Here is a 144,179-nt window from a genome sequence, read left to right on the forward strand (position 1 = left end):
CAAGAGAACTGTCTACATGATGAAAGATTGGCTTTGATGAGTGGTGATCTATCACTGTTAGCGCAATGCCACACGGTTCATATATCTCCTTGCCTTGTGTAAAAGCTTTATCACGTGGTCCCGTGCACGCAGACACAAGTCGTAGACACAAATAGACGACAAGAGGGACAAATCACATAGCAGCCAAGTTCGTGAACTTGTATGAGTTGTTCTCACTTGAAAGCATATGAATAAAAGCTGGTGCATTTTTGCAACAGTTACTGAGATGTAGGTTGTTACTTTCAAGACCTTCTCGACAAATCCAAAAGTAGTTTCGACAAATTTTGTCGAAGAATCTACAATCAAGTCCTCGCACGTAGCAAACAAACTTCACAAGGTTTGTTATAAAGACGTAGTGGTGTTGGTCACGGTCATACAGCAAACGTAAATCCCTCACAAAATCTGAACTGTATGACGAAATTTTCAGAGGGAAAAACTAGCCGTTATCGTATCCAAACATGTTTACCTGAACGTTGTTGAGTGTTTCAAATTGAGGAATGTCTGCCAAGCCCACAGGCATAGTGAAATCGCCCAAAGGTTGATTAAGTCCTGGTTGATTGTATGTAGTTGGTGATGTTTTGTTGGTTTGTTTCTATCAATTCTATAGAGACTTATTTGGTGATACATGTGATGGGCCTCCACAAAGCAATACCTGAAGCAATCTCGGTCTTCATGGTTCCTAACGTTGAGCAATCTTCTACAGTTGGAATTTTTTGAAGGCAACGCGATGTATGATGAACTATGAATAGGTCTGAAACGTGCGAGTTTGACGTCAACTTTCAGAACTTTTTCGAGTGTCCAACCACTTCCCAAAGAATTGAAAGATGCCAATACGCTCATCATCTTCTCCAACATTTGCCAATAAGCTTCATCTGACAGTCCGTTTGCGTAGAAAAAGTCATCAGAGAGTTTGCGTATATTTCAATACGATCATCTTCTGGTAAATCTGGCTCACCATACAGAACTTTGATAAGCCGCAATATTGCTTACAGTTGAACTTTTTGAGGTCCCTGGGTCAACTGCTCACTTATTAGAGTGTCTACTTTGGGTTTTTGTATCAGCATGAAGTTTTCGAGATCATTGGACTCTTCGGCCTCTGTTGACTCGAACGTTCTCAGCACTCCATGGAATGCACTTTCCGACGGAGTGTCTCGAGGCTGAAATTGTTCTCCTAGGACGACTAAGTGATGAACAGAGGTCATACGCTGCACGTAAAGATGTCAATCGTTGAATCCAAGTCGGCAGATTTTACAGCAATTGGTGAATCGTTCGTGTGCAGTTTTCATGTGTTCTTCGAGCAAAGATATCTTCCGCCAAAAAAACTCACATAATTAGCATTGATAAACTGGTAAACCAATCTCATCAGGATGGAAGATATGCTCATGCCTTGAGCGATTTCCTTTTGTACTCAGAAAAGAATCACAATTACAACACTGGAAACTCATTTATAAATTGTCTAACTTTAGTAAGAAAAAATTGTTGATCTCGAGTACAAACAGTTGAGCTAGAGAAACTGATGAACAAGAAATGGCTTCTCCGGTTTACAGTATTAGAGACTACAGTACTGCTTAGGCGCCAGTTTTGAAGTTTTGAAATGCTGTTTTCTGATTGGACGGTTTTGGCGGTACAATTTGAATCAAAATTTTTAAGTATTCGAGACAAAAACGTCAATTAATTTTGAAACTTTTTACAAACTATTCCTAGAGACGTCTAAGGTGTGCTGCACAGATCAATTAATAGGGCCTACAATTTTTTTTTTTGCGAAAAAACACTACAAAAATTGTTTGAACATGGTTTTTTTACAGAAAATTACACAAGAGGGCGCCAATAAAACAGTCTTTGGAACGAAGTGTTAGAGTCACAATATCATGAGAGGCACTATGAGCAAAGATTTTCCTAGTATTGGAAAACATTGGTTTGCGTCGAAAAAAAAAGATGATCCAGCATCAACAGAAAAAAGTTGATTTTTCTTTCAATCAAGTCATTAATTAACAATTACATGATAATTACATGATAGTTACAAGTGTTTTTTGGAAGCGTTTTTCGTTGACAGCTGTTATGAAGAAGTTTTAGGCCATGCCAACGGGGATTGAAGTAAAAAAACTTGCCATCATCTTTCCTTGTGGTGCCTCAGGTGCAAATTAATGCCAGATGTTAATGGAACTTGATTTTCCAGATGTTTTGAAAATTGATGAAGGAGCCGTTTTTCGACATTGACACTTCTGATTAAAAATGTCCAGCATAACTTTCTCATTACAAATCGTCGAAAAAACTGTTGAAAACTTTTTTGGCTTATTAGATTATTTTTAATTAGTCACTAAATAAGAGCTTAGTTAATGACTAATTATCTCGTTATATATAATAATCTCGTTTTATTGGCGCCCTCTTGTGTAATTTTCTAAGAAAAAAAAACATGTTCAAAGAACTTCTTCTTTGTTTTTTCTGGAAAAAAAACAATTGGAGGCCCTATTAATTGATCTGTGCAGCATATCTTAGCCGTCTCTAGGAATAATTTGTAAAAAATTTCAAAAGTTTTTGACATTTTTGTCTGGAATACGCAAAAATTTTAATTCCAATTGTACCGACAAAACCGACCAATCGGAAAACAGCATTTCAAAACCTCAAAATTGGCGCCTATGCTGTACTGTAGTCTATAATACTGTTGACCCGAGAAGCCATTTTCTTGCTCATTCGTTTCTCTAGCTCAACTGTTCGTACTCGAGATTAACAATTCTTTCTGACTAAAGTTAGACAATTCAAAATGGATTTCCAGTGTCGTTATTGCGAGTCTATTCTGAGTACAGAGGGAAATCGCTCCAGGCATGAGCATAACTATCATCCTGATGAGATTGGTTTACCAGTATATAAATGCTCATTAAGTGAGTTTACTTGGCGGAAGATTTCTTTGCTCAAAGAACACATAAAAACTGCACACGAACAATTCACCAATTGCTGTCAAAGCCGCCTACTTGGATTCAATAATTTCCATCTTTACGTACAGCATATGACTTCCGTTCATCAGTTACCCGTCCTAGAACAATTTCAGCCTCGAGACACTCCGTCGGAAAGTGCATTCCATGGAGTGCTGAGAACGCTCGAGTCAGTAGAGGCCGAAGAGTCCAACGATCTCGAAAACTTCATGCTGATACAAAAATCCAAAGTAGACAGTCTAATAAGTGAGCAGTTGACCCAGGGACCTCAGAAAGTTTAATTGTTTGCAAAATTGCAGCATATCCAATTTCTGTATGATGAGACAGATATACCAGAAAATCATCGTATTGAAATATACGCAAAGTCTCTGATGAGTTTTTCTACGCAAACGGACTGTCGGATGAAGCTTATTGGCAAATGTTGGAGAAGATGATGAGCGTATTGGCATCTTTCAGCTCTTTGGGAAGTGGTTGGACACTCGAAAATGTTCTCAAAGTCGATGTCAAATTCGCACGTTTCAGACTTATTCATGGTTCATCATACATTGCGTTGCCATCAAAAATTGCCAACTGTAGAAGATTGCTCAACGTTAGGAACCATGAAGACCGAAATTGCTTCAGGTATATCTTTGTTGCGGCCTATCACATGTACTATCAAATAAGTCTCGATAGAATTGATCGAAACTATCAAACCGACAAAACATCAACAATAACATGCAATCAACCAGGACTTCATCAACCTTCGGCCGATTTCACTATGCCCATGGGCTTTGCAGACATTCTTCAATTTGAAACACTCAACAACGTTCAGGTAACCATGTTTGGATACGATAATGGCCAGTTTTTCCCTCTGAAAAATTCATCATACAGTTCAGATTTTGTAATGGATTTACTTTTGCTGTATGATTGTGACCGTCACCACTACGTCCCTATAACAAACCTTGTGAAGGTTGTTTGCTACGTGCGAGAACTTGATTGTAGATTTTCCTACAAAGTTTGTCGAAACTGCTTTTGGATTTGTCGAGAAGGTCTTGAAAGTTACAACCTACATCTCAGTAACTGTTGCAAAAATGCACCAGCTATTATTCATATTCCTTCAAGTGAGAACAACTCATACAAGTTCACGAACTTGGCTGCTACGTGGTTTGTTCCTCTTGTCGTCTATTTGGACTTCGAGTTGTTCCTACGATCTGTGTCTGCGTGCAAGGGACCAAGCGATAAAGCCTTTACACAAGTCAAGGTGATACATGAACCGTGTGGCTTTGCGCTAACAGTGATAGATCACCACTCATCAAAGCCAATCTTTAATCATGTAGAGAGTTCTCCTGCTCGCATGACAAATTTTGTCAAAACGCTTCACAAACTAGCCAGAGATATTTATCAGCAGAAAAGGAAACACCCTTTCTTCAAAGGCGATAGACAAAACTTGAGAAAATCTAACGCTACGCACTGTTGGATTTGTGAAAAATCGTTTTCAGAAGCGGAAGATCCAGAGAACACAACTGACTCGGACCACTGCCACTATAGTGGTAAATTCTTGGGATGGCACATGAGAAAAGCAATCGCTCGAGACGCAATATCAACTTCACCCCTGTTTTGGGTCAAAATATTCAAAATTATGACTCACATCACATATGCTTGGCACTGAACAACTGTGAACCAACTACAACCATCAGCGTCATACCATCCACCGACAAAAAGTACATATCATTGAAATTTGGTGTGTATTTTGACACTTTCGTAACGGAAAAGGGAAAGACGATGAAAGTTTACGAATACCTTCGATTCATAGATTCCTTCAAGATCATTAACAGTCCTTTGGAAAAACTTGTTGAAATTTTACCCGATAACCGCAGGTTGTGGGAAAATCTGGAATGCGGAACACTGCAGGATTATCATGACTCATACTTGAAGCTCGACTGTTCACTACTCGCATGTATTTGCCAATTCCATCGACAGTTGAGCTTGATACGTATAAATTTGAGTGTATGCACTTCTTCACCCTACCCAATATGGATAAAGAAGCATCACTTAGAATCTGCAAAGCCAATTTCGAGTTATTGACTGAGCGTGAACACTTGGACATGATTGAACTCGCAGTGGAGTCACATCTGTCTTTAAAAGTCGGCGCTTCTCTGCCAATAACTTCTATATTCCCAACCACGATAGCAAGGAGGAGTCCTATTTTTGTTTCTGTGTCGACGCTAATAACCTTTATTGTGGCGTAGTGAAACTAGAGAAACTACCCGTCGCCGAATTTACGTTCAACACATATTCCAATTCAAGAGATTTTGGACACCGCCGATGACGCTGGCATCGAATACTTTGTAGAGGTCAATCTCTCTTACCCGTTGAGTCTTCAAGATGAGCACCGCATTTTTCGGTTGGCGCCCACAGAAGGTCTGGTTGAAGACGAGTGGTTGAGCGATTACCAGATCGAATTGAAAGAACAGCACAATCTCCCATCTTCCAAAATAAAGAAACTCCTTCAAACCTTCTTTGATAAAGAGAGATACGTGGTCCACTACAAACTGGTCCAAATGTCCAACTCAGCTTGGTAATCAAAAAAGTTCACAGAGTGCTTCAATTTCGACAAGAAAACTGGCTGTAGCCATACATTAAATTAAATAGTGAAAAGCGGCAAGTTGCGTCAAACACGTTTGAAGAGAACTTCTATAAACTGATGAATGATGCAGTTTATGGTAAAAAAAACTGTGAATCCGCAGAATTAAAATAACACTTTCACGAGATGCGGAGCATGCGCTTAAGACAATATCCAAATTTGAGTTCGAACGCTATATGATTTTTGGGTAGAATTTTACAGACTTGACCACACGGGCCGATGTTCATCTTTTGGAATACTCCCACAATTGTAGGAGCGACTCTCTTAGATCCAGCAAAATACCGCATGTACTCATTCCATTACAATGTCATGCGCCCCAACTTTGACTGTCGCCTTCTGTACAACGATACGGATAGTCTCCTCTATGCAATAAAAAGTGACGATTTATGTACAGAGTTATCTCAGAAGCCACAGTCAGTATTGAACCATTTTGATTTCTCAAATTGCCCGCCCTATCACTTTTTGTAAAATACCACTAACAAAAAAAACGTCCTCAAATACAAGGACGAATTCGCTGGTGACTATATTACTGACTTTATCTGTTTGAAACCGAAGCTGTACTTCATGCTGTCGAAAAGTATGTATATTCTCTCATAAAACAATATTGTTAGTTGTTGTATAAAAATTTGTATTGGGCTAGTAGGCATCTGTAAGGTGTTGAATCGTTTTATAATTACATAAGTGGTCAGTAATCATAATAGCACCAAATGTTTCCCATTTCTTTCTTTCCTTCTTTCTTTTAGGTTATCGAAAACTTTCAGCAAAGGGGGTAACGAGGGCCGCACAACAACATCTTCGTCACGTCGACTTCTTAAACACTCTCATTACTGGAAACCACCTATGCTCAGAGAACACAAGGATTGTGTCCGACCACAACAGGCTGCAGACAGTTACTACAAACAAAATTTGTCTGTCAGCTTTTGACAACAAACGCTATATACTACTCGATTGCATAAAAACTCTCCCGTTTGGCCATTATGAAATTGACGATTATGCAATGGATGAAATTGATTGGAATAACGACGATGTGGAATGGGATTATGACAATTTTAGCAGCTTAATTTTGAGCTCGAGCCCAGAGTGGGATAACAGTTTTGTTGTACCACATTCCTCTCCAGATACCACCACCCAAAGCTCCACCACATGGCAACCACCAGACCCCGGTTTTTTCGCCGCTCAGAATATAAATGATACGGATATTCAAAGTAGCGGTATCGTTGATTTCGATGCCAGTTCCGAAGAAAACTCTACACCCGATAATCTGTTCGTTAATTTTGAGGCAGAGGAAGCAAAGGAAAGCTATTCAGAGGGCCCAGTGTGTAAAACCGCAAGGCGATATTAGAGTGCAAACTTAAATTTATTGCCCAGAGTGAGACACGCAAAACTGAACCAGTATTGATTTTGTATGCAGTGTGAAATTTGGTTTTAATTTAGTTTCTTTGAGTGTTTTGAAATCAAAAGCAAGCGACGAGACAGAAAGCAAAGTTAAAGGGAAACAAAAGCGGCAAGACTCAAAAGGGAAAAATTGAATAGGAAAGGGAAATCAACAGCGGCGGAGAAATTTTATCCCGCCAATTTTTTTCCCACTTAACCGTCACTACTTATTATCCAATGGTTAATGGTCGAATGATAACCCCCTTTCTTTACTTAGGTATTATATTTTACTCATACCCCTAGTTCTTACTAAAAAAGAACTGAAATGAAATTTAATTAATCGAAGATTTATAGAAAATAATAGTTATTTCTCGGATAGGATCAACAGTATTTTCAGCTAGCGTTATGTCACAGTTTGAAACGTTTTTTGCAGATTTGGTAAGAGTTTCATTAAAATTCGCCATTTAATCTATCGTCAAAAGCAAAGGGACGTAGCATGTCCTCTGGTCCTCTGGTCCTCTGGTCTTGAGTAATGTGAGTTGCTCAGGTATTTCATTTGCGGGTCAGCTGGAAATAGCAAACCTATTGTCGAAGAAATGTTGGCATGTACTAAATAACCTCGATTACCGTAGAGGCAGGGTTGTTTGGGGTTGAAAGTTCTCTACATCACTGGCTCCTCAAAATTTTTATAAGTGATTAGTCCAAAAGTGGGCACCTGGAAGGATTTTCTTGATTTTCATAATAATCAGGGCTTTATCTTGTTGTCCCCTAGAGCGAGACTATAACTTGGGATTCACTGATGAAGGGTCTACTTAGTGAAGAGCTGATTTAAATGCGTGCTCAGATCCCGGACATACCTCGCGTATTATTTCAGTGCTCAACCATTAAATTCCAATTATGTATTTTATTATGTCAAGTTGGATGAACATGACACTTTATAGACTGTTTAAGGTGTATTTTCAGCTTCTACTATGTCGATGGGCTGCATAGAATGAAATAAAATCTTCTTTTTTTCTTGACAGAAGCAATCAAAATCTGTCTTTTGTCTGCAAAGCATGATTTTAAAATGCGCAGTATGCGTAGTATTTGCTTGATTTAAATTTTGCAGGATGAGTAGTATTTGCTTAAAATTAGCATTATGACTAATGCCTGTTTGCCTTTCTACTCATTTTGCCTCTATATTTTGCCGCACTTCCTTTGAACATGCCTCTTAAGTGGCATTGCACTCAATTTGCAAAATAGACGTTGTGCTAAGCATAAACTTAAGCCTTTAAATTAAGCAAAAACTTTGTTTACAGTAATTTGTTTAAATCATGTAATCATGCAGTCAAAATCAAAACCATATGTTTGTACGATTAAGTTTTAGTTGTTGTACGTTTTGAATTCGCAAGATTTAAATTACCCTCATTCACACGTACAGTCACAGAAATCACAGCCGGAGGTCGGTGGCCGGTGGTCGGTTTCAGGTGGTTGGAGGTCGAACAACAGCGTCTGGAGCGCTCGGATATGGTCCGATTGGCTGGATGAGTGAAAATCGAAAGTTGTCGATCACGTCCAGCTGAACAAAATTAAAAGACACCTATTATTTGAACGTCAAAATTACATTTGAATGCGGCAAAATAATATGTCAAAAAATAAGTGTCTCCCCAAAATATATAAAGAAAACGTTACAAATTAGCTCGTTTATGTAAAAAATAGCACATGCTCCTGGGGAGGGGGATTGCGCGTAAAAAATACCCACTAAGCTGGGGGTGGGAGGAGGCCGGCGGAATAGATCCATTTTTGTATAGTTACCTGCTAGATAACATCACAAAGTAAAACTAGGGCTCAAGAAAAAAGACTAGAGGGCGAGGGGCGATGTAGAATAGATCCAAAAAAAATATGCAAGTACATAAATTGAGAAAATAGAAATGGCGTTCAAGAAAAGTCTAGCATTTTTAGGTGTCAGAAACAAAGTGACGTCAAAAACGATTTACTACATCAATTAAAAGTTATTCTTGTTTGAGAGGATAATTGCAAACACTTTAAATACAAATGTTGTTTTTCTTGTTTTACGTTCATTAGATATACATGTACATTTTTATATGAGCTTTGATATATTCTTCTATGGTTCTTTTTTATTCAGGAGCCTCGTCTTTCGCCATAGATTTTTAGTGAACTCTTCCGCGTACCAAAATTTGCCAAATACTGTTACTGATAGTGCCCGGTAATCTATCCAGTTCATTGAGCTGCGAAGTTGTTCGACTCGTTTTAATGATTGTCGAAACTGGAGCCAAAACCTCGTATAAACCCTCCTTCAATTTGGAGTGCTTATATCCTTCATTCTTCCTGCCAGCTTTGGTTGAAGAATCGTTAATCGCCGTCTGTTGCTTGTTTTTTTTGTCTTTCAAGTCCCGCGCAGCTCTTTTCATGCCTTTTTCAACATCAATGTAACTCCTATATCCCGATATTCAATCTTTGTCTGGCAAAATGGGTTCATGTGTCACAACTTCTTTGTCTGTTAAATTCCGAATCGCTGCATGGGTGATGGCGAGGCCTATTTGGTCAATGAGTTCCCGTCCGATCAGTGATACCAATCCGTCCGGTACTAAACTGATTTCCACTTTGTGAAGTTTTCATCCATTGTCCTGGATTACCTCAATTACCGTAACAAGCAGTGTTGTTTGGTGTTGAAAGTTTTCTTCATCACTGGCTCTTCGGAGTTTTCATGTTGTTTGTCAGAAACTGAAAAACCGGAAGCATTTCCATAAACTCCATAATAATGGGGGCTTCTTTTCATTGTCCCCTGAACGAGAAGTTAACGTTGGATTGTCTATTTAATGAGGAGCTTGTTTATATGCGTTTTCAGATGCAGGGATTTATATTACTTGCGGGGCCGGAGGAACTGCACTTTCCTATATTGTTATTGGCAGAGTGGAGAAGCAAGTGTTTTTTGTGACCTATTTTTCGTTGGGCGAGATATGTCTGACCTGTTAAACGATAATCCGCCTGCCGGGTGTCGTTTCTTGTGTTTTACACGTTTGTCATCTTCAAAAATCTTTTCGTTTATTCTGGGGCTTCGTATTTCACCCCATATTATTACTGAAATACGTCGTCCTGTTCTCGAACCAAAATTAGCCAAATCGTTATTGTGTCTGGTGACCGTTAATTTGACCGTTTCCTTGATCTACGAAGTTGTTCAGCTCGTTTCAATGATAGTCCAACCTGCAGCGAAAACACCGTATAAACTTTCCTAGTTCTTTTTGGAGCGTTTGTGTCCCTTATTTTTTATTATCAGATTTAGTTAAAATTGATTTGATAGGGCGTTCCGGCGGCAAATCCAACTGCGAGTGGCATATCGAAAGACTCTTTTTTTAACACTTTCTTTGATTAAAACTAACATGTTCTCTTCGGAATTACTGTTTTCAGATTCGTGCAATTAATCAACGTTTCTAATTCAACGTAGGGTTGGGTTTTTGAAGTTCAAGTTTTCTAAACAAATTGATAAAAGATCTGACAATAAACAATTTTTGCACTATCTGCCCCGTGCGTACCATTTTGCTGTCTGGCCAGGAGATCACCTTCAGCTACAGTTTGGATAGTGAGATGCCGGAATACAAAAAAAAACTGAGTTAGGTATGAGGTTCTTCAGCCTCTTCGACAGGCGCTAAATTTTCTGAAAATTGATATTGTTGACGCTAGTTGAAAGTTAAGTTTTATGGGCTTGATTGTGGTGCTGATTTCCCTCTCATTCCCATTTCCATATTTTTTGCCAGTTCCAATAAATTGCGATGTTCAAAAGTTTCTTTGAGAAGTTCTTTTTGAATGTCAGGGTCTATCAAGTTTGTTATAAACACGTCTCTGATCAGCGTTTCCTCTTTGTTTTGAAAATCACAGTTTTCTGACAACCCTATGAGCTTCCTGAACACTTTTCCCTCTCTTGTGCCTTTCAGTTGTTTATTAATTAGGAGTAGCTATCTGTCTAACGTGATATTTCGTTCAGGGGATTCCAGAAATCCGATGTGAATAGTATATAGGTGAGCGACTCTCCCCGGGAGATGGGGGTGAAGACCCCCATGTATTAAGATAGGGTATAGCGGCTTTTTCTCGATTAGGGTCTTCGCTATGTTTTAAGATTAGGAATAGAATCTAGGAGCGCCTACTAATAGGGTTTTATATAGGGTTTAGGCTACATCTATAAAGATTAAGAATAGAATCTCCATGTATTAGGATTAGGAATCGTATCTACATGTATTAAGGTTAGGAATAGAATCTACATGTATTAAGATTGGGAATAGAATCTACATTTATTAAGATTAGAAATAGAATCTACATGTAATAAGATTAGGAATGGAACCTACATGTATTAAGATTAGTTATAGCCGACATATATTAGGATTAGTTATAGCCGCCGACATGTTTTAAGATTAGTTATAGCCGCTGACATGTATTAATATTAGTAATAGCCGCCGACAGGTATTAAGATTAGTTATAGCCGCCGACAAGTATTAAGATTAATTATAGCCGCTGGCATGTATTAATCAGGGGTATTTTTGAAAAATTGTTGAGATTTTAGTACAATTTTACGTTATTTTTTCTAAAGTGCTCTAAATACTCTCAAATGATTGGCTAAGAATAACAGCTTTTTCTAACAAAAATTTGGATTGGAAAAGTTATAAATAACAGTCACAGTATAAATTATGCATATCAAACTACAAAATCACTCGATCATTTACATTAAATAAGTATAGAGTATTATCATAATAAGTGAAGACTGAGGTACATTTAGCCGAATGGGTTAAAAAAGTCGACAAAAATGAAGAACTTGCGTAGCTAACTGAGTAAAAGGTACAATTGTTAAAAAGTAATATCAACTTTTTTAGCCACCAGCTTAGTATTTACCGCAGTAATCAAAATAAATATAATTACTAATAAAATTTAGTACTTGCACATCGTGAACATTGTTCAAGTTTGTTTGTAGAAATTTAAATAGATGAAACGCAGCATAAATAGTGTAGAACCCAAACACTTTTTGCATTTTCTGAATTGGTCTCTGTATCATTTTTTGATACTTTTTCATCAAAAATTTTGTATTGTGTGACTGATCGTGCTAGAGAATCCGCGTAGTAATAGATACTATTGAGGCGATCAATCAATATCCAATGCTCGCCAATCTCACTGCTTTGGTAGTGTTGATGATTGCAAAACTGAATTTGGGTAAATTTGGAACAAAATCAGCTGGAAAGGATCCCATATACCTGAATTTGAGCTCTGGAATGCGTTCAATAAAGTCATGAGATGAGGTGTTATGCATGACAAATATGTTTCCTTCTCATTATTTCGCAGACACCGTTTGTACAAGAATTCCTGGCTGAGCAATCAAATTGAAAACTTTCTACCTGTTGAGAGAAGCAACAATCTCATTATTTTGTAATATTGTCGACCGTTGCTTTTTGGGTGCTGGGATAAAACAAAACAAAAATTGTAAAAAATCCAAGAAAAATTAGTAAAGGAATCTAAATATATATATATATATATATATATATATATATATATATATATATAAATATATTTGAATTTTATCTCTCCTAGTTGAAATCCATTAATTAGTTATTTTGATATAGAGAACAACAGCTAGATGAAAAAGTTCAACCTACAATTGTTCCAACAAAAAAGCAGGTATATAAAACCGGAAAATTGATGAAAAAATTTTCAGACGTTTTTAGTAACCGTTCCAAACTTATCAATTTTAACAGTAGAGATTTTTTCTCCTAGAACAATTATTTCTGTCACATTTCCTAGAGAACGATCCAAAAACACTTCCAATCGAATACTTTCACCGCTGAGTTCAGGATAATGAATATTTTCTCCAGCATCTTGAAGTGAAGTGAGATCGAATACCAGTATGTAGTGGTTCTGAAATTGATGATTCTATAACGCAGGAATTTTTTCGTTAAAAATCCTTGTCATTAGTTGTATAAAGTGATGCTATAACTCTACCTCCGCAAAACAATTCTAAGTTCTCGCAAACCAAATTTTTGATAATTGAATGGATTTTCTTGACAATGTCCTGTTAATGCCGAATTGGTGTTCATCGCAGTAGCTATTCTTCTGATTGGAGCATTGTTAAAAACATTTTCCTGAATAAACTGGTTCTTTCCTGAGGCAATATTAAATGTACGTGCAATTGTTTCCATAAAGTTGTAACAGGCAAGTTGGTGAGTTAATTGCTATTTGGTAGTCTAGTGACACACTCCCTTAACAACAAGACGTCGTGTAAATAAAGAACAGTCAAGAACCTCAAGGGAAACGTTAGGTTTGTTGGAAATTTTGTAAAAATTAGGTCTCGCACGAATCAATTTCAGTCCAATTTTTGTATTTGGAAGCAGTAACTTTTCACACTGGAGTAAATTAATAGCTATATTACCGTAGTAAGTGCTTCCATTTTTCAGTAAATGTTCTTCCTCTCGAACTATAAACAGGCTATTCTCTTAATCGCTAGGTTCTTCCTCAAATTAGTATCCATGACGAGCCAAAATGCCTTCATTATTTCTCTTTGAAGCATTAGTTTCATTGGAATTTAAAACTTTGTGTCCATAGAGACCATTTGAGTTGTACAGTTGTTGATTGTTCAGATACACTTCACAGTTGGAGAAGAGTGAGTGTAAAATATTTTTGAAGTGAGTTAGATAATGTAAATCGTCATCTGTGAAAGACATGTCCATATGTGCTTTTCCATGCTCATCTTTTTTTCCCAGTCATCAAACAATCTTCCCTTTTGTAGTCCAATTTTGATTTGAAGGTGGATATCTCTGATATCACGATAGATACTTCTGTCTGATTCAAATTCAAATTCAATGCTGCTTTCATCCAATGAAGTACTATGAGAAACTTTTTGAACATGAGAAGATTCCATTGGTTTCAATACAGGAATTTTGTCAAAAATTTCCAAGCAAGAGTTTGTAAAATGTCCATATCGAAAGTTAGAATCATTTGTTAATCTAGAATTCATTTTAGATGGCAAATATATCTTTTCTTGTTCGACAACGTCAACTGATTTTTCGATGTGATCTACAAATATTGCAATGCTTCTTGTTTTTCCTACACCTAGCTGTTTACGCAAAGTTTTTTTTTTCAACATCAGCAGCAACAGATTTGATTTTTTTCTTCCCACTCAAAACATTTCCAGTTTCAGGAGCAACCATTTCAATTAAATCACCAACAACTCTTTTTACTGCTGGGACAACATATCGTCTCAAAAACAGAATTGCTGTCCTCCCAATTGTTTGCGCTAAAGCTCCAAACCCCCTACACCTTTGTCTGGCATATCCACGAAAATACGGTAAACATCTATCACATTTTTTACAACTTTGAACCTAAAAATGATTATCGAAAGTTTTTCTTAACTTTAGTACTACTCTAGATACTCCAACAGAGTTGAAAGGTACTTTTTCACCATAACAGTCCCGGAGCTCAACTTTATGCTGTGGAATGAAATTTTCGGAAACTTTTTAACTGTAGGTTTGGAAAATTTTTGATAATTCATGTATTGTCCAGTTGAGATGATGTCTCCATTCTTAACCTTTGATATAAAAGGAATGCATCGTAAAAGAGCAGCTTTTTGTATCACCCACAATGTTGTATTGAACAATATCACTATATATCATTAAGGTATGTATTCGTACAATGTCATACGGGAACTTGAGAAAATGTGAACCAGCAATACTCATGAAAATATCCATCCCATAAACAGCTTCTGCACATCCAAAGACATGACAAAGATCAGCACTTAATATAACAAGTAAAGAGTTCTCATTGGGAAGCCTGAAAGAAATTTGCTGGGTAATTTTATTAACATGTAATCTCATTGGGGTTTTATCATACTTGTCACGTTCCTGAATTTTTTTCTTCATTTCGTTTACAATATCAGAGATCGAAGGATATAGACCTGGCTCATGTGTGTAATAGTCTGATGGTTTCATATTTGGTCCTGCTTTATCTAGTTAGAGGAATTGCCCTTCCGTGATGTTTTGGTACAAGGAAGAATAAGATAGTTCTGTAATTGTAACCTCCCATTCTCCTTCGAGATTTATTTGTTCCGGAAGAAAATTTGAAAAAGAAATTTACGTGTTATTTGGGTAACAATCAAAGGAAGCATTTGAAACCGATTCTACAGTGAAAGAATTCATCTCTAAATTATACACTTTGCAAGCTCTTGTTCATAAAATTTGCCCAGAATTTCGTCACCTTGTTCTCCGTGAAGGTTATAGGTTGGTGATTTTAAAGTCGAAATTTTAACAATTCGAAAAATTTCATTTGTGAATTGAGACTTGTAACCTTTTCTAAATGGGATATCGTACTTGGAGATTCGAACCTTGTCTTCAATTTTAAAGCGTTATTTTTTGTACTCAACAATAGGGTTTTTGTAAAAAAAAATTGATTAAAAATTCTTTTTTTGTGTGGTTACCTATAGATCTGTTAACTCTTGTGTTCAAAGTGTTTACAAAACTCTCCATTTTGTGAACGTTTTCACTGTTTTCCTCCATGCAGCGATAAATAAAGTTTTTTAGAGATCTAATTGCCTTTTCTGCTACAGCAGCTTTTGTTTCACTTCTTGAAGAGTAGATCTTGATGGCTTTGCAAATGGATTTTTTGATGGATTTTTTGAATTCTCCTCCGAACTCCGTACTTTGATCAACCAACACTCTATAAGGTTTAGTGTTCTTCCTCAGCATTTTCTTAAAGGCAGCTACAGCATCAGAGGCGCTTTTTTACTTCACTGATTGAACACGGACCAGGCGAGAAAAGACGTCAACACATATCAATAGATAATTCACACCGTTATTAAATTCAGATAATTTATCCTTGAAAGCCAAATCAAGACACCAAATCTCATTGATACGTTTTGCAAAAGCAGGTAATCTTTTGAAATGTCGAATCGCTTGTCGAAATTTTGTGTAAGAATTCTTTCTGTATAAAGAATCAGTAACCTTCTTCTTCGACAACCCGCTAGTTTTCTGAAGGTTTTAAACTGAACCATATGCGGCTTTTCCTTCCCTGTACAACCTCTGCAGCTTGGCTCTTTCAGATTTTGAATGGAATTCAGCTTCCCAGTTCTTTGCTTTTGGCATCTTTGTTTATAATTTTATGTGGTTTAAGCCAATTGCTTCAAGAATTGTGTAAAAAATATCGGGACATTCAAAGTTTTTCCTCTTCAGAGCGTATGCAAAATTGACAAATGTAACGTTTGTATCTCGTCCGTCTAACCAAAATGAGTCAGATAGGGATAGCTTATTGCGAGGTGAATTTAAAATTTCTTTTTTAAATGATTCGTTGCTGGAAGACTTTGTTTTAGCGTTAACTTTTTAATAAACAGTTTCTAAATTTTTTGGAACCAACTCTTATTTTTCGTTATATTTGTCCAATCTTTGAGGTGATAAATTAATTTTTTGCTCACAAAGTTGTTGAGGAATCAAAACAAACTGACCCATTTCAAGAGAGAAGATTAATGATTGATGGAGTTAAAATTGATATAAGACTGATCCCTTTCTTGGAGCTCAGGATCTGTCTTCTTTTACTGAGACTAGCTCTTTTTACAATAAGCAGATGAATTTCTTCTCTGAATATAAAAGTTTCTTGTTTTGAATTTCTCTTAGCTCTCCTCTTAGAAGGTTTACTATGCACTCGTTTAGAAATTGGATGAAGTCTTTGTGACAAAATTTGAGGATCGTTATTTTCAAGCTCTGGGAATATTTCTGGAACGCAATCAGAGTAGAGAGATGTTGTGTCCTCATCGTTCAAAAATGTCATCTGCAGCTTGCTTTGAGGTTGAAAAAAAATGATAGCGTTGAACCACTGTTAGTACTGTATCTTAGATAGTCGACTGTTTTCGGAGTCAAGCCAATAAGTAAATGACCATAGGGAGCTGAAGTTGCTGTGGTATACCAGTCTTTTAGTTGAGCTCCCAATCCCAATTGTTGATTGAGCGCGTTTATTTGTCAGACGTCTCTGGGTGATTTGAATAAATCGCTATGGGTGTTATGTAGCTCAAAATCCCTACATAGTTGGCTTTGATTAAAGAAATTGTGCTTTATGTAAACTTTACTTAAACTTTTTTTACAATTTTTTAGAACTAGAAATTTCTTCACAAGAGTCATCAAAAAAATAAATACTTTATTGCATTATCAGGTAATTTCTGGATCAACTCAAAATCAACACCTTGACCGAACACAATGTTCGTTACACTATTTGACATTAGTCCGTAAAAAGATTGATAGTGTTGATAAAAGTAGTAAATTTTGTCAAATTTTGGTTGAAAGGATTCAAAAACTAACCAATCATGGATGAGATGAGAGTTTCCAGATCCACGTGGTCCAGCCAATGAAATAAAAACTCATTCTTTCTTGGAAAATATTTTGTTCATAATTTTGGAGAAGGTAAAATTTATCCAACTGTACTCGACAAGTTGGCAATCCAAAATGCTGTCTCCTCACAAGTCTCAATTAATGTAATTCTCACGATACAACAAGCTAAAATCAATAGTCTGACAAAAAATTGGGACAAAAAAACTACTAAAGACCAGTTACACGTCTGTCCGAAACATTTCCAAGATTGACGTTCTTAATTATTGTCATCGAAGACGAAATTACCTAACTGAAGTCTCTTATCAGTGTGATCAGTTTTTTATAAGCTGTCTTTTTCCCTAAGGATAAAGGAACTGTGCAACTGAATTGAAACGTAGACAACGAAAAAAGCCAAACAATTACAAAAAAAAATAAGTCAACTGAACATAACACACAACCAAAAAAATGTTTCGTCAAAAGAATCAGTGAGAAAAAGCATCAAAATTAAATAAGTACCAAAAATAGGAGCAAGAATATAATAAGGTATGGGAACACAGTTGTTGTAGATAATTTTTAACCAACTCATTATCTTATACAACTCTAATTTCAGAGAAATAAATTACAAATGAAAATTATAAACGACAATCAAGAATACAAACGTTAAAAATTATCAAAAAAGTTCAAAGTCCATATCCCGTAAACTTAAGCCTTCTTTTCTGCACAGTGAAGAGTCTTCTTGAGTTGAAACGAGTAGTTGCTGCAATTCCATTCAACATCATCGTTGTCTACTAGTTTGGAAGCTTTCGGACAACGAAGATCATTAAGATTTTCCGCATCCCTACACAAGTAGGGTGAGAAAATTTCACACTTTTAAGTCCTTTAGCAAAGTACTCTGTTGTTGGTGAGCAATGGTGATTTATAATAAGAGCGAGCTCAGAATAATCAAGCTTTCCAGGGTTCCGATTTACACCGTGCATATTTTTTTATTCCATTTTGCTTGAAAAATTGGTTTTTAGTCATTTTGTGGGATAAAACCTTATCCAAGTACAATTCCGTCCATAACGATTCCTAACTCATTGACAGTTTTTACTTCTAAGCATTCTATATTGGGTACAACGAGTGGTATTCTTTCTTGTGGAATGACTTTTTGAAAAATGATCAACATTCTAGCATTTGGAAAATACGTGAATGACAAAATTTTATAATATACAAAAAAAACAGACCAGTAATGTGACCGACCCAAGAGACATTAGCGCAGAATTTGAGGTAAAATGTAACACTAAACCGGTCTATGGGTTGTAGTTGACTTAACTCCTCCAGCAGAATCGAGTAAAATTGCATGTAAACGGAAGACTTTCAATCTTGCTAGGAAAGAGTCCAGAATTGAATTACCGTAAACAATAAGTCCTCTGTGTGGGAAATTTTGGTGAATTTCCTCCAAATTAAAGTTCTGATCTCAAATTTTACATGCAGCCAGGAAGCAATTTTTTCGTTTTTTGTTGTTGGGAAACATTAGAAAAATACCACTGTAACAATTGAAAAAATTTAAAAGTGTGACAATATCCATCAAATTTTTTTTATTCATCTGAAGTGGTACTGGTCTTTTTGAAAGTCTCTACATAAGAAAGAAGGTCATGGAGATGTTCCAATAGTTTTTTTTCCTGTGTTTTTAATTCAATATTTGTCAAAAAAACTCCATTGAACTCCGTTCCAACGATGTTGCGAAATGGAGATTTCTTGTTTTACAGATTGATATATTAAAGTAGTGCGTCATAGTCCGTTATGGAAAACCCACTTTAGTTCTGAAAAATTGTACTCACTGTCAAGTTTATCAGTTTCTGGAAAATATAGAGATTCAAGAATCAATTAATAAGACTTCTTTAGTTCGTAGTGAAGTCTAACATGGAATACTTTTGATTTATTTCTTAGACTCAGAAAAATGTTTCTGGAGGAACAAATATTCAAACTCATTTTCAGCCAGCTTAAAAAAAATGAAAATGAACAAAACAAATAAATTAAAAATACAAATACATTATAAAATTACACATTCATTGAAATGTATATTGTTAAATATTAGAAAAATCCTTCAAATTTTGTATCAACTCCTTGAGTTCGACCAGAGTTTAGCTGACATGAGTCACTTGTTTGAACTCGTTGTTCTTCTTTGGACAAAAAAGTCGAACTTGTACATAAGTTGAAGCTGGATTGTGCTTGATGTATTGGAGGAAAGTAACATGGAGTCTGCGGTTTCGTCCAGTGCTTGTCTTTCTCACTTTGCGACACTGTTCCAGCACGTGTTCCATGCCTATGTTTTTGTCGAATTGAGGTTGGTTCCCTCTCATCCCTAGTTCTCCATTGAGGAGATCCTACTTGAGGAAGCAGAATTTTTGAAACTCATAGTCTCCAATTTGCAGTTGCTGGTACTTTTCAAAAGTCCAAGATATTTGTTTTCTAAAAACTTGGAAGGTTGGTTCAGTATGAAGTTGTCTGTTTCTTGAGTTCTTGGACACAGTAAATCTCTCAAATTTTTTTGAATTGGAACCAAAGTCCATATAAAAAACCAATCAGTTCCTGGTTTTGGTGAGGATTGAGTGTACATTGAAGGAGCACTCGAAAGAAAAGGCAATACTTTAGAGAGAGACGTTTTTGTACCTTGAGTTGAGAGTGAAAAACAGTGTAAATGATTTATATTTGTATGCAAATCCTCTCAATAACTAAAAATTTTCTTTTATGGTAATGACGTCATTTATTACCATAAAGGGTATGCTAAATGACGTTATTTGCATTAAGGTAATCTATCCGGAAATCTTGAGATTCGCAAAATTTTTAAACTACCAAAATTTCAAAAGGATCCTGGTGTTTAGCTCGTCTGTGTTGCACTAATGAAAAATAGTGCTTGAAATATTTCGAACAAGAATACCAAATAGTTCTTTTAGCCTTCTGATTCTTGAACTGTGTCATTTCGAAAATGATTTCTTAGATTTTTATCGAAACAGAATTTGTTACCTCTAAAAATAGAAAATTACGTTAACGTACTTTTGTTTCCATATATAGGTTCCATTCTGTTATCCCGATATAAAAATGACATCAATAATGAGTCAGGTTTTACCTAATTATTATAGAGATTATAACGGCAAAACCTTATCCATTTCTGTATTAGTTAAGGAGTATAAATCTTATCTACTCACTAGAAATTTTTCCGTTGCTACTCATAAAGACAAATTTTGTCCATGAAAGACTTGTCGTTACCACATCGTTTTCATTTCATCCTCAGTGAAAGAGATACTAAGGAAAATAGAAAACTTGTCTTATATTTATCAAACAGTCGATTGCGTGTACACACTCTATAAACAACAGTTCTTTGCTTCCAATATAGAAGAGTCGGGACTGGTCTTTACACAGTTAACCAGAGCGGTGGAGCACAACTTGATGAATTATTACGTGGAAAAAGTACTAAGTATCTCCAAAAAACGATTGAGTTGAAAGAAGTTCAAGCGTCATTTACTACGCGCTGAGCAATGAAATGCGAGTACTCAAACACTTGGATCGTTTTTTCTAGATAGAATTCTTTCCCTTAGAAACTCAAAGTATGAGAGTGAATTAATAAAGATTGTTAATTAGGGTAACGTATTTAATTTGTTGTCAACGTTTCGTGATTTGTATTGTTTTTTAGAATTTGAATTGACGTATTGTTTAAAATCAATTTTACAAATAATATTTTTTCTTAAAAATCAAAAAAAGTTAAACAACTCTTTTGTTAAAATTCGAAAAAATTATCAACGTTTTTTCTTAAAATCAAATTTTGACTTAAAAAAATTCCTTATTTGTCGAAAAAATGTTCAAAACGTATCATTTAAAAACGCAAAAAAAAAATTATTCGATTTTTTTCGTTTTACAGTATGATTCTGCGAAAAAAAAATTCTTGACGTTTTAAAATGACAACTTTCGAACTTTTCGATTGTTTTAATAAATATCAATTTTCAACACAAAGATTTTTATTAAAAATCGAAAAACTAATTCAGTTTTCATCTTTAAAATCAAATTTTAAATCGACATTTTTAGTAAGAAGCAGACCTTTTTATCATTGTGTTTATGAAATTTCGACAAAAGTTGCTGTGTTTTTACTTGAACATAGCTTGCATAGTGTTTGGAGTAAAAAAAATTTCAACTTGAAAAGAAATGAATTAAAACAAAAGTATAAATACATCACAAAGTACTTAAAAAAAAATTCTAGTATAAAAATTAAAACATTAAATTTATTCAAAAAGAGTTCTCACAACGTAATCTGACAAGTTTTGAATTTCATTGCCAAATGGTCGGACTCTTTCAACGATTGCTGGAGTTTCTGCAGGTCGAACACTGACGTGAGTTACCGTAGCCTCATCAGTCAGCACAATTGGGTTGTGAAGTGTTCCGTCCTCTATGGAGGGGGTTGTCATTGACGATGTAGTCGACATATCAATCGAACCATAATACTGAGCTGGATCGAAGTTTACCAGATCGTTAATTGACCACGTGGTGCTAGTTTCGACACTCAACTCCATTTGTTCAAAGCTGCCACCATTGCTCACTATCTGGAGAAGTTTGTTTTTTGGCTCTGGAATGGATACTTGACTGTCTCGGTTGTATTGAACCAGTTGTTGAGAATATGTCCTTCCTCCCACGGAAATGTGTATTGAGTGCTTCCAGCAATGTAGTTGTTGGGAAAAACTGATCTATTAACGTGAGAATAGTGATGCCCACTGATCACAGCAACTTCGTGACCCATTTCGTGAGTTCCAAGCTGATTCTCCGTGATTGGAACCTGTCCCCGATTATATGTGTCAAACTATTGTCGCCCGTGCTCAATACTGTGCCACACTCTAATAGGAAGGGTTACAACAGACTCGTTGAGCCCATTCGATAAGTCTCTGCTGCTTATTCGAGCATTCTCCTCTGTGAAAGAAACTGAATAGAGAAGGCTGTTGTTTTGCACTGTATATTCCATTTCTCGATGTGGTGAGATGAGAAGAACGATTAGAGTCATAGGTAGTTGAGACAGAGGTGATGTTGTTTTAAGAGAGGAGAAAGCAAGTGATGCTGTGTGAATTTTCCAGCTCTATTTAAACAGAACTACAACCAATGAGAACAAAGTATCCAAAATAGGTAAAGTTTACCAGAAAACGGACGTTATTATCCAAAAAGTAAATGTATCGGATGTAGAGTGAAATCTTTAAACCACCAAATTTCAAAAGGATCCTGGTGTTTAGCTCGTCTGTGTTGCACTAATGAAAAATAGTGCTTGAAATATTTCGAACAAGTATAACAAATAGTTCTTTTAGCCTTCTGTTTCTTGAACTGTGTCATTTCGAAAATGATTTCTTAGATTTTTATCGAAACAGAATTTGTTACCTCTAAAAATAGAAAATTACGTTAACGTACTTTTGTTTCCATATATAGGTTCCATTCTGTTATCCCGATATGAAAATGGCAGCAATAATGAGTCAGGTTTCACCTAATTATTATAGAGATTATAACGGCAAAACCTTATCCATTTCTGTATTAGTTAAGGAGTATAAATCTTATCTACTCACTAGAAATTATTCCGTTGCTACTCATAAAGACAAATTTTGTCCATGAAAGACTTGTCGTTACCACATCGTTTTCAGTTCATCCTCAGTGAAAAAGATACTAAGGAAAATAGAAAACTTGTCTTGTATTTATCAAACAGTCGATTGCGTGTACACACTCTATAAACAACAGTTCTTTGCTTCCAATTGAGAAGAGTCGGGACTGGTATTTACACAGTTAACCAGAGCGGTGGAGCACAACTTGATGAATTATTACGTGGATAAAATACCGAGTATCTCCAAAAAACGATTGAGTTGAAAGAAGAGAAGTTCAAGCGTCATTTACTACGCGCTGAGCAATGAATTGCGAGTACTCACACACTTGGATCATTTTTTCTAGATAGAATTCTTTCCCTTAGAAACTCAAAGTATGCGAGTGAATTAATAAAGATTGTTAATTAGGGTAACGTAATTAGTTTGTTGTCTACGTTTTGTGATTTGTATTGGTTTTTAGAATTTGAATTGACGTATTGTTTAAAATCAATTTTACAAATAATATTTTTTCTTAAAAATCAAAAAAAGTTAAACAACTCTTTTGTTAAAATTCGAAAAAATTATCAACGTTTTTTCTTAAAATCAAATTTTGACTTAAAAAATTTCCTTATTTGTCGAAAAAATGTTCAAAACGTATCATTTAAAAACGCAAAAAAAAATTGTTCGATTTTGTTCGTTTTACAGTATGATTTTGCGAAAAAAAAATTCTTGACGTTTTAAAATGACAACTTTCGAACTTTTCGATTGTTTTATTAAATATCAATTTTCAACACAAAGACTTATTAAAAATCGAAAAACTAATTCAGTTTTCATCTTTAAAATCAAATTTTAAATCGACATTTTTAGTAAGAAGCAGACCTTTTTATCATTGTGTTTATGAAATTTCGACAAAAGTTGCTGTGTTTTTACTTCAACATAGCTTGCACAGTGTTTGGAGTAAAAAAAAATTTCAACTTGAAAAGAAATGAATTAAAACAAAAGTATAAATACATCACAAAGTACTTAAAAAAAAATTCTAGTATAAAAATTAAAACATTAAATTTATTCAAAAAGAGTTCTCACAACGTAATCTGACAAGTTCTGAATTTCATTGCCAAATGGTCGGACTCTTTCAACGATTGCTGGAGTTTCTGCAGGTCGAACACTGACGTGAGTTACCGTAGCCTCATCAGTCAGCACAATTGGGTTGTGAAGTGTTCCATCCTCTATGGAGGGGGTTGTCATTGACGATGTAGTCGACATATCAATCGAACCATAATACTGAGCTGGATCGAAGTTTACCAGATCGTTAATTGACCACGTGGTGCTAGTTTCGACACTCAACTCCATTTGTTCAAAGCTGCCACCATTGCTCACTATCTGGAGAAGTTTGTTTTTTGGCTCTGGAATGGATACTTGACTGTCTCGGTTGTATTGAACCAGTTGTTGAGAATATGTCCTTCCTCCCACGGAAATGTGTATTGAGTGCTTCCAGCAATGTAGTTGTTGGGAAAAACTGATCTATTAACGTGAGAATAGTGATGCCCACTGATCACAGCAACTTCGTGACCCATTTCGTGAGTTCCAAGCTGATTCTCCGTGATTGGAACCTGTCCCCGATTATATGTGTCAAACTATAGTCGCCCGTGCTCAATACTGTGCCACACTCTAATAGGAAGGGTTACAACAGACTCGTTGAGCCCATTCGATAAGTCTCTGCTGCTTATTCGAGCATTCTCCTCTGTGAAAGAAACTGAATAGAGAAGGCTGTTGTTTTGCACTGTATATTCCATTTCTCGATGTGGTGAGATGAGAAGAACGATTAGAGTCATAGGTAGTTGAGACAGAGGTGATGTTGTTTTAAGAGAGGAGAAAGCAAGTGATGCTGTGTGAATTTTCCAGCTCTATTTAAACAGAACTACAACCAATGAGAACAAAGTATCCAAAATAGGTAAAGTTTACCAGAAAACGGACGTTATTATCCAAAGAGTAAATGTATCGGATGTAGAGTGACCAAAGAAGATATCAATTCATTAAAAAACTAACATTACTATAAGAAACAGGTAAGCTCAATCTTGAATAGTGCCGAAAAAGGTAACTTTTACAGGTGTTATCCTAATTAACAGCCAAATTTGGATAAGTTAAAGGAAATGAGTTGACATATTTGACCAAAATTGTCAAGTTTTGAGAAATTCTCTCCATCTCGTTAAATCTCAAATCGATCTCGGAAAATGTTCCAAATTTGAAACTACACTTTTGTATATAAAAAACGCGGAGTCGTATTCCTTATCGTACTCTTACTCCCACTACATTGTAGTATTTGTAATAATAAATGAATAGCGCACTCTGCAGAGATGAAGTAATTTCTACTGGTTCAGGAATTGGGATATAGTTAGATTGAGACAGATTTCTCTACTGTTTCATAATTTCTCTGACAGAATTCGATATGAAAAGCATTTCATGCTTGTTGGGGTGTAGTTCTGACGATAGGTCGAAAGATATTTTTGTTATGTAGTTATCATACTCGAATTTTTTGATAGAGAAGGTTCCATATTCAATTCCTTTACTAAATTTGATGACTCTGTTGTTATGAGTAAAAACGTCCAAGAAAATGTAAGAGAAATAAGGACCAACTTCAATTTCGTCTACTCTGTAAGCATCAGCGATTCCTTCCTTTCTTTTGAAAATTTTTTCCAAAAGTTGTAAGTGATTCTTGATCAACATTTTTCACAATTGAATACAGTATCAAGAAAAACCCTGTTAATATGAAAACAATTAAAATAGAAAAGCAATGCATAAAATGATATCGTTTATCTTAGGAATTAATTTTCTAAAGCAGAAGCCTGATTGGATGAAGGGTTTTAATACAACAACATTAAGATAAAAAGGTCAATTTGTTCTTCAATAATAGATGAAAACTTTTTCTAGATCTCTCTCTGGTTGTTTTGAAAGCAGATCTTTAAGCTAGTTTCTATTTTCAACAAATTTAAATTTGATCTCAGACAGTAATTTCTTTCGAAATTTGAGATGCACAATTTTGGACTACATATATTCAAAATACTGGAACAATCGGAAATTTTTAAAGAGTAATTTTCCTGTTAAAAAAGAAAAATTCACGTAAAGGTTAACAAATACAAGTGCGAGGAAAGTGAGAAAAAGGTAAAGTTCGAATTTTTCGCCACAGAAAAAAATTGTACATTTAAACTGAAAATTAGTTAATTATATTCAAAAATGTCGCAATCTGGTTAATTTCAGTCTTCTAGAATGTTCTATGATGATGCCCGATTCTAAAACAGAAATTAAGTCATTTCCATATATGAAAGAGATGAGTCATCGCCGAGTAGCTCAAAACTACATAGCAGCTTCAGTCGTTATACTTTCTGTTTTTTTCAGATTCAGTTGCTCCACAATTTACCTGAGTTTTACTCAATTTATCTTGAACTAACATAACAATGCCTGCTCTTGATAGAATTCTCCCAGTGAAATGCACAAAGTGCAACGAATGATTGCTTATCCAAACATGGCCAGGCACAAAAAAATTGTGTGATAGTGGGACTTTATTTTGTCCAAAATGTCATAATTTTTAGACCAAGATATAAGGCAGACTTGAATTATCACCCTGCCAAGCATCATGCCCTGAAAGATGTTAAGCCTAGTACTATGTGTACTGTGTGCTTGGAAGAATTCCAAAGCTTTTAATCTCTTCAACAACACAAGAAGAGAAAGCATGGACCTTTGACAAAAGTTGGGACCAAATCGAGTGAAAATTTGAACGAGTTCCTAGAGTGAGAGGAGTTAGACAAGAACAAGCAATTGCAGCAGGAACTAAGTGCATGCCAGCACTTTTTTGACGATACGGAAATGGAGAATGGGGGACATGGAGTGTTCAATTTCAAATTGTCCAAGCTCGATCCCAAGGCAATCAACAAGAAATTAAAAGACGTCTTTGAAAAACTGAATTGTGCTGCCAAAGTGAATTTGGCCCTTGGATTTAACTTGCGCAATCTGGACACAGACGAGTATCGGTACTTTTATGTGCATGAGAACAACACGTTTTTTTGAAATTTGTTTTTACTCTGCTCAAAAGGGGACTTGGTCTCGCTTCAAGACAGAGTTTAAAAGATGGATCTAGTTGAGAGGTGTGCACAGGAGCGGGAAAATACAAATTTTGGCAATTTGTTCTGACCATAGTTGTAACAATATTCTGCGCTCTCCTAAAAAATCATTCCAATGGGATGTATCGATGGTGTTCTTCCTAAATAGTCACTCAGACGATCAGATGTGAATTGTCTTGTATTAAATGGTTACGGCGAGACTTACAAAGATTTTTTTTGCCTGTTCAGAGCTATAGTTGTTCAATTGTATGGATCATCTGAGTTGGAATTGAATGCAGAAAAATTGTTTAGTGCTTTCCTTCATTTAGAGACTTTGTCAAGTTGTACAACAACAAGGATTTTGTTCCAACACTGGAGGCAATGAAAAAAATGGTGGAATCTTACAACAACAAAGGAATCGACATGTTAAAACTCGGATGTACACTTCCCAACTTAGCAAACTTTTGTCTTCACAAGTCAATAAATCACTAATTTTTGGCATTTGTTGAAAGTGACAAGGCTTTAAATGATAAAATACGCGAGGACGTGACTTCCTATGGTGGACCTTCTATTGTGTTCACAAGAAAAACAGCAGTTGATCAAGAAATTCCAACTGGTCTTAACACACAGTGGGAGCTGGACACCAATCCTCAATAGTTTAAAGCTCGAACCAATTAATCTCGAACATTTGAAACAATGATCGCGTCTTATCTCCAATCACAACGTCCGGAATGTCTTATTGAAAGCTATTATACAACCGGAAAACAGAAAAAGATTGACTGTTTTAGCGTGGTTGGATTTTGGGCTCATTGCGACACGGTATTCAAAGCCATGGGTTGTTATTTCCATTTCTGCCCATATCAAGAAGCTCTCGGAGGAGTAAATGCAGAGAGGAATCAGAAAAAGAGAACATGATGAATTGAGAAGAGATTATTTGAGAAAGAAAGGATACAATATAGTTGAAGTCTGGGGGTGTAACTGGTGGGAAAGTGTTAAAGAAGAGGAAAATGATAGAAATGACGTGAGGAAAAATTTTCCCTTCAAACTACCTATGAAGCAAGAGTCTGTTTTGGCTAAAAAAAGAGATTGGAAAATGTTTGCATATGTACAGTGCTATCTCGAAGTTCCAGATGGGTTGAAGTACAAGTTCTCAAATTACCCTCCTAATCATAAGAACTTTAATGTCAGTTGAGCCAATTTGGGAGATTATATGAGAGAGTATGCAATTGAAAACAACCCACTCAAACAACCTCAACGAATGTTGATTTCGAGCTTCAAGTTGGAAAATCGGACAATCATTACTCCTTTAGTCAACTTTTATTTCAGTCTTGGATTTAAATGCACAAAAATTTATATATTTGTACAATACTCTCCCAAAAAACGTTTCAACAGTTTTTTCAGTAGGTGGTAGATGCTAGAAGAGCCGGAGATGAAAATCCTGACTCTAGCGTTGTGGCTGAGTCAATGAAATTGTTGGGTAACAGCTCTTATGGGTATCAAATATGGACAGTAGTAGATATACAGAGACCAAGTACCTGAATGGTGAGAAGACGCACAAAGCAATCACTGGAAAAATGTTTAAGCGTCTGAAAAATGTGTCGGAAGAAATATACGAAGTTGAGCTTGCAAAATCCAAAATTGAGCGTTGAGAACCTATAATAGTTGGGTTTTTTATACTTCAATACGCTACGCTACGTATGTTGGAGCTCTATTACAACTTCTTTGATAAGTTTTGCGATGTGGACAAGTTTGAGGAGTTGGAAATGGACACGGATTCTCTTTATTTAGCGCCAGCGCGTGAGAACTTGTACAATTGCATTAGACCCGCTAAAAAGGGCGAATGCGAAGTTTTGCGAAAGAGGGACTGCGATTATTCGTTCAGAGCAGATGCCTCTCAAATTTTTTTCCCTAGAACATGTTGCTCAAAGCATAAGAGGCACGACAAACGAGAGCCAGGACTCTTAAAAGAAGAATTCAGATGTACCGAAATGATTTGTCTCTGCAGCAAATTCTATTGTCGCTACGATGCCAAGTCTGACAAGCACAAAATTTAGTAGCAAAGGTCTCAACAAAAGAACTCTGGAGGAGACTGGAGACGGGCCAATGGAAAAATATCAACAAGCGATGGATGAAAATATCAACCTTACTTCGACAAACAGAGGGTTCAGAACAATAAATCATAGTGTTGCTACATATGTTTAGACAAAGAAAGGGCTATCCTATTTCTATCCCAAACGAGTAGTTCTAACTGACGGTATTCATACCGAGCCCCTCAAATTGTAGATGTTTTATAATAATTTTTCTTTTTGTTCTTCTCTAATATGTGATACTTTTATTATTTTGTCTATGTGAATTTTTATATTTATTTTTTTTAATTTTTAACTATTTTATTCTGCTGATGATTTTGTAGTCTGATGTACATAATTTTTATTATTTTATAATAATAATTTTTATTTAAAACTTTTCAAATTCTACACCGATTCTACACTGTTTATTCTGCGTTTCATCTATTTAAATTTCTACAAACAAACTTGAACAATGTTCAAGATGTGCAAGTACTAAATTTTATTAGTAATTATATTTATTTTGATTACTGCGGTAAATACTAAGCTGGTGGCTAAAAAAGTTGATATTACTTTTTAACAAATGTACCTTTTACTCAGTTAGCTACGCAAGTTCTTCATTTTTGTCGACTTTTTTAACCCATTCGGCTAAATGTACCTCAGTTTTCACTTATTATGATAATACTCTATACTTATTTAATGTAAATGATCGAGTGATTTTGTAGTTTGATATGCATAATTTATACTGTGACTGTTATTTATAACTTTTCCGATCCAAATTTTTGTTAGAAAAAGCTGTTATTCTTAGCCAGTCAATTGAGAGTATTTAGAGCACTTTAGAAAAAATAACGTAAAATTGTACTAAAATCTCAACAATTTTGCAAAAAAACCCCTGATCCTATACCTAATCTTAATACATGCCAGCGGCTATGATTAATCTTAATACTTGTCGGCGGCTATAACTAATCTTAATACCTGTCGGCGGCTATTACTAATATTAATACATGTCAGCGGCTATAACTAATCTTAAAACATGTCGGCGGCTATAACTAATCCTAATATATGTCGGCTATAACTAATCTTAATACATGTAGATTCCATTCCTAATCTTATTACATGTAGATTCTATTTCTAATCTTAATAAATGTAGATTCTATTCCCAATCTTAATACATGTAGATTCTATTCCTAACCTTAATACATGTAGATACGATTCCTAATCCTAATACATGAGGATTCGATTCCTAATCTTAATACATGGAGATTCTATTCCTAATATTTATAGATGTAGCCTAAACCCTATCTTAATACATGTAGGCGCCCCTAGATTCTATTCACTATCTTAATACATTAGGGAAGACTCTAAACGAGAAAAAGCCGCTATACCTAATCTTAATACATGGGTGTCTTCACTTCACCACCCCGGGAGAGCCGCTCACTTATATACTACTGATGTGGTTGCCAACCAAGTAACGATGGTTTAGCAGTTGAAAATACGTCTTCCCTCAAGCTTGATACTTAAGTACGGTAATGAGACTGCCTTTCACTCCAAGAATTCTCAAGGCTTGTCCCCACAAAAAGTTCTAATTCCAAAAGTTATTGAAAATATTTTGCCAATTCATATATTGTGGCACGTTTTTAGCATTGCGTTCACGATCCTTTAACTGTCTCCTCATAGAAAACTTCTAACGGCAATTGCACATTTTTTTTTCTTTTTGGACCAAATAAGGTATCTAAGTTGATAATTTTATTGGCTAGCAGGGAAAGCTTGAATCGTGCTCTCTTTTTTTCCGATCTGGTTCAATCCGCTAGGTTTATCCCAGAAAGTGTGTATCCGTAGAAGTGTTCTTTTGTTGTTTGCAGAATAAGCTATGTTGTGCATTTTTACTTCGCACTGTACTTTGCGGCGTCAATTAATTACTTGCATTTTGTCAGCGAGAGCTCCTTTCAGTTTAAAACTTACTTTCCTTTAATTTTCTTGGTGAAAACGCAGATCGGGATCAAATTTTAAAATGAGCAATTGAAAGCAAGAAGCAGAAACATAAAGATTGAAAATTACTTGATCTACAAATTCAACTGAAGAACTGACCAGACAATTGTTTCAACATTGCGGAAAGGAAACAAATTCAAAAAATAGAAATGGCGTCTGAAAAGAGTCTAGCAAATTTAGGGGTACGAGTCAAAAGTTACATAAAAAAACATTTACAGCCTCACTTAGTAGTTACTCGTGTTTGAGAGGATATTTGCAAACGTTTTAAATGCAAATCTTGTTTATTTACAACATTTTCAAATCCTATCACAGAGAAATACTTAACGTGCTATATTACAACATTTAATTTGTAATTGGGGGCAGAAATCATTTGGGGGGTCAAAAACTATCAGCTCCAAGATCTAAAAAGTCACTAAATCTAGGTCTTAGAGTGGGAAATGTTGGTTTTAGTAGGTAAGAGTGTACTTCTGGGAAACTTTCTTCATCTGGCTTCGAGCTCTATTTATAATTCTGGGTACAAGTACTCAGTAGACAGACGCATTTTGTAATGAAGACAGCGGGAATAATCTGATTTAAGACCATGAAGGCTTACTGTAATTTTTTTGAGTCATAAAGAGTTTGATGCCCTCCGTGAAGGAGAGTTTTTTTTCATAGCCAATCTTCAATCATATAGGGTCCCCTATATTCATTGATTCATTTTGCTCGTATGCATACTACTGTTACAAGGGGTGCTGGGATTTATGATCTAACCTATCTGGAGAATCATCGATCAAGATGGGGCATTTCGGCGTTTTTCAGGAACAACTGAGGGGAATCTCCTTGTTGACAAGGAGATTTTACATGTGCGAGGGGGTGACTATGTAGACAGGAAACTTAGACTAAGAGGGCAAGTGAGCAAGAAAAATAGACAAAGACATGGTTAGACTATTCTTTATGTGTGAATTTCAATGAGCGTATTCCCAGGCCTAGGCCTCGACTTATGAAAAGACTTTAAAAATCTAGTAGGGGGGCAATATTGACTATAATTACACGGTCGAGCTTCCTAGTTAATGTCGAGCTAAAATCTTTTCATGGGTTAAGCTGAGTGTTTTCATACCGAAGAAAGTCCAGCTAAGGTCTTTTCATGGGTCCAACATTAGTCATTTCATAACCAACAAAGTCGAGTTACGGTCTTTTCAAGGGTCCACAATTAGTTTTTTCATTACTCTGTATTTTCTCGAAATTCAGAGTTTTTTTTATTTTTTTCTGCTTCTGTACATGCAGATGCAGAACCAGAGCAAGACTAAATAGCTTTGCACCAGAGCAGTTCAACTTAAGAATCAGTTCTAAAACTGCCAAAAGCCTTAAGAGTTATTTTTTAAAAAAAATAATGCAGGTTTTTGAGAGACTTTTCAGTCGTTGGTTCTTTTCAGTCATTAAAGGTGAAGGTACATGCTGACTACGTTATATGCAATTTTCCACGTAAAATGTTAATGGCTGAAACGCAGAGTTATGAAAAGTCCAATGATGGACCCATGAAAAGACTTTGACTCAACTTTGTTTGCAAGCATTGTGTCCAGCTTAAGTCCAGCCCAAAGTTAGGGTCAAGCTAAAGTATTTTTTTAAAATTTTGGGTCCAGCTTAAGACTTTTGCAAAAAATTTGAGTCGAGCTTAAGTCCAGAAAGTCCAGATAAAATCTTTTCATAGCTCAAATGAGTCGAGTATGGTCTTTTCATAGTGCATTTTGGTCGAGCATTGTCTTTTCATAAGTGTGTACCTAGACCTGGGTTACCTTGATTAGCGTGCAATTCGTTGTCTAAAATCCAAATTATTCGAATAAGTTGAGCTATAAAAAGGTTGATTTTAAATACCTGATTCTTTAAGCTCATGTTTGAACACAGATCTTGTCGTCCCGAGTGACTTAGTGCCTTGACAAACCCACGTCATTATTTTTTAGAGAAAAGAAGGGAAAAATGCAACCAATTAAATTCCAACCCCCATTAAAGACCTCCCCCAGTTTAGTGGTCAGATAACCTGTAGTCCCCCAATCATGGTAGTTCTCGGAATTGAAAAGTTTATTCTGCGGTTTTTGTGCATTTTTTTGTTCAAATTCATGAAGGTGTTTTTTGTGGTCTTAATTCCGACGAATTTTGTTTTTTTTTTAATAATGGTCTCAGTGGATGACAAATTTTGGACGGATGGTAAAAAAATCTCATCAACTCTTTGAATTTTTTCAAATTTGTTCATTTTCTATCTGTGTCACCTTCAATGAGCGTAATTTTTTGATCAGCGTGCATTTCAATTAATAAAATTCAATTTATTCAACTAAGCTGAGCTACAAAGAGGTTGATTTTAAACACCTGGTTCTTTATGTTTGAACACAGATATTATCGTCCCGATTGACTTAGTTCCTTGACACGAGGACGCGTGCACACAAGTGCTGTACAAGTATCGAGGTGGCTAGGACTTACCTCATTTTACCTTTATTCTCTCCTACCCAGTGGTTAAACCTTTTAAAAACAATTAATCTTGAGTGCCTTGAACTTATGAGTCATCAGACCATGACCCCGCAAAAACAGAGCCCTTTTTCGTATTTTTACAATAATAGAGGAGATCTACTCTCTATCAAACTTACGAGACAAACTTACGTGCCTTGACAAACTTACGTCATTATTTATTCAGCAAAAAGAAGGGAAAAAATGCAACCAATTAAATTCCAAACTCCATTATAGAAGTCCCCCAGCTTAGTGGTCAGATAACCTATAGCCCCCCCAATCCTAGTAATTCTCGGAATTGAAAATCTCATTCTCCGATTATTGTGCATTTTTTTATTCAAATTCATAAAGGTGTTTTCATGATCTTCATTTCGACGAAATTTGTTTTTTTTATAATGGTCTCAGTGAATGACAAATTTTGGATGGATGGTGATAAAATTCCATGAACTATCTGAGTTTTTTTTAGATTTGCTGGGGATTTGAGTTGTTGGATAGCCTGCATTTTTTTGCTATTGGTGTAATTCCTGTTTCAGCAACTTTGTGAAGGGAATTGGTTAACTTTTCTGTCTCCGCTTTAGGCAAAGGGCATTTTGAAAATTTTATATGAAATTTTGTGTCATTTAGTTTCTTCAAACACTAATTTTACTGTTTTGAGATGGTTATCAATTTATCTTCAAAAAGTTAGAGAGAAGTAAGTATTCTACCGGCCAGTAAGTGATCAATCTATTGCCTTTTGGGAATTAGTTTATTTGATCGAATCTATGTTCCGCATGTCAAAAATTGTTTTTATGCACCAATTTTTTGAGTTTATTAGAATCTTCTATTATTTTGATTGATTGGTCCTTTTTAACTGTTATTAGGATTGGTGAAATGAAACATTGATCTGAAAAATTTTTGATTTGTTTTTTTAATAATTTTTCGGGTCTTTTCGTTAACCCCCCCCCCCCCCGCTTAGCCGTCAGATAACCTATAGCCCACAATAATGTTAATTATACCATTTTTGAGGGGCGGTATAATTTCATGGGGAGCAATGAAGATCCAACCTTGTAATAACGCTTATTTTGATCTGCGGGTAAAACCTTGAGTGCCTTGATTTTTAGGGCCTTCGCGTCATGACAAATAAAAACAGAGCTCTTTATTGTATATTTACTGTAACAGGGAATATACGCTACAGGGCCATAGAGCCCGGAGCCGCTAAGTTGCGGCTTAAAAACTAAACATGAAAATCAATGGATGAAGGGTTCTATCAAGCACGTGTTGCTTCAAGTGCGTTTTGGATCTTTTCCGTTTGTGCCTCCCCCCAGTACGTTATGTGCCCTCCAGTTACAGAGCATGTGTCATTACATAGTAAATCATTATGTTAAAATATGGCACGTGCGTCTTGGGGGTGCAAATAATATGCGCCCACTAAGCTGGGGGGGCACAAACGGAAAAGATCCTGCATTTTTAGCAAATAACCGAAGATTCATTTGGTATGTTGGACAGCCTTTATATTTTACCTACTCTAATTTTTTGCCTGCATAATTTTTTAGAGCACAACAAAGTGCAATTTTCTGTAAATTATAAGTGCATATCATAACTCGGTGCCACAAGCAACTTGAAAACCAAGAATACAATTCTTATTGTAAAATTGCACTGTACTATATCAAAATAATAAGCTGCAAGTATTTGAACTTTCTTTTCATATCTGCGACTGTTCACATTTGATATGGGCTGTTCAAAATTAAACTCCTGTAGCAGTACAAATACTGGATGTACACCTTTAACCAATAGGAGAAGCAGAAGACACTATTCTCTTTTATATAGCGCCAACTCCACTAACTATAGTCACTCTAATAGATTAGTTGCACTATGTGTACATCTCTGACTCCGGTGTTAACTCTTTTATACATCCTTATGATTGAAGTATACTGTCAGTGTTTTACAGAGTCGCTTAGTCTTAGAGATATAGGTAAGCCTACTTCGCGCGTGGAAATAAGTGGTCCTAGCCCTTTATACCTTAAGGCAGTAAAAGGAGCCCAACATGGGTCTGCCTTAACTGGTGCGACCAGTGATTTACCAAACTCTAATCGTAAATAGAATTCACATAGAACACAATATTCTTTCTCTTGAGAAAAAACTTAGAAATAATTTACACAATTTTAGATTCTTGCGCCAGCCAAACGTCATCCAAGTTGGATCCACATTCCGATGAACTACAATTATCTGCTCTTAAACAACAGAACAAACGTCTGACGCATGAAACGCTACCATTTCAGATCACACAATATCAACACCAAGACGAACTAAATTTGCTGATAATTACAGCAGAACCATTTAAATACCACTATTTGGCCCTAGAGAAACAACCGCTCCTCTCTTTACCAGACAAAGCTTCACAAGTGTCGCGGAGTGCTTATCTTTTATACTTAATTTAAATCGACGGAGCTCAACTCACAAAAGGCTCAATGCTTTTTATTTGTGATCCTCATATATCACAAATACTTATATTTCAATCACATACGACACTTTATTCAATCCATTATCAGACACGCTGTTTGAATTTCTTTCGAGCGGAGTATGGACAGAGCTACAACCTTCTGATAGTGGTGGTGTATTTAAGAAATCGTCATTCAAATTTCTAAAATGCTTAGCATCAAAACTAAATACCGCTGCATTTCAGTCACGGAAAAAAAACGTACACAAAAAGGCTAGACAGGAAATTGAAAGTTTTACCTATCTCACAAAAAAATATATAAGTTCTGCAAAAGACACAGATTTATCTGAAGAAGAAATATTAGACTCTTTCACTTTTCTACACAGTTTTCGGAAAATTCTAGTGAGACACATTTTTTCAACCAATAAACTCATAGCTGAAACCTACCCACAACTGATACTCCAACTACCAGAAAAACTACACAACGTTTATTATCCAAACTGGTTTCCAGAAAAAATTAAACTATCACAGAAGTACCGTCAGAAATCATACAAAAACTAAAAATTAATAACAGCAATATTGAAATTGGAAGCCAACCATTCACTTTCACAAACATCCCAGAGAACACAAATATTTCTCTTGAAGCATCACCTAAAGAATACACACGGATAATATAGCCCATTTGCGACCAATGGATACCAATTTTAACGAAATCACAGAAACTGGTTTTGATTCTTCATTATTAGATGATGGAACATAATTTTTTTCTCATACAGTTAACACTCTAAATGACCTTGAAAATCACGATACTAATATTGATAATAATAAAAACAATAACAATATTATTAATGATACCACTAACCACACAAATACTTATGAAAATCACAGACACAGACAACCTGTGAATTCAACTGATATAACACAAAATTCAGACCCCTTAAACACAATCCTTCCACCATTACCAAACATAAATACTCCCTTACCACGTTTAAAAAGACAAAACTGAGTTCACTTTAACACTGAACCCGTTATCTTAAATACATCAACTCAACCAACGTTCACAAATAATCGAAAGATTCAATTAACTCCTCAACAATTAGTAAATTCTGTTAGACACTTTAAGACACAAAATGGCCCACAAACAACAAATGCACCAACCCCCTATTATTTGCAAGCTGCATCTACTCAAACACCTTCACCTATTGTTAGACGAAACACACAAATGATCTACCCTCACTTAGGTGGCTCCGTTCCCTTGCAGCAGTCTTTAAGACCCTTTGATGGTACTGATCCCACGCACACTACAGAAGATTCTCTAAATGCTATCACAGAAATTATGGCAATGACAGCAGGACCTGATCAAGTTGACTCACGATATCACGAAGCGTGGATTCCTAAACCAATCGCTGTAATACAAATGGCCCTAATCGTTCCAGCACAGCAATGTTCCTCACACCTACCATTAGAGATTAAGAAAAATTGGTAAGCGTTTTGCCGAGAATTTCAAAAGACTTCTGATACCCAACAATCACAATCACTAGCGAAATTACTATTAGAAAGCATAACATGTGTCTCCGCAGAACAAACGAAAACAATAGCACTCAGAATTCAAAAAATGGCTCAAAAATTAAATGTTAATAACGCTCCAGATATGAGGAATGCACAAATGAACGAAGCAATTGTCAAAGAGCTCCGTCCACAATTAACTCGAATAGCTCTTAAAAAGATTGCAAACCAGAAATCAACCGCATTGGAACCACAGCTTCCTTCTGCTAAACTAATTGAGAAAATACATCGAGTAGACATCACTAGAACACACATAGAGATACATAAATTAAGCACAAATTCTGATCTGTCCTCGTCCATAAAAAATTTATCTTTGGATATAGATAACCTTACAATCTTAAAATAGATGATGTACGCACAATGGAACACGATAATGAGTATGGGATTAACGTAGTACAACACAAGTAATCAAATGATCCAAATTTAAAAAGAAAACAACTCTTTCTTAGATTTGCAAAAAAAATGTTTACGATCAGGACGTGGTATTTACACCAGCCAAACCAAACGATATATAAAACCACTTGAGAAACTTAATTTTCGGCAGCAAAATTTCAATCAAGCAAAGAAAGATAACCAAAATCTCCCAAATAAAAAGCCTACATCAAAAAATATGACTGGTAAACCATTTCATTTTCCTATCGCTCTAGAAGCAATAGTAGGGATAATAGAGACACATCTCGACACAGAAGCCCCAATAAATCATCTTACACAAACTCAGAACCCTATTATAGGAAAAATAACTTTAATCCACCAAGTAGAACGGGTTCACCATACCCAAGACCATCAAATTTTCAGAAAACACCTAATTAAAAAATTAATAACACGTACCCAAATAATTCTAGACCAGAATCACCTAATTACAATAGAGATAGAAATCGTTTACCACAATCCTTCTCGCGTAATTGCCTTCTTAACGTACGGAACTACAATAATTCACTCTCAGACCAAGAACAGACGGACGACACAATGTCTCATACAGAGAACACACAAACAAAAAATGTTTCAGAAGGACAACTTCTAAAACAACAATTCAATGATTCATTTTGGAATCAAACTAAGACACACAAGATGAAGATTTTAACTGTCAGGAAGAACACAATACTCTTACAAAAGAGTACATCCTTTCTACATCACGTAAAAGCAATATTTGGGTACAAGCATTCACGATATATACACAACAGACACTTCATCATACCAAAATAATTTCTCCACCACATCTTGAAATATGAGGAATGCACAATATGAACGACGCACTTGTCAAAGTGCTCGGTCCACAATTAGTGCGAATAGTTCATAAAAAAGATGCAAACCAGAAATCAACCGCATTGGAACCACAACTTCCTTTTGCAAAACTAATTGAGAAAATACATCAAGTAGACATCATTAGAACACACATAGATAGACCTAAACAAACAAAAGTTCCACTCTTTCCCCGTCCATAAACAATAAATCTTTTGATATAGATAATCTTACAGTAGATGATGTACACACACTGGAACACGATATTGTGTATGGGATTTACGTAGTACATCACAAGTAATCAAATGATGAAAACTTTAAAGGAAAACAACTCTTTCTTAGATTTGGCAAAAAATGTTCACGATCAGGACATCGTATTTACACCTGCCCCGATTAACGATACATAAAACCACTTAAAAAATTTAATTTTCAAAAGCAAATTTTCAATCAAGCAATGAAAGGAAATCAAAATCTCCCAAATAAAAAGGCTACATCAACCAATCTGACTGGTAAACCATTACTTTTTCATTTCGCTCTAGAAGCAATCGTAGGGAAAATCGAGACACATCTCGACACAGAAGCCCCAATAAATCATCTTATACAAACTCAAAAACTTATTATGGGAACAATAACTTTAAACCACCAAGTAGAACGGGTTCACCATACCCAAGACCAGCAAATTTTCAGAAAACACGTAATTATTAAAATAAAAACACGTATTCAAATAATTCTAGACCACAATCACCTAAATACAATAGAGATGGAAATCGTTTACGACAACCCTTCTCACTTAATTGCCTTCGTAATGTACGGAACTGCAATAATTCACTCTTAGACCGAGAACAGACGGACGACAAAATTTCTAATAAAGAAAACACAGAAACAAAAAATGTTTCAGAAGAACAAGTTCTAAAACAACAATTCAAGGATTTATTTTGGAACTAAACCAAGACACACAAAATGGATATTTTAACTGTCAGGAAGAACGTAATATTCTTACAAAAGAATACATCCCTTCTACTTTGTGTAAAAGCAACATTGGGCACTAGCATTCACGATATATACACAAGAGACACTTGATCATACTAAAACAATTTATCCAACACATCTCGAAATTGATTTTTTAATAGACTCTGGAGCTACACTTAATGTACTAAATAACGATATGTGGAATGAAATTAAAGAATACCACAAATTACAACTGAAAGCATCAACATTTGTTCTCTCTGCACCAAATAATTCGAAGTTACAATCACATGGAACGGTAAAACTTACTTTTTACCCAGACGTAACACAATCTAGAACTTCACGAAATATAAATTTCACACTCAATTTTTACCTCTCTAACACTAAATTCAGCATTCTAGGACACCATTCCTAGACAAATATGTTAAATCACTAAATTGTTCATCTGACACACTAGAGATGGAACACAATTACGATACAAAATTCATGAAATTCTATGATTCTTCAACAAAATCACCTCAATATTTCTAACGATTATTTCTCGTTTTTGGTGATCACTCACTATATTTCCAACCTTTTGAACATAGAATTTTAACTTACTCACTCACTTTTCACGAATGCAACAGCAAATACGCAAATGACACTATCATCTACAAATCTGATTTCTCATTTATACCACTGCGTAAAATAATGTTTTTCTCCATAATGGATATAATTGTTTTCGAATACCCTAATATATCTTTCATTCAAATAATTATCCAAAACCCTTCAAATAACCCATTAACACTTGTTAAAGTGTTAATTGATATGTACAACAAGATATTTTGCTTATAGACCTTCAAACAGCAAAATGTCGCATCCATGAAGTCACAGAATTCATGCATGCCTATACTTCAAACTATCTTACACACAGTTCACCAGAAACACTAAAGAAACTCTTTTTTCTGAACCTCGCCAAGCAACAAGAACGGGAATACAAAGCACAACACAAAAAGATTCACATACCATTTGATATCTCTATGTTCACAGAAATGAAAAGAAATTTTCTCAAAATGTTGGATTTTCAACACACTACACTGACACAAACGCAGTTTGAACAATTAGCACAACTTGTAATTATATATATATATATATATATATATATATATATATATATATATATATATATATATATATTGCTATGCCACATCTAAATTTGGTATGTAGGAAAGAATAAAGCTGAATTAAATCGGCCCTTAAAGGCAACAACAATATTCAAAAAGCAACAACCTACTCGTATACCTCTACAATCAAAAGACCGAGTACAATATTTACTTGACATCTTAACAACTTTTGATATCATTGCCTCAGTAAACAAAGATTCTCTCACTAGAGGAATCCCGTTTTTAACACAGTAATTATACTCAAAAGGGGAGAATCACTTAAAATCGTACTAGACGCTCGTCAATTGAACACAAAGATTGACAAAACTAAATGCAATTGGCCAATAGAGATCATACTGACAAGCATTAAAGGCCCGGTTTTCTCTATAATCGATATGAATAGTGCGTACAATCAAATGCCACTAGATAATTCATCACAGCGACACCAATTTCCTCATTGCAGGACAGTATTACTGTTTTAAGCGCTTGTTCTACGTTATTTCTATCGGTCCAGCCGCCTTTTCATCCCTTATGAGTAGTATCTTTAAACATCAATTCGTAAAAACAAAATAATCACACATCTTAATGGTGTTTTTATTCAAGATACCACGACAGACTTAATGTTACGAACACTAGAATAAGATCACAAAATTCTCAGAAAATAAAATTTCAACGTCGCTTTGGATAAATCTTTCTTTTCTTTAAAATCACTGAAAATTTTAGCACACCAAACACATAATGATCAAATACATACACTAATATCTGAAATAGATGAATTTTTAAAAAAAAACCACCAAAAAACAAAAAGGAAATAAAAAATTATGTTGGATTCCTCACTTTTAGTTCAAAATATATTTATGATCTCCAGTTTTTTGAGACCCTTCTAGCTTCAACTTAGAGACACAGTAGACTTCAAATGGACTCCACAACTCCAACAAACATTTGATAGAGTAAAAAAGAGACTTACGGATTGTACACTCCGCCTCGCAGTTCCTAATTCAGATAAACGCTTTTATAATTTATGCGATGTCTCAAATTATGGCACTGGAGCTGAACTTCTCCAAAAAATCAATTTGGGAAATGGAATTACTTTCCGCAAAATCTCGTTTAGTTTCTACCACAGAACTTAGACTCTCAACCATTCTTCGTGAATGTTCCGCAAAAATTTACGCTATATCTGAGTACGAATTCTTTTCCAAGGGTCACAACACCCGATTATGCTCTTCACTGATCATAAGCCTATTCTTTTTCTGTTCACACAAAAGAACAAGCCGAATCACAGATTTTACAATTTTCAATTGATTTGAATGAAATTTCAAAACTTACACATAGTTTGGACTGAAAGCCAGAATTTTTCACTTCCAGATATGTTAAGTTGTTCACTTACGATGACAACACAAGATGAACATCGTCTAAAAGGGTCAAAATCGATGATTCGATGATTTTTTTATGACACATCGAATGACACAGTCAACAAACACAACCGATACAGTGCACAATGCTGTGTCAAAAGAATTTATTAACACAGTATTTCGGAGAGCGCTGTAGAATCACCACACTTTCCTATATACTTACAAATTCGGGATAATTACTTTAAAGTACAACTAGAGAGTATTATATATCTTCCCGTTTCATACCACGAAAATAAAACTCAGGCACAGCCCTTAGAACATGTTCATCACCACAAAACTCAACAATTAAAACCAAGTCAAACACTCTTAGAAACTTATCCTATTGTACAACACACAGATGTCACTTTAAACACTAACAAAACAGATCCATTTATACCGTCTGCTCCTGCTTGAAATGCAAGATTTGCAGAATTAATAAACAATATCAAGTTTTCACTTCCAGCAGTGGATGAATTTATACCCACATCAACAGAAATGTATAATAATTTCTATAGTGAACAAACACAAAGTAATGGCACACTTCTACGCAAAAGGCAACAACAAGATCCTGTTTTACGACACCCTCTTCTTTGGAAAAAATACAAAAACCGCCCTCCCATCCATTCTTTAACAATCCTAGCAAATAAAGGACTTTTACACAACTATCGACGTTTTTAAGATTTAAGCATAAACGAGACCAATAATCTCTTATATTAAATCCAAGAAACCCAATCGCCAAAAATATATTTACCACTTTCTCTTGTTCTAACAAAATTCGGTATTGCACATTCACATGATCTTTCAGGACATCCCGTTCGAGAAAAAATTGATGCTAGGATAACAGAAAATTACTACTTTCCGAGCATGAAAACCTGGATAGCAATAATAACAGAAGATTGCTTAAATTGCCAAACAAGCAAAAAACAACGATCACATATCTTGATGTTTTTTTTTCACGATAACACGACAGACACAATTTTACAAACTCTAGAGCAATATTACAGAATTCTCAGAAACAAAAATCTCAAAGCCGCTCCGGATCAATTTTTCTTTTTCTTTGAATCAGTCAAATTCTTAGGAAGCCAAATACAAATTAATCACATACATCCAATAAAATCCAAAATAGATGGATTCTTAAAATTAAAACCAGCCAAAAACAAAAAAGAAATACAAAATTATGTCGGATTCCTCATTTTTATTTCAAAATATATTTCTAATCTCCAAGTTATTTTGAGACCCTTCTTTCTTCAACTTAGAGACACAATAGACTTCAAAAGGACTCCAGAACTCCAACAAACTTGACTACAAAAAGACTTACGGATGGTACAATCCACCTCGCAATTCCTAATTCAGATAGACCCTTATATATTCTATGCGACGCCTCAATTTATGGCATTGCTGCTGCAATTCACCGATAAAATTATAATTTGAGAAAATGGAATTATTTTCCTCTAACGCTCGTTTCTTTATACCACAGAATTTAGACTCTCAACCATTCTTCGTGAATGTTCCGCAATAATTTACGCTATATCGGAATGCGAATATCCTATCCAAGGGTCACAACGCCCTATTATAGTCTACACTAATCATAAGCTTATTTTCTTTTTGTTCACCCAAAAGAACAGGCCGAATCACAGAGTCTACAAACTTCAATTGAATTTAATGAAATTTCAAAACTTACACATAGTTTGGACTGAAAGCAAGAACCTTTCACTTCCAGGTTTGTTAAATTGTTCACTTACGACGACAACACAAGATGAACATCGTCTCAAAACTGTCAAAATTGCCGATTCGATAAATTTTTTTATGACACATAATCAACAAACACAACCGATACAGTGTCACTATGCTGTGTCAAAAGAATATATTAACACAGTAACTACGGACAGCGCTGTAGAACCACAACACTTTCCTATATACTTCCTAATTAGAGATAACTACTTTAAAGTAAGACTAGAGAGTAATCTATACCTTCCCGTTTCTTACCACGAAAATAAAACTAAGGCACAGCCATTAGAAGATGTTCATCGCCAAAAAACTCAACAATAAAAACAAAGTCTATCACACTTAGAAACATATCCTTTGTAAAACGCAAAAGATGTCACTTTAAACAATAAAAAAACAGAACCATTTATACCGTCTGCTCAAAAGGCAAAGCATGCGGAATAATAAATAACATCAAGTTTTCATTTCCAGCAAAGTATGATTTTATGCCTAAATCACCAGAAATTTATAATTATTTCTATTGTGAACAAACACAAATTAAGGACACACTTACACAAAAAACGCAACAAGATCTTGTTTTACGTCAGCCTCTTCTTTGCAAAAAAGACAAAACCGCCCTCCCAGCCCTTCTTTAACAACCCGAGCAAATAAAGGACTTTTACACTACAATCGAGGCTTTCAGTATTCAAAAATAAACGAGACCAATACTCTCTAATAATATATCCGAGAAACACATTCACCAAAAATATGTTTACCACTTTCTCCTCTTCGCACACTCACATGATCTTTCAGGCCGTCCCGGTCGTGAAAAAACCTATGCCACAATAACGGAAAATTACTACTTTCAGAATATTAAAACCTTGATAGCAATACTTACACAAGTTTGCTTCAATTGTCAAACAAGCAAAACCATGGCGAATTTCGTATTTCGATGAACGCAAAAGGCCCAATTTCTTCGTCTTTGGATAGAAACTCTTACATATATGTTATCGCAGATGCATCCACACACTATGTGTTTCTTCACCCTTCTCCCATAAACTATGCAGCCAAAGCATTAAATGTATTTCTTGGTCATTGGACAGTTAAATTCGGCATACCCAATATTTTAGTAACTGAAAATGGAAATGAATAAATTAATGGTGAATTTGCGCACCTTTTCCGCATATACAATGTACAATTGAGACCAAGCACGCCATATGCACCATGGTTAAATGGACTAATACAAAATATTAATAGACAATTGAATACGTTTCTACGAACAGTTTGAGATTTACAGTACGAGACATGGTCAAAAAAGTAAAAACATTTCCATTTCAATTTAACTCACAAGTTAGAACAAATCTAAACCTTTCACCATATGAAATCGTTTTCGTCATAAAGCCTAAAAGACCAATAATGTTCGACTTATCTTCCGCCACAAATAGTTTTGGCAAATGTAAACCTTCACAAGATTCACCATTCCACTCTTTCCAAAAACACAAACATACTAATCATCTTGAACAACATTCTCAAATTAAAAAATTGCAAAAAGGAATCTTTGCACACTGGTTTTTAAATCGTCAAAAGATACACTCGGAAGTTTACAATGGAGTACACAATTATTTAAATCAAATTAAATATTTACGCACGTTTATCAGCTGCCGTTTTGAAACGGCTCAACCACTTAAAAATAACACTTATGTTCTTGTTGTAAATAAAGCTCCACAAATTGGAATCTCAAAGAAGAACCAGCCACAAAAAGTTCGAGCTTAAAAAATGATAACCCCTATTGGTCACATACAAACAACAGGACTTCTCGGATAAACAAATAACCCGCCATAAAAGTAACATTGTAAAATACTATCCCGAAGGACTCTTCGTTAAAGAACAAATGGAGAAATACTTCACCGATAACTTTTTGTTACAACTGCAACCAAAAAAAAACAACAATCACAAAGTCGAAATCCGTTCCGTTTGGTCTAGACAACCCAGACATATCATCAAATAATGAACTTCCCCCACCACCTTGTGGTTGGTCTGAACTGCTCGAAACAAACTCGGAAAACTACAATATAAGAGATACTTGTCTACAAAAACAACCGAAAAAAGACTACAGAATCTTTATACCACAGTAGAAAGTTTCGGCTTCACAAACAAAGCACTTCTATAAAAATATATATCACTTTTGTGATACACAAAATTGCTCCTCTCGCTTCAATTAGCCGAACAAAAATTGGCATAAAACTCTAAATACCCCGTAAAGAGAAATCTACTTAAAATACAATTCCCTAGTTCTCTTACACGAGAGGGATAATTGGGACATTTCCTTGACCCCTCTTACCACTAATACAATTTTTTTACTGGGAAAAGAACAAAGCTCCTCCACAAAAGTAACAAAGGGTACGGACAATCTTTTCACCTACTACCCTAGCAACACCACAAAAACCCTTCCATCAGGAAATGAAAAATGAATTATCGGGCATTCCCCACGAAAACAAAAAAAATTTAAATTGACTAAAAATTAAGTTAACAACCGACCCACTGCTCGGTCTGGGAATAATTCCCCAATCTAAATTATTTAACGAGATATGATTCGGTAGCTTTTTTCTCCCCGAAAAAAAGTCGTGATCAGGCTAAACCGCATCGTCTATAATCAATTCACAGTCCACCTCGCTTAAGACTTAGTTGTCTCTCATCTTCCTCTTGAATCGAAATTCTAAACTTAACCTCTCTCAACTTCTCTCTTGCTAGAAATCTCTTTTTCACTGTATCTTAATCTTTAACTGAGAAATATTTCTAAGTTTTTGGGAATCATTTTTTAGCTAACAGACAATTTTCTCACTTTATCTCTCTTAAACTAAGAACTGTTGCACAGCACAGCTCTTCATCCAAACAAGTTCATTCCGACCAGAGTAGCAAAACAGACCAGCTCACAGCAGCAACAATTCAACAAATTAGCTCACAGCAGTTTACACTCTTCGCTTCAACCTACAACATTCAGTCTCACAGCACTGAAAGTTCATAATAACAGACAGGTATGCAAATTAGTTCACAACACAGCCTTGAAGTATTGTTCGTAGAACCCCATACGCTGACACTTTTCATTGTATTCAGAAGTTTAAAACTAAACCAATCCCCTACAGCCAATTCATACTGTTTCTAATACAGACGATACACCACAAATTATCAGTTTTATCTCTGACACTTCTGTTTCTGATTCACTTAGTTCTCAATTTTCCTCACATACACCATCACAAAATGCGAGTAATCCTTTTAATCCGCTACAAGGACAAGTCACTAATATTGAACGTCTGCTTTCACAAGCTCATTGGAATCATTCATTTAATTTAGTCAATTCATCTCCTTCCTTTCAAAGGTCACTAACAATTGATTTCCACTTAGTACAACACCTATAAATACTCTCAGTTCATATTCGTCTACACCAGACCCATATCAACATTCTCACCATTGCTTTGGGAAAAACCCAATACTACTAAAACTTATCCTTCTTTACCAATAAAACTTGACCCAAAAATTGTAGTTCCCCCACCTGCCCTATTTGGTGATCATCACAACGGCGAACAACTGCATAATTGGGCAAAACAAAGAATCTTTAATTCATACGAGATCACACCAGTACAAAATCAACGAGCGCACGACCTACTTAATTAATCTAAGATCCATTTATCAGTTGAAATTATAGTCGAACAAGACAAATTAATTTTTCACCAAAAGCTGCTTCACCACCTATCTTTCGAGTGAACAAACCCATCACCCTTTCTTTGTTAGGAGATACACTATAAGTTTGACAGATACACAAAGAACACTGCAGGATATTCTGTTTCCTACAATCCTCACTCCGGACTCTCTTACACATGTTCATTACAAAATTATACATAATTCTGATTAATTTCTCTTTTCATATTCACTACCCATAAAACAACCAATTGAAGTTGATAATCAAAAAGTTTCCATTCCCAAATCAGGAGTTCACGATCTAATAGCAACACACTCTGATTGATCCCCACAGCATATCACAAATTTGCAACATCATAAGCTCAAAAAAATTTGGCAAATGTAAGATCAAACCGGCAGACTTTCAGTTCCTCCCCGCCCGAGTTTCTATCTTCCCATAAATTCGATCAGTTCGAGTACGCGCATATGCGATACATGCTAAACTCATCGAGTTAATGTTAACATATGTTAACAATATCGAAACGTTTTTTTTCCACAGAGATCTAAGCTCGTAGATAACTTGCACGAGTCGGTCTCATAAGTAAACATCGCTATAAACCCCAAAAAACACGGTTTGATGTCTTAAACGATCCACAATGGCAAGCTGATATTGAAGACAAACAAGGCTGTCGCCCTTTTGCTTTCCAACACGGAAATATGGTCTATAATCTACGGGAACGTGAATGGATCCCTAATGCCACAGATAAACCTTGGGCAAATTGTCCAGGTAAAAACCCAGAGCACGAATAGCATGTCATCCATAAACTAGGATGGTCACTTCAATTAACTAACATGACGCATAGTTTTGACGTAAAATCAGAAAGTATTTAGTACGAGAAAACACGTATTAAATGCAACTCAGAACGAGGATACTGCCCTCCAAACAGCGCCACTGTTGTTTTTTCATCGCCCTGGCAAATCGTCGAAATCACTATTTGAATACATTGTTCACAAGAGATGTCGCCCCTCACCGCATTTATCAAAAATACGACCTCTTTCATCTCCAGTTTGGCTTTTTACATACAAAACAAATGGATGTGAACAACCAGACTCACAAGGTAAACATGACAAAGATGCTCCATACGATACACAATTACCTCTTTTTCCAACATCACTTTCATCAGATCAAACCTATTGTGCACGTGAACTCACACCTCCAGTATGTAAATACTAAACTCACTTCACCCTACTACTTGAACTACAGCTTACTCAACCCCACTTAATGTGAAGGAACACTCCGAAACTTCGACCCAATTAAGAATTTTTTGTGCAGAAACTTTATGCGAAAACGAATCGCCCGATACTTCTCCAAATTGAATATCTCCGGTGTGTAGAGGAAGGAGCCACAAAGTGTATGTATGGGAACTCTTTCCATCTCTTCTACAGAGACTGGATGCTGGAAAAGCTGAACAACTGGGAACCGACACCCAAGGACACGCAAAGAACTACTTGCGTTGCAGCCCCACTGCAACGTTGACATCTGTCCTCGTGCCCTTGCCGCCTGTTTAGCACGGGACAAAAAATTTCTCAGTTTCATCAGGGATTCTGTTAATAGGGCCAAATTTGTGTATCGAATGTAGGCCATAGTCTTATCACATTGGGCTCACAGACCCACAAAAACTCAAAGACGCACTGTTCTTAAAGACTCCTAAATTTATAACTTTCTTTTCTATCTTTTCTTTTACCCTCTTATATTTTCACTATCTATATTGTAATTTTATCCTTTCTTCTTTGCCGCAATTGACAATTAGGATCAGTTCTTTTCCTCTTTTCTACGGTCAGAGATTACTCACCAGGCACTACACTTCACTGAAGCTTTAGGAGAATAGGTAGCTCTCACAGTAGCCAAAAGTTGGATTTCCACCAGAAGTTATGCTGGTAAATTCGATCGGTAAAACCTTGTACCAGATGGAGATAAACATAAATCTCCCTGTACAACCAGACAGAGACTACAGACTACAAGCGATCCTCCAACTGGAAACAAATCGTCACATCAGGACAGTGAGAAACAGTTGGGTACTCTGACAGGACTGACCTGACTGGCCAGCAAACCCTGTAACTGTAACCTCTACTGACTCCACATTTGAAGTTGGCAACTTTCTGACGACACTAGTCAACGCTCAACTGACAGGGACTCCAGACGTTGGCACAAGTCACAATCTCACAAGTCTAACCGTAAAAAGAATTCACATAAAACACACTGTTCTCTCTGGAGAAAAAACTTAGAAAATTTTTACACAATTTTATGAACTTTTTTAATTTAAAATTTAGAAAATGGGGAATACAACCCCAACAAATAACCAAAACAACAAAACCAAAATAAAAACATTAACACACCGACCAAACGTCATCCAAGTTGGATCCACATTCCGATGAACTACAATTAGCTGTTCTTACACAACAGAACGAACGTCTCACGCATGAAATGCTACCATTTCGGACCACACAATATTAACACCAAGACGAACTAAATTTGCTTTTAAATACAGGAAAACAACTTAAATACCACTATTTTGCAGTAGAGCAACAGCTGTTCCTCTCTTTACCAGACAAAGCTTCAAAAGTCTCACGGACTGCTTTTCTTTTAATCTTAATCTAAATCTACGGAGCCCAACTCACAAATGGCTCAGTTCTTTGTATTTGTGATCCTCTCACAAATACTTATATATCACTCACATACGACACTCAATTCAAATTATTGTTTTCTTAACGGAGTATGGACAGAACTACAACCCTCTGATAGAGGTGGTATATTTAGGAAATCGTAATTCGAATTTCTAAAATGCTTACTCCGATTTTATCAATTACCCTATGAGTTAGGAACACATCCAATGACGCAGAAAGAGTGATTCCTGAGCGAATCATTTATTTTGTAACTTCGGACAAAAATAGTTATAGCAAATTGCTCTGATAAGCAAAAAACTTTTGAAACGAAGAAACTCAACAGATTTCGAAATTCAGTATTTGAATTAATTTCTAAATTTCTATTTTCATCAAAGGAGAAGCTTGAGCAACTTGTAATTAACTAAAAAGATAGCGTAAAACGTGAACATTTTCATAAGCATTAAAATTTTTTCCAATGTGATGGGAATCTCAAGTTTTTCCCTCAAATTAAACGGCGCAAGTAAAAAAAACTCTGAATTCCAAGCCATATCAACGAGTATACAATTAATGTTATTCTGGCAGTGTTATTATTTAAATTGATTAGTTATTTACTTATTACAACAGAAAAATTGAGTTTATTCAAATTATGTCGCATATCTCAAAATCAAAAAATAATTAGTTAAGTTCAAAATGTCAACCCAACCAGTAAACAGTAGTTCCACTTCATTTTTCCATTTTTAAAATCACACCATGCTGAACAAGTAACCTTCAAAAAAGGGTTCATTTTGTAAACTAATAGAAGAAAGTTCTAAGTTGCTTGGGGAAACTTTTTTGGTCTGATTTGATTTTAATTTCACTTGGTAGTTCATACCAATCTAGTACCGCTAATCTAACAAACGAGTTTCGCATTTTGGTAGAGGAAAAGTTTTGGTCACAAAATAGAACAATTTTGTTGTCCTTATAAACTCATGAAGATTCCAGGTGATTAAGGGACGTCACGGTGATGGTGAAAAAGCAGGTCGTAACTGTTTTTTTTTTATTTTTCAAAAGTATTGTAATGTTTTTGTTTTTAAAAAGAGTTTTACGGGGAGTGTATTCCGACTGCATTGATTATCTTGAACACATTCAAATTTTTGTCGAAAAAAGTTGCTCGTAATGACTAGTTAAGCTGTTTTTCAAAAGATACTATTAAATTTTGATCAATTGCGTGAATGATACCTGCTGATTATTGTAAGTGACTTAATAACAGGGCATTTAAGACAAGTATCAATAGTTTTTGTGGAATTGATTTTCTAATAGCACAAATGGTTTTTATTCCTCGGGTCATTTTTCGTAGGATACGTTTCACTTCCTCTGGAAACGTTAAATTGCTGTCTATGTGAACCCCCAAATATATTACTTCAGGTTTAACGTCTATTGGAATTGAATCTATAATTATCTGTTCATTGAAATCTATTCTTTTGCTCTTAATAAATATTATGAATTCAGTTTTAGATGTATTAACTGTGAGGTGATGTTCATGAAAATATCGAATAAGTTTGTGTGCAATTTGCTCTAACTTGATTTTGCTTTTGTCAGTGGAGGTATCAAAAGTTAAAAAAACGGTATTGTCAGCATATTGTATAAGTTCAGTTTCATTGTCAACTCTTGTTGTCATGTCATTAATGAACAGATTAAATAAGAGCGGGCCAATCACTTTTCTTTGTTGTACACCTCTATGAAGCTTTATTTCATCTGATTTGCAATCTTGTAGTAAAACGGATTAGCGGCGATTTGTAACGAAACTTCGTAAGAGATTTTTTTTAGCTCTCATCAAAACCTAAATTGCCTAACTGGATATCCAAAATGTCGTAATTGATAGAATCAAAAGCTTTTGATAGGTCAAGAAATGCTGCTGTGAAAAAAAAATGTTAATATCGGTTTTGTTTTTATTGAAATCTGAAAAAATAATTGGGAATCGATGGTTGAAAATTTTTTTCCTAAAACCATACTGGTTTTTACTTATTATTTTGTTGTCGTGAAGGTATCGACAAATTTGATTCCTTGAGATGGTTTCAATGATCTTAGAAAGGCATGGGGTAATGGAAACTTGGCGATAGTTATTAGGTTCCTCAGGGTCATCTCTCTTGTACAGTGAAACAACATATGCCTGTTTAAGCTCATTGGGACGCAAGATAATTTAATGCAGTAGTTCATATGAAAATATAAATGAGGAACAATGACAGAGCTTGAGTCTTTAATAGCCCATGCAGAAATATTTGATGGTCCGATTAGTTTTTTCTCCCCAGTGCCCTAAATGCAGTCCTTTTCCGTTACATAGAGAAAGCTAAAAGTTTTTTTGTTTAGCATTGCATATCTCAGAAATCTGTATTGGATGCTGAGGGCCTTGGAATTTCCCAAGTGTAGATAAACGATAGTTCAACAGGTTAGCAATAATTTGTGTTTGGGTCACATAATCACCAAAGACATTTGTCAAACTATAAATTCTGAGTTTTATTTTTCCATAATTTCTTACTTCCTTTATCGGCATCCAATTCTTTCTGTCATTTTCTGCTGCTTCAATAAAATTTCTATGAAATCTGTTGAATCGTTGTCATTAGAAATAGTATACACGCTTTTTAGATCAAAGAAGTTCTCATAATCTTTATCATTCAACATCAAAAACCTATCTCGATCGACCATCAATTGTCTTGATTTTCTGGTTAACAATTTGTCTGCTAGTGTAAAACAACTTTTGTCCTTTAAGATAAAACAATTTTTAAGTGGAGCGTTTTTCGAAAGTGTCAATTTTCAGTGAAAACTTGTAGCATTGAATCCATGTTGTTCCTAACATACATTTTTGCCAGTTTTGTTGTTCAGGGCAGTGTTTAAAATCAAGTGCATTATAGTTCTTTTTATCGAAAAATTTTGTTGAACTGGTACTTTTTTAGTTTCAACATGAAGCCCTAACAGACTTAGAGTAGCAAAGTGGTCACTTTTTACTATGCTATCACAAATTATAGTGTCGTTTATGTTTGAACAGTCAATAATAAAGTAATCAAACATAAACGACACTATAATTTGTGATAGCATAGTAAAAAGTGACCACTTTGCTACTCTAAGTCTGTTAGGGCTTCATGTTGTTAACCCGGTTTAAACGAGTTGGAATGGTTTGGTTCTCTATAGGTAAATCATAAAAAAGTATTACTATTTCAAGCCTGTATCTTTTCAAGGTATCTAAATAGTTAATGTTAATGTCACCCAGAAGTATTATCTTTTCGTTTTTCGTAATATCATTATCAATGTTAATTGCCAGTTGGTCCAAAAATTCAGTGCTATTTTGTTTATTGGGGTTATAGGTAACATTCACTAGTAAGGATGGACAAGTTGGTGTTTTCAATGAGACCCATGCACTCTCAAATTTCCCCGTAAAAAGATTCAAATCAATACGAATTTTTGGGGATAAAAACTTTGGCAAAAGCATTATAACTCCACTACCTTTATTCGTTTTCATTCCAGCCGGCGAAATACGGGCAATTCTGAAACCAAATATGTTTCTTTATCATGATTGAAAACGTTTATATCATCAAACTCACAAAGCCATGTTTCTGTGAAACAAAAAATGCATTTAGGACCAAGATCGTGCACTAGCGTGAACATTTGTTCTTTCTTGCTAAGAATGCTTTGTACATTTAGATTACAAGTTCTTATTTCCGACTCTCTTCTTAGAGTCATTTTGATAGAGTCATTGTATGTTAAAACAGGTCCTGGATTTGTTTCTATATCACCAGCTCAAGCTCTTAGGAGTAGCGTTAAGCTAATCAGAAAAGAAAATATAGTAATAAGAAATTCACAACATACAAATAAAAGCCCGGTTTGTGGTAGGTATTTGAAAGCTTTTCCAAAGCCTTCGTCGAAAGCTTTTGTTTTGCTAAGTAATATAATGGCCACTGTTGACGCTAATTCTTGAGGCCAACAGTAGCAAAACTAAATTAAAAAATTTGATTGTTGGGTTGACGAAAAGAAGATGTTCAATGTCATTTATTGTACACAATTGTTGATTTCTGAGACATTTGACTACGTATTGTTTTCCGTGATGAGGGTTTTTGTTGGAGTAAAGAAAAGTTATCAGTATCACTCCACAAAGGAGTTGCCAAGTCGAAGTTGTCATAGTTAATAATATTTACTCTTTACTCAATTAACCCAGTTTTTATAAGAAAATGTTGATTTATTTTTTACTCTTCCTAAAGCACCCTTTTAGAGGGTGGTAAAGTCATAAAAGTACCATTAGAGCTATGTGCTTTTTGCTTAGGGGAAGAACCCTTGATAAACCTTTTGCAAATAGTGTCTAAAAATAATGTAGACTCTAACAAAAACCCTCATCACGGAAAACAATACGTAGCCTAGTGTCTCAGAAATCGCCTTTTGGCATTAGAATAATCACTCTTAAAACGCTCACGTGCAAATTTTAAAATGCCGAAAGTCTGCAGTGCCCGAAGTCAAAATGCCAGAAGTTGCTACTTAGCCAGAAGTTGAATTTCGTTGACTTTCTTTATTTTAAAACGTGCGCGTTTCGTGTTTTAAGCATGCTTAAGTGACTCTGCAGAAGTCACATCGAAATTCTGACTTAATATCTGGAACCCCTTCGCGGTTCTCTATAAACGCCAGAAGTTCTCAGTGACTTCAAGCAGAGTCACTTAACCATTACTTGAAGCCCTTTCGGTTTTGTTTGAACTACTGGTTTAGATTCATGAAACTCGAGAGCGGGCCTGAAAATATAAACAATGACTGTTGAAATAGCACTATTTTAATAGGGCACAAAATCAATTGGCTTAATTTCAGACTCCGAATAAAGATTCGCCTCTGAATTCTGGTAAGTTATTGTTTATCACTCGTCAATCGTCAATTTCTCAAACGAATCAATCACCTTCCCGTGTCTTCCAGCTACTAGTGAAGCCTCCCCCCACCTCAACCTCCTGAAACTAAATTGATAATTTCAATATATCATGAAAATATATTAACTTACTTGACTTAATTGAGGTGCCGTAAAATGATGGGAAGTTGAAGAGTTAGCGATAAACCAGTTAAAGTAAAAATTCGTTTTCTTGATAAATTTTTGCACCTCTTTAAAAGATCGCAGGAACTATCCGTTTTCCTAAAAACTCGAAAAGTTTGCAAGTTTAACAAAAAGAAGTTTGAAGTGATGTTCTTTAGAGTGTTATATACCAATGCGAAGTAATTGGAAAAAAATGAGTTCATGTCTCGACTCTGCGGAACCATGCAAAATTTCCCGACTATAATTCGAAGTTGCGACGATTTGAAATTGTGCGACTGGGATCAGGGAAAAATCTGACTACTTCACGCTAGAGCACTAAGCAAAAAATGTTTGTTTGATGACCTGACTGAAGCCGTGATTTCTCGAACAAAAGATGTAAAATTTACTAAAACCAAAAAAATAGTCTGAATACTGATCTCAGTCTGAATAGAAAAGTCGGACAAAACTTAATACAATCAATTGACGGAAACATCCATCATATCTTCATGTATTCGGTTTTGGCGGTAATCAAAACATTGTGTTTGTGGGTAGTGGTCCAAATTGTAGTGATCTCAGAAGAAATAGAGAAATCATGACGCATGAATACTTGTTCCCAGGACAGATATTTTTCCGCTGTATGATGTTTTGCTATTGGAAAATTAGTCTCCTCAAATTTACTTTAACCCTACGCAATGTCGAATCTAGTAGCTTTATGTGAGGTGATACAATTATTGAAATGTCATCAGGCTTTTTGCCAATAACTCTATTAGAGAGAGAATTAATCAGACTATGATTCGCACTGTATCAATTACTTAGGCCCATTTTTTGAAATACTACAACAAGAAAAAGGAACTAATCAGATTCGAATTAAGGAACTATGATTCGAATTTTTTGGGTTTTATGGACCCAATTAGGGCAATTTTGGAAGCTTTTGCGGGACTATGTCCAAACAAGCCGCGCATATCAAACTTTTCGCGACTATAGTTCGTTGATTCCAGATCATGATTCGCAATAGTGCAACCGTGGAGTTTGGTCCAGGCCGTGTATTTATCGTCTATGAGCAGGTACCCCAGGCAAAAAATTTTCGAATCATATTTCGACCACCTCAACCGGGGTGGCCTTTGATGTTAAATTATTGGATCTGTTCTGTTTCACCCTCCCTACCCCTTCGCCTCCCCAGCTGGATGGGCATGTATATTTCAGGTGCACGAGCTATGTTTTATATGGTAACTGGCTATATAGCAACAGAATTTGGGGCAAAAATATCCACTGGTACCGCAACAGAACAGATCCGCATTAGTAATAAAGATTTGAACAGAAAAATTGGGAAACATAATAGTCACTTCAATTACATCGCTAATAATTTTTAACAATCGCGTTCTGTAGAACTCTAAAACTCTGGAAAATCATGCAAATAGCCTTATTTTGGCCTAGAAATATTATTTTTGATCACTATGTCTTCTTCCCAAGAAAACAAAAGCAAGGCGAAACGGCAGAGCAATTCTATAGTGTTCTCACGGAGCTGGCAGAGAACTGTGATTTTGAAAATCGCGAGGAGGTAATCATTCGGGATATTTTCATCACTAATGTGCTCGATGACGATATACAACGCGAACTTCTAAGAGACACAGTCGGACCTTGTTCATCTGATCAACCGTACCCGACTCAATATTACGTCTCCCCCCGTTATGAAGGTCCAGAAACCAGCAAGATGGTTAGCGAGGCGGAATGCGCTTCTGATTTCCGTTCGGACTGAACATAAACTCACCACAAAACACTATTGTTTTATTGTATTAACCAGTACATGAACTATTAATATTTGTTATAAACAATACTTCGTCTTGTTTATTTTGCTGAGGGGGAAATGTGGTGTAGATGGACATTTCATGGTATCATTTTGCGGCGCTAAATTAATAAACCATATTTAATTCTAATTTAGTTCATTTTTAGCTCAATTTCATTGTTCAAATTATTCACTTCTAATTTGAAGGTCACATCTTGTCGTTCATGCCTTTTTCAATTTGTTTATTTAAAGTTGTGATACATTGTCTGTCAACGTAGTCTACCATACTGTTTTGCAGTCAATTTCCTTTTTAGTTGTAAATGTTGCATAACCAAATTGATGATCAAACTCTTAGTTAAACTCTGATATTCATTCTTGCTAATTCTGATACAGTTTTCAGTTGAATCTCTTTTATCCGAATTTCGCTCTGCAAAAGGCTCAAACTAAAAGAGCTAAAAATAATTTGATATTCGCTGAGCGAATCACTAGTCTAAAAGTAAAAACTGTATTCGCAGAGCGAATACCACTGAAAACTTGTACGCAAATAGAACTAATTCCCCTAACAAAAATAAGTGTGAATTCGCGTCGCGAATAAACAAGAAAATCGAAACTAACACTTTTGGCAAATCGCCTCCTGGCAAATCAACTAGCTAATACAGAATATGAATTCTGCACGACATGTTTCTCAGGAGATTATCGAAATATACAATCTGTTAGAAGATAAGTCAATTGCAATAAAATTTTCTCTGGTACAAAAATTTGAAGCGAATATTGATATCAACACAGATCGTGATCCTGAGACCTTCAACGCATAAATTAAACTTTAATGGGATATAAAAATGAACACACTTACAGATTGTAATCTTGTTCGATGACCGTGCTTGGGCCTTTGTGACCGAAAATGCCTATATCTCTCCTCTGCTCTCTCTCTCTCTCTCTCTCTCTCTCTCTCTCTCTCTCTCTCTCTCTCTCTCTCTCTCTCTCTCTTTCTTTCTTTCTCTCTCTCTCCCTCTCTCCCATTCACTCTCTCTCTCTCTCTCTCTCTCTCTCTCTTTCTTTCTTTCTTTCTTTCTTTCTCTCTCTCTCTCTCTCTCTCTCTCTTTCTTTCTTTCTCTCTCTCTCTCTCTCTCTCTCTCTCTCTCTCTCTCTCTCTCTCTCTCTCCCGTCGCTCTTTCTACTATATCTGAGTGTAGCAAAAGTGAGACGTCACGTAGTAAACAAGGAGTAATCAGCTCTGGTAATCAACAAAGGTGAAACCACAGAAAAAGGGGGAATCTAGAGAAACTGCTTTAATAAGACAACGTCATATCATAGGTGATATCTACTTTCCGTTTTCAAAGAGCCAAACAAAAGGCGATAGCCATGAGCAAATAAGCATTACAGTGCTTTTATGGGGCTAGCTGAAATTGCAATTTATGGGACCACGAGGAAAAAAATGCGGCGTTATTTAAATTTATTATATTTACAAGGAGTTATCATATGTGAGCTGATGTTTACTTTAGGGAATCGGTATCCTTGACACACGCATTCCTACGAATCTCAAGGTAGTGATTCGCAGTGCTATTTACAGACTCTCATGAGCTAACTCCATCTACGAATCGCTTAACAATAGAAGATTGTGCTAAATATGCTCTAATTAGAACAATTGAGACAATGGAATCTAGCATAAGAGTAGACGCGGTTCCACTAATCAAGTATGAACAGCCGCTATTTTTCGCAGTTGAAACAGGAACATATATGCGCCGTGGAGGATAATAAAAAAAACAGTCAATCAAGATCAATATGTAGCGTTGTGTTACTAATTTAAAACAGATGAAGTGTTAAAATATAATTTGTAGCCCCAATATATAAGATACAAAATATAGTGTATCACAGAGGAAAACAGAGTGGCTTGTTAGAAGATCAGGTGGAAACGCACCAAGCTTTGAGCTCAGGGATAAATTTGAAAAAGGGACAGCCGAATCATCAGCGCATTACTGCATCTCGTCTGACCAGCGTAAACAAAAAGCCATATCAACCAAGCAGTCTCGAAGTGAAACCCGAAATACAACTTAAAAAAGAAATTACAAGCGCAAAGCAAATTTACCTTACTGCAAAAAATAGCCGACCATGGTGCTCTTTTCTCAAACGAAAACACGCTGAAATTAGTTCAAAAAAAGGCTATGAAAAGGCTAACTTTTTAAAATTTTTACAGAAAATCGGCTGCAAATATAACTCTCGCAGGTCTGAAAATTGTGACCTAAAGAGGAAAGAAGAGTTAATGATATAAAAAATTTGAATCAGTAAATGTCCCATTGATTGACAGCAACACTATAAGCTTTCAGCTGAACTTATCTATTCGGTTTAGAAATGCATTTTCATCGGCGTTACTCGAATCAGTTACTTGCAAGCGCCTTTTGATTGTTCAAAGTATTTGAACCGGGTATTTTATCCATACTGAAGAAATATCCACTACCTCCCAAATCACTCCCAGAAATAACAGTAATTATCAGGTGAATTTTTCAAATCAAATTTTCATGCACTACATATCAACGATCAAGCGAGGTAAAAATATCAAAAAAAAATAAAAACCTACCATCAAAAACAAGAAAGGAGTGAAGACTGGAATTGAAAAAAATTCAAATCAAGAGAACATAGGAAAATGGAAAATGAGATTTTGAAATCACATTTAAGAGTAGTTTTTAAAAAATATTTTTAAAATGTTAAAAACATATGGATTGAAACGTACCTAACGATGCAAAAAATAAGTACTAAATGTGAAAAATAGGTTCTCTAATAAACTCAAAGTCAAAACATTTAGGTAGCTTCTCGATGAAGAGACTGCACATCTGTCAAATTCTCATTTGTAGTGTGCATGCAGCTAACGTATTTGACATGAAGATATGGCCCATGATAGTAACCCTCAATATTGAAAGTGCAGCTAAAGAAAACGCACTGTTGCTTCAAAAGTTGACTTTACGGGTTAAATGATATGCCAACCTAAAACAAAAAGCACCTGGATCGTAGATGGATAAAAAAATTGGACTGGAAATGGGTTGGACAATAAAATGTGTCTTGGTATTTGGCTAGACAATAAAACATGTCCTCAATTTTAGCTTGACAATAAAAATTGTGCTGGAAATTGGCTAGATGTCATCATTTTTGGCTTGTTAATAAAACGTGTTCCGGATTTTGGCTGGACAATAAAACCTCTCCTGGAACGTAGCTGGACAAAAGACGTGTTCTGGAATTTGGCTGGACAATAAAATAAATTGTTCTGGAAATTTGCTAGATACTAAAAGGTGTCATCAGATTTGACTAGCTAACGAAACTTGTCCTGGATTTTGGCTGAACAAAAAAACGTATCCTGGGATTCAGCTGGACAATAAAACCTGTCCTGGAACGTAGCTGGACAAAAGACGTGTTCTGGAATTTGGCTGGACAATAAAACATGTCCTCGAATTTATCTGGACAATAAAATAAATTGTTCTGGAAATTTGCTAGATAATAAAAGGTGTCATCAGATTTGGCTAGCTAACGAAACTTGTCCTGGAATTTGGCTGGACAATAACACATTTCCTGGGACAATAGAATGAGTCTAGGCATTGGGCTAGACGATTAAACATGTCCTCGAATTTAGCTGGACATAAAAATTGTGCTGGAAATTGGCTAGATGATAAAATGAAAATGTGTCATCAGATTTTGTTAGCTAATTAAACTTGTCCTGCGAACTTTGCTGAACAATAAAACGTATTCGAGATTTAGCTGGACAAAAAACGTGTCCAGGAAATTTGCTGGACAATAAAATGTGTCCTGGAAATTCGCTGGACAATAGAATTGTCCTGAAAATTAGCTGGTTATTAAAATGTGTTCTGAAAATTGGCTGGAGATTAAAATATATCTCTGAATTTGGCTACACAATGAAAAATGACCTCGAATTGCGCTTTCAGCCATAGAAATGTCTTAATTTTAGTTTCCTTCAAAGTTAAGGACATGAAGCGCAATTGGCTATCCATTGGTTAAGATTGGAGAAGGTTGCAAGCGCAAACTCAGATGTTTGAGTCATTTTCTTAGTTTCAACCAAACTTTTAAGCATGACTCACTTTTAAACCAGACTCAAGTTTGGTTATGCGTATGAAAAGATTTAGCCTATACTTTAACAAGGGTCCTCGACCGTGTAATTTAAATATTTACCCCCCCCTCACTGAAATTAATAGGTCTTTTCATAATTCCAGTTCTAGACTAGGAGAAAAATATTGGGAAATTGAGTTATATTAATTTAGTCTGACTTGAGATTTTAAGGTATCGATTTTCCTTTCAATGTTTGTCGAAAATGAAGATTTGAAGAATACTCTGAAGGAGCGCCTAAAAAACTGACGATCTACCAGTGTTTCTCAGCTCATCAGACACATTACTTCTTTGCTTTGCAAAAGTCTGAGAATATATTCTAAAGAGTTCACTTAACAGAAACATTAGAGCATTCAGCAAATGTCTTTTAAAGACAAAAGTAATGAGAGGTTAACTCTTTCAGAATTGGATGAATCTGCGATGCTGAAGAACATAAGACGAGTGCTAGAGGGTTTTGGGAAACATTTGAAGCCACTGATTCTCTTTTTTTGCTGATACAAGTACAAGTTCACAAACAAAAACCTAATATGAACAAGCAGTCATGCTTAATTGCTCTCGAACGAAGCACGAATCAAATATTTTGAACGTGTGCGCTTTTTTATACAAAGTTTTGCGCTTTATTTCTAGAATATTATTTTTTGATTTAACATCTCTAGCGACTTTGGTCAATTGATTTCTTGATTCTTAAGGTGATCTAAACTGCTCTTATTCAAAAATAAAGTCTGCTGCTTAAAAACCGATGAAATGATGAAAAATTAACGGGCAGTGATGCCGAGCAGTTAATGTTTCAGTATGATACGCAAGTTTATTTTTGTGCAGAAACCCTGACTAGACTCCAGCCCCCTTCAAATCAATTAGCCCCTCATGTCGTTTGACAGCAATTTTTCCCACTGAAATCTGTTTTTGAAGCAATGTAATTGTTGAAATGCTAAGATTGGTAAGCAAATTTTCTCTAGCTTTAAAGGTTGAAAAGCAACTAATTGCTTTTCATACCCTGATGATGGTTTGATTAAACTAATAATAGCAGCTATTATCATTTTCAGTTTTTTCGTGGCATAATACAGTTGCAAATTTGTCAATAGAATCTTGCTTTAATCTGCCAAGTGGAATTGGAGCAGGTTTCAGGACATCTCAATGCACCATTTCAAACAAATGGCACAAATATTGAAGAAGTTTGATATATGCACTCCTTCAGGACATTTTTTTCACTCAAAGTTTATAAGAAATCTATATTGATAGAGTGTTGCTAATTTGACTCGAACATCCTTAAGAGTATTGCTCTTATATCAGACTGGCAACTCAAGGAAAAACAACGTTATGAATGCATGTCAGTTCCGCCACTGCTAACACTCTCAATTTATTTGTTTTTGATAAAGTTCTCAACACTCCCAATTTATTTAATGCTAAATTAAATTTTCATTGGCTTCAAATCAAAATGCTTTTGTTAAATTACAGCTTATTCTGGTCCTTCGTTTCGATTGGCTAAGCTAATGCTAGTTTGTTTGCTCATGTTTCTTTTTCAGAGAAAAGGCCCTTTGATCTGTTGGTTTCCACGATTCATTTCCACATTAAGACTTTTCTGATTGCGCAATATTAATTGCCAATTCATTATGAGTTGCATATTTCGAGTCGTTTTTTGCGTTCAAGGATCAGCGTTGGATCAGGACTAGGATCTTCGTAAATGGGCTCGAACGGAGGAACCCTGTCTTCAGGATTAGGACCAAGTAAATTTGTTGAATCAATATCTTTCAAACGGTGCGGATTGTTGGTTCTTGTGACGAAGTTTCCCAGAACAGCTAAATGTCCGAAGGTGTTCTTGACTACTCCTTTTTGAAGACTCAGTTGCAAAATTCGTTACAAGAACCATAACAGCTGGTGTGCTTGAAGACTCCTTTCTCTTTGAAATTTCCATGACGCAGGTTAAAACGTTAGTAGGGAATGCGGGAAAATCGGGTATCTTCTTCAATCAGAGTAACTCTAATAGTACATAAGATCTAAAGTGACAATGAAACTACCGTCTTAATCTCGCAGGGATGATACTAAATGTATGAAGTAAATATAAAAAACAAACATTTAAAGTATGTTAACGCAGTTAAGAAGACAAGGTCACGAGTATTACGTAACACGCGCATTGTAGTAAGAAAAATTACATAATATTAATGATATATTGAACAATAAGTACTCTCTGTTGTGATCATAGGTGCTCGTGTGATCCTATTCAACACAAGACCCACGAAAACACCATGCTTAAGTTTTGTCAAAAACAGACCATGCTTAACTCGCCTAAAAAGACCATACGTGACCCTGTATTACTTGAAAAGACGTTGGCCAGACACATGAAAAGGCTTCAAACCGTCTTTCGCTAATTGGAACCTCCCTCTGGCTGACGAGAATGCTAACTAAAAGAATATCAGCTTGCAAGACTTTGCATGGTTAACCACATTTCACAAGAATCTTGCAAGGTAATGAGGGATTAATATCAGGTCTAGACTAGGGTTAATACAAATTGAGTGGTTCGACCTCTTTCATCCCGGTTTATCTAACCTCCTAAAATTTAACCCCGTATATAATCACCCCAGTGTTATCTAACCCCGCAATTTATTCACCCCGATATCGGTTCGACACTCAAAATCTTTTATCTATTTCGGCGTCCAAAAATTAATTAGCAAAATCATAGCTCAAAAGACCTTAAATAACACAAAACAATTGACCTTCAAAAGTAAGGCATTGAACAGCTTGCATTTGTTTGAAATCAAACAAAGAGACTTGACCAGTCTGACCTCTTTTATGTTGCACTTTGATTTGAATCAAGAAAGTTGAAAAACTATCCCAGTCTAGCACATTCTTTTCACACCTCATTCTTTTCACCCAGATTTTAATTTCTATTAATTAGACTAAATACAATAGATTGAGTCCCAGCTATCCTTAATTGCAGGAAGTTTAAAATCGGGGTGAAACATTATAGGGGTAAAATTATTGAGGGGTTAAATGATATATGGTTTAACAAATTGTGTTTAAAATATAGGGGGTTAAAAGAATAGGTGTGAAAAACGGTGGCGGTCAAGCAAACCGATAGGCAAGCAAGCCGAATTTTGAAAATGAGGTCAATTAGGCCGAAAAATTTTTGGATACCCGTATTTTAAGTTGGCCCCTGGCTTCGCCGCGATAACCGGCCCGCTATTTCCGGATTACATCCCACACGGATGAGAGGCATGGCCATGGAAAGCGGTCCGCTGAGGCCGGTACCCACTAGATGTCTAAAAATTGACGTATTTTTGTTTCTTTTGTGCATTGGAATACATTATGCACTATAGTACTACGCGCAGAATTGATTGTAACGGCTGACAATGGATTATTTCTGACAGATTACATAACTGTTACGTAACTTTCGGTTTGTTTTTCTGTCGGCTTGCTTGCCTATCGGCTTGCTTTGCATTCGCCGTGAAAAACACCATATCATTTCATTATGTGATATTAACTCAATTAGAATTCTTGTCATCTACCAGCCCTCATTTTCAATGATCACGCAAAAAATTTTATAATACGACGTTTTACTAAGAGATGATCAGCTAACCAAAAAATCAAAGAACGTAAAACGCCGGATTTAGACTCAGTCAAGAATTAAGTATAATAGACTCTATTTCTACTGTTCTCACCCTTATTTCAGCTTCATTTCAGTGGATTGACAACTGGATAAACAGAGCAGCAATAATCAAGTATACGTTCACAGGCACAAAATGTCACAGAAATAAGATTTCCGCAACTGTTGATTTGAATTTTGGTTACCTTTATCGGTCGATACAGCAGACATCATCCATTTAATTGAAGGTCACCTCTGGTGATAACCCCCACCCCCTGCTTGTGAACAAATACCTCAACTTAGCAGGAAAAAATGTTAGACACCAACCATATGCTTTCCAATAAAATTTGCCCCGAAACCAAAAAGATCAAATTTAGTAGTCCCATCACAGATGTTGGCACACTAAACATTATCCTGCGTCTGCGTTTGCTTTCAGTTTGAACATTAAAAGCCAAGTGTTTTTTATATATGAGATTTTTTTCTGCCCCCCCCCCCCCCGCCCTCTTCAATGTCGTTTTTATACCCCAAGTCGTAATCATCTAATGTGACAATTCCGAGTTAATTTGTGATAAATAACAGTTGCACGTTGATGTAGGGGGGGGGGTTCAGTTTGTATTCCAAGAGAAAGGCAGAAAAATCCCACATTAGTTAATTTTCCTTAGCATTCATCGAAATCCGAGCAAGTGCCCATTGAGTCAACTGGTGCTTCCAAGCTGCTCAATTTCTTATTGAGAGCACAGAAGTTGTCGTCTTTGAACGCTGGATCGTTCAACATATTGCCTACGTCAAAATAGTTGCACACTACAACTATTTTTTTTCCACACACGTCGTATGCGCACCCAATTTCGGTCGAGCTTTGCCACATTACCTAGAAAATTAACACATTCACCTGTGGATGAAACCGAATATGATTGAAAGGAAAACTTCAAATTGAAAATTGAAATAATGCACGTCGAAGCGCCGTTAATATTTTGTTGTCATATTTTGAATAGCGACACAATCAAATTTCCATTTTAAAAAAACTATGATAACAATGATCCTTTTCCAAAATAGTTTTTTTGGAAAACATAATTTTCTAGAACAACGACAAAGCTTGACAAAAATCCATTTATTATACTTGGCAAGCTGTGATAGTCCTGAGTAGTGATTTGGCTCACTCCGTTAAAAATTTATTGGCAACAAGATATATTACAAAATGTTTCCTGCTAAAGATGAAAGAGAAGTATGAAAAATCTGATAAAAGACATGCTATCATTGATAAATGAAAGAATATATAATTGAAACTATTTTCAGACGCTGAACTGAAGATAAAACTAGAATTTGGCGAAGAAAAAACTTATGAAAATAAAAAATTGTAGTTTTGCTTGTATGATACGGTGTTAATAGTTAACAACGAGGCTCGGTAATGCGCGTTCGCTCATGACGTTCCGACCCCGCCTATCCACATTTTGTTTTAATAGTCTACCAAATGAGGAAGAGAAAGACATGGTTCAAAAAATCACATGTCTTTCAACGAACAATTAAGTGAAAAAATAATGCTGGACTAGGAAGCCGATGAGACTTGCCATCTTTGAGAGTACTGGACAAGACACAAACAAAAACAAATAACAGAAAACAATAATTACCACCAAAACTTGATGACTAAATTTTAAAAAAAAAAGAAAACAACAGAAAGAAAAAGGAAACCGACAAAACGCGATCTAAACAAATCAACCTGTACTTTATTAGATTACCATTGGATAAGATATAAGATTTCTCAGTAATGCGACTTGGTGACAAGCCGACGAAAAGCAGAAAGGACAAAGTTCGAAAAAAAGTTTCTCTTTTTGAAAACAAACCGTTTCAAATTGATTGAAACCACTTCGTATTAACTCAGCTCATTAGAAAGGCTAATTTATACGTCATAGGAAGCAATTGAGACTTGTTTTTATCCGTAATATGTCGGACGACTGCAAAAAATAACTACAAAAACGAAACAAAAAACAATCGAATTGAAAAACAATGCAGTGAAAAAACCGTTGAAAACACAGGCTATTTGCGTAGTACCAAAGCCAAGAAATCATTGGTTTAAAATAAAACTATTATAAAGATTGAATCTTGGTTTACTGGAAAAAGGACGCAACCTGTTGTTACAGAGACCAAGCTAAAAAACTGATGCCAAAGCACCAAAGTTCATCAAACCACTGATTTTTTTTAAAAAAAAAATACTTTCAAAACTCCAAACAAACCATAAGCTCGCAATTTAAAACAAAGACAGATCAATGTGCAAATGCTCAGTAATCTAATTGTGCTTCTTATTATTGAAACCAAATCATAAGACTTATCATTTATCTATAATACATTAAAAACCACTAAAACTTTAAACTAAAGACAGCGATAAATTTATTTCCTTTGGTCCCTCTTGATTTTAACTGGGTTGTTGTGGAAAAGACAACAAAAAGCGCCTCAAATATTGACCAATATCGAAAGCCAAAAAGTTTATGAAAACACAATTCAGTTTTATAGACATCTGTCAAAACATAACCAAAAAACAAAATTTTAGTTTAGAACAACAGAAAACCAATGAGTTCTATCAATAATAAGACATAACACTTAGTTACTTGTTGACGATAAAAAAACAAAAAACGAAAACAACAATAACCTTTTCTTCAAAAAAATTATTTGGAAGCCTTTGAAATCGTTAGCTATAAACTTAAACCAGGAAAAGAGTCAATTAAACAATCGTGGAAGCAATCAAGGCCTTTGATGGGCATAAAGATGCTGAACCACAACAAAAATAACGACATTTAGAGGATGAAACAGAAAAATCATAGTAAATTTTGGCAAAGCACGGTTGCGCAGCCATTAGAACTATAGTCTATTCACGGAAGTTGCTAAACAAATGTTTTTGCGCATTCCTTCAATGCCAGTTGGAACTATTTTAAATGTGATAAGTTGAAAAGAGAACAAACAACAATTAAAAATTAGGAACTAAATAAATTGTTTTCAAAAAATTAGTTGAAACTTTTAGCTGTAATCCGAAATCAGTAAGTTGATTTATTCAAAAATCTATAGAAACAATTAGGTCTTTTCCTTGATAGCAATACACTGTACCAAATCAGAAAAAAAACAATTACAGGCAAAGACAATAATGCAATAAGTTTTTGAGAGAACGGCTTCGCAGTCGTTAAAAATATGTATCAGCTATTCACGGAAGTCATCAAAAATATTTAATTTGCGCCTTCTTCCAATGCCAATAGGAGCTATATTTAAAACGATTAGTTGAAAAAGGAATTAATAACTTCACAAAATACACGAAAATGCGTAAAAATTCAAAAAACTTATTTAATTCCGTAGCAAGAAAACTATGATTAAGTTTTACCCTTTATAAATTGAGACTAAGCTATAAGATTAAAAAATAGAGATAAGATTAAATCTTATCTCTATTTTTTAAAAGATTAGAAATAAGGTTAAAAAATGACAAATTTGATAACTAAAATTAAAAAATGACTATTTTATAAATAAGATTAAAAAATGAGATTAAGAAAAAAGATTAAAAATGACAAAGATTAAGATTAAAAAATAAGATTAAAAAATGACAAATTTATTTTTTAGAAATAAGATTAAAAATTGACAAATTTTATAACTAAAATTCTCTTAAAAAATATATTTAAAATCTTAAGAGACATTAGATAACAACTGAAGGCATTATATAGGCTCACCTGCAGCTCCTTAAGAAGTCAGTTGAATTTTCAAATAATAAAACGTTGTCATCAGGCTGGAAAAAATAACAAATGAATCCAAAATAAAAAAAATCATTTAAAGTTTACAAAAATACATTGTCAAATCCGTATTAACTTTGAACTTCTCTCAGATGACAAAATTTTTTTTGCATATGGCCTTATTTTATTGAAGATTTCATTAATTGGGCCGTGATTTGAAACAATTCTTGTCAGTTATCAACATAAAAAAAGCGAAAAAAAATTTGAAAAAAACGTGCCCTATTATAACCCTAATAATTATTGACTGTAATAATCCATGATGAGTTCAAATTTAGCCTGATTTTTCTCAGCTTCCAGCAAAAACATTTAGTTCCAGTAAAACCCAATAGGAAGCGAATACACAACTGTCTTTTTTGGAGTTTTCAAAAAATGAGGCAGCAGATGTTAGGTCTCTACTTCCTGCAAATTTAAACGAATTGGGAAACAAAAGCTTACTTGGAGCCTTTTTGATTTAATAAAAGTCTCAAAGTTGAAAAATTTAACAGTATTCACCAAAAAAAACTCGGATGAAACAAATTGACGAGCCTTCTCTATCCTTAACTGTAAAACCAATAGCGTAGTTTTTTTTTAAAAAATTTAACAAGATTTAACAAAAATTTGATCAGAAGTAACGGGAATATGTGAACAAAAACAACAGAATTACGCTGGACGAGCTTTCTAATGATACCACTCCCAACTCTCTACGATGAATATATCGATAGGCCAAAATTGTCTGGACAAAAAAACTCATCTGAGTATGTAGTTCCTCCCCCCTCATGTGGGTCGGAACAAGTAGTTAATATTTCGAATAGCAATCATATCAACCAAAAACGAAAGAATATTTTTCTGAAAACTGTGCAACCAATAATCTTTTTCGAAAGTTTCCTGCAAAAAAATTTTTGTTTTTCAGAATAAAGACAATATCAAAAATTTTTAGTTTTTGTTTAGTTCATGTACGGAACTTTCATAAACGTAAGTAGTGATTTTGTGTGGCCCGTTGAAAATTTTATTGACAGCAAGGTGCAGTTTTTTTAAACTGTTTTAGTGCTAAATATGAAACGAAAATTTTAATAGAATTGGTTAATGAGCATGTCACTAGCTCGAGCTTGTCATCAAAATTACAAAAAGATTATTTTAAAATTTTCAATGAAAGCTTGGAAAATTTGTTTTTAACAATTTTATGTGTCGAGAAAATTAATAACGGCTTTAGAGCAAAAATGAGCATTTTTGTTTTCATCGACAGAAATAAAAATTTCAGTTTGCTGTAACGGCGCAGTTGAAAACAAACTAGAAATTTTCTGTGTTTTGCATGTGACATTTTTTGACTGGTCAGCAGATAAGATCTTTCACCTTCAGTCACAATCAATCTGCTTTACCATAAATCAATTTTTTTTAATTTTTTCTGGTTTTTGCGTTTTGAGATAAATAGAAAATGATCTGCGAGCAATTTTGCGCAAAGTTGCCGAAGGCGGGAAAAGTTGCGGGAACTTTAAAACTATAATATCATTTATCAGCCACCCCGTGTCCACAAAGAATGATCCCCTTAGCTTTGAAAATAAACAGAATAGGAAAATCACATTTGTACTTAATTCAAATTTTGATTAAAATCTTTAGAAGGTGCTGCAGTTTCCTCATAAGAAAAAGAAGATTGAATTAATTGTTCTTCTTTTTCACTTATAGCAACATCAATTCCCGGGTTGACCAAACTTAGTAACCATAAAAAGGGCCATATATGGTCCATAAAAGTCCATACAAATTTCCGTTTTATGATCTTGCTATGGTTAGTAATTTTCCATATATGGTCCGTTTTATGAATATTAAGTTTTTCTACGAGAGCATTATTTTTTCCTACTAGGGTAATATATGAATGAAAGAGAGGGCCCTGCCATGTATGAAGGTCAGGGTGTTTTTTGTGTTTTGATAAAAAAAACACACTAACAAGAGTTTCATGATATCGCAAAAAATGAAAAAATTGAGTTCCCAACCATTAAGGATTTGAAAAGATTCATGGACCCGAAAAAGCCTAAATAACACAAATTGCAAGCAACATAAACCCATTTTAGAAGAAAAACGACATCATTACTAAAAAAAATTTAAAACATCATTAGTACGTTACGGTAGCAAAGTCCAAAATTGACCAAAACCGACTCACGTTTCGCTAAAATACACTCTAAATTCTCGATAACGTCTGCAAGAAAATTTCATAATATACTTGCAATTTTTAAAAAGAAATCAGTTGAATGCAAGTGAAACAGGAAAGTGTTGAAAGGAGACAAAATTAGTGCAAATGTCGAAAACTTTTTTTAAATCATTCTTTTTATGATGCAGCAAAAATTCGAGCCCCCAAACTATGTTTTTGAGTTCTTTCAGTAATCTACCTTCAAATGATTCCTGAAAATTTAAAGAAAACAAGTTGGGTGCAAGTGAAACCGGAGAGTGTTGAAGGGAGACAAAATTAGTGAAAATATCAAAATAGTTCATTTTTAAGTCATTTTTTCTATATGATGGAGCAAAAAATCAACCTCCCCAAAGTATGTTTTTGAACTGTTGCTGTATTCTACTGTGCAAAAATTGGACGTTTGATATTACAGAACTTTTTAATGGAAAATTTGTAGCCATAAAACGGTCCATAAGAAAGTTTTTTATGGCGTTTTATGGTAAGTAAGGTACCATAAAATTGATTCTTTGTTTTTTTGGCATTTATTGAATCTAAAACTTGACTTTCGAGTTCAATTGAAAAAAAACCCCTGGAAATCGGCCACTTAATAATACAGAATTTTTTATGGAAAATTTGTAACCATAAAACGGTCCATAAGAAATTTTTTTATGGCGTTTTATGGCAAGTAAGGTACCATAAAAGTTGATTCTTTGTTTTTTTTTATTTTTATTCAATCTAAACTTGGCTTTCGAGTTCATTTGAAAAACAACCCCTAGAAATCGGCCATTTAATCATACAGAATTTTTAATGGAAAATTTGTAACCATAAAACGGTCCATAAGAAAGTTTTTAATGGCGTTTTATGGTAATTACGGTACCATAAAATTAAACTACGGAATTTTGAAATTTTATGCACAAAAACGTCGTTTTGGAACTACATGTAGACCTTTGGACTTCTTCTCAGCCAAACTCAAAAATTTTTATGGTCGTTGTTTGTTTAGTAAGTTTCCATAAAATCCATATATGGCGTTTTATGATTAGTAAGTTTCTTTTATGGTGGTCAACACGGGTTGCCAAACCAGTCCCCACCGAAACTCACGTTTAGATAGAAAGAACTAGCTCGTAAATTGAGAAATATCATTTTATGGTATAATATATTTTGCCTTTGTTTTGGTTGATAATGTTTTGGTAAGGAAAACAAATTATGTATGAATAATCAATCATTTTGTACTAAAGTGACAAATCAAAATAAAAAGATTCTGAAAACTGAAGGAATTCGAAGAGATGAAACTTCTAAGGAGAACGTGAATACGTTTTCAGCTGATTAAGAATCGAATGCTGTTAAAACCTTGTACAGTCAATTTATTTCCAAATTTAAATTGCTTTTTGAATGAGGAATAAAAAAATAAGATCAAAATAATCAAGCTGTGAATATCACCTGCGTAAAATGGCCAGTAGTACCGGTCATTTTGCATTTGTTGAAACTTTCAGACTCGCCTCCAAATTTGTAATACTGTATCTCATTGAACCAGCCTACAACAGCCTTTTTCCCGTATTCAAGGATACGGTTAGCTTTGATACCAGTTGATATTCCAGACATGGCCAGATTTTCTCCTATTATTCCACTGATGCCGGCTGAAAACGGAAAAAACGTTTAAAAACGGGAAGCATTTTGCCCACCTTTTCATATACCATGTTTTCTAAATGTGTTAATAAAGCATGATCAATAATTTCCTCGAATATCACACTTGAAAACATTATAATTTTACTTAAGTATACTTCAACCAAAGTAACGTGTGTTAGTTGAGCCCTGAGCGACGAAATTTGCTAATATTGTATAAGATCAGCAGCAACTAGCGTTGACAAGTCACAAATTTCACCGCAAATTTAGCTAAGAAAATTGCGGAGAACTTTCCGACTCGTCAACGCTGGTAACCCCTTTTCTTGCAAAACTCACTGTAGATCTTACATAATTTTACAGAAAAAAAAGGCGTAGACCTCGGCGCATGAGAAGCGAACCACTGACCTCCATTATATTTTTCACCTCTCCTACCACTGTGCCACAGAACATTAGTTTTCTTGAGAACCGCACTCTTTAAGAATCTGACTGTAACATCACGTTGCACATAATTTTGGCGTTACTAAGCGTAATTATTACAAATATTGCATCTTTTTTGTTGGTGCCCCCCAGCTAAGGGGGTGCATACTATTTACCCACGCGCTATTTTTTTTACATAAAATGTTACAATGTAATGGCGGATGCTCTGTAACTGGGGGGTGCTTGACGTACTTGGGGGGCACAAACTGAAAAGATCAGGTAATTTTTGTCAAATTCATATTAGGTGCGCCTAAAAATCGTTTTAAACTCAATTTTTAATTTAATGAAACTCAACAATTGTCTATAAAACCCCAAGACTTCTCTTAATGCAACTAGTAAGCACTAAATGAGTCACCTTTGGGTCACTTAACCCTAACGTACCCACTTAACCCCCCACCCCACTACCTATCACTATACCCCTCACCCCCCCTCACACACACACACACACACACACACACACTCACACAAGCCCATACCTAGTCCCCCAAAAGTATGTGGAATAAAAGCTAAAATAAACACGAAATTATGTAAGACGTACGCTTAGAAACGCCAAGTTATGTAAGATCAACGCTAAATTTAATGCCAAATTATGTAAGTTTTGCACTAATTTCAGCGCAAACATATGTAAGATCTACTGCTGAATTCAACGCGAAATCAGGTAAAGTCATTGCTATATTCATTGAAAAAATATGTAAAATCTACTCGTAAAAACGCAAAATTATGTAAGATTGGTGGTGATTGAGTTGAATTTATATAAGATCTACGCTAAATTCAACGTTTATTTATGTAAGATCTACGCTGAATTCAAAGCAAAATTTTGCAAGATTAACGTTATTTAAGATCTGTGCTTAAAAACGCAAAATTTTTTTAGATTGGCGATGAGTCCGTTGAATTTATGTAAAATCTAGGTTTGAACTTAGACCTTACAAAAGTTCAGCGCATTCACCGCTAATCTTATCTTATTTTGCGTTTTTTAGCGCTGACACTTTGACAGAGGGCTTGCCTAAAGGAGGTCTGTGTGACAAGAGGTTGATGGCATAGCAGATCAAAACTCAACAACAAGAAAACAATTGCTGTAAATTAGAAAAAGGTGTAACCACGTAAATTAATTAACTGACCATAGGGAAAAAACATTACGCACTACGTTTATTTGGTAATCACATCAAATATTTCATCAAATATTTAGAATTTGCTTCCTGAAAAACAAAGGGAAACGTTCAAAAACTGAGCTCCGCGAACTCTAAAGGTTAAGATTTTTAACAACCTGATTGCAATCGATGGACTTTAACATTTGTTCATGTGACAAAACTGAACCATTTTCTGAAAAAGGGAGTTCCACTTTGGAGTAAAATACAGTCGTGCAGTCGCAGCAAACAGGGATACTCAAGACCTCGCAATACGTTAGTTTTTTGAGATTTTGGCCCTGACAGGAGGTGTTTCAGACTCAATTAGAACGGGTAGAGAAGCCAGACCACAGAAAGTTGAGATTGGCTTAGTTCAAATCAAATGGTTTGTAGAAATAGCCGATTTGAAATTGTTGGGTCGGACCTCTGTGCCTGACCCAATTGTATCTGAAACCCGCCGCCCAAATTTTCAATGCCGATTCCTAATAAACAAAAATAAGGTTGATCTCTGATCCCACGTCTGGCACCCAAATGCGTCTGGTATCTCCTCTGTCTCAGTTCGAGGATTATCTTTAGGACTTTCTGGGTTCAAACGACTAATTTATAATCATATTAACAGTACATATCGCCAGCCAAAACTTTGAGCATTGGTTAATCCAAACAAAAAATGCTTCAGCAGCAAAAATTGTCAGTAGACAACAGAAAACAGCAGCACTTCCCGTGACAAAAAAATAACTGCGTTATGAGGGCTAAAAAACACTATGGCATTAGTAACTAATGAGAATACGCTGCATGCTGAAAACGGTGCCCCATTTTTCAAAGCGGACAGAATCATGAACGAAACTCATAAGAGAGCAGTCAATACTTGACGTGTTACAAAAATTAATAAATTCGAAATTGTCAAAACCATCAACTGTCAACTTGAAGATTTGTTTGGATATACGTGCACCAGCCATTTATATTTTCAGAGAATTTCCTGAGATCTGCCATTTTTACCATTATGTCATACGACTGCGAAAGAAAATCAATTAAAAGCAAAAATTAAAACTAGGTTAATTATTTCAGCAAGTTTAGAAAAAACGAGGACTCTTGGTAATGTGCGTTAACACAATGTTTCGACACCACTCAACCGGATTTTAAATTCATTGGTTACTAAATGACCCAGAGATAGAAATTATTTTTAAAAATCCTTGATCGAAAACAATTGGCGTATAAAACCGCTAACTGAAATTAAATGAGCATTAGAGAATCGTTGGGATCCCATTAAAAAATCAATTAATTACAAAGTCAAAAAATTAACAGAGAAAACCTAAACTAAATAAATCAATTTCTACAAAGCCAATGGGGCCTGTCGTCAACAAGATTAAGTAATGTGTCGACAAAACCAAAAACAAAAGGGTCAAAACTAAAAATCTATTACAATTTTATGATACCAAATATTTTCTATCAGTCATATCAACCCTAAACTTTCAACTAAATATACTAAAAGATTGTGTTTCACTCTGTCTCTAAATCAAAAAAGCATTGATTGAAGCAAAAACAAGTAGACGTTAGTTTTTGCTTCACAAGAAAGTCATTTTTACCTCCATTAAAAATCTCCAGAGAAAACCATTGAAATTTATCTTTATTAAAATTTTGTCGAACGACTACAAAAAAAACATCAATTACAGATAAAACTTAAAAAGTAAAAAAAATGCGAGACGAGTATCAAAATTGTTGGCACCGTTATCAACACACAGAAAATAATATAACTCTTCATTCATAAATTTTTTCAGCTGCGATTGGTCCTTGTCTCATGAGGTTTTTTGACAAGAGGCCAAAAATGAACAACAATTACAGGCAAATACTCAAAAATTAAAGTGGTAACTCGTATTATCGGAGTCATAAAACCATCGGTTAAAACTCAAAAATTGTATTCAAATAACTTTGGCCAAAGATACAGGAAAAATTCAAAAATGAAAATGGTAACTCGTATTATAGGAGTCATAACAACTTTGGATAAAAGTTACAAACAGTGATCAAATTATTTCTGCTTTACACAATTTTTCTAGCTGAAATAATATCGGCGCTGCCGTTAACAAAAACTAGCTACAAATTGACAAAGATAAGATAAAAAATTGTTGCTAGTTTCATAATTGTACCAAATTAATTTTTAAAAAACGAATTCATAAAAGTCATTAGTTGAAACAAACTGTGCAGATTAAATTTGTTTTTAATAAATACGCTATGGCAGCACTAACTAATGGAAATACGCTGCACGTTGAAAACGGTGCCCCATTTTTCAAATTAGACAGAATTGTGAAGAAAACTCATAAGAAAGCAGTCAATACTTGACGTAAGTTACGTAAGTTACGTAAGTAAAAATATGAAATTCGAAATCTTCAAAACCATCAATTGACATCTTGAAGATTTAATTGGAAACACATGCACCTGCCATTTGTACTTTAAAAGAATTCCGTTGAGATCTTTCTTTCTGAACATACGGCTACAAAAGAACGTCAACTAAAGGCAAAAATTGATTTTTTAAAAAAAATTGCGAGTTAAATGTCAAAGTTGTTGACACCGTTACCATTTACAAAAAGTGATATAATTCTTCATTCGAAAATTTTTTGAGCTGCAATGGGTCCTTAGCTTAAGAGGTTTTTTGACAAGAAGCCAAAAATAAACAATAAGGACAGGCAAATACTCAAAAATTAAAATGGTAAATTGTATTATCGTAGTCATAACACCATTGGTTAAAACTTAAAAATGGTGTTCAAATAACTTCTGCTCTGAACTTTTTCTAGCTGTTATAGTATAGGCGCTGTTTTTAACAAAAACTATTTGGAAGTTGACAAAAAATAAGCTAAAGTATGAGGCTCATTTCAAAATTTTTGCATCATTTCAAAATTTTTGCATCATTTCAAAATCTTGAACGAAACTTTCTGGAAAGCAGTCATTATTATTAAAATCGAAACGGGAAAAAATTAATTGGATATACCTGCTTTATGTTTTCAGAAAATTCCATTGAGCTCTGCCATTCATAATTTTATGTCATACGATTCCAAAAGAACAAAAATTATAGGCAAAAAATAAAATTTTTGTAGTGTCAAAGTTGTTGATACGGTTATCAATAAAAAAATAATTTAATTCATCAATCGAAAATTTTTTGAGACTCAATGGGTCCTTAGTTTAAGAGATTTTTCGACAAGAAGACAACAATAAACACAAGAGTCATTAGGTATGATATGAAAACTCAAACTTTTTGTTACAAAAATCTATTATTTAAGGAAAGTTAATCATAAAACTGCTAAAAATTCCAGATTTCATAAAATAATTACAAAAACACTTTGTCGAGGCCATAAAAATTGAACTCTGGAAGACAATTTTTTTATTGCGCCTCATTTGAACATAGTTTTGGTCTCTCGATACCTGAATTCTATTACAAAATTGCCCTAAATGAATTATACTTGTGCTCAAATATGATGGAAATTTTTATTGAAAATGACAGCACTCCAAAGTTGTGGGAAAAAGGGGCTATCCAGACCAAAAACTCAACCCTAACTGGTAGTCGTTTTTGTCTGAAAAAATGCCTCTTTTTCCCACTACTACATATAACCTTTGTCTTATCCAGTATATTTCCCTTTATATTCGCTCAAAATCTATCATTTCCTGTCTCACTTGACGTAGTGGTTAAATCATCGAGTCAAGTTAAGTTGTTTTAGCAAACGGAAGATTTGGGGTTCCTTCCCCGCTGACTCCAGTGAACGTCCCCCGACTTTGATGAAATACTATAAAAATAAGTGAGATAAAAAAAACCAAATTCACAGTTCTTAAAAAGGGTGACACCTGCTGTGAGACTGTATATGGGACACACTGTGATGGGTAAATAGTCGAAAACATTGAGATCGGTGGAAACACATTGATTAGTGTTTTTCAGTATAACTAGTGAGATCGTGTAACAAGCAAGTAAAACCAACTTTTGAAAATTGATGAAGCTACTTTGTGGATTGATGAAGCCACTTCGTGGATCTGTGAAGCCACTTCGTGGATAATCTGCGCAAAAACCAGCTTAACTCTAAACTATTATATTAAATCTTTTGACATATTCCTTAAATCTATCTTTGGTATGTGCGTGTCTATATCTATGAAGATAAATACACAACCTACACTTAGCATTTCTAAATCTATTGTAAGAAATATGTTTATTAACCCTACACAATCAACATGTTAAATATAAACTCTTACCCATTATGATGCTTTTCAAAATGTTCAATATAGTCTTTTACTTTGACTATATTTTTGCATATATAACAATTATGTTCTAATTCTTTACATTTATTACAACATTCTCTCCAAGGTATATTTTTACCTCTATAAAACTTCATTTGTTTTTTTTCGAAAAATTATTTTTTCCTAAATTTTCCCAAATAAAATACACAATGTCTTGCCCAGCTAATAGCAATGTAAACTTTTGTGATATTTGTGATTCATCCTTCAGTTCAAGGAAGGACTTTCTTAAACACACTCTAACAAGCCGGCACCAGAAAAGGGCCAGGGATATTATTATGGATGTTGATGAAGCTGAAGATGTCTCACCAACACCCCCTCAACCCAAACTCCAACCTGTGATTAAGCCCCAACCCGTCCCCGAAAACACGGAGAGAGTGTACGACTCAGAGGAAGAATACAACTTTCTCGTTCCTAAAATGTCTGCGCTAGAACTTAAAGCGGCTTCACCACTGGAGGGAAAATGTGGCCCAGGACAATCATTTCAATTTTAATTTAAGCTTCAATCAAAAACAATTGTATATTACTAAATCTGATGATGGTTTTTATAAAAGATATTATTGAGCCAAAAGATTACATATTAGACGAGTTTAAACCTTTTAAATCCTATAAATATAAGGTCACGGCCAATTGTGCATATCGAAAGAGAACTCTCAATGAAAGACAACCAGAGGCTATTAAAAAAAACATTAGAATGGCTTGATCTTGTTAAAGAAACATATGAAGGCTATGGCTACGATTATTAATTTATAGTAATATCAGACGTGCACTTAAACATAGAAAGAACTAAGCCATCATTAGGATCTTGTACTGAACTACCACCCAGACTAAGAAGAAAAACAAAAGCAATATTAAATATCAGAAACAATAAATTTAACTGCTTGCGATTATTTATTGCAGCAGCATTATTCCCCGTAACCGATCATGCGACTAGAGAAAGTAAATATATCAATAACCTAGTTGATAACTGGGAAGATAATAAAAACACTTATGATTATTTAGCAAGAATGCAGAATAAAAATAACATCAACATTTGGTTTTAAAAACTTTCAACTGAAGACGATGTAAAAGTAGAAATATTAGAGAAATGTTCAAACTTTGTCAAAGGTCGTAAGATTGTAAGAAAACTAGCATGGGACGAACACTGTGCATTAACAAAAAACAAAGTAGAATTATTAGAAAGACATAATACTAAACAAGCAAAAAATTGGTTTTGTCATAATTGTTCTCTCTGGTTTACCACTCAACAAACATACGAAACTCATGAATGCTGCACACAGACCAAACCAAAGATTTTATGCACCAAATTAAAACAAAACAAATTCAAGAACCATTACAAACAACAAGAAGTGAAGAATATCACCTATAGCGATATTGAATGTTATATTGAAAGTGTTAAAGAAAAGATTGGTGATAATACATATAAAATATCTGACCATGTACCTATTGCCGTTGGCTTTAGTTTTAATGGAAATTATAAATCAAATTTTGGTCTCAACAGTATAAAAGACTATGACAAAGATCTATTGGAAATAGAAACTGAGAAAAATTTCAAGTTAAACATACCCATTATTTTTAATAAGAAGATCAATTATATCACGAAGCTAATAACGTTCGCCTTATTAGTAAAAAAAAATTGCATTAATAAAGTTAGAGATCACTGCCATCAAACAAGTAAATATAGAGGTCCCTCGTGTAATAATTGTAACTTAAACTATAAACAACAAACTTCATTACAGTTATATTTCAAAATGGTAAAGGCTATGACTTCAATCTAATATTTAATGAGATATTTAATCAGAACAATAAGAGAAGAGTTGATTCTTTGCCTAGCACTAATGGTAAGGCTAGAATGTTTAAAGTGGGTATACTAAAGTTTTTAGACAGTTACAATTTTATGACAATGTCTCTTGATAAGATGGCAAATGTTTATCAAGTTAAAAGTGAAACATTGCATCCTTACGAGTCCTTTAAGGATGAGAATAGCTATCATAATAAATTGAGTAATCTATCAATAGAAGACTTTAGATCCTCATTGACAAATAAACTACCAAATCAGGCTGATGTCGATAAATTTAATTATTCTAATAGTATGAAAACTGGTAAAGAATTAACAGAGTATATGGAGAATGGCGTCAGAATACTGAACATTGCTTCAATCTATTTGTTAAGTTAAACATAGACACATATAAATTCAATTTTTGCATTATATTAGTCTACCTTTTTTCAGCTTTGATTGTTTTCTAAAACTAAGTGAAGTTGAATTAGAAACAATACAAGATGAACAAATGCTTAAAGATGTCATTAGTGCATTGAGAGGAGGTAAATGTAGTGTTGTGGGTAATCGATATATTAACAGTCAGAGTCAGAGTCAGAGTCATAGTCCTAGTCATAGTCAAAGTCATAGTCATAGTCAAAGTCAAAGTAATAGGTCCATCGGGGAACCTGTTTCGCAGATATGGTACATTGACGCCAATAACTTATACGGCTATGCACTAATGCAAAAGCTGCCATATATAGATTTCAGCTTTAGTGATTCTACTCTAGATAAGGTATTAAATACTCCAGATGATAGTGATGAAGGCTATTGGCTTATCTGTGTTTTAGAATATACTAATGAATGTAAAGATAGAACTAGTAACTTTCAACTACTACCTTATAAAAGAGAAGTAGAGAATAATGAACTAGGATACAAACAAAGACCTCCAACTTCTTCTAATAGTGAGAAACTAATATTAGATCAGAATAATAAATATGAATATCCAATACACTATCGAATGTTAAATTTTGTTGCTAAGATGGGTATAAAGGTTACTAAAGTCCATAGAATAATTAAAATCAAACCAGATTATTTTATTAGAGATTCTATTGAACACCTTTCTAAAATGAGAGCAGAAGCTAAGATTGAGGCTGAGAAGGGTATATTCAAGTTAATGAATAATTTCCTAATTGGTAAAAGTTGTGAGAACCCATTAAAGTATTTATAAGCTAAGATTCTAACAGATGATTATGAAATACTTAAAGCTGTTAGTAAATCCACATGTAAAGATGTAATTAGATATGATTATTAAACTCTAAAAGAATTTTATAAAAAAGAAATACAATACGATAAACCAAAATACTTGGGTGAAACTGTATTAGAATTTAGCAAACTCCACATGTATGAATTCTTTTTCTATATATTACAACCATCACTTAAAGATCTAAGTCTACACTATACGGATACTGATAGTTTTGTATAAAGCTTTGGCGAAGTTAATGTTGATGATAAATACATAGACATAAGTAATTTCGAAACTCCAATTAAAACTAATAATAATGTTCCTGGTAAATTCAGACATGAACTTGGAAGTAAAGCCGTAGAAGAATTCATACTAATAAAACCAAAGACCTATAGCTTTAAAAATGGAACAGCAAAAGCAAAAGGAATAAAGAAAGAAAACAAGGGCAAACACGAAGACTACTATAATGCTTTAATGGATAATGAAGAAAGAATCTAAGAAGAATGTAGAATACAAAACGTTGGAGGTACGATGTCAACAATTAAAACTAGTAAAAGAAGTCTGAATAACTTTGATGATAAAAGATTCAATGTAAATAATATTAAAGCTATCCTCATAGTGAGAATCTATATCTATTCAAAAGAGATCTAATGAATCAAATTATTGTCACCACTTTAGAGCTATTAATAAAATTAGGGTTAGATGTAAGTGAAGAATCATTAGAATCATAATGAATAATATTCCAGAATTAGCTATTAATGATGATAGAAAGTTAATTGAAGCCTCTATTAAACTATATAGTGATCTGTGAATATAAAAATAATTAGTAGTTATTATAATTATAGATCTAATTCATACATAGTACAATATTGTTTTTATATTATAGATCTAATTCATGCATAATATGATATTGTTTTTCAACATATAAAAAAAGCTAAGATCGATAAACTTATAGAATTAAACAGTCTAGAAAAACAAAACAGAAGAAATAGATTAGAAGATAAATTAAGACAACAATAATATTATTGTGACATTAAAGATTTGTTTGATCCTCTAACTAAAACATTAAATACAAATTGTGAAACATGGCAAGCCCATGCTGAAACAATGCAAGCTCTTCAAAACAAAGCTTTAACCGCGTTAGACAGTAATACCAATGCTTTAAAGAGTCTAGAAAACTATCAACAAAGCAGCTTTCTTGATGAACGGGCCGCTCTCTTAACACCTACGCCCGACCACCCGTATCATTAAAAGATGATAGAGGCGAAATATCTGCTGTAGACAATGATATGATTGATATTTTGTTAGAAATGGGTAAATAAACGAACAAACAATTCCAATTAATATTAGTTGATGCAAATTCAAACAAATTTAAAATAAATGATACAGATGTTTCTCTAGTACCAGATGGTATGAAAATGAAAGCTAAAGTCTATGATTTTCCTAAGGGTTTTGCTATGTTTATTGCTAGTAAAGATGTAACTGAAAGAGACATAAAAGGTGATGAAGACAAAATAAAACTATTTCTAAAGGATATTGGTTATAAACAAAGAGTTAATGTTGATGATAAATACATAGACATAAGTAATTTCGAAACTCCAATTAAAACTAATAATAATGTTCCTGGTAAATTCAGACATGAACTTGGAAGTAAAGCCGTAGAAGAATTCATACTAATAAAACCAAAGACCTATAGCTTTAAAAATGGAACAGCAAAAGCAAAAGGAATAAAGAAAGAAAACAAGGGCAAACACGAAGACTACTATAATGCTTTAATGGATAATGAAGAAAGAATCTATGAAGAATGTAGAATACAAAACGTTGGAGGTACGATGTCAACAATTAAAACTAATAAAAGAAATCTGAATAACTTTGATGATAAAAGATTCAATGTAAATAATATTAAAGCTATTCTCATAGTGAGAATCTATATCTATTCAAAAGAGATCTAATGAATCAAATTATTGTCACCACTTTAGAGCTATTAATAAAATTAGGGTTAGATGTAAGTGAAGAATCATTAGAATCATAATAAATAATATTCCGGAATTAGCTATTAATGATGATAGAAAGTTAATTGAAGCCTCTATTAAACTATATAGTGATCTGTGAATATAAAAATAATTAGTAGTTAGTATAATTATAGATCTAATTCATACATAGTACAATATTGTTTTTATATTATAGATCTAATTCATGCATAGTATGATATTGTTTTTCAACATATAAAAAAAGCTAAGATCGATAAACTTATAGAATTAAACAGTCTAGAAAAACAAAACAGAAGAAATAGATTAGAAGATAAATTAGGACAACAATAATATTATTGTGACATTAAAGATTTGTTTGATCCTCTAACTAAAACATTAAATACAAATTGTGAAACATGGCAAGCCCATGCTGAAACAATGCAAGCTCTTCAAAACAAAGCTTTAACCGCGTTAGACAGTAATACCAATGCTTTAAAGAGTCTAGAAAACTATCAACAAAGCAGCTTTCTTGATGAACGGGCCGCTCTCTTAACACCTACGCCCGACCACCCGTAACATTAAAAGATGATAGAGGCGAAATATCTACTGTAGACAATGATATGATTGATATTTTGTTAGAAATAAGTAAATAAACGAACAAACAATTCCAATTAATATTAGTTGATGCAAATTCAAACAAATTTAAAATAAATGATACAGATGTTTCTCTAGTACCAGATGGTATGAAAATGAAAGCTAAAGTCTATGATTTTCCTAAGGGTTTTGCTATGTTTATTGCTAGTAAAGATGTAACTGAAAGAGACATAAAAGGTGATGAAGACAAAATAAAACTATTTCTAAAGGATATTGGTTATAAACAAAGAGGAGATACTAAAAGTAATAGATCAAAACTTATAAGAAGAATGTTTGCTAGTATCAGTGAACTCACTTCTCAGTTTATATCAATACCAACCTCCAGTGGAGATGAAAAATATCAAGGTGAAACTAGTGATTATGAACAAGAGGCGGTAGAAGAAGAGGAAGAGGAAGAAGAGGAAGAAACTGATTATGAGACTGATAGACAAATAGAAGCTAGTGGTCTTAGTAAACTGAACCCTAATAGGTTAAAAGAAAGACTAGAACTACTTGTACTAGAAACATAAGCTGCTCATGATGGATTATATGATGAGATGTTAAAGATATCTAAACAACTATTATCAATGAATATTATTAATAAAGAACAATTAGAAAATTTTGTTTTTAATTAAGGTAAATAGCTAAAACCAGGACTACGTCCACAAGCAGAGCTATGACTACATCCATAAATAAACTACAACAACAACAGCAACTACTAGCTACTGAAGTTTTCAGTCCTCAAATAACAAAGTTTAGAAGGGAAAGAATAATACCATTATATAAAGATGAAACATGATGAGCTGATTTAATTGATAAGTCATCTCTAAGTAAAAACAATAATAATTAAACAGCTATTAAACAGCTATTAAACAACTTTATATTAACAGTTATAGATATATTCACAAAATATGCATGGGCTCTTCCATTGAAGAATAAATTTGTTTAACTATAACTAATGGCTTTAAAATAATATTGGGTGAAAATCCACAAGGTGGCTTCGAAGAAACAAAGTTGCGGGTTCCCCGATCGAAAACCAGAAGTGTTATGGGTAGAAAGAGGTAGTGAGTTTTACAATAAAACATTTAAATCTTTACATTAAAAATTTGAGACGGAAATATATTCTACTTAGAGTGATTTAAAGGCTGTGTATAGAGAGAGATTTAATAGACCATTATTACACATAATAAATAAACCAGTTTTCATCAATGGTGATGGCAATTGGGTAAATATATTAAATGATGCAGTAAGAACATATAAAAATAACATTCACTCTACTATTAATATGACACCAGTTAATGCTTCTAATAATCCCGATAAGGTTAAATACACTTTTAGTTTTAAGAATATTACACCTAAACTTAAAGTTGGTGATTATGCCAGGAATGCCGACAAACGTAACATTTTCTCTAAAGGATACACTTCTAACTGGAATAGAGAATTATTTAAAGTTAATGAAGTTTTAAAAACACAACCACCAACATACAGACTAGAAGATATTATTGGAGAGATAATATATTGCAAATATTATGAACAGGAACTATTAAAATCTGAGTTTGATATTGAGTCTAATAATAAGGTTTTGGAATCATTAGGTATATTTTTTACTGTAAACAGATACAAAGATGACAACAAATAGAATTAACCAAGCAAATAGATCCACTGGGCGCTGTTATCATCAATCAACAAACAATTTAACACTAAGTAAAGCTCGTGGTTTATTCTTAGAAGATAATGATAACATTGACATGAAGGATACCTATAAAATTACAAATGCACACCCTCTCATAGGTCAAAAAGATGTTGTTAAAAAAGAGTATTGTGACAATAGCCTATTATCATCTAATAATAAAATAGACATTTTAAGTAGTAATATAACTGAACTAAGAAAAGGGTATAATCAATTAAAACTACTGATTAATATAAATAAATTTAATCAGATTATCACTAACATACAACTGGATGATTTGCTTACTACTGGGCTGAAGGAATTTAAAGAAGTTGATAAAAAGACTAATTCTTTTATAGATGAAGCCCTTTTAAAGAATAAAAAGATAGTAGTACAATTTATAATTGCTATATTACTTGAAAGTAAACTTCTTGACAACAAGGAACAAGCAAGACTAGAGATGCACTATGATTTCGAACAAAAAAATGTAATGAAAGATATTGAGAGTTATTTAACTATTTAGCTAGGTCTATCAGGAGCTGTTTGGCATGCCACGCACTTCTTCCGTTCGCAGATGACTAAGTATAAATAAAAATATATCAGTAAAACTGCTTCGCATATAATAAATAAGTAAAGCAAAATATTTTAGTTAAATAAAATGAGTCAATCATCAGCACCGAGTGAGAGATTACTATATCCCAACTTCTCAACCGTTAATGAACAATGCATCAATGAAAAAATCCTAGCTAATAATAAATTTAATAACAACATTAACATTATAAAAGATTGTAGAAATTATTATGAAACTGAAACTAATAACTATAATAAGAAGTTAAGTAGATACAAGAATCATATTAACTTTGCTGAGATAACAGAAATACTATTATCATCTGTAGCAACAACTGCAACATCAACATCAGTTGCATTAACGGGCATAGGATTACCTTATTCTATACCCACAGCTTTTGCAACAGCAACTGTTTTTGGTTCATTATCAAAAACAAATAATACTAAAATAAGAAATAAAATTATAAAGTATTCACAAAATTATATTTTAAGTAAAGAGTTTGGTGATAAGTTTATTAAACTATATACTAATAAGAAAAACAAATTGAGTATTTTTTTAAACTAAAGCTATTACTGTTTAGCTATAACAACATATTTAGTAATAATAATATTAGAATTAATATTTACCGTTAAATATAGATATATTAATAGTTATAGTCATAGTTAATCCCAAATTTATATTTACACTCTAATGTAGTTATATTTAAACTCTATTATTTAAACTCTAATATAGTTATATTTAAATTCTAATATAATTAAACTGTCTCTTCTTTTTACCTAAATATAGCCCTCTACCTTTCTGTACTACTCTTATACCTTCACCAGTAGTTGCAAATTTCATTTAATTAAAACTAATAGCTAGAGCTGCTTTAGGGTTTCTAGCTGCAGCTGCACTACCTATTTTACTTGCAATCTCTAAAGCCCTTACAGGATTTTTAGCAATTTCTTTCCAAATTTAACTGTGGCTCTACCAACACTTTTAAAGAAATCCTTCAATCCTTCTGCTTCTATTGTTGCATCACTGACATTCATTGATTTTTTCGTTTCACACTTAACACATTTACCCTTTAACATCTTAGTTCCTTTGGCTGAGGCAACTCCTCTTATGTTATTAGTACCACTATAATGCCTACACCCAACACAATAAGAATTAGTTTTAAACTTTTTAAAGCTACTCACATTTATATATGAAAATAATGGAAGTTAAAAAGTATAATCCTTTTGTTGTTAAGTTATTAGCTAAGACTATGACTAAACCTAAACCCTAACCATTACCCAAGGCTAAGAGTAAGCCGAAGCCCAAGACTAAACTTGAAGCTAGAGGTTTGTCTCTAGAGAATAAAAAGAAACTAGATACTATTTATGCCAACGGTTTTGTTAAGACTAGTAGGAAATAGTTTGATTAAGATAATGACTAAAATTAACAACGACTATAACATTGACTAGAGCTAGAACTATGGGGCTTCGCCCATGTTTCACCATAACATTGACTATAAATATTCTATTATAATTATCTATAACTATAACTTTACTATTAGATATAAGCATACTGTAACTACGAGACTATATCAACCATCTTATTACCATCACTGTTAACACTAATAACATTTCTCGTTAACACTAATGCATGACATATAACATCTGCAGCGGCAGCAATAAGTTTAAAATTAAGTTGTATTGGTTTTGGACCTATATGATCATTTTGATATCTAGTATCAAATACATATATTCTCTAATTACTTTTGAATGTTCTATGATTTATATATTGTTTAAAATTATGAGGTAAGCTACTATAATCTTTATTAAAATTAACTATCTCTTTAAAAGCCTCATTATAATTATTAGTACCATAATTAATGTTCATTCAATCCTCGGGATAAAATTCACTACCAATCTTACAATAACATTCAGTAACATTCTTTATATCAAATGTGCTTGCATCATGAGTTTGTTCATTAACATTATTATTTTCAAAACCAATTATTATGTTTTGGGGTCTTTCCATACCACTTTCCATACCATGATCAAATAAGAAGTTAGTAGCATTAGGTACATTCACATAAAATGTTTTCCTTTCATAATAACTAAAATCAATATTATTCTTTTTATTTAATCCTTTCTGTACAATTATTCTATTATCATTACTAGGATCAATACTAGGTACACACCATGATATATCTCTAACTTCTATATTACCATCATTAGCTACAGAACCAGCACCGGCACCAACTCTAAATATAGTTCTATCATTATTATTTCCTTTTAATATTAGTTTAAATCCTAACCCATATATAATCTTTTCTAAATCTTTTACAAAACCAAATAGATCACTCATCTTAATCATCATATATATATATGACCTCGTTCTGAAGCAGCATGCTCACCTTTGAGTTGACTATCCCTATTACCTTGATTTCTAACAAAACCACTCTCATATTCATCACCAGTACTAATTAATCACTTATACATCAATAGATTAGGATGACAAAGATCTCTTTATATTCAATTGTCCTACCAACACTAGTTTCAAGCTTAACTGAACTAAATAATGCCATCTTGCCATAATTAACTAATCTGACATTAGCATCATTAGCTGATAAACCACCAGTATCATCTGATACAACAAACTCTATCTCTAGATATGAATCATGTTTATTTAAATGATTCTCTTCCCTATTGAGAACGATATCAATGTTGGTATTAACCGTATTCATTGTTGCTAGATTATTTGGTTTATTTTTTATAATCTTACTTTTGTGTATATCATTTTTATAACCATAAGTTGTATCCAAATTAAAGTCTATTTTTGTAACTCAAAAAATGACTGACAATTTAATCTTAGGGGAACTACAAAATATACATGAAGCTTTAACTGAAACTAAAGAAGAACATAAACTCAACTTTAAAAAGATAGAGTTGACAGAAAAGTTTAATTTTAGCGCACCTATACTTAACTCATCAAAATTAGGTTTAATTAGATTATCGGTTTATAATTCGGTGTTTAAAGTGAATAGAAGGAATAATCAATTTTTGTATGATACTCGAGGTGAAACATGGTAAGATACCCGTATTTTAGCGGTTATGCCGGGTGCATATGAATTAACTGAAATAGCAGATTTAATAAAAGAACAAACTAATGGTAATGTTATAATAGAACCCGATAAGAAAAAATGAAATGTTTAATGGCAATAAACAGGGTGCAATCAACTTTGACATAGAAAATTCAATAGCCCCATTATTAGACTTTAGAAAAATAGTATATGAACAAGGTAAATATAAATCTCAAAAGATTATTGATATTTTGGGTTTTAGTTCTGTTAATATCCATTGTAGTGTTATATGTGGTGTTAAAGGTAATGGCAACAGCACAGACATACTATATACTTTTAATCTAACAGAACCACCAGGCTATCTAATAAATATTATACCGACTAATATCTTATATCAAAATGTAACAAAGGATAGAATAGAAGATATTGAATTTCATATTAAACATGAGCATGAAAGACCTATAGACTTTAATGGTGTTGTGTTGAGTTTTACTTTACATCTAGTGTATCTAGCTGGTCGAAGAACCATCTGATTTAGTTATAGACTTATACCTATACTTATAAATAGTCTCAGACTTAGACTTAGATTTATACTTAGACTTATTATTAGACCTAAATTTATAATTAGACTTATACTTAGACTTAGACTTATACTCAGCCATAGACTTAATTATAAATATCATTAAACTGTAAAACTCTCCAATCCCAATTAATTCTTAGTGTACCACAATCATATCTATTTTTAGATTTATCAATGACAATGTAACTATAAGGCCTGGACCACACTTTTTCACATATATTACTAAAATCATTTTAACTACGTTGAGATCCAGTAAAGTGATCATAATATAAAGCAGTGATGGCTTTGCCTGTTTGTTCAAAGAAAATAAATAGATTATAGTTCTCTTCAACATTCTGTCTATCTGCTGAGAATATATTTTGTTTAAGATATATCATATCACAATTTTCATGTCTATCTCTACAAAAGTATTCATTAATAGTTGGTTCTTTAGCTATAACATCATCAAATATCATGAGTTTCTTTATATCTTTTGGTAATTCATCAGGGTGGGGTAATTCTTTTATATCCTTAATAAACATGATATCTTTAAACTCTAAATCATTATATTGATTACCAGTAGGACCAATGATATATAATCTATCAAATTGTATGCTGGGTATAAATAGATTCTATAATAAGACTGTCTTACCACATTCACTAGGACCTGCTATTATGCATCTAAGGTTTTCTGGGAAGGGGCATAGACTGTTATATTACTATCAGTTATCCATGATTGTAGAGTTCCATTAACATTAATTAATAAATTCTCTTTACTATTTACTGGTATACAAGGCCTTGATACCTTTACCACATCCACATAGTGAACAAGGCTTATCTCCTTGTTTGGATGGTGAGCCCTTTTTACTAAATATACTAATATATTTGTCATCATCATCATCTTCATCATTATTATTATCATCATTATCATCATCTGCGAAGCAAGTTCCCTGATTAACATTATTAATAGCATTATCATTATCATTAGCATTATCATTAGTATTATCATTAACATTATCGTTACCATTATCATCTGCGAAGCAGGTTTCCTGATTAACATTATCATTAACATTAACATTATCATTCATATGCAAAACTAGAAGAAAACTTTCGTGGCTTTATGAATAGAAGTTTAGTTAGATTTGATTTTGAAAAGTGACCATTAAATACTATTGTTTATGGTGCTACTGGTACGGGAAAGACTTATCTTGTTAAACAATATTCAAAGTTATACTTAGATTAAAATCAAAATACTTAGATCAAAATCAAAATCAATATCAAAATCCAAATCAAAATCAAAATCAAAATCAAGATGAAGATCAGAATCAAAATCAAAAACAAAATCAAAATCAGAATCAAAATCAAGATCAGAATCAAAATCAAGATCAGAATCAAAATCAAGATCAAAATCAGAATCAGAATCAAAATCAAGATCAAAATTCAGAAAAAAATCAAAAGTCTATGATGGGACAAAAGCAAAAGCAAAATATAAAAGTATGTAAAGATGAAAAGGATTGGATTGATCCCAAGACTGTTGCCCCCCATGCTGGATTTGAAATGGGTGATATAAATATGATCACAATGAAAAATATACTCAAATTTCAAAATAGTGTAATTGTTCTTGATGATATGGGTGATAAGTTTAAATGTATATTTTATTATTTTACTGAAGGAAGAAATAAAAATATTCAAATGATTGTAATGTGTCATAAACCAGCTCAAATAGATAATATGGCTAGAATGAATTGTGACACTAGTTATATAACAACTTATAATGGGGCAGATCTATTTCAAAACTTTAAGACGACATATAAATGTGATCATGACCTCCACGGCAAAATTCAAGAGTTAAATAACAGTTATTATAATTGAACAAATGGGATAGATGATGCTCTTCGCTATGGTATGATTAAGTACAATAACAAAGACGAAAGTTTTATTATTTTTGATAGAAATAGAACTATGATATATGACTCAAGAGTTGGTTTCATTGACTCTAAAACTCTTAGTTTAAAAGATAAATTAGAAAGTGATGAGACAGATAAACTTGTAGCTTATATTAAAACATTAATGAATAGTGCTACAGATAGAGATGTTATTAATAAAGATAACTATATATTCCACTTTAATAAACTTCTTACCTTAAAAAGTATTAAAATTTAAAATGATGTTCTAACAAAAAAATAGTTAAAGCTGATGGTTTAAAGACATTATCAACCAGAGGTGGAACTATAATTTCATTTTTTATGATATATAATTTTACTAAACCCAATCCAACAGTAAGAACTGCAGCACACGTGGCAGCACATGCAAGTCATATGATAAATAGAACGGGTGCATTATTTAACTATGGTGCTACTGGTACGGGAAAGAGTTGTTTTGTTAAACAATACTTAAAGTTATACTTAGATCAAAATCAAAATCAATATCAGAATCAAAATAAAAAAAAAATCAAAATCCAAATCAAGATCAGAATCAAAATCAGAATCAAAATCAAGATCAGAATCAAAAACAAGATCAAAATCTAGATCAAAATCAAAAGTCTATGATGGGCAAAAGCAAAAGCAAATAATCATAGTATGTAAAGATGAAAAGGGTTGGATTGATCCCAAGACTGGTGCCCCCTATGATGGATTTGAAAAGGTTGATATATATAAATGATCACAATGAAAAATATACTCAAATTTCAAAATAGTGTAATTGTTCTTGATGATATGGGTGATAAGTTTAAGGATATATTATATTATTTTACAGAAGGAAGAAATAAAAATATTCAAATGATTGTAATGTGTCATAAACCAGCTCAGATAGATAATAAGGCTAGAATGAATTGTGACACTATTTATATAACAAATTATAATGGAGCAGATCTATTTAAAAAATTTAATACGACATATAAATGTGATCATGACCTCCACGGCAAAATTCAAGAGTTAAATAATAGTTATTATAATTGAACAAATGGGATAGACGATGCTCTTCGCTATGGCATGATTAAGTATAATAAGAATAAGGAAACTTCATTATTTTTGATAGAAATAGAACTATGATATATGACTCAAGAGTTGGTTTCATTGACCCTAAAGCTTTTAGTTTAAAAGATAAATTAGAAAGTGATGAGATAGATAAACTTGTAGCTTATATTAAACCATTAATGAATAGTGCTACAGATAGAGTTGTTATTAATAAAGATAACTATTTATTCCACTTTAATAAACTTCTTACTTTAAAAAGTATTAAAATTTAAATTGATGTTTTAACAAAAGAAATAGTTAAAGCTGATGGTTTACAGACATTATCAACCAGAGTTGGAATTATAACTTCATTTATTTTGATATATAATTTTAGTAAACCCAATCCAATAGTAAGAACTGCAGCACACGCGGCAGCACATGCAAGTCATATGATAAATAGAACGGATGCATTATTTAACTATGGTTGGGGAGAAGAACCACTTTCATATCAAGAGTATGATGAAGCTAGTAATACCAATCAACCAGAAGAGTATATTGATGAAGAGACTGAAGTTCTAAGCAAAAAGGGTAGAGATGATTTAAATGATCTGAATGAAAATAATCAAAAATTTAGAGATTAATTTATAAATTTTATTGGAGATGAAACTGAATTGGGTAAAGTTTTTAGATAAAAGATGTAAACATAATACTCTTAATAAGTTGGGCATCGAAACTTTAGCTAAGTTTGCCTTCTCTAAAGATCAAGCTAGAAGTTTAATTGGAACTATAGCTAGTTATAATTAATTATAAATATAAATATGAGTATAAATATAAATATAAATATAAATATAAAAATAAAATAAATATAAATAAAAGTATAAATAAATAAAAAAAAATAAACAAATCATAAAATTTGATTTCTTAAAAATAAGGCATATGAAATGTTTAGATTGTAATTATGAATGTGAAACCCCACTCACTTTGCTTTTTCATTATAGAAAAGAACATAAAGATAAAGTTAGTAAGTGTGCATGTGGAAATCAAACAACAAATGGTTTTTGTGCGGAAGAAATTTCTTCTAAGTTAAGAGGTACTGCTTCAAAATGTTCTAGCTCTAACCCTAGTTCTAGCTCTGTCTTTAATTCTAGCTCTAATCCTAATTATAAATCTAATTCTGATTCTAATTCTAATTCTAATTCTGATTCTAATTCTAAAACTAATCCTAATTCTAATTCTAATCCTAATTCTAATTCTAATTCTAATAGTGATTATAATTCTAATCCCAACTCTAATCCTAATTCTAACTCTAATCTGCGAAGCAATTTGGATAATAAATAAGGGTGAAGTCACTTTGGCTGATATAGTAACAGAAATTGATATAACAAAAAAATTGTAATAAATTTAGGGTTATAAAACAGATAACATGTATTGATAAAAAGAAGTCAATATGTAAAGAATGTAATTCAACTAAAGTCAAGTATGAACATTGTATTTCTACTTTATTGTATTTCAGCTTTAGTGGGTCAAGGAGCCATATAAAAAATTCTCTTAAAGATATAGATCTGGTCAAGTGTATTCATCCTGTTAAAGAAGAATCAGAGTATTATAAACATTATCTAATATATTGTAAATTAAAAGCTAATGGTATAGATAGAGATAAATTATTAGAATAGTAGATTATTAAATTTTTTTATATCATTATCATTCTCATTATCATTATCTCAAGCCCTATCTCTAGCCTTATCTCGAGTCATATCTCGAGCCAAAATATAATTATAATAAAATTTTTGAAAAAATTAAGAGATAAGCCCATGCCCGCATATTTGCGCAAAATTCTGAGTAAGGAGACTGTGCGCAACTGTGCGCGTGCGCATGGTGTGCGCAAGCATGCGGCTTGAAGCTTATTTTTGATTAATTTTTTTTTGTTGTTATGAATATAGTAGTGGATAAAACAGGGATTCCAAATAGCCGGATAATTTGGCCTAATTCCCCTGAATTCGTGAGGTTGGGATGGCCCAAAATAGAGAGTTATTTTAAATAAATTTTAGCGAAATTAAAAATTTCTCAAAGAGTTAAGCTGGTTTTTGTGCAGATTATCAACTAAGTGGCTTCACAGATCCACGAAGTGGCTTCATCAATCCACAAAGTAGCTTCATCAATTTTCAAAAATTGGTTTTTTCTTGCTTGTTACACGATCTCACTAGTTATACTGAAAAACACTAATCACTGTGTTTCCACCGATCTCAATATTTTTGACTATATACCCATCACAGTGTGTCCCATATACAGTCTCACAGCAGGTGTCACCCTTTTTAAGAACTGTGAATTTGGTTTTTTTTTATCTAACTTAGTTTTATAGTATTTCATAAAAGTCGGGGGACGTTCACTGGAGTCAGTGGGGAAGGAACCCCAAATCTTCCGTTTGCTAAAGCAACTTAACTAGACTCGATGATTTAACCACTACGTCAAGTGAGACAGGAAATGATAGATTTTGAGAGAATATAAAGGGAAATATACTGGATAAGACAAAGGTTATATGTAGTAGTGGGAAAAAGAGGCATTTTTCAGACAAAAACGGATACCAGTTAGGGTTGAGTTTTTGGTCTGGATAGCTCCTTTTTCCCACTAGTCGCCAATTCATACCAAATCCTTTTTTCTTGTATTAATCCATGATGAGACGAAAATTGGGCTTGATATTGCTGTGCGGCTCTTCGAAAACTTTTTTGATGAATATATTTGCCTAATCGTTGGACAAGCAAAAAAATTATATAAACAAAAATTGATGCTCTTTGATAAATATGGATTTAATTTAGCGAAAGCCGAAAACAATAATTTCAAAACTTTTTCCGAGGAAACGGACATCAAAATAGCCCTCCTCCAAACAAACAAAGATTTTGTTGGCAATTTCAATTTTCTTTGGACTACCGGTTATCCTTTATAAATTGCGACAATTACGCATATTTTTGTGCCCAATTGTCATTTGAAACACGAAAAATGCTGATTTCAAAAAAAAAGTAGCGAAAACTTTTACCGAAAGAGTGGCTTCAATACACTTAGCGACTCTCTATTATCAAAAACAAGAAAATCAGTAACGTTATTGTCAACAGTTTTATATTCCTGGTAAATTTATCAAAAACTAAACAAAATTTCCGAAATTGTGAACAATTATCGGAAATGAGGCCAATATTCATGTTGTACATAATCATTTTATTAGGTGCAGTAAAATTATTATGCGATGTACTTATTTGACGTTGTACCTAATCTTGAAGGACGTATTACAAAGTCAACTTAAGTTCATTGTCTACCGTCGTTTAGTTCACATATTTTGTCTGTTGCCCTAATTCCCGCACTGGGAATCGTTTGCTCACATTTATCATGACTTCTGTGTCGCTTACTTATTATAAACCTCACATTTTTAGTTTTCATTTCGAGTAAAGTTGCCCAATTTAACTTATTTCTTGTCAGACGTATTTACTATCTGAGTAAAATAGACAAGTGCCAGATAAGTGATTCGCTAAGCGAATTCAAATACAAAACCGTGTTAAGTGCACTCGCCGCACAAGTAAACTCCACAGAAATTCTAATAGTGATTCCCTTTGCAAAATCAAGTACACAATATTGCTTGTGTACAACATGGCGCACTCAGCAACACAAAAGCGAACACCACCTTGCATCGAACCCTTCTGTGAAAAACCTAGTGCAGACACTCCGTTGAAGTGGGAGAAATGGCAGATGCAAGCGAAACTGGCTCTTCTTGCGATGAAGAATATTGCATTGGATATTCTGCTTGAACCAAAGCCCGAGAACGTTCAATTTCCCTTAGAATCGATCTACGAGAGTACGATAACAGGTTCCTCAGCCCAATCAGAACGAGAACGACAAGCTAGAAATGCACAATTGAATTTGAACTGGGAGATTCGATGTCAAAAACAGATGGAGATAAGTATCATGTGTGTAGACAAGCCATGGACACAAGCGGACCTTAAGACAGTATCTACGCTATATCTCAGTTTGGGCACCAAAGGAAGACCCATCATATGTAGCAGAAACCCGCATCTCAAGTTGGACATATTGACAACGTTGGAACCGTGGCAAATCATGGAATCTACTTTCAATAATCAGCGTAACATTACCCTTGATAGGCACATGCTCCTCACCACCAAGCAGTCAAAAGGGGAATCTATTGAGCATTTTTTTGGCAAATTGAAGGAATTGTCCAAGAATTGCGATCTTGGAAATCAAAAAGATACCCTTATCAGAGACCTCTTCATTGCCAATATGCAAGATCCTGAAATACAACGAGAAATATTTAGAGAAACTCTCGAACCACCACAAGCTCTACGATTGGCCATAAATATGGAACTCGGGCAACAGAATCAGTTGCAGATTTCGAACACACAATCCGCGTCGCAGGTGAATGCAATAACTTCACAAAGGCCCTTTCGCCAATCAAATCAACGCCAAAATGTTCCAGCCTCCATCCAACAGACGAAACGACTATGCCGAAATTGTGGCCTCACTTGGTCGGCAAATTACAAGGACAAATGTATTGCGAACGGCAAAACGTGCAATAATTGTGGTTTACAGAATCAATTTGCACGTGTATGACGTGAACCGAAGTCTTCATCCGCTAAACCAACTCGTTCCAATATTAACTCAATTGACAAAAAAACAACCAAACAGTCTGTCAATGCAATTCAAAATGCCAATTATACCCTCAACGTGGTTCAGACAATGATAGTTCGGACGATAACATGGTAGCCCGCATTGCTAGTACCACAGCGCATATCGCACCCAAAAATACAATCTTACAGATCGGAAATACTTAAGTAGGACTTCTCATTGACTCCGGGAATGTGTGTAGCATCTTAAATGAATCACTCGCTACTGAAGTAATCAACAATTCTACCCTTGCACAATGGCTAACAACAGCAACTGCACAAGAACTCAAGACCTTTGCTAACGAACCAATTCCCGTTATTGGAATAATGTAAGCGCCGGTAGAAAGAAATGGTTGGCGGATTGAAGACGCCGAATTTGTGGTCGTTACAGACGGATTGAAACCACTGATTGGGAGAGACTTATTTGATGCCCTTGGAATTTCAATCACTCAAACTCTTTCTGGGGATGAAGCTAGTATGGTCAACACTATCACAACTCAATGTCCATTAAAAACACGCATAGCAAATCAATTTCCTCAACTTATTTCACGCCTTGGCGGATCAGAGGTTCACATTGTTAAATCTAAATTTCACAAAAATTTTCAGCCTTAACATCGAAAGAGGTAGAATAGTACCCATTAATTAACAAGAACGAGTTAATTCTGAGATTAGAAAACTTACTGAAGAAGAACACAAAGAAAAACTTAACAATTGCTCCGATCAAAATTTCATTTTTCCAATAGTTATTACAGTTAAAAGAGATCAAACAATCAAATGAGCTTTAGACTCTAAAATTCTCAATAAAACCATACATAAAAACAAGTAAAAAAAATGCCGAATATTGAAACACTGATAGATTCCATATCACAAAGAATAACCGATTACAAAACAGAACCAGCTGATAAGATTTATTTCCCTACTATAGATCTTATATTTGCGTATAGTCAACTGATTCTCCATCCGGACACAGCCAAACATTGCAGTTTCAATATTTTAAGTGGTGATACGACAGGCACATATCGATTTAAAACATGTTTTTACGGACTTACAGAAATGCCTGCCGAGATTCAGAAGGCGATGGATTATACATTAGTCGGCCTTAAAAATAAATTTTGTTTCCTTGACGATATTTTTATTGTAAGTAAAGGTTCAGAAATTGATTGCTTTCAACTTGTAATAGATTGTCTTAAAAAATTAGATGTGGATAAACTTCGTATTAATCTTCCCAAATGTCGTTTTGTGAAACAAGAAATTTCATGGTTGGGGTATCATATTACTCAATCAGGAACATCACCTCTGGAATCTAAAATTTCTGCAATCTTTTCATTGCAACCACCTAACACACTCAAAAAATTACGCTACTTTCTTGGTTCGGTTCACTACATTAGTAAATTTATCCCCAATCTAGGACAACTGAGCATGGAAGACCTATAGACTTTAATAGTGTTGTGTTGAGTTTTACTTTACATCTAGTGTATCTAGCTGGTCGAAGACCCATCTGATTTAGTTATAGACTTATACTTATACTTATAATTAGACTTAGACTTAGACTTAGATTTATACTTCGACTTATTATTAGACCTAATTTTATAATTAGACTTATACTTAGACTTAGACTTTTATTCAGCCATAGACTTAATTATAAATATCATTAAACTATAAAACTCTCCAATCCCAATTAATTCTTAGTTTACCACAATCATATCTATTTTTAGATTTATCAATGACAATGTAACTATAAGGCCTGGACCACACTTTTTACATACATTACTAAAATCATTATATCTACGATGAGATCCAGTAAAGTGATCATAATATAAAGCAGTGATGGCTTTGCCTGTTTGTTCAAAGAAAATAAATAGATTACAGTTCTCTGCAACATTCTGTCTATCTGCTGAGAATATATTTTGTTTAAGATATATCATATCACAATTTTCATGTCTAGCTCTACAAAAGTATTCATTAATAGTTGGTTCTTTAGCTATAACATCATCAAATATCATGAGTTTCTTTATGTCTTCTGGTAATTCATCAGGGTGGGGTAACTCTTTTATATCCTTAATAAACATGATATCTTTAAACTCTAAATCCTTATATTGATTACCAGTAGGACCAATGATATATAATCCATCAAACTGTATGCTGGGTATAAATAGATTCTTTAATAAGACTGTCTTACCACATTCACTAGGAACTGCTATTATGCATCTAAGGTTTTCTGGGAAGGGGCATAGACTGTTATATTACTATCAGTTATCCATGATTGTAGAGTTCCATTAACATTAATTAATAAATTCTCTTTTCTATTTACTGGTATACAAGGCCTTGATACCTTTACCACATCCACATTGTGAACAAAGCTTATCCCTTTGTTTGGATGGTGAGCCCTTTTTACTAAATATACTAATATATTTGTCATCATCATCATCATCATTATTATTATAATTATTATTATCATCTGCGAAGCAAGTTCCCTGATTAACATTATTAATAGCATTATCAATATCATTAGCATTATCATTAGTATTATCATTAATATTATCGTTACCATTATCATCTGCGAAGCAGGTTCCCTGATTAACATTATCATTAACATTAACATTATCATTAATATGCAAAACTAGAAGAAAACTTTCGTGGGTGTATGAATAGAAGTTTAGTTAGATTTGATTTTGAAAAGTGGCCATTAAATACTATTGTTTATGGTGCTACTGGTACGGGAAAGACTTATTTTGTTAAACAATATTTAAAATTATACTTAGATTAAAATCAATATACTTAGATCGAATTCAAAATCAATATCAAAATCCAAATCAAAATCAAAATCAAAATCAAGATCAAGATCAGAATCAAAATCAATAACAAAATCAAAATCGGAATCAAAATCAATATCAGAATCAAAATCAAGATCAGAATCAAAATCAAGATCAAAATTAGAATCAGAATCAAAATCAAGATCAAAATTCAGATCAAAATCGAAAATCTATGATGGGACAAAAGCAAAAGCAAAAAATAATAGTATGTAATGACTCAATAGTTGGTTTCATTGACCCTAAAGCTCTTAGTTTAAAAGATAAAATAGAAAGTGATGAGATAGATAAACTTGTAGCTTATATTAAACCTTTAATGAATAGTGCTAGAGATAGAGTTGTTATTAATAAAGATAACTATATATTCCACTTTAATAAACTTCTTACTTTAAAAAGTATTTAAATTTAAAATGATGTTCTAACAAAAGATATAGTTAAAGCTGATGGTTTAAAGACATTATCAACCAGAGGTGGAACTATAATTTCATTTTTTATGATATATAATTTTACTAAACCCAATCCAACAGTAAGAACTGCAGCACACGTGGCAGCACATGCAAGTCATATGATAAATAGAACGGGTGCATTATTTAACTATGGTGCTACTGGTACGGGAAAGAGTTATTTTGTTAAACAATACCTAAAGTTATACTTAGATCAAAATCAAAATCAAAATCTAGATCAAAATCAAAAGTCTATGATGGGCAAAAGCAAAAGCAAATAATTATAGTATGTAAAGATGGAAAGGGTTGGATTGATCCCAAGACTGGTGCCCCTATGCTGGATTTGAAAAGGCTGATATATAAATATATATGATCACATTGGAAAATATACTCAAATTTCAAAATAGTGTAATTGTTTTTGATGATATGGGTGATAAGTTTAAGGATATATTATATTATTTTACAGAAGGAAAAAATAAAAATATTCAAATGATTGTAATGTGTCATAAACCAGCTCAGATAGTTAATATGGCTAGAATGAATTGTGACACTATTTATATAACAACTTATATTGGGGCAGATCTATTTAAAAATTTTAAGACGACATATAAATGTGATCATGACCTCCACGGCAAAATTCAAGAGTTAAATAATAAATATTATAATTGAACAAATGGGATAGATGATGCTCTTCGCTATGGTATGATTAAGTATAATAAGAAAGAGGAAACTTTTATTATTTTTGATAGAAATAGAACTATGATATATGACTCAAGAGTTGGTTTCATTGACCCTAAAGCTCTTAGTTTAAAAGACAATTTAGACAGTGATGAGATAGACAAACTTGTAGCTTATATTAAAACTTTAATGAATAGTGCTACGGATAGAGTTGTTATTAATAAAGATAACTATATATTCCACTTTAATAAACTTCTTACTTTAAAAAGTATTAAAATTTAAAATGATGTTCTAACAAAAGAAAAAGTTAAAGCTGATGGTTTAAAGACATTATCAACCATAGGTGGAATTATAACTTCATTTTTTTGATATATAATTTTAGTAAACCCAATCCAATGGTAAGAACTGCAGCACACGTGGCAGCACATGCAAGTCATATGATAAATAGAACGGGTGCATTATTTAACTATGGTTGGGGAGAAGAACCACCTTCACATCAAGAGTATAATGAAGCTAGTAATACCAATCAACCAGAAGAGTATACTGATGAAGAGACTGAAGTTCTACACAAAAAGGGTAGAGATGATTTAACTGATCTGAATGAAAATAATCAAAAATTTAGAGATGAAATTATAAATTTTATTGGAGATGAAACTGAATTGGGTAATGAAAAGTTTTTAGATAAAAGACGTAAACATAATACTCTTAATAAGTTGGACATCGAAACTCTAGCTAAGTTTGCCTTCTCTAAAGATCATGCTAGAAGTTTAATTGGAACTATAGCTAGTTATAATTAACTATAAACATAAAAATAAGTATAAATATAAATATAAATATAAATTTAAATATAAGTATAAATAAATAAAAAAAATGAACAACTCATAAAATTTGATTCCTTATAAATAATGCAAATGAAACGTTTTGATTGTAATTATGAATGTGAGACCCCACACACTTTGCTTTTTCATTATAGAATAGAACATAAAGATAAAGTTAGTAAGTGTGCATGTGGAAATCAAACAATAAATGGTTTTTGTGTGGAAGCAATTTCTTCTAAGTTAAGAGGTACTGCTTCAAAATGTTCTAGCTCTAACCCTAGTTCTAGCTCTATCTTTAGCTCTAGCTCTAATCCTAATTATAAATCTAATTCTGATTCTAATTCTAATTCTAATTCTGATTCTAATTCTAAATCTAGTCCTAATTCTAATTCTAATCATAATTCTAATTCTAACTCTAATAGTGATTATAATTCTAATCCTAATTCTGATCCTAATTCTAATTCTAATCTGCGAAGCAATTTGGGTAATAAATAAGGGTGAAGTCACTTTGGCTGATATAGTAACAGAAATTGATATAACAAAAAAAATTGTAATAAATTTAGGGTTATAAAACAGATAACATGTTTTGATAAAAAGAAGTCAATATGTAAAGAATGTGATTCAACTAAAGTCAAGTGTGAACATTGTACTTCTACTATCAACTTTAGTGGGTCAAGGAGAAATATAAAAAGTTCTCTTAAAGATATAGATCAGGCCAAGGGTATTCATCCTGTTAAAGAAGAATCAGAGTATTATCAATATTATCTAATATATTGTAAAAAAAAGCTATGTGTATAGATATAGATGAATTATTAGAATAGTAGATTATTAAATTTTTTTATATCATTATCATTCTCATTATCATTATCTCAAGCCCTATCTCTAGCCTTATCTCGAGTCATATCTCGAGCCAAAATATAATTATAATAAAATTTTTGAAAAAATTAAGAGATAAGCCCATGCCCGCATACTTGCGCAAAATTCTGAGTAAGGAGACTGTGCGCAACTGTGCGCGTGCGCATGGTGTGCGCAAGCATGCGGCTTGAAGCTTATTTTTGATTAATTTTTATTTGTTGTTATGAATATAGTAGTGGATAAAACAGGGATTCCAAATAGCCGGATAATTTGGCCTAATTCCCCTGAATTCGTGAGGTTGGGATGGCCCAAAATAGAGAGTTATTTTAAATAAATTTTAGCGAAATTAAAAATTTCTCAAAGAGTTAAGCTGGTTTTTGTGCAGATTATCAACTAAGTGGCTTCACAGATCCACGAAGTGGCTTCATCAATCCACAAAGTAGCTTCATCAATTTTCAAAAGTTGGTTTTACTTGCTTGTTACACGATCTCACTAGTTATACTGAAAAACACTAATCACTGTGTTTCCACCGATTTCAATGTTTTTGACTATATACCCATCACAGTGTGTCCCATATACAGTCTCACAGCAGGTGTCACCCTTTTTAAGAACTGTGAATTTGGTTTTTTTATCTCACTTAGTTTTATAGTATTTCATCAAAGTTGGGGGACGTTCACTGGAGTCAGTGGGGAAGGAACCTCAAATCTTCCGTTTGCTAAAGCAACTTAACTAGACTCGATGATTTAACCACTACGTCAAGTGAGACAGGAAATGATAGATTTTGAGGGAATATAAAGGGAAAAATACTGGATAAGACAAAGTTTATATGTAGTAGTGGGGAAAAGAGGCATTTTTTCAGACACAAACGAATACCAGTTACGGTTGAGTTTTTGGTCTGCCCCTTTTTCCCACTACTCGCCAATTCATACCAAATCCTTTTTTCTTGTATTAATCCATGATGAGACGAAAATTGCGCTTGATATTGCTGTGCGGCTCTTCAAAAACTTTTTTGATGAATATATTTGCCTAATCGTTGGACAAGCAAAAAAATTATATAAACTAAAATTGATGCTCTTTGTTAAATATGGATTTAATTTAGCGAAAGCCGAAAACTATAAATTCAAAACTTTTTCCGAGGAAACGGACATCAGATTAGCCCTCCTCCAAACAAACAAAGATTGTGTTGGCAATTTCAGTTTTCTTTGGACTAACGGTTATCCTTTATAAATTGCGACAATTACGCATATTTTTGTTCCCATTTGTCATTTGAAAAACAAAAAATGCTGATTTCAAAAAAAAGTAGTGAAAACTTTTACCGAAAGAGTGGCTTCAATACACTTAGCGACTCTCTATTATCAAAAACAAGAAAGTCAGTAACGTTATTGTCAACAGTTTTATATTCCTGGAAATTTTATTAAAAACTGAACAAAATTTCCGGAATTGTGAACAATTATCGGAAAGGAGGCCAATATTCATGTTGTACATAATCATTTTATTAGGTGCAGTAAAATTATTATGCGATGTACTTATTTGACGTTGTACCTAATCTTGAAGGACGTATTACAAAGTCAACTTAAGTTAATTGTCTACCGTCGTTTAGTTCACATATTTTGTCTGTTGCCCTAATTCCCGCACTGGGAATTGTTTGCTCACATTCGTCATGACTTCTGTGTCGCTAACTTTTTATAAACCTCACATTTTTAGTTTTCATTTCGTGTAAAGTTGCCCAATTTAGATTATTTCTTGTCAGACGTATTTACTATCTGAGTAAAATAGACAAGTGTCAGATAAGTTATTCGCTAAGCGAATTCAAATACAAAACCGTGTTAAGTGCACTCGCCGCACAAGTAAACTCCAAGGAAATTCTAATTGTGATTCCCATTGCAAAATCAAGTACACAATATTGCTTGTGTACGAAGTGGCTCACTCAGCAACGCAAAAGCGAACACCACCTTGCATCGAACCCTTCTGTGATAAACCTAGTGCAGACACTCCGTTGAAGTGGGAGAAATGGCAGATGCAGGCGAAACTGGCTCTTCTTGCGAAGGAGAATTTTAATTTGGATATTCTGCTTGAACCAAAGCCCGAGAACGTTCAACTTCCCTTAGAATCGATCTACGAGAGTGCGATAACAGGTTCCTCAGCCCAATCAGAACGAGAACGACAAGCTAGAAATGCACAATTGAATTTGAATTGGGAGATTCGATGTCAAAAACGGATGGAAATAGGTATCATGTGTGTAGGCAAGCCAAGAACACAAGCGGACCTCAAGACAGTATCTACGCTATATCTCAGTTTGGGCACCAAAGGAAGACGCATCATATGTAGCAGAAACCCGCATCTCAAGGTGGACATATGGACAACGTTGGAACTGTGGCAAATCATGGAATCTAAGTTCATTAATCAGCGTAACATTACCTTTGATAGGTACATGCTCCTCACCACCAAGCAGTCAAAAGGGGAATCTATTGAGCACTTTTTGGCAAATTGAAGGAATTGTCCGAGAATTGAGATCATGGAAATCAAAAAGATACCCTTATCAGAGACCTCTTCATTGCCAATATGCAAGATCCTGAAATACAACGAGAAATATTTAGAGAAACTCTCGAACCACCACAAGCTCTACGATTGGCCATAAATATGGAACTCGGGCAACAGAATCAGTTGCAGATTTCGAACACACAATCCGCGTCGCAGGTGAATGCAATAACTTCACAAAGGCCCTTTCGCCAATCAAATCAACGACAAAATGTTCCAGCCTCCATCCAACAGACGAAACGACTATGCCGAAATTGTGGCCTCACTTGGTCGGCAAATTACAAGGACAAATGTATTGCGAACGGCAAAACGTGCAATAATTGTGGTTTACAGAATCAATTTGCACGTGTATGACGTGAACCGAAGTCTTCATCCGCTAAACCAACTCGTTCCAATATTAACTCAATTGACAAAAAAACAACCAAACAGTCTGTCAATGCAATTCAAAGTGCCAATTATACCCTCAACGTGGTTCAGACAATGATAGTTCGGACGATAACATGGTAGCCCGCATTGCTAGTACCACAGCGCATATCGCACCCAAAAATACAATCTTACAGATCGGAAACACTTAAGTAGGACTTCTCATTGACTCCGGGAATGTGTGTAGCATCTTAAATGAATCACTCGCTACTGAAGTAATCAACAATTCTACCCTTGCACAATGGCTAACAACAGCAACTGCACAAGAACTCAAGACCTTTGCTAACGAACCAATTCCCGTTATTGGAATGATGTAAGCGACGGTAGAAAGAAATGGTTGGCGGATTGAAGACGCCGAATTTGTGGTCGTTACAGACCGATTGAAACCACTGATTGGGAGAGACGTTTTTGATGCCCTTGGAATTTCAATCACTCAAACTCTTTCTGGGGATGAAGCTAGTATGGTCAACACTATCACAACTCAATGTCCATTAAAAATACGCATAGCAAATCAAAATCCTCAACTTATTTTTGGCCTTGGCGGATCAGAGGTTCACATTGTTAAATCTACATTTCACAAAAACTTTCAACCTAAACATCGAAAGAGGTAGAAGAGTACCCATTAATTAACAAGAACGAGTTAACTGTGAGATTAGAAAACTTCCTGAAGAAGAACACAAAGAAAAACTTAATAATTGCTCCGATCAATATTTCATTTCTCCAATAGTTATTACAGTTAAAAGAGATCGAACAATCAAATGAGCTTTAGACTCTAAATTTCTCAATAAAACCATACATAAAAACAAGTACCAAATGCCGAATATTGCAACACTGATAGATTCCATATCACAAATAATAACCGATTACAAAACAAAACCAGCTGATAAGATTTATTTCCCTACTATAGATCTTATATTTGCGTATAGTCAACTGAATCTCCATCCGAACACAGCCAAACAAGGCAGTTTCAATATTGTTAGTGGTGATATGACAGGCACATATCGATTTAAAACCTGTTTTTACGGACTTGGAGACATGCCTGCCGAGTTTCAGAAGGCGATGGATTATACATTTGTCGGCCTTAAATATAAATTTTGTTTCCTTGACGATAAATTTAACGTAAGTAAAGGTTCAGAAAATGATCGCTTTCAACTTGTAATAGATTGTCTTAAAAAATTAGGTGTGGATAAACTTCGTATTAATCTTCCCAAATCTCATTTTGTCAAACAAGAAATTTCATGGCTGGGGTATCATAATACTCAATCAGGAACATAACTTCTGGAATCTAAAACTTCTGCAATCCTTTCATTGCAACCACCTAAAACACTCAAATATTTACGCTACTTTCTTGGTTCGATTCACTATATTAAACTGTAAATTTATCCCCAATCTAGGACAACTATGCTATCTTCCAAGACCCCTTCTTCTTAAATCTACAAAATACATCTGGACCGACGAACACACCATACATTTTAATGCTATAAAAACACGGATCGCAAATCACACAGAAAACACTCATTATAACCCGCAACTCGAAACACGTATAAAATGTGATGCTTCTCGGTCCGGCCTAGGCGCAGCATTAGAACAGTTGACAGTTAACGGTTGGAGGCCGATTTCATTTGCATCTAGATTTTTGAATAATAATGAAGAACGCTAAAGCATCAATGACCTTGAACTCATTGGAGTGGTCTGGTCCATAGAATTTTTTAAAGATTATCTTTATGGTAAAGAATTTTCTGTCATAAAAGATCATCGAGCCCTTCTTTCAATTTTAAAAGAACATAGATCCAATAAATCCTATAACAGTCGTTTATCACGATGGGTCGATTGGCCTTTACCCTATCAGTTTGAAATAGAACTTTTACTGGGCGCAAAGATGGGACTTGTTGATTACATATCCCTGAACCCTTATAAACCAGCAAAAATATTTCTAAATACAACGAAGAATTTTTGGTTGCAACATTATGCCGTATATATACTGATGCAAAACTTCTTCATTAAGAAAAACATATTTCGGCTGTCCCACTTAATAAATTGTACCTAGACAATAAATCTGACATACAAAGACCTAACACTCAACATACTAATCAAGTACTGAATATAAATTCCATTAAGCCTAAGTTGTCAATAAAAGACAGTACGTCACTCACTCCGCAAAGTCATAGTTCAGATTTACCTTTAAAACGTAATCATTTTATTAGTGATCACACAACGCGCGTACGCTTAACAAAATAATTCAACACTCGCCACGCGAATGCATCATTCAAATCTACTCTTTTCTAACAATACTAATTCAGATAAGGAACACGCAATGCGCGTACGCTTAACTCAAAATAATTTAACAGTCGACAGGCAAAAATCTAATCCAAATTACATTCACATTAATTGTACAAAAGTTGATAGCGCACCCGAATCGCGGGTACATTTAACTCAAAATCAATTAAAACCGGTTAAGCAATTTAATACGTTAAAATCAAATACTCGGAATCATAATATTTTAGATTGTGATTTCGAATCGCGAGTACGCTTTACTCAAAATAAATTGACACTTGCCGGGCATAATCCTTCTTTATTAAACCAATCATATATTCCGCATAACTCAAATGCCTTATTTGCTACTCACACTAGTAAACAACAAATTAAATCCCCATTCGCGTCGCATAGTACAAATACTATAAATACTCCGCTAAAAATTGAGCCTCAAATAGCACTATTTGAGACGCGAAACACCGGACAGGCGTCACTCGCTTATCAAAATCGGCATCAATTCACTCAATTAAGCCACTTTAATTTGTTAATCACAAATTCTTCCTTAATTAGCACTCAAAAGTCACATACCTTAAATATTTCACGTGCTCATTTGACACACAACCTTAAATCGCTTTTTGCCCAAACCCACTGTGAAAATCAGTTGTCTTCATACTCAATTAATTTAATTGAAAACTCATCAAACTCATCAAAAATGAGCCAACAAGTGTCTGCAATGAAAGGTAAATCAACCTCTACCCGTTCTACCCGAACTTCGCCTCGCGCTTCTTTCACGGATAATCCATCCCCAAACACGCCTCGCCAATCACCATCTCATTCAATTATCAGCACCCCACACACTGATAGCCATCACGTCTTATCATTTGACAAAGTGATTAGGAAAGCATTCAATAAAAATTTAATTGCCTCCTTAACGAGCAAAGATGCAGTGCTCAAAAAATGCAGGAATCACAGAAATCATCCGCTCTGACGAGGAACGTTTGAAGGAATTAAACCCCTACCTGCATAGCTACTGGCGGGATTTACATGTTAGCGGTGTTTGCGTTTGCATGGTTGAGAAGGTGGCCATCCCAAACACCTTAAAAGATGCGCTCATCGAGGATTAGAGTGCACTGCAATCGGTAAAAATTAAAAATCTATATTTCCCTCAAAGCATTTTCAAGCACATAAACCATGTATAGTCCCGAACCAAGAGATACAAATAGATTTTGCAGGACCTATTAATAATGAAAAAGATCATGAAATTTATATTTTAACATGAATCAATAGATTTTCCAAGTACCCCTCTGCCGAAATTTTTGATAACGCAAATGCTTCTAACGTCACAAAGCTTTTGAATAATTATATACACATTCACGGAGTCCCTCGTTCATTACGAATGGATCAAGCTCGTTGTCTCATAGGAAATCAAACAAAAAAATTTTGCACAAGAAATAATATCAATTTAGTGCCAGCTCCAGCAAACGATCACCGAGCCATAGGTTTATTAGAACGATTAATTAGTACAATTAGACGGCGCCTTGAATGTATAAAAGAAGCAAATAAAGAGTTAAACTCGTTCACCATTAAAGCAGCACTAAAATCAATCCTCTACCAGCTCCGAATATGTAAAAAACAAAACTACTAAGATTTCGCCTTTCGAATCACACTTGGGGCGAAAAGCCAATACCCCGCATGGCAACATTAGCACTAAACCACATTCTTCTGATTTAAGTTATGAGAAAATTTTAATTCATTATTTAGACGAAGAGACAGTCAAACCCAATGAATTACTACCAGAAGATCATTGGGGAAGTTATCTTAGTGACGAAGAAGTTAAGAAGAACATGTGTACGGCCACTAGGGAAGGCCGCTCTCGCGAAAGGCTTGCGGGTGACAATCAATTCCGTTTCGTACGCTCGAAAAAACCTATACCCCTATACCCCTCAAGGAGCATACAGTTCAATTGAATATTGCCCGCAAGAAGCACCGGATTAGACGGTCCAAAAAGAATCCTGACGGGCTATATGAAGTGTAAGCCCCTGGTTCGGTTGTGCAGAAGACTGATCAATTCACGTCAGTGATTCGTGAATCTGGAAAGCTGGATATCACTGTCAGAAACAGCGACATTGCCAAATTTGGAACCCGTGATGAACGGAAGACCAAATTAACAGAGTACATTAACCGTAGGGGACCCAGAGTACATGAAAAATCAACGGAGGCCAAAATACTGAGTCACACAAAAGAATTCAAACGAATTCAGAAGGGCGATTGCAAGATGAAACACCGCAAGCGTGATACGACAAGCGGTGTCTCCTCCAACAGATCTAATATTGCTCGCGCAATGCGAGTAAGGATGCCAAAGTGCCACCCAATCTCGTACCGCCAGAGACCCAATCACAACCAGAGACCAATTCCGGCCAAAAAATCATAGCCTCTGAACTAATTTTTGCGCCTTCACCAACAAACCAACGATCAGAATTAACGTTACCTTCTACTTCGGCACCATTATAAGCATTGCACCAAGTTATTCCCCGTTCAACTAAGAGAACATGAAAAAACTGAAATACTATGGATTTGGGAATGACGATTCATCTGGCGAGTCGACAAATTTGTGCCCACCAAACTTCATTCCGCCTCGTAGGAAGCGTTGTGCAGGAGACGTCGGATCAGTGCAACCTTCGTTAATCCAAACCATTTCCCTCGCCAGTCATAGGAAAAGTTTCTGCAACTGACCCTCGCATTCGTCCAGCAGATCAGTGTCCACCAGAAGATTTGATAATTGACGATGATTGAGAAAATGTAGACTCAAACTTTCCATACAGTATTATTTATGACTACCTATGATAACCCGAAAATATATAGTTGATAACTATTTAACGACCGTGAATAAGTATTAGCATCTAAACAATATTGTTAATAAAATTTTCGTGTTATACAATTCTAAATTTCACCAAACAGGGAGAACTGTTGTAGAGAATCATTTTATTTGGTGCAGTAAAATAATTATACGATGTACTTATTTAACGTTGTACCTAATCTTGAAGGACGTATTAAAAAGTCTTCTTAAATTCACTGTCTACCGCCGTTTAGTTCACATATTATGTCTCTTGCCCTAATTCCCGCACTGGGAATTGTTTGTTCACATTCGTTATGACTTCTGTGTCGCTAACTTATTATATTGCACTTCGAGCACAGTTGCCAATTTACCTTATTTCTTGTCAGTCGTATTTACTTTCTGAGTAAAATAGACTAGTTTCAGATAAGTGATTCGCTAAGCGAATTCAAATTCAAAACCATGTTAAGTGCACTCGCCGCACAAGTAAACTCAACAGAAAATCTGATATTGATTCGCATTGGAAAATCAAGTACACAATATTGCTTGTGTACGACAGACAATTCACAAAACTTTTAAAACTCAATAACTCCTGCAAAACAGCAAAACTCAAAAAAAAACAATCTTTTTAATTTGATAATCTGCGCTGGACGTCTTTCATAATGATACCACTCACATCCCTGTTTGATGAATATATTGATCGGCTGAAATTGACTGAACAAATGAAACCAAGTGAGGATATAGTTCCTCTCCCAATGTTTGTCGGAACAGTGAAAACAATTTTCTAAAAATTTTTTGTAGAAGACGCTCATTCAAAGAAAAATTATTATGTTAAATATTTTCTACTTTTTCAAATTAAATTTTCAAACTAATTAAGCTTGATCGAAATAACTGAATAAGGCTATTCGTTTGTAATAATCAATTTTTGCGGAATTTACTGAAATGCCACCTATTTAAAAAACTGCCTAAAAGTGTTCAATGATTTAGTTGTATACAGAACTGACCCATAGACAAATAGAACAGATGAAGGCCTTAAATATAGAAAAATATGACGGGGCTCCTTCCTATTTTTGTTTACATCTTTTTTAAGCGTTTTTAACAATTGATACAGAGTTTTGGAATTCTTATCCAGTCAACATTTTAGATTTCTCTTCATTTAGTTTGATCAAATTTGAAATCTTTGTATGAAATATCCATGGGTTTATTTTTCATTCAAAATACAATTGCACTGACCAGAAAACACGTTTATTGGATCATTAGATCATTTCGCGACCGGGGAAGCCAGTGACTAATTTTTCGCACGCACAGAACTAACAAAATGGAGGCTTTTTTTACAATTCAAAGAATTTGAATTGTATTGGGGCGCTGTCTTTTTTTAAGATCTGTTCACACATTTTCATGATTTTTGAAGTCAAATTGGGTTAGTGATTTTGATCACGCCGAAACAGGAAATGGAGCGAAAAATCGAGTGGTTATGCGGCGTGAATTTTTTCGCTCTAATTTTAAAGTAGAATGAGAAAACGGTGTTTGAACAAAAATTCGGTTTCTCGGTAGTGTTTTTTTGTTCATATGCTGCAATTTCACAACGATTTTTACTGTTTTTTCGATTTTTTCGGTTTTTTTCGACATTGATTTTCTGTTTTTTTTTTCTTATCTGATTTTTTTTAAAATGGTTTTCTCAATTCACTCATATTCATTTTAGGTCTAATTTTTCTGTTTAGTAAATGAAAATTCTTTGAATTGTACGTCAGGACTTGTCCTGCTATGTTTTTACTTTTCATGGATTTTCTTTTAACGTTTATTCGTTTGTTTGCAAGAACAAATAATTCGTTCTTCGAGAAAAAGATCAAAACTAACTTTTGTCTTTATTTTGCCTATCTTGGAATGTGCTGTGCATCAAGCCACATTGTTTGTCCTTTTTCAAAACAGCGGCCCATTCGGCAGCAAACTTGGCCAAATTGCTGTTCCATGAGACCAGATCCAGATTAGCTGCTTCCCTGTACCAGTTGTGGAAGCAAAGCATCACAATGGAGAAGGGATCATCTTCCCCAAGTTCCTGCCCAGCTTTGCTTAAACAGATGTTGCAAAATTGCCCCAGTTGAGGCCTTCGTTCTTAAAAATTGCTAATCAAAAGCGCCATCAAAATATCATCAAAACGCACGCTTATTGTAGTGGGGTGCACTAAAAAATCCTCTTGTTTTGACGTCATTTGAGCTAAATAAAACTTGGTCTTAAAATCAATTGAACAAGCTAAAATCTGATCAAAACATCATTTGAGCGAACAAAATCTGGTCTTAACAGTTTGAGTAGATGAAAGTTGTTAATCATATTCCGGTCATCATTTGCTTTTGGATCTCGTAGTTTGCAGATCCGAAAGCTTCAATCGTAACGTGATAGTTAAAGAGTAGCTCAATCTGAGAGATGAATTATTAACTTTATGTTTTGCAACAATTCTTTGACCATATTTTGAATTTATTTTACCTTGTGTAGCTTCCTTCGTTGTCAAAAGCTCTTTGGCATGTTTCACTGCTGTACTTCAGTTCACCTTGAACTTCAAAGACAACAAATATTCCCAGAAAAACAAAATGAGGAATGCAAATCAACATGTTAATTTCGTAAAAATTAACCGACAACTTTTGTTTTAGAGAAATCTCAACTATTTGCTGTTATCTTTGTTACAATGAAGAATCAATTTCAAGTTTTCGATAAGAATATTTTTATGGAAAGCATGACTTAAACCCGGTCAGAAAGATGTAAGTGAAATGATGCTTCATTTCTATAAGTTTTCACAATTCCAATTTGGACTCTTTCCATGCAATTATTGGATATTTTGATGAAAATGAAGCAGAATTTACACAAAGTTTATAACATCCACCAAGCCATCGAAAAGCGTGAAAACGTAAAAGCGGTCCAGCAGATGAGAAATTAGTTTTTAACGCAGACTTTGTGGATCTATTTTACCATTTTTATTCTCAAAATAGAACGGCCTCAAATTATTTGTGTTAGGGGGGTCTATGCAGGTGCAACTACTGTGAAAATGGACCAGTACTGGATTCGAACCAGCATCTCTTACATGCAAGCCTAGTGTGCTACCCATTTACACCAACTGGCCTTAAGCTCTTGCACTTGGGCATCTCTTATAACCCGTTCCCACGGTCTTTCTTGTTCCTCGAGGCTTCGTTTCTCGAGCCAAGTAAACCTTGAACAAGTAGAGCTTCTTGACAAGCTTATCTTATGCTCAATTTATATTAGGTTGTTCTCTCTCGACCTTCTAACAATTTCAAAGCAAATGGTCTATCTGAGTTGTTGAAGTGAATTTTTTAAAAACTTTTTTAGATCAATTTTACGCAATTTTTTCAGAAAAAAAAAACAGTTGATTTTTGGTTATTTTCCAGTTTGAAAGTGCTCTTAATTGAATGTTGGCATGACAGAGCCTTTTTTAAATGACTAATATTCGATTGAGTGTCTTTACAACTTATTTGAAGACAAACGTTTGCCTAATTTTATCTCTAATTTTATAAATATTTTAGGCGAACAAAATTTACAGTTTATACAAGTGTAGCCTGCAAGATTAGTTATATGCAATTTGGAAAGAAGCACCTAGCTAAACACAGCACCAATCAACTAAAACGAATCGGTTCCCCAAAAAATGAGATTTTTTTAAAATGTTCGAAAAAATCTTTGACTGAAGACATTAAAAAATTATAAATATTAGTAAATCCAGAAAGGCAAATATTTTTGGATCCTGATCGGTAAAATAAAAAGCGGCACAATTTTGCGAATATACTTCTTAAACATTTGTTTAGATGACAATTATTTCCAAAAATCTCAAAACCCTAGGGCTTTGGGGCAAATTATTTTCTGATTTGAAAAGTACTTATTTGAACACAGCCATTAGGCAAAAAGGTCAAAGAATTCGTTTGGGATATAAAAACAAAAAACTCGGTTTCAATGAAAGAGACAATGGAAAATCATATCTCTTACTTAATTCTAAAAGTTAAATTGATTCAATTTTTAAACAAGCGGTAGAAGATAGGGATAGAAAAGTATGAGTTTTTTTGCTCTTAAATAGTTTTTTGTTGATTTCATATGTTTTTTATTTACTAATTGTGTTTTCAACACATTAATTTTTACATATTAATGTTTACATAATGCTTTCAGCTTTGCTTTTTTTTTGTTGCTTAGATAAACTACTGAGAGTGATTTTGGTTTAATTCTACAATTCTGAGAAAAAGCACATGAATTCTCACCAAACGTGATGTCATTTTGCAATGTGAGAAGCATCGGATATTAAAGTGGGTTTAAATAGTAAATTACAATCCTAAGTTCGGCCAAGACTACTAAGATGGATCAAAAAATAACAAGTAATAAGAACATTAAGAGCAATTAGAGATGAAAAACGTAATAAGAGTGTTCATCCTGTTTCCATAGTGGCAATTAGATGTAAACCCAGCCAATTTTGGCTGCAACTGCATGCAATTCCTAATTGTTGATATTTCACAGGAACGCAGTTTAATCGAAAATAAATCTTTTTGTTACCAAATGCAAAAGTTGAAGCACCATCAGATTTTGACACACAGAAATTCTTATCCAACTCAAGAAGCAGCAGAGGAAAAGCGGATTCACTAGATTTAGTATGAACTTTCAAACTTACACTACAGTTTTTACGAAATGAAAATCGTCAAAATAAAATCTGGTCTTAAAATCAATTGAACAAGCTAAAGTCTGTACTGAACATCAATGGATCGAACAAACTCTGGTCTTAACTGTTTGAGTAATTGAATGTTGCTAATCATATTCCTGTCATCATTTGCTTTTGGATCTCGTAGTTTGCGATCTGAAAGTTTCAATCATAACTTGATAATTAAAGAGCAGCTCAATCTGGGAGATGAATTCTAAACTTTCTGTTTTACCACAATTCTTAGGACCAAATTTTTTTCTGAGTTAAAAGGTATTTATTTGAACACAGGCATTAGGCAGAAAAATGGTCAAACCATTCGTTTGGGATAGATATAAAATAAGAACTCAATTTAAAAAAAATGAGACAATGGAAAAGTCATATCGCTCGCTTAATTCTCAAAACCAATTTGATTTGAATTTTGGATCTTTTCCATTTGTGCCCCCCAGCTTAGTTGGCGCATAATATTTGCATCCCCCAGATGCACGTGCAATATATTTACAAAATGATTTACTATGTAATGGCACGTGCTCTGGAACTGGGGGTGCATAACGTACTGGGGAGTAGAAACGGAAAAGTTCCTGAATTTTAAACAAGCGGTTGAAGACAACGACAGAAAGTTATGAGCATTTCTGCTATAAAACAATTTTTTTTTGGTTTCTTATGTTTTTTACCTATTAATTGTGGTTTGAATATATTCACTTTTACTTGTTAACATTTACATAATGCTTTCAGCTCTGCTTTTTTTAATGTTGCTTAGATAAACTACTGAGGGTGATTTCGGTTGATTTCTACAATTCTGAAAAAAAGCACTAGAATTCCTACCAAACGTGATGTTATTTTGCAATGTGAGAAGCGTCCGACATCAAAATGGGCTCGAATAGTCAATTAAGGTCCTAAGTTTTGCCTTGACTACTATGATGGTTGAAAAATTCGTATCCCACTCAAGAAGCAGAAGAGGACAAGCGAATTCAGTAGATTTAATATGAACTTTCGAACTTACACTACAGTTTTTACAGAAAGAAAATCGTCAAAACAACATCTGGTCATATATTCAATTGAACAAACTAAGGTCTGACCAAAAAATCATTTGATCGAACAAACTCTGGTCTTAACAGTTTGAGTAACTGAAAGTTGCTAATCATATTCTTGTCATCATTTGCTTTTGGATCTCGTAGTTTGCAGTTTCGAAAAATTCAAACGTAACTTGTAAAGCGTAGCTAAATCTGAGAGATGAAGTATTAAATTTCTGTTTACCACAATTATTTGGGCCAAATTATTTTCTGTTTGAAAAAAGTTTATGTGAACACAACCATTAGGCAGAAAAAATGTTCAAACTATTCGTTTGGAATATAAAGAAAGAACTCGGTTTCAATAGTTGAGACAATGGAAAAGTCATATCGCTCGCTTAATTCTAAAAACTAATTTGATATGACTTTTAAACGAGCGGTAGAAGACAGGGATAGAAAAAAATGAGCATTTTTGCTCTTAAATAGTCTTTTTGTTGGCTTCTTACATTTTTTACTTATTAATTGTGGTTTAAACACATCATCTTTTACATGTTATTTTTCTCATAATGTTTTCAACTCCTCTTTTTTAATGTTACTTAGACAAACTACTGAGGGTGATTTTGGTTGAATTCTACATTTCTGACAGAGCAAATGAATTCTCACCAAACGTGAAGTCATTTGGCAATGTGAGGAGCGTTTGACATCAAATTGGGATTAAATAGTCAATTACGGCCCCAAGTAGGGCCATGACTAATAAGATGATTGCAAATATAACAAGTAATAAAACTTTAAGAGCAATTAGAGATGAAAAACGTAATAAGAGTTGTCCAACCTGTTTCCACAGTTGCAAGTAGATATAAAGCCATGCCAATTTTGGCTGCAGCTGCATGCAATTCCTAACTGTTTATTTTATAAAGGAACGCAGTTAATTCAAAAAAAATTTTTTTTTACCAAATGCAAAAGTCGAAGCAGCATCAGATTTTGACAGAAAAACTCTTATCTCTATCAAGAAGCAGAAGAGGAAAAGCGGATTCAGTAGATTTAGTATGAACTTTCAAACTTAGACTACAGCTTTTACAGAATGTACAGAATGAAAATCGTCAAAATAAAATCTGGTCTTAAAATCAATTGAACAAGCTAAAGTCTGTACTGAACATCAATGGATCGAACAAACTCTGGTCTTAACTGTTTGAGTAATTGAATGTTGCTAATCATGTTCCTGTCATCATTTGCTTTTGGATCTCGTAGTTTGCGATCTGAAAGTTTCAATCATAACTTGATAATAAAAGAGCAGCTCAATCTGGGAGATGAATTTTTAACTTTCTGTTTTACCACAATTCTTAGGACCAAATTATTTTCTGAGTTTAAAAGTGTTTATTTGAACACAGTCATTAGGCAGAAAAATGGTCCAGCTATTCGTTTGGGATAGATTTACAAAGAACTCAGTTTTATAAAATGAGGCAATGGAAGAGTCATATCGCTCGCTTAATTCTAAAAACTCATTTAATTTGATTTTTGAACAAGCGGTAGAAGACAATGACAGACAATTTTGAACATTTTTGCTCTAAAAAAATTTGTTGTTGGTTTCTTGTGTTTTTTACCTATTAATTGTAGTTTAAACACACTAACTTTTACTTGTTAACGTTTACATAATGCTTTTAGCTTTGGTTTTTTTAATATTGCTTAGATAAACTACTGAGGGTGATTTTGGTTGAGTTCTACAATTCTGACAAAAAAGCACATGAGTTCCAACAAAACGTGATGTTATTTTGCAATATGAGAAGCGTCCGACATCGAAGTGGGTTTAAATAGTCAATTACGGCCCCAAGTAGGGTCATGACTAATAAGATGATTGAAAATATAACAAGTAATAAATTTTTAAGTGCAATTAGAGATAAAAAACGTAATATGATATGTTCAACCTGTTTCCACAGTGGCAAGTACATATAAAGCCATGCCAATTTTGGCTGCAGCTGCATGCAATTCCTAACTGTTTATTTTTTAAGGGAATGCAGTTAATTCAAAAATAAGTTTTTTTTACCAATTGCAAACATCGAAGCACCATCAGATTTTGACACACAAAAACTCTTATCCCACTCAAGAAGCAGAAGAAGAAAAGCGGATTCAGTAGATTTAGAATGAAACTTCAAACTTAGACTACAGTTTTTACAGAACGTACAGATTGAAAATCGTCAAATTAAAATCTGGTCTCAAAATCAATGGAACAAGCTAAAGTGTGTTCTAAACACCAATGGATCGAACAAATTTTGGTCTTAACTGTTTGAGTAATTTAAAGTTGCTAATCATATTCCTGTCATCATTTGCTTTTGGATCTCGTTGTTTTGCAGATCCCAAAGCTTCAATCGTAACTTGTAAAGAGTAGCTCGATCGGCTTTTGGATCTCGTAGTTTGCAGATCCCAACGCTTCAATCGTAACTTCAATCGTAGCTTGATAATTAAAGGGGAGCTCAATCTGAGAGAATAATTATTAACTTTCTGTTTTACCACATTTGTTTGGGCCAAAACATTTTCTAATTTGAAACGTATTTATTTGAACACATCCATCAAGCAAAAAAATGATCGAACTATTTTTTTTTGGATATAAAAACAAAGAACTCGGTTTCAATAAATGCGACAATGGAAACTCATATCTCTGGCTTAATTCTAAAAACTAATTTCATTTAATTTTTAAACAAACGGTAGAAGACAGGGATAAAAAAATGAGCATTTTTGCTCTTGAAGAAATTTTGTTGGTTTCTTATGATTTTATTTTTTAATTGTGTTTCAAACACATTAACTTTTACTTGTTAATTTTTACATAAATCTTTCAGCTTTGTTTTTTATGCTGCTTAGATAAACTACCGAGGATGATTTTTGTTGAATTCTATAATTCTGACAAAAAAGCACATAAATCCTCACCAAACGTGATATCATTTTGCAATATGAGAAGCATCCAACATCAAAGTGGGTTTAAATAGCCAATTACGGTCCTAAGTTTGGCCATGATTACTAAGATGTTTGAAAATACAACAAGTAATAAGAACATTAAGAGCATTTAGAGATGAAAACTATAACATTTGCTTTTGGATCTCAGAATTTGCGATCCGAAGTTTTCAGTCATAACTTGATAATTAAAAAGCAACTCAATCTGGGAATTGAATTATTAACTTTATGTTTAACCACAATTCTTTGGGCCAGATTATTTTCTGATTTAAAAAGCATTTATTTGAACACAGCCATTAGGCAGAAAAATGGTCAAACTATTCGTTTGAGATGAATATACAAAGAACTCAATTTTAACAAATGAGACAATGGAAAAGTCATATCGCTCGCTTAATTCTAAAAACTAATTTGAATTTTAAACAAGCGGTTGAAGACAATGACAGAAAAATATGAGCATTTTAGCTCTAAAATAACTTTTTGTTGGTTTCTTATATTTTTTACTTTTTAATTGTGGTTTAAACACATCAACATTTACATGATAATTTTTACATAATGCTTTCAGCTCTGTTTTTTTAACGTTGCTTAGATAAACTACTGTGGTTGATTTTGGCTGATTTCAACAAGTCTGAAAAAAATTACACGAATTCTGGCCAAACGTGATGTCATTTTGCAATGTGAGAAGCGTCCGATATCAAAGTGGGTTTGAATAGTCAATTACGGTCCTAAGTTCGGCCATGGCTACAATGATGGTTGAAAATATAACAATTAATAAGAACATTAAGAGCAATTAGAGATGAAAAACGTAATAAGAGTGTTCATCCTGTTTCCATAGTGGCAATTAGATGTAAACCCAGCCAATTTTGGCTGCAACTGCATGCAATTCCTAATTGTTGATATTTCACAGGAACGCAGTTTAATCGAAAATAAATCTTTTTGTTACCAAATGCAAAAGTTGAAGCACCATCAGATTTTGACACACAGAAATTCTTATCCAACTCAAGAAGCAGCAGAGGAAAAGCGGATTCACTAGATTTAGTATGAACTTTCAAACTTACACTACAGTTTTTACGAAATGAAAATCGTCAAAATAAAATCTGGTCTTAAAATCAATTGAACAAGCTAAAGTCTGTACTAAACATCAATGGATCGAACAAACTCTGGTCTTAACTGTTTCAGTAATTGAATGTTGCTAATCATATTCCTGTCATCATTTGCTTTTGGATCTCGTAGTTTGCGATCTGAAAGTTTCAATCATAACTTGATATTTAAAGAGCAGCTCAATCTGGGAGATGAATTTTTAACTTTCTGTTTTACCACAATTCTTAGGGCCAAATTATTTTCTGATTTAAAAAGAATTTATTTGAACACAATCATTAGGCAGAAAAATGGTCCAGCTATTCGTTTGGGAGTGGCAGAATCATATCGATCGCTTAATTCTAAAAACTCGTTCGATTTGATTTTTCAACAAGCGGTAGAAGACAATGACCGAAAATTTTGAACATTTTTGCTCTAAAATAATTTTTTGTTGGTTTCTTATGTTTTTACCTATTAATTGTGGTTTAATTACATTAACTTTTACTTTTTAACGTTTACATAATGCTTTCAGCTCTGCTTTTTTTAATGTTGCTTAGATAAACTACTGAGGGTGATTTTGGTTGAGTTCTACAATTCTGACAAAAAAGTACATGACTTCCAACGAAACGTGATGTTATTTTGCAATATGAGAAGCGCCCGACATTGAAGTGGTTTTAAATAATCAATTACGCCCTAAGTAGGGCCGCGACTACTAAGATGATTGTAAATTTAACAAGTAATGAAAACGTTATGAGCAGTTATACATTTAAAAAACGTATTAAGATTTATTCAACCTGTTTCCACAGTGGCAATTAGATATAAAGCCATACCAATTTTTGCCGCAGCTGCATGCAATTCTTAATTGTTGATTTTTCACAGGAACGCAGTGAAATAAAAAAAACTTCTTGTTTCCAAATGCAAAAGTTGAGGCACCATCTGATTATGACACACAAAAATTCTTATCCCACTAAAGAAGCAGAAGAGGAAAAGTAGATTCAGTGAATTTAGTATGAACTTTCAAAATTAGACTACAGTTTTTACAAAAAGAAAATCGTCAAAATAAAATCTGGTCTTAAAATCAATTGAACAAGCTATAGTCTGACTAAAACATTGTTTGATCGAACAAAATCTAACCTTAACTGTTTGAGTGATTGAAAGTTGCTAATCATATTTGTGTCATCATTTGCTTTTGGATCTCGTTGTTTTGCAGATCCCAAAGCTTCAATCGTAACTTGTAAAGAGTAGCTCGATCTGCTTTTGGATCTCGTAGTTTGCAGATCCCAAAGCTTCAATCGTAACTTCAATCGTAGCTTGATAACTAAAGGGGAGCTCAATCTGAGAGAATAATTATAAACTTTCTGTTTTACCACATTTGTTTGGGCCAAAACATTTTCTGATTTGGAAAGTTTTTTTTATTTGAACACAGCCATTAGGCAGAAAAAATGATCAAACTATTCGTTTGGGATATAAAAACAAAGAATTCGGTTTCAATGAATGAGAAAATGGAAAAGTCATATCGCTCGCTTAATTCTAAAAACTATTTTGATTTGGTTTTTAAACAAGCTTTAGAAGACAGGGATAGAAAAGTATGAGCATTTTTTTCTTAAAAAAATCTTTTGTTGATTTCTTATGTTTTTTATTTATTAATTGCTGTTCAAACACATTAATTTTTACTTGTTAATTTTTACATAATGCTTTCAGCTCTGCTTTTTTTAATGTTGCTTAGATAAACTACTGAGGGTGATTTTGGTTGAGTTCTACAATTCTGACAAAAAAGCACATGAGTTCCAACGAAACGTGATGTTATTTTGCAATATGAGAAGCGTATGACATCGTTGTGGGTTTAAATAGTCAATTACGGCCCCAAGTAGGGCCATGACTAACAAGATGATTGAAAATATAACAAGTAATAAAACTTTAAGTGCAATTAGAGATAAAAAACGTAATAAGAGTTGTTCAACCTGTTTCCACAGTGGCAAGTAGATATAAAGCCATGCCAATTTTGGCTGCAGCTGCATGCAATTCCTAACTGTTTATTTTATAAAGGATCGCAGTTAAATCAAAAATGCATCTTCTTGTAACCAAATGTCAAAGTCGAAGAACCGTCTCATTTTGACACACGAAAATTCTTATCCCACTCAAGAAGCAGGAGAGGAAAAGCGGATTCAGTGGATTCAGTATGAACTCTCAAACTTAGAGTACAGTTTTTACAGAAAATCTTCAAAACATTCCATCAACACTTAATTTACGGTTCATCTTTTTGATCGTGAAAAGAGATTCCGCTGAAAGTACAACTCTTCCGAACTGGAAAGAGTTTCATGAGCATTATAGCAATCAGGGCTTCGTCTTGTGGTCCCCTAGATCGAGACATTAACGCGGGATTCTTTGATGAAGGGTCTTCTTATTGAAGAGCTGATTTAAATGCGTGTTCAGATGCAAGGTTTTTTGTTATTTGCGGCACGGTCGTTTCTTCATTTTCCTTTGTCACCCTTCTGTTCACATGCACATTTTTTATATGAGCATTGATTTATTCTTCTGTGGTTCTTTTTACTTATTCTGGGGCTTTCTCTATCGCCAGATAGCACAGATAGCACAGATTTTTAGTGATATCTGGTGTTTGTTTTGCGTACCAAACTGTGCCAAATACTATTGGGGATTATGACCGGTAACATTTCCAGCTCATTGATTTTCGACGTAGTTCGACTGGTTTTAATGACTGTCGAAGCTGCAACCAAAACTTCTACACCCTCCTTCATGTTGGAGCGCTATATTCGTTATTCTTCCTGCCAACTTTGGTTGAATTTTATTTTTGAAAGTGCATTATGGTGGCAAACATTTGTTGCGCGAAAGATTCGTGATTCGCTGTCTGTCGCTTGTTTTTCTCAATCATTCGCGTCGCGAGCAGCTCTTTTCTTGCCTTTTTAAAACTCAATGTCAGTCCTATATCCCGGTATTCTTTCTTTTTTTGGCAATATGGGTTCTGTGTCATAGCTGGTGATAGCGAGGCCCTTTCGTTAATGAGTGCCCGTCCGATCAGTGACACCAATCCGTCCGGTACTACACTGATTTCCGCCTTGAGAACTTTTTATCCATTGTCCTGGATTACCTCAATTACCGTAACAAGCGGAGTTGTTTTGTGCTGAAATTTTTCTACATCACTGGCTCTTTGATGTGTCCAAAATTTTTGTCAGAAACTGGAGAACCGAAGGGGTTCACATAAGTTCCATAGTAAACCGGACTTCTTCATTAACCCCTGAACAAGAAGTTAACGTTGGAGCGTCTATTATTTGAGGAACTGGCTTATATGCATTTTCAGATAAAGGGATTTTTATTACTTGCGGGCCGAAGGAACTTCATTTTCTAGTGTCGTAATTAGCAGAGCGGAGAAGTAAGTCCTTTTCGTCACCCATTTTGCCTTGGGTGAGATATAATTGATCTGTTAAACGACAATCTGCCTACCGTGAATCGTTTCGTGCGTATTACACGTTTGTCAGCCTTCTGTTTGCATGTAATTTTTTTATATGAGTATTGATTTTTTGTTCTATAGTCTTTTTGTTCTTGGGGGCCTCGTCTATCACCCACGATTTTTAGTGAAGTTTGTCGTCCTTTTCTCGAACCAAAATTTGCCAAAGTTTTATTGCGTCTAGTGACAGGCAATGTGACCGGTTCACTGATCTGTAAATTCGTTCGGCTCGTTTTACTAATAACCGAACACGCAGGGAAAACACTATAAACTCTTTAGTTCTTTTTGGAACGTTTATGTCCCTATTTTTCATTACCAATTTCAATTGAATTTTTTTTTTGAAAGAGCGTTCCGAAGGCAAACGTTTGTTGCGCGATTGAATCGTAATTTGCAGTATGTTGCTTGTTGATCTCAGACCATAGCATCGCGAGTAGCTCTTGTCATACCCTTTTATTTTCAATGTCACTCCTAATTCCCAATTTCAATTCTTTTTCTGGCAAAATTGGTTGCTGCTTCAGAGTTTTTTGTCTCCTAAAGTCCAAGAGGTTGTTTGGTGATGGCAAGGACTGTTTGTTCAAAGAAATCCTGCCCGACCAGTGACATCAATCCGTCTGCTACTACAGTGTTTTCTGCCTAGATTTTTTCGTCCATTTCTCCAAAGTGATGTATAATTTTGTCCTAGGGTATCAATCGGGTTGATTCAGAAAGTCGGTAACTAAAGCTGGCTCACTTTTTAGGCCCAGAAAAATTGTTCAAGGGACAGGTTTACAATACTGCATGCAATAAAGAAGTCCACAATTGATGTGATTGCTTTACTTCCAACTGTGACTGGCAGATTGAAGGATTCTCTTTGTTGACACTTTCTTTTATTTCAAAAACCATGTTCTCTTCCCAACTACTGTTTTCAGGCTCGTGCAATTAATCAATGTGTCTAATTGAACGAAGTTTTCAGCTTTTAGTTGAAATCTCCTGATCCACTGCTGTTTCTTCTTTTCTGTGATCAGTAGATTGAGTTGGTCTTTGACGCTTAAGGTCTATACGCAACCTGATGAAATCATCTGAGAACAAACAATTTTTGCATTATTTGCTTCGTGAGAAGCATTTTGCTATATAACGAGGAAATCAGTTGGAGCAGCAGTTTGGACAATTTGATACCGGAATACCAGAAGTTGATTTAGATAGTGTCACTTGGGGTTCTTGGCGAGCCTTTCCAATGGGCATTAATTTTTCTGAAAAACGATAGCGTTGACGCTAGTTCAAAGTAAAGTACTTTTAATTACTTGATTTTGGTGCTGATTTCACTTTCATCCCTATTTCCATATTTTTTGTCAGTTCGGATAAATTGCCAATTGCAAAAGTTTCTTTGAAATTTTTTTAATGTTATGTTATAAACACGTCTCTGATTAGCGTTTCCTTTCCTCTGTTTTCGAAATCACCGTTTTCTGACAACTTAATGGGCGTCCTGAAGACATTTTTCTGTGCTTTGCCTTTCGGTGGTTTAGAGATTAGGAGTATGTGTCTGTCGAACGTGATATTTCGTTAAAAGAATTCCAGAAATCCAGTGTCGTGAGGTTGTCCTCCAAGGTAAGAGGTTTTTGCAGGTGAAAACACGTTTTACTTCGAGCCCGATGCTTAAGCATGGTATTGAGGCTGACTTTTGAACTTTCGCACAACGAGTGCCCAAGGCTGCTCCCCACAAAAAAGTTCTAGTTGCACATTCCGTTGAAACATTTTTGCCAATGCTTTTCTAGCGTTGCCTTCACGGTCTGATTGAGCTGAAGATCTTCTAATTGTTTCCTCGTAAAAAGCTTCCAAAGGCAATAGCACATGTTGTATTTTGGACCAAGTAATGTATCTAAGTTGATAATTTCATTGGCTAGCAGAGAAAGTTTTAATTGTGTTTTCTTTTTCTCCCAACGGGTTCAATTCTCTAAAAGAAAGCGTCTCCCCCTAGAGGAGCTTTTGTTGCCTCCTGGCCGAGCTATGTCGTGCATCTCTACTTTGCACTTTATTTTGCAGTGTCAATTAACTACTTGGATTTTGTCTATGGGAACTAGTATCAGATTAAAACTTACTTTCATTAGATTTTTTGGGGGGAAAACCGCAGAGCAGGATCAAAATTTAAAAAGAGCCACTAAACGCAAGAAGCAAAAAAATACATGATCTACAAGTTCAACTGAAGAACTGACCAGAAAATTGTCTCAGCACTGCGGAAAATAAACAACTTGAAGAAATGGAAATGGCATAAGAAATCTAGCAAACTTCGGTGTAAGAGCCATACGTGATGTCAAAAAAAATTTATGCATCAATAAGTAATGATTTGTGTTTGAGAAGATAATTGCAAATATTTTAAATACAAAACTGGTTTTATTAAAACATTTTCAAAATTGATCTCAGAGGAAAAGTTAACTGTGCTAAATTTGCTATCAATTTTCCTAAATGGTGAATAGATCCTAAGAAAATGATAATTTTTTCAATGTCCTTGGGCACTTTTTGAGCATAATTGCAAAAATGGCATCAGTTTCGTTTTTTAGTGGTTCAGCGCTCATCAATTTAATACGGTAGCCTAACCATTCAGTTTCTGAATTTGCATAATGACTTTTATAAGGGTCCTTTTGGAACTTTTGGTCGTCTATCATCATGAAAGATTTGCAAACCATCTTCAAAAATACCTTCCGAATTTCATTTGCCGACAATTAAAAAGACACCAAAGCAAAAATTAAAATTGAATAAAAAAATTAGTGATCAACAGCCTTCTGAAATTCTGCTGGCATATCTGTTAGCCAGTATTAGCTTGTTTTGAATTTGTATGTGCCGGCATTTTTAAGCACTTATTATGCTTATGCTACAATGGCAAGCCCGTTCTGAATGCAAATTAGGTTGGCTAAATGATTACTACAAAACCGATAAATGTAAAAAATGCTGTCTCTGAAGGTTCGTTAAGACTTACAATTAGTAAACTGTAATGTATGAGTTCAATTTTCAGCATTTTTAAATTTATTTCCTGCATTGATTTACGTAAAACAGTAGAAGCTAAAACAAACATTTTGACTCGTCCTTATTTATATTGATAACAAATTGCAGTAAATTTCCAAAGTTTTTCTATCTCAACTTAAATTTAATCGTGAAAATTAATAGTAATTTTGCTAACTTATTCACAATTGTTTTAATTTTTTTTACACACAATCAACTGTGTAATATTTGGAATTACGAATTCTACTGAGGAGTGGGGGAATATCTACGGCAATTTGATGTTTAAGTGGGCACCGTTTCCCGGTGCAATTTACTGCTGTCATCACAAATTGCTGTTTTGTCATTCATATAACAAACTTGTCCAAAACTACTGCATCCGGTCAGAGACCTGAAACCATCTTCTAGAATCACCAAATTTTGGCGTTAGACTGTCCTGTGCTAGTAACAAACTTACCATGAAACAGCTGATACCGGTATCCAGAAGCGATTTACAATTGGTTTTTACAACTCTTATAGTTACATTTTCTTGCTCGCATGTACTAGTTAACATGTATGTCCACATGTTAACATCCACCCAGTTGTGTTTGGACGAAGTGTAGTTGGAATTTCACTCCTGATTACAAATATCGATATAATTTACTGAAACCTCGTCCGATGTTTTTGGGGTACTTATCTAATGTTCTGGAGAACTTGAGCAATCCGCTTGTTGCAACGAAGTCCTTTTCTGCATACTTCAGGGAACTGTTTCATTAAACCAAAATAATTATATTTCTTGTTATTCGCTTCACGCACGGATTGTGATACGCGGTCCTCATTTGTCTTTCTGTACACACTTTCTGCTCATTGTATTCCTGCCCCAATTGTCCGCTGTTCTCACTTGATCTGCTCTTTGTAATTTTTCTGTCATGTTTGAATTGCCTTTGAAATTTTTTTACGATTTGAAATCGTTGGCTGATCATTTTGGTTGATTTCGCTACCCGAAATCCTTTTTCACAGCAATTTTTAGCTAAATCTTCCACTGTACTGCAAAACTGCCCCTACTTATTCACCGGTCTTTTGTTTTCGGAGTAGAAAATTTTTCTATCAAAGACTACACTCCGAAGACGAATGGATTTTGCTCCCAAAATTCCCCAAAGTCTCCTTGTGATTTGTTTGTTAACTATATCGTGAGGATATTTCTGATTCAGACTTAGTCGTTTTTCAAAAAATCCGTGCCAATTAAGTTAATCCGTGCCAACTCAATAAGACATATCAAGATTACGCACTTGTGATTGCATTGGGACCAAGATCAATCACAACAGAGAACGCCAATTTTGTCGACTTTGGCAACTTCAGTTCAACAGAAGCTTGAGTTGGTCGATCTTTTTCTTGTTCTTGTGTGGGTTTGCGTTCAAAAGGTTAATCAAAAATTGTTTTTATGTTGACGAGGCTAATTTCACCTGCAACTGTCACTTTTTTCATCGCAGCGGCATTCTATTGAAGCTTCTTCCAATTTCTTTTAACGAGAGAAATATTGCCGTATCTCGGCAATCTTATTGCGCCATTTCAATGACGAGAAATTCATTGATTATGATTTTAAGTATTCGCTGCACGAGAACAATGAAAACTTTCGAGTTGCAAAAGAAAAGAGGATCAATTCTGTTTTGGCCCCCCAGTTTAGTGAGCATAATTTTTTTGTGATCTCCAGGCGCACGTGCTATTTTCTTACATAGTAACGTGCTATATATTAACATATAATTTGTAACTGGGGGTCATAAAAATCACTGGGGGCGAAACAGAATAGATCCAGAAAAGAGAATGAGGATAATTTGACCAGTTAAAGGAGTTCACTCATACCCATATGAGCAGACAAATTTTTCTCGGTGCAATTATGAACAGAGACTTTGTTCAAAATTTTCGGGGATGTTAGAGGTAAATTAGAAGTCAACAATGTTGGAGTTGCAACTCGTCAGCTTAACTGAAATTTAGATATACAATTGGGCTTCATCGCGGTTTAATAATTAAGATAGAGAATATTGAGTATCAGAAAACAATTAATAAGGCATGATTCAATATTTTTGTGATGCTTTTGAAAGTTTTAAAAGATTCGAAAGACTGTCATAGAGATTGTTTTCCAATACTGTCAATATTAACGTTTACAACAGAAGAACTGCTGTCGCTCAGCAATTGAGGGTTAATCATGGTGAAGAATTTTCTTGCAAACTGAAACAGATTTAATCAACACCTGTTGCGATAACAGCAGTTAAATAAACTGCCAGTGTAATAAATTTTAATGCCCGATCGACACTGGAAAAACACTTCAGCATTAGACTACAATTTTCTCACACTCCTTTCTCGCCTCTGTTACTAAGTAAACAGTGGCGAGAAAAGAGTGTGAGAAACTCGTAGTCTAATGATGGAAACAGTTTGATGAACTGGTAGTCTAAAAAACGTGTGTGGTGTATGTGGTGCGTCTTGTGTGTGTGGCGTGGGTGGCGTATGTGCGGTGTGTGTGTGGTGTGTGTTGTGTGTGTGTGTGGTGTTTGTGTGGTGTGTGTGTGTGTGTGGTGTGCGTGGTGTGTGTGAGTGTGGTGTGTGTGTGTGTGTGGTGTGCTGGTGAGTGTGTTATCTGTGGTGTGTGTGTATGCGTGCGAATGTGTGTAAGTGGTGTGTGTGTGAGTGTGGTGTGTGTGGTGTGTGGTGTGTTATCTGTGGTGTGTAAGTGTGTGTGTGTGTGCGTGTGTGTGTTTGGTTTGTTTGTGCGTGCTTGTGTGTGTGTGAGTGTGTGTGTGAGTGCGTGAGCGTGCGTGTGTGTCTCTCTGTGTGTGTGTGTTTGTGTGTGTGTGTAAGTGTGTGTGTATGTCTGTTTGTGTGTGTGTGTACGTGTGTGCGTGCGTTCAATTTTGAAATGATCGCAGCAGGTGTTGATTAAAAAAATTATCACACGGTTGTTATCGCCCTCGAAGTTATCATAACACCTCGGCTTCGCCTTGGAGTTCGATAACTTCTCGGTGGCGATAACAACCGTGTGATAATATTCATGAACTAACTGTTCTATTATATAGAAGAGAATAGACGATCTATTCTCTTTTGGTTCCACAACTTAGTTGTCTTATGCCCACAGGCGCACGTCTATATTTCTTAACAAAACAACGTGCTGTATTACAACAGATAAATTGTAATAGGGGGAAACAAATTTGGGGGCCAAAAACGATTAGATCTAAACTTACAGAAGTAACTAAATCTGGGACTTAGATCGGAAAAAGTTGGTTTAAGTAGGTAAGAGTGTACATCTCTGAAACTTTCTTCTTTTGGCTTTGATCTCTATTTGTAACCATATGTATGGCGTGCTAATACGAACGAGCTTACGCTAAAGTTCTTGGTACAAGTACATTTAATAATGAAGACAGCGGGAATAATCTTATTTAAGACTATAAAGGCTTACTGTAATTTTTTTGAGTAATAAAGAGTTTGATGCCCTCCGTGAAGGAGAGTTTTTTTCATAGCCAATCTTCAATCATATACGGTCCACTATATTCATTGATTCATTGTGCTCGTATGCATACTACTGTTACAAGGGGTGCTGGGATTTATGATCTAACTTATCTGGAGAATCATCGATCAAGATGAGGCATTTCGGCGTTTTTCAGGAACAACTGAGGGGAATCTCCTCGTTGACAAGGAGATTTTACATGTGCGAGGGGGTGACTATGTAGACAGGAAACTTAGACTAAGAGGGCAAGTGAGCAAGAAAAATAGACAAAGACATGGTAAGACTATTCTTTATGTGTGAATTTCAATGAGCGTATTCCGAGGCCTAGGCCTCGACTTATGAAAAGACTTTAGGGGGCAATATTGACTATAATTACACGGTCGAGCTTCCTAGTTAAAGTTGAGCTATTATCTTTTCATGGGTTAACCTGCGGGAATAACCTGATTTAAGACTTTAAAGGCTTACTATAAAGTTTATCGAGCAATAATTGGTTTGATGCCTTCCTTGAAGGAGAGTTTTTGTTCATAGCCAATCTTCAAACATATAAGGTCCCCTATATTCTTTGATTCATTGTATAGCGCATATGTATATTTAGAGTAAAACTAGCGTGAATAATGAGATGTTGAATTGGAAACAAGTACTTAGTTACAGTCATCACTATTGAGTATAGCGCATAATTGTATGTATTGCTAATGTGAGGAAACAAGCTAAGCATTAGCTCTTACTGCTCCAGCTATATCGCTAAGCATTTAGCCGCCGAGCTCAGCTGAGCGTATTGTTGTTTGCGGCTGTTCCTCTGCTGCTGGGCTTGAATTGCCAGCCAGTGGATTGAATCCTCGCAGATTTGGAAAAAGTGCTTCTACTACATATTCACTGCCTTCTATAGTGATGGTTTATACTTTTTGCCAGCTGGCATAGCCTGATTGGTTGATTCACTATGTCAACATATACTAAAGCTATAGCACAAAAGAATTCAATCCTATAGCACTAAAAATGTTCGAGTTTTGAATCATATGTAGCACTGCTACAGTATACTACTGCTACAAGGGGTACTGGGGTTTTTAATCTATCCTATCTAGAGAATCAACGATCAAGATGGGGCGTTTGGGCATTTTCAGGAACAACTGAGGAGAAGTTGACAAGGAGATTTTACATGTTCTAGAGGGCGAATATGTAGACAGGAAACTTAGAATTATAGGGCCGGTAAAGTAGAGCAAGAACAATAGACAAAGAAATGGTTGGACTAATCTTTGTTTTTGTCAATTTCAATGAGCGTATGTTTTTGATCAGCGTGCAATTCAATTACTAAAATTCAAATTATTCGACTAAGCTGTTCTACAAAGAGGTTGATTTTAAACACCTGATTCTTTATGATTGAACACAGATCTTTTCGTCCCGAGTGACTTAGTTCCTTGACACAAGGACGCTTGCACACGAGTGCTGTACAAGTATCGAGGTGGCTAGGACTTAACTGATATTACCCTCATTTTCATCTTAGAGAAGAAAAGGAAAAGGCAACAAAATAAATTCCAACCCATTAGTTAAACCTTTTAATAACAATTAATGTTAAGTGCATTGAACTTTTGGGTCTTCAACCATGACCCCGCAAAAACAGAGCCCCTTTTCGTATATTTACAATAATAGGGCCCAAATGCGCTAAGTTAGGGCTGAAAAGTTAACACGAAACTCAATGGATGTAGTGTTATAACTAACACTTCTTGCATCACGTGCAATTTTACAAATAAATAAAGATTTATTTGATAAATTGGCAGCCTTTACATATTATGGACTCTTGTTTTTTCCCCGCATAATTGTTTAGACTACCTACCCTAACAAACAAATCAAAGTGAATTAAAGCACACACGTGCACATTTTAAAATTCAGAAAGTCTGCAGTGCCAGAAGTTAAAACGCCAGAAGTTGCTACTTAGCCAGAAGTTGATTTCCGTTGACTTTCATCATTTTAAAACGTGCGCGTTTCGTGTTTTAAGCCTTGGTTGAGTGACTCTGCAGAGAAATCTCTTCGAAACCCTGACTTAATATCTCGAACCGCTTCGCGGTTCTCGATAAACGCCAAAAGTTCTCAGTGACCTCAAGCATAGTCACTTAACCATTGCTTCTGAAGTAAGCACCCTATTAAGTTCTGAGGAAAACAACAAAACCACTATCCGTAGCGAGTAATTTTCTCAGCAAAAAAATGTATAACATTATAAAACTCAGCACCGATATTAAAAACTTTATTTTCATCTAGGAGGATATGAGTACAATCAATAAACAAAGAACAAATGATTTCACATCATAATTCTTACAGTATCATAGGATTCCCAATTCAATGCTGACAGAATATTTTTTTAAAACGTTAATTTGAAGGTTTTTTATACACAATTGGTGTTGGTAAAACCCACCACAGCAAGGAACTTAAAGATCGAGAATGGAATTCATTGTGTATTATAGCATTGTACTATATCAATATAATAAGCTACAAACGTTTGAACTTTCTTTCCATACGTGAGGCTGATCACATTTGATATGTGGCTGTTCGCATATGATTTTTTTTTCAAAGTTTTCGACGTGAACCCTTTTATTTACAGGAAGCTTATGGAAATATTCAACTGTTGAGAAATTGTACAAATCAATTAGGAACACCTATCCAAATACGCGAAAGAAAAGACCTCTCAGAGAATCATTTATTTGGTAACATCCGAGTAAAGTAGTTACACAAAACTGCTCTGATAAGCAAAGAACATTTCAAACAAAGAAAGTCAACACATATTTTGGGATTCAACGCTGCATCCATTTTCTAAGTCTCTATTTTCATCGAAAAAGAGGAAGCAACTGGCAATCAAAAATACCCGACTAAGGTCGGGCGAATTGCTCTCAAACGACTGGCGAATGGTGGGCTTAGGTAGTAGCCAGCCCGGGCTTAGGGATGCAAGTGGTTCTGATTAGAACGAGGAGGGGTCATACGATGGGGGAGGGGTTAGGGTTGTGGGAAAGCTGGACGAGAGATTAGACCAAATCGCACGGTTGAAGGAGGATGGATGGTGTTGGGGCTGGTTACTCCGCCACTTAATGCCTTCCGTGCGGTTATCCGGTTTTTAGGGCAAAAAGTCTAATCGGCGAGACAAAAAATCGAGCAAATACAAAGTTGCATCAAAAATACCAACAAGATCAAGAAAATTTTTCTGATTTTAGTGAATAGCAACACGAAAGCAGAAAGGCATTAAACACGCGCTCTAGTACGAGCAGGCAATAATTTTCAAACATGGAGAAAGAACTTCAATTTTTGTTTAATAGAGCGCAATGAAAAACATAACCGACTAACGTCTGGCGAATTGTTTTCAAACGACTGACCAGAGGTTGGCTTTGTAAGTAGCTAGCTACGACCTAGGGAAGCCAGCTTTAGCTTAATTAGAAGGGCGTAGAGTGAGCACAGTGGGGGACTTATGGGGGGTTAACGAGCGCTCTGGGTTATGAGTGCAACGATAAGCAGGGGCGGGGGAGGGAACTGAGAAGTGTGGAGGCCAAACTCTAAGAACCGCATTCACACAATGAATGTATGTCTCCAGAACAGTTACTTAACGTCTAGTAGCCTGAAATGCTCTAAGAGCCCTTAACTCCCTCTTGGCGCTACCTGTTTATCCGGTTTTTGAGGAGGAAAAGTCAAATGGGTCAGAAGAAAAATTGGTCAAGCGAAAAAAAAATTGAAAAAATAGCAGTAAGGCATTAAGACATGAAAGTTTTGACTTTCAATATCATGGGAACCTCCAATTTTTCTCTCAAATTAAAAGGTGTAAGTTACAAAACCACATCACAAAGGAGTTCCGATGTCGAAGTTATCATAGTCAAAAGTATTTATTCCTAACTCAAATAACCCAGTTTTAATTTCTTTTGCACTCTTCTCAAAGTACTCGTTTTAAAGGGCGATAAGATCTTAAGATTACCATTAGAGCTATGTACTTTTTTCTTAGAGGAATAACCCTTGATAAATCTTTCCCAAACGTGGTCTAAATATAACATTGACCCTAACAAAAACCCTCAGCAGGGAAGACAATACGTAGTATAGTGTCTCCGAAATCAACTTTCAGTATTAGAACAATCGCTTTTGAAGCCCTTTCGGTTTTGTTTGAACTATAAGTCTAGATTCATGAAACTCAAGACCAGACATCTAAGAAAATAAACAATGAATGTTGAAATAGCACTATTTTAATACGGCACAAAGCCAATTGGCTTAATTTCAAACTCCGAATAAATAATTGGTTTTGAATTCTGGTAAGTTATTGTTTATTACTTAGCGCTCGTCAAGATACCAACCGAGTCACCTCCCCGTATCCGGTACGATAATGCTACCCGGGCCGAGGATTATGCCCAAAAAACGGGGAAAAGAGTGTAAAGAGTGTAAAAATAATATTTTTCCACCCTTATTAAGGGTGGAATTCCATTTTAAAGTGTAATTTTCCTGGTGTAATTTTAAGATTTAAAGGTGGAATAAGAGTGGATTAATTATTTTCACATTCTTTTGATTACACCGTTAAAACTTATTGTTACACTCTTTACACCTGTAGGTGATCAAAAAACATAAATTTCAAATAAATGGACTAAAACAGTGTAATTATTGCAATTCTAAGGATGTATAGATTCCCTAAAATTGTAGTGTTTTTCTAAGAGTGTAAAAATTCTCTAAAATTTTAGTGTATTTCTAAGAGAGTAATTTATTTAAATTTATAGTGTATTTCTAAGAGTGTAATTTCTTTAAAATTACACTCTTCCACTCCTTTCCCTATTAAAATTTGGACTAAGGAGTGTAATATTTTAGAGTGTAAAAAGAGTGGAGTAAAGAGTGTAAAGAGTGTAAAAAAAGTGTAATTTCCTCAAAATTACACTTTTACAATCTTTTCCCCGTTATTTAAGAGTGGAAATTGCTTTACACCCATATTCTCGCTTAATAACGGTGGAATACGGGTGGACACCTCGGCCCGGGTACCAAATTAATTGATTCTATTAAGATTTTGATACATGCTATAAATTCTTAAAATAGAAAAATATTTACTCGACTTTCAGACAGAATCAATCAAAGACTGAAAGAATTTAATTGTAATTGAGAACATAAGATAAATGGATTAAACTATAAATAAAAAATAAGGGCTTTGAAGTTTGGTATGAACGGCTAATCAGTGCTCTGAAACTATCTGTTTCTGGTCGAAACTGATTTGAAATTCAGAAAATGGGCTGGTGGGTGTGTGCTCTGAGAGTTGAATATAGTCTGATAATCTGACCGGTGTATATCTCAGTTTCCTTGAATCGGCTAAGAGGTAAGCTGAAATAAGTTTTTAGCCCCGTTGATGCTGAAGTTCGAAAAACTTAGAAGGCATTGTTCTTGAAAGTGTCAAGAACATTAGCCGACGTGAAAATTAGCCAAACACTCAAAAGACTCAAAATTAGAAGAATTAATTGCTGAGATAATTGATGTAAGCAAACACAAGTGGGCGCGCATTTATGTAACTAGGCTGCACATGAAACTAACGCAATTGGCCATCTCTCGCGGGCCACGACCATGCCTCAACAGACTGGGACTTGATATGAATATATCACAACCGAACAAAATATCATGACCGATCATGTTGTTCTCGCAACAAAAATAGTCGTTCTGAAATCTAATTGTATAATGTCTCCTTTTCGGTTGATATTCCATTCGGCTAAATTTCCTTTCGGCTAAAATTCACGGCACCGTTCTCGAAGTACATTTTTTTCGTCTTCGTTGCTACTCAGAATATGCATTCTAATTAATTTGGCGTTGGAAAACAAAGTTGATTGCAATATCAATGTAATAAAATAAGTTCAGTAATTACTCAAATCACACAACAACTTATCCAGCCATCAAAAAATTACTTTGTCTGTTCAAGCCGCGCTCATTTTGCTCAATTTTGAGATTGATGAGATTTAATCGATTGATTTTACTACAAAAAGGGGTATTTCCCATTTTAGCCCCAATCTTAGTGGTCAGACCACCTATAGCTCCCAATCATGGTTAAAAAATACCACATGGGGCGGTCCATAATTTCACTAGATGAGCAGCCAAAAATTTCACTGGAATTTGTAGACTACCGCAACGTACAGGATTGTCAGGTTACAAGTGAACCTTTCCCCACATCCCCCTGAAACTAAAATCGATACATCCAGTGAAATTAGAGGCTGCCCATTATGTTTTTTACCATGATTGGGAACAATAGGTTATCTGACCACTAAAAGGTTGGCTAAAATGGGAAAGACCACTTTTTTGCAGTAAAATCAACCGATTAAATCTGATCAATCCCACATTTGAGTAAAAAGAGCGCGCTTGAACAGACGAACTAATTTATAAGCTCCCCAAAAAAGAAATGAATACTTTGTCAAACATCTGACAGTCTAATGTAAGTTGTTGTAGCTAGGAAATCTAATCAAGCAAGTGAAGGCGTCAACAAAATCAACAAAAACTATTTTCTCGCCCTTAGTCAAGGTACGGGATTGTGAAGCTACTAGTGAACTTTTCCCTATACCCCAGACACAAAGTTTGATACATCCAGTAAACATTCGAAACTTTGACTTTTTTGACAATCTTATGATGCGGTAAATTGATGGGTCAATGACTTGAAAGACCTAGCAATTAAAATATTTTTTAAAAAAATTCATTTACATTATAGTTTTTGAACCTCTCAAAAATTCCCAGGAACTATCCCTTTTCCTAAACATAATTGAAGAGTTTTTGAGTCTAACGGAAGAAGTTTGCTGTGGTTCTTTTGTTAAAATTTCAAGAACCCTATTTTTAAAATAAAATGTAGAATCGTCTCCTTTTTGTCTCTCTAAAGTTCATTATGCACACCCATTTACCGAAAAAGATTCATTGCACGGCAAACCTTCTTGTAAATATATGGCATCTGCAAAAAATGTGCCAACCAAGGTTGTGAACGTAAAATGAAAAGATGCAAACTGTGATGTTATTTTTTCTCTAACTTTTTGTGATTCTTCCCTGTGTTAATCTACGCAAAACTCAATTGTGTCATTCAAGTTAATTTTGACTCGCAACTCTAATAGAAATCTGAGTATTGCACGATTGCCCAACTCTTATTTTAGGTCCATTGGTTTTAATTTATTGCATCTTTTCTGCGTTTCATCCTCCCTCCTCCCCCACCCAGCAACGGGGGCCTAAAAATCAATAGAAGCGAAACAGAACAGCTCAATCAAGCAAAACAGAAACAGAACAATCAAATCATTGATTATGATTCATGCAGGAATGTCGATAGAAAATCTAACCTGATTTGCATAATTAGTAACAGTCCCGATCAATGAAAAAGCAAAAAAACAGCGCAACCAGAGGCCACAATTTTCGCAGTGATCCTTGGTACACTTGGGTGGCTAGATGAAATTGCAATTCATCTAACCACGGAAAAATGGAACGCGGTTATAACTAAAATATTCAAATGGATATTAACAGCTTGGCAAAATTACTCCGAGGAGTTCTAAATGTTTAATGCTGTAGCGTTCTTCGACAGTATAAAGAAAGTTCGAGGCAAAACAGCTGTTCGTTAACCTGCTTTTGTCAGTTCTGGAGCCCCACCTAGTCCTTGCCTCAAAGCATTGCATTCTACCCATGTTATTAACTTGGGACTGAAAAGATTGTTCTCAGATTTTTGTGTGTTTCCTTGTCCGATTTCATGAAGTTGTTTTTCAATGTCTTGAATTCAACGAATTTTGATTTTTTATAATATGGTCTCAAAGAATGACGAATTTGGGATGGTTGGTGACAAAACCCTATGAACGATCTCAATTTTTTTAGATTTGTTGGAGATTTGAATTGGTGGATAACCAGAATTTTGTTTGCTAATAGCGCAATTCCTGTTTAAGCAATTTTTGTGAAGGAAACTGTGTAACGTATCTGTCTCCATTTTAGCAAAATGGCAATTTGGTGAAATTATATGGATTTTTTTGTCATTTCGCGTCCTCAAACACTTTTTTACTAGTTCGCGATGGTGATTACCTTTTTGTCAACAATGTTTTAAAAAAGCGTCTAGAAAGAATTAAGTATTCTAAAGGTCAGTATGTGTACAATTTACTGCCTTTTGGGAATTATTTGTTTGAGAGAATCTATGTTCCTCATGTGATAATTGCCTATATGCAGTTTATTTTCTGAGATTTTTAGAATCTCGCATTATTTTGATCGATTGATCTTTTTTAACTGTTATCACGATTTGGAAAAAGAAAAATTGATCTGAATAAATTTTTTCAATAAATTTTTTAATTCAAATTAGACTATAGGCTGCAAATGGATTAGAACTTTTCTGGCCCCTCTGATTTGATGCTTTTGCTTTTCGCGAATTTTAGACCGTATGAATTTTTAATTTTCCGGTTGTACTGGTTAGTTCTGGGAAGTTTTTCAGCAATTTTTTTTATTGGACAGCAACAGTTAAAGGAATTGACATCTTCGTTTGGACTTGATTGTAGATTGTTCTGATTCCCAATTGTTCAAAGGGATTACGACCATTTATTGTTTTAAACCGGTCTGCAACTAAGACTAGTTTTGAACGTGGCACCTTCAGAGCATTATATTTTATTGGTGTTTTATAGTATCGAGACTTTTAACTGTGTTCTTCAAAAAAAAACTTATATCTAGGGGCTGTTTCTAAGACCAATGTGTTTTGAACACTTTTCGTTTAGCTAGTAATAAATTGTTTATATATTATACAAGGCCAGAGTAGAGTTATATGCTGCAATTGCTATTATCGGTTATTAGCTGCATGTCTTTTTTGGTGCAATTTCATAGATATTTTTGTCAGAGAGCATAGAAACGTAATTGTCCTCAGAGGCACCATATTGTGAATTCCATTGCTCATTGCAATTTTTTCGGCAATTAAAGTTATACTCTTCTTGAGTCTCGTTTTTTATGATTGCTAATTCTGCTAAATTGTGTACTCTTTCTCTTTCGAGGTGATCTTTTCGAAATAATTTGGAAAAATGATATTGGAAACCTCGGTGGTTACATTTTTACCCAATGACAGGCAGAATTGTTTACGTTTGAGGGTCCAGTTCCTTCCAGTTTCTGCTTGTGCCACTCGTCTCTCGGTCAAACTCATTTCGTGGTCATTGTAATTACTGTGATTGTGCTCGGCAAAATTGATATTTTGGCTAAAGTCTGTTTTCACTGTCCGATTTTCCTGATGAAGTCCGGTGTTGACCTATTGCGTAACAATTTACAACTTAGCAGGACAAACTCTGATTTTGATCATTTACAATAGATCAATCGATTTTACTCCTCGAAATCACACAAAGATCTCTATTATATATAAAGACTAATGAATACACGCTCCTCGCTGTATTCAAGTTGCGATTGCCAACTATAAGTTTTATCATTTTATTCTTTTAGCCAATTGTCTTAAGTTTTGTGAGATCAAGCTTTTTGTTATTATCTGAAGAAGAGCTGTCATTCCATCAAAAAAGCACTTTGGACCATAAATACAGACAATCAGTGATCACAGAGATTTAGAGAATGACGCCAAAACCATTAATCAATAAAAGTCAACATCCAATAGGATTTAACTTTGTAAAAAGTGGAATCTCTTCCGTTTGTGCCCCATCCCAGCTTATTTGGTGCATATTAATTCCACCCCCGGATGCACGTGCCATACTTTTACTCAATGATTTATCATGTAATGACAGGTGCTCTCTAATTGGAGGAGCATAACTTACTGGGGGGGGGGGGGGGGGGGGCAAAAACGGAGAAGATCCAAAATTTTGTGTCAGAGATGGAAAATCTGACTAGACAGTGCGACTAAAGAACTTACTACCTTTCTAAAACAAACTTTTATGCTCAAATTTTTTGTTTTGCCTGCTAAAATTTCCGACAAATTTTGTTATTAAATTAGTGATATCCAAGTGGCTGTCATCGTAAAATTAAATTTCTTTTTTTGGTTAAAGGGAAGTGTGGCGTATACGGTGCATTCTGATTTAGTTCATTTTGAGGTTTTACAATTGCACATTTCTATAGTCAATTTCCACCTAACGATTCATGAAAACAGAAGTCACGATTTGCACCAAGAGAACAGATTGATTTTAGTTGTAATACTCGCCTTACAGTTTTTATTATGTTGCGTATCACACACTTTGGTCACTCATGCTTAATTAGTAATAGTTGTTCGCGCAATGAAATTGATAACTATAATCATAAACTGATTTACAAAATCAGATTTGCATCGCTGTTCACTCCTAACAATTAGTTCATTGGATTAACGAACAACCGGGCTTTTTGACCCCCACCGTGACTGCCAGACCTAAATATTTGACACGAGGGGTTCGTAACCTCTGCGTGTTCGTTGTTGAAAATGAAATACGCACGCGCTACTTTTCAAATGCCAAATTTCTCCTGTACCAGACTCTCGAATAACAAATTTTCCTATATACAGTGCCGGATTTCGATTTCGTAAGCTTGTCTTCCATCTTGGATACGCGTGACTCTGCAGAAGTCACTTCGAAAATCTGACTTATCTCTCAAACCGCTACGTGTTTTTCTATTACTGCCAGATTTTCTCAGTGACTTCATCAGAGTCACGTAGTCTATACATCGTTTTATAGTGAACAGAAGAAAGATGGTGGCAGTGAAAATTGTCTTGATAGTTTTAACAACCGTTTGTCTCCAATCAACGTCCGGGTTCACCGGGTTGCTCGGCCGGAAAGCTCGCAGAGCGGACGATACCCAGAAAATGCATATCTGCTCAGTGGACTTTCCAGGGTGCGGTGATCCAGCGTATGAGTGTATCTTCACCCAGACGCCCTACCATAGTAAGTAATATTTCCTTTTCCATCCTACTTTGATTTTTAAGAAACCTGGGTTGAGGTTCAGGTGCTCTTGACAGGTTACAATGAATGCGGTTAATTGTTATAAAAGTTCGCTGAGTTGATGCAAATTGCGAAAAAAAACTTGCAAGTAATTCCTTGGATTTCTTGTGGCTTTATGGCTTCGATTTATTAGCTGCGAAGTATGAAGTTCAACGAGTTCTGAAAATATTTCAACAACCGTATTAAGGCCGTATTAAGACCAATAAGGTGCCGTACTAAGACCGTACCTAAAGGCCGTAAAATTGACAGTAAAAAAGTCTCAAAGTCTTGACTCTTAACAAAGACATAGTTTTGTTGACTTCGCATTAAGTGATTGAAGTTTCCTTGTGGAAAATACTGCACCTTAAAAAAATGGGAAAACTGGATGCAGCCTTATACGGAGCCGTACTAAGATTTGTACTTTTTTCGGAGTTTCGAATCTCGTGGCCAGCGATAAGAGAAGCATTCAGAAGCAGTTTAAATTCGTTAAACGTTTCACTTAACATCATTCTTAGCAGCTCAAATTTGAGAGAAACCAGGCAGTACCGTTATTTTGTACTGTGGGCAACCTGGATTTTGTCTAAGGTGGGCAACCTGGGTGATAACAGAATAGAAGCAGTTTCTAGTGGTGATGCCGATGCTTTATGCTGATAACGAGCGCAATATTTTCTCGTCCCTCGTGCAAAAATCCCGCCCTCGGAAAGTTGAAAAAATATTTTGAATAAAAAAATGAAAAAACACATAACCGTGTTTTTTACGCTTAAAATTTGCGTTTTTTATGATGTTCTGCATATTGTGTTTTAAGCATTATCTTCTGATATTATATTCCATAAAATTTTGATTCAATTCGTTTTACTTGTTTAAAGTAAAAGATAATATACCAGATATAATAGATAATATAATAGATACCAGATGATACTTGATTACGAGAGAAATAAACTCTACAATAGCCCTATTTTGTCTGACCTGACATGAATATTGATGGTGATGATCAAAAATTGAAAAAGTAATGTATTGAAAATTTACAGGGTTTGTGCTGTTTTGAGGTAATTTGCTAAAATTATAAAAAATCAATAACAACTTTCACATCACTTAGCAGGATATCTAGACCTTTTTTTAATGTCAGTTTCTATTTGTGAGCTGGAATTGCGCTAAATTGTTTTATGAGTTTTTGCGCACAATTAAGATATTTAGCAAAAATTACTGCATTATCCGTCAAAGTGTGTCAGATTTGTGCAGTTACTAAATTTACGGAATGTCAATCTAGCACAGTTCCCACTTTATCTTTTTCTGGGAAAACCTTGAGGTCCCATGGTAATCCAATCCCATGGTAATTCAGCCCCCAATCTCAATCTACCAAATTGAGTGACGGAGTAATTTCCAATCAAAAAATTTCTTGTCCTTCTTATGTCTTTCTTATGCAAATCGTTTCTTGACCGTTTTGTTTTAAAGCCTTCTTGACTGCTCTGGTGAATTTTTCATGCGTGACTTGCTGATTTTTGCGTGATCTGAACTGCACGTATTCAGACATTAAGTCTTTTGCTAAAACAGAAGAGATTGTAGAATATAGCAGAATTTTGAATGCTTCAAACCCTTAGACGGGATGTTGGGTTTCAAACCCCTATTTGGTAAAAAAAAATTTGCACTCAAAAATAGTATCTAGGTTATACAGGCCCCTCTAAATTAAAATGCGCCACCTGTCGTTCGCGAGCAATTTATCCAGACTAATTCGGTTTAGGTTTATTTTGACCGTTCAATGTCCTGAACATTATCTTTTGCCACTATTTTTGCCTTCTCTGCAGGAAAGAGTGCTAAGGAAAAAATCCCACTTGTTTTACCGGGATAGATCAATGCTGAAAACACTCACATGCAAATATGAAAATTCCAAAAATCTGCAGTGTCAGAAGTTAAAATGCCAGAAGTTCCTATTTAGACAGAAGTTGACTTCCGTTGACTTTGTCTTTTTAGAACGTGCACGTTTCGTGTTTTAAGCATGGATAAGTACCTCTGCAGATGTCACTTCGATTATATGACTTAAGATCTTGAACCGGTTCTCGATAACCGCTAGATGTTCTCAGTGACTTCAAGTAGAGTCACGTAACCATCAATTGAAACAGGCACATGCAAGTTTTACAATGCGAGATTTTGACAGTGCCAGATTTTCTCCTTTATGATAGATCTACCTTTATACAGTGCAAGATCTTAACGAACTCAGACATGCAAAAACGTGCTTTTCATTTAAAATTGATTGTACAGTTGTTATATATAGCCCCACTAGATGAACACATGTCAATCTAAGTTCTGTAGAACACAGGATCCGATTCTTTTTTCACCTCAGTCAGTTTTGTCCAGAGGTTTTCCAGCCGTTGAAGTTTTTCACAAGATGATGTTGCCAGCATTGTATCCTCTTCCGCCATCTTTCATTGGGGAAAATTAATCTTTTCTTCTATTTGGCTAAAAAAGACAAAGACAATTAATTAAAATGCAATATAAACATATAGCAGAAATGGGATCTTTTTCCGTTTTTACTCCCTCCGAGTACGTTATGCTCCGGCAGTTCCAGAGCATGAGCTACTATATGGTAAATCATTATTTAGAAATATGGCATATGCGTCTAGGCATTGTAAAAAATATACAATCACTATGCTTGGAGGGGCACAAACGAAAGCGATCACAAAAATGATATAAAAATCAAAAAGTCAAAAATGGTTCATCAAAAGAGTCTCATCAGGAAAAGAAGAAAAGGGCTGATTAACTGCAATTGTGATTTTGCTGTTTTTTTTTCAATAATAGGATTTATTCGCTTCCCCCAAATCACCTAAAACCTAATATCCAAAATGGTGATCAAGGTGCTGGCATGAGAGTGGAATTACAGTAAGT

At 34.5% G+C, this 144,179-nt stretch overlaps 2 protein-coding genes across 2 annotated transcripts in view; one reads left to right on the forward strand and one right to left on the reverse strand.

Moving 5' to 3' along the window:
• Nucleotides 1–65,053: 65,053 nt before the first annotated feature.
• LOC142349455 (uncharacterized) lies at nucleotides 65,054–113,554 on the reverse strand. Its single transcript, XM_075401030.1, has 4 exons — nucleotides 113,324–113,554; nucleotides 112,700–112,911; nucleotides 72,074–72,270; nucleotides 65,054–65,606 (listed from the first exon to the last, which is right to left on the reverse strand). Exons 1-4 carry the CDS (start codon nucleotides 113,446–113,448, stop codon nucleotides 65,397–65,399), a joined length of 744 nt encoding a protein of 247 aa, XP_075257145.1. The 5' UTR covers nucleotides 113,449–113,554; the 3' UTR covers nucleotides 65,054–65,396.
• A 17,010-nt stretch (nucleotides 113,555–130,564) lies between these two features.
• LOC142349601 (uncharacterized) overlaps nucleotides 130,565–144,179 on the forward strand; it is a 16,534-nt gene continuing 2,919 nt past the window's right edge. The window contains exons 1-2 of the mRNA XM_075401282.1: nucleotides 130,565–130,732; nucleotides 141,057–141,263. Of these exons, the coding sequence (XP_075257397.1) occupies nucleotides 141,071–141,263 (193 nt within the window). The 5' untranslated portion in view covers nucleotides 130,565–130,732; nucleotides 141,057–141,070. The remainder of the gene's footprint in view (nucleotides 130,733–141,056; nucleotides 141,264–144,179) is intronic.

This window comes from Convolutriloba macropyga, chromosome 11 (assembly GCF_964194025.1).
Source record: "Convolutriloba macropyga chromosome 11, txConMacr16.3, whole genome shotgun sequence".
Classification (NCBI taxonomy): Eukaryota; Metazoa; Xenacoelomorpha; order Acoela; family Convolutidae; genus Convolutriloba; species Convolutriloba macropyga.

Excerpts from the sequence above, each read along its gene's own strand:
- LOC142349455 (XM_075401030.1), bottom strand. The coding sequence starts at position 113,448 with ATGTTGATTTGCATTCCTCATTTTGTTTTTCTGGGAATATTTGTTGTC. Across the intron at positions 112,912-113,323 it reads AACGAAGGAAGCTACACAAG|CAAAGCTGGGCAGGAACTTG; the intron begins GTAAAATAAATT and ends CATCTGTTTAAG. Across the intron at positions 65,607-72,073 it reads CTACTGGCCATTTTACGCAG|GTAATGTGGCAAAGCTCGAC; the intron begins GTGATATTCACA and ends TTAATTTTCTAG.